Genomic DNA, 124,347 nt, shown 5'->3' on the forward strand with positions numbered 1-124,347 from the left:
TACTTCGATAAAGAAATGGCAAAGAAAATATTAGTCACATTGATAAGGCCCAAAATGGAGTATGCAGCGACACTATGGTCACCCAGTACTAAAATGAATATAAAGAAAATTAAAAGAATCCAGAGAGCAACTGCGAAGATGGCCCCCACCACTATCAAAAATGTCATATGAAGAAAGACTGGCAAAACTAGAACTACCGACTCTGGAACAAAGAAGAGAAAGAGGTGTTTTGTTGACCATGTACAGAATTATGAAAGGTGGGATATGAGAAACACAAGAGGACATGGAAGGAAGCTCAAAAAGGACAGTTATAGAAGAGACATAAAAAGAAGATTTCCCCACAGAGTGGTGGATATATGAAACATATTAGACGAAACAATATTGTGTGCAAAAACAATACAAGAATTTAAGAGCAAATTAGATATGGCGAGATACAGAGACGAGACACCACGAACATAACTCCCCTTCCCGTAAGATACAACTAGGTAAACACACACACACACACACACACACACACACACTTCAACGAATGGACGGCTTAGAAGACGTTCTGAAGAAAAGTGAAGTCTGTGGATCCCAACGCAAAGAGAAGTGCCTAGTGTTTTTGCAGGGTGGGGGGGAAATTGCTCGTGGAGTAGTGGGAACGTAGGGAAAGAGGAAAAGGGGAGGGATTACTGAGGGAAATGGAAGGAAATGAGGAGGGAGTAGACTTTGACCAGCCAGACAAGCGGAAGGTAAACAAAAGACTTAGCGAGGATCAAATGGCAAATAAAAATGTAAAGATTAGAAGTATAGAGAGGAGCAATACAGAAGAAAGTGACGAGAATATGTTCCAGGGATTTAAAGAGGGTGGGGGGGACACAACCCCCCCCCCCGACTGATAAGACTAGAGGAGAGAGTTGATAAGGTGATCGAGGACTTGGAGCGTAAGTTAGGTAACGTAGACTCCATTTTTCCAAAGAATTGAAAGGTTGGAACAACTAGAGAAGGCTAACAGAAACTTAACTGAAGAAATAGAGGACCTAAAAAGACAGTTAGGAAATGTAAAGGAGGAGAATGACAAATTGAAGAAGAATAGTAATGAAAACAGAGAGAAACTAGCTACAGAAGCTAAAAATTGGAGAATAACTCAAGAAGGGAATAAGGTTTCATTCACTGACATAGTCAAACAGCAATTGAAAGAACATAATGAAGACTCAGTTATTAAAGTGATGAGACAGAAGGAGAATATAGTAAGAGAATTAGCTGACAAAAAGAAATGTATAATTATATTAGGAATGGAAGAGAAACATAACCCAGATAGAACTGCAAGAATCAAGGAGGAAAATGAAAGAGTAAGCAGTTTATTAAAATTAGTCCAGGAAGATGAACCAGAAATTATAAAGGAAATTGAGGAAAAATTCAGACTCGGAAAATATAGTACAGATAAGACCAGACCAATTAAGATTAAATTCAGGTCACAAACAACAGCAGAGAAAATTCTATCCAAGACAGGGAAACTAGCAACAAATGATCAATATAAAAAGGTATGGATAAAAAGAGAAATGAATAAGGAGGAAAGAGAGGCAGAAAAGCAGAAAAGAATTGAAGCTAAGGCAAAAAACGAGGAAAGAACGGAGTCAGAGAAAGAGAGATTCTATTGGAGAGTAGTGAACATGAAAATAAAGCAGTTCGACATACTAAAGAAAAACATAAGGGAAACAGAGAATACAATGGAAGTGGCAGAAAACTAAGAGTGTCTTACACAAATATAGATGGATTGATAACAGGATTGAATGAACTGAATGATTATTTGAAAGAAAAAGAACCGGACATAATGGGAATTGTAGAAACAAAATTAAAAGGCCCACTACCACCCAACAGTGTAGGACATGATACATACAATTATTGGATTAGAAACAGAGAGAAAAAACAAGGGGGTGGAGTTATGTTCCTGACTAAGAAGGATATAAACGTGAAAGGTGTCATATATGGAAAGAATACAGTAGAGATGATTATGATAGAAGTGGAAGACCGAGATAAGAAGAGCAGAAAATTTGTGATCAATTATGTGCCTCCGAAAACAGCCTCATGGGAGGAGAGTGAACATAAAAGTATGTTAGAGGACACAAAGATAGCATTAACTAAAATAATGGAAGACGGAGGAAGAATAGTTATGATGGGCGACTTTAATTGCAAAGAAATCTGCTGGGAAGAAATGACAGTAAAGAGTGGTGATGACTCATGGGGAAATGCTCTACTTGAGATGATTACTGACCATTCAATGACACAATGGATACAAGAGAACACTAGGTATAGAAATGAAGAAGAACCATCAAGGCTAGACTTAATAATTACATCTGAACCTAGAATAGTGGACAAGATTGAATATAAAACACCAATAGGTAAAAGTGACCACATATTGATTGAACTGGAACTTAATGAAGAAAAATATATGAAAAGAAATGAACAATATAGAAAAGGAAGAATGATGTATGAAAAAACAAACTTTGATAAAATAAGAGAATTCTTCCAACAAGAAAACTGGGAAGAAATATACAAAGAAGAAACAACAGTGGAAGAGAAATGGAATATTTTGACAAAAATTTACAAAAAAGGAGTGGAAAAGTATGTCCCAAGACAAAAACAAGAAAAAGAATATGTAAAATGCTGGTACAACAAAAGTTGTAGGGAGTTAAAGGACAAAAGAGACAAAGCCTGGAACAGATGGAAAAAAGACAGAAGACCTGAAAAATGGAAAATATATACTGGTTATAGAAATGAATATGTACAAAAGTGCAGAGAGGAAAAAAGAAAATATGAAAAAGATGTTATAGAAAAGTGTAAAGATCAACCAAAACTATTCTACAGATTTGTAAACAATAAACTGAAAAACAAACAAGACTTAGAGAAATTAAGACAAGGAGGAGTTGAATACACTGAGGAAATGGAAATGGCAGAAATTATGAACAAACATTTTAAATCAGTGTTTACAAGGGAAAATATACAACCTGAAGAGATATAGTGGAAGGAAAAAGTCCCCCCTATGGAAGAAATAGAAGTAACAAAGAATGAAATATTGACACACTTGGGTAATTTTGATGTCAGAAAATCGCATGGGCCAGATGAAATAGCAAACTGGATTCTGAAAGAATGCAGGAATGAACTGGCAGACAAAATACATAGCATAATAAGCAGTTCCTTAAAAGAAGGAAAAGTTCCAGAAGATTGGAAAAAAGCAAATATAGTACCTATATATAAAGGAGGAAATAAAGAAGAACCTACCAACTATAGACCAGTCTCTCTAACAAGTACAATAGCAAAAATATGTGAAAGAATTATCAAAAGTAGATGGGTAAAATACTTGGAAAAAAACAACGTACTAAATCCAAGGCAATTTGGATTCAGACAAGGACGATCATGCGTCACCAATTTAATATGTTTCTATTCAAGGCTAATAGATATAATACAAGAAAGAGATGGATGGGCTGATTGTGCATTTCTAGACCTAAAAAAAGCTTTTGACAAAGTACCACATAAGAAGTTGCTTAAGAAATTAGAATATGAAGGAGGAATACAAGGTAAATTGCTAAATTGGATGGAAGACTTTTTGCAAGAAAGAAAAATGAGAGTAGTGATAAGAGATCAGCACTCAAAATGGAATGAAGTAATAAGCGGTGTCCCGCAGGGAACAGTTCTGGCCCCAATAATGTTTGCTATATATATTAATGATATGGATGAAGGAATTGAAAGCTATATGAGCTTCTTTGCAGATGATGCAAAATTACTGAAAAGAGTGAAAACTGAAGAAGATTGTGAATCACTACAGAGAGATCTAAATAAAGTACAAGAATGGAGTAGGAAGTGGGAGATGGAGTTCAATACAAAAAAGTGTAGTATAATGGAATTTGGAAAAAGCAAAAACAGAATAACAGGATCATATAATTTGGGAAAAGAAGGAATAAAAAAAGTAGAAAATGAGAAGGACCTGGGAGTCATTGTTATGAATAATATGTCACCTGAGAAACATATAAATAAGATTTTTGGAGAAACTTATAATTTAATAAGAACAATCAAAGTGGCATTTACATACCTGGATGAAGAAATGGTGAGGAAAATCCTAATCACCCTGATAAGACCAAGATTGGAATATGCAGCAACGATATGGTCACCAAGTACAAAAAAAATGTATAAAAAAACTTGAAAGAATACAAAGAGCAATTACAAAACTGGCACCAACACTCTCAAAACTATCATATGAAGAGAGACTACAAAAACTTAAACTACAGACACTAGAGCAAAGAAGAGAGAGAGGAGATTTGATAGCTATTTACAGAATCATGAAAGGCATAGAAATTACTGATAGAGAGAATCTGATAAAATGGGATGACAGAAATACAAGAGGACACGGAAAGAAAATAAAAAAAGACAGCTATAGAAGAGATTTTAAAAAGAACAGCTTTCCTCACAGAGCAATAGACAGTTGGAACAAGTTAGATGAGAAAGTGGTGTGTGCAAAAACAATACATGAATTTAAAAATAGTTTAGATAAAATGAGATATGAAGACGGGACCCCACGAGCATAGCTCCCCTTCCCGTAAAATACAACTAGGTAAATACAACTAGGTAAATACACACACACACACACACACACACACACACACACACTTCAACGAACGGACGGCTTAGAAGACGTTCTGAAGAAAATTGAAGTTTCGTGGATCCCAACGCAAAGAGAAGTGCCTATTGTATTTACAGGGTGGGGGGAAATTGCTCGTGGGGTAATGGGAAAGTAGGGAAAGAGGAGAAGGGGAGGGATTGCTGAAGGAAATGGAAGGAAATGAGGAAGGAGAGGACTTGGCCCAGGCAGACAGGCGAAAGGTAAACAAACGACCCCCCGACCAGCTGAGCGACGATGAAATGTCTAATAAAAATGTAAAGATTAGAAGTATAGATAAGAGCAATACAGTAGAAAGTGATGAGAATATTTTCCAGGGATTTAAAGAGGGTGGGGGGGGGACACAACCCCCCCCCTCCCCGACTGACAAGAGAAGGTCGATAAGATGATCGAGGACTTGGAGCGTAGGTTCGGTCATGTTAACAACATTATACGGAGGGTTGAAAAATTAGAAGAACTAGAGAAGGCGAACAAAAAACTTAACTAAGGAAATTGAAGAATTAAAACAAACAGTTAAAAGAAGTAAAAGATGAGAATAAAGTCTTAAAGGAGAATAATAAGGAGAACAAGGAGGGTTGGAAAAAAATTCAAGAAAATAGCAAAGTTGCATTCACTGACATAATCAGACAGCAAATGAATGAACAAACTGAAAACTCAGTTATTAAAATGATGAGACAGAAGGAGAATATAGTAAGAGACTTAGCAGACAGAAAGAAATGTATAATTATATTAGGAATGGAAGAGAAACATAACCCAGATAGAACCACAAGAATTAAGGAGGAAAATTAAAAAGTAAGCAGTTTACTAGAATTAGTTCAGGAAGATGAACCAGAAATAATGAAACAAATCGAAGAGAAATTCAGGCTCGGGAAATATAGTACAGACAAGACCAGACCAATTAAGATTAAATTCAGGTCACAAACTACGGCTGAGAATATCTGATCCAAAACAGGGAAACTAGCAACAAGTGAACAATATAAAAAGGTATGGATAAAAAGGGAAATGAATAAAGAGGAAAGAGAGGAAGAAAAACAGAAAAGACTTGAAGCAAAGGAAAAAAACGAGATAAGAACGGAGTCAGAAAAAGAGAGATTCTATTGGAGAGTAGTGAATATGAAACTAAAGAAAGTCGACATACAAGAGAAAAACAAAAGGGAAACAGAGAACACAATGGAAGTGACAGAAAACTAAGAGTGTCTTACACAAATATAGATGGATTAACAACAGGATTGAATGAGCTGAATGATTATTTGAAAGAAAAAGAACCAGACATAATGGGAATTGTAGAAACAAAATTAAAAGGTCCACTACCACCCAACAGTGTAGGACATGATGCATATAATTATTGGATTAGAAACAGAGTGAAAAAGGAAGGGGGTGGAGTTATGTTCCTGACTAAGAAGGATATAAACGTGAAGTGTGTCACATATGGAAAGAATACAGTAGAGATGATAATGAGGGAAGTAGAAGACAGAGATAAGAAGAGCAGAAAGTTTGTGATAAATTATGTGCCCCCGAAAACAGCCTCATGGGAAGAGAGTGAACATAAAAGTATGTTAGAGGACACAAAGATAACATTAAACAAGATAATGGAAGAGGGAGGAAAAATAGTTATGATGGGCGACTTTAATTGCAAAGAAATCTGCTGGGAAGAAATGACAGTAAAGGGTGGAGACGGCTCATGGAGAAACGCTCTACTTGAGATGGTTACTGACCATACAATGACACAATGGATACAGGAGAACACTAGGTATAGAAATGAAGAAGAGCCATCGAGACTAGACCTAGTAATTACATCCGAACCTAGAATAGTGGACAAGATTGAATATAAAACACCAATAAGTAAAAGTGACCACATATTGATTGAACTGGAACTTAATGAAGAAAAACATCTGAAAAGAAATGAACAATATAGAAAAGGAAGAATGATGTATGAAAAAACAAACTTTGATAAAATAAGAGAATTCTTTCAACAAGAAAACTGGGAAGAAATATACAAAGAAGAAACAACAGTAGAAGAGAAATGGAATATTTTGACAAAAATTTACAAAAAAGGAGTGGAAAAGTATGTCCCAAGACAAAAACAAGAAAAAGAATATGTAAAATGCTGGTACAACAAAAGCTGTAGGGAGTTAAAAGACAAAAGAGACAAAGCCTGGACCAGATGGAAAAAAGACAGAAGACCTGAAAATGGGAAATATATACCGGTTATAGAAATGAATATGTACAAATGTGCAGAGAGGAAAAGAGAAAATATGAAAAAGATATCATAGAAAAGTGTAAAGATCAACCAAAAATATTCTACAGATTTGTAAACAATAAACTGAAAAACAAACAAGACTTGGAGAAATTAAGACAGGAGGGAGTTGAATACACTGAGGAAATGGAAATGGCGGAAATTATGAACAAACATTTTAAATCAGTGTTTACAAGGGAGAACATACAACCTGAAGAGAACGAATGGAAAAAGAAAGTCCCCCCTATGGAAGAAATAGAAGTAACAAAGAATGAATTATTAACACACTTGAGTAATCTTGATGTCAGAAAATCGCATGGACCAGATGAAATAGCAAACTGGATACTGAAAAAATGCAGGAATGAACTGGCAGACAAAATACATAGCATACTAAATAGTTCCTTGAAAGAAGGAAAAGTTCCAGAAGATTGGAAAAAAGCAAATATAGTACCTATATATAAAGGAGGAAATAAAGAAGACCCTAACAACTATAGACCAGTCTCTCTAACAAGTACAATAGCAAAAATTTGTGAAAGAATGATCAAAAGTAGATGGGTAAAATATTTAGAAAAAAGCAAAGTGTTAAATCCAAGGCAATTTGGATTCAGACAAGGACGATCATGCGTCACCAATTTAATATGTTTCTATTCAAGGCTAATAGATATAATACAAGAAAGAGATGGATGGGCGGACTGTGCATTTCTAGACCTAAAGAAAGCTTTTGACAAAGTACCACATAAGAAGTTGCTTAAGAAATTAGAAACTGAAGGAGGAATACAGGGCAAACTACTAAATTGGATGGAAGACTTTTTGCAAGAAAGAAAAATGAGAGTAGTGATAAGAAACCAGCACTCAAAATGGGATGAAGTAATAAGCGGTGTTCCGCAGGGAACAGTTCTGGCCCCAATAATGTTTGCTATATATATTAATTATATGGATGAAGGAATAGAAAGCTATATGAGCTTCTTTGCAGATGATGCAAAACTACTGAAAAGAGTGAAAACTGAAGAAGATTGTGAATCACTACAGAGAGATCTAAATAAAGTACAGGAATGGAGTAGGAAGTGGGAGATGGAGTTCAATACAAAAAAGAGTAGTATAATGGAGTTTGGAAAAAGCAAAAACAGAATAACAGGAGCATATAAATTGGGAGAAGAAGGAATAAAAAAAGTAGAAAATGAGAAGGACCTGGGAGTCATTGTTATGAATAATATGTCACCTGAGAAACATATAAATAAGATTTTTGGAGAAACTTATAATTTAATAAGAACAATCAAAGTTGCATTTACATACCTGGATGAAGAAATGGTGAAGAAAATCCTAATCACCCTGATAAGACCAAGATTGGAATATGCAGCAACGATATGGTCACCAAGTACAAAAAAATGTATAAAAAAAATTGAAAGAATACAAAGAGCAATTACAAAACTGGCACCAACACTCTCAAAACTATCATATGAAGTGAGACTAGAAAAACTTGAACTACAGACACTAGAGCAAAGAAGAGAGAGAGAGGAGATTTGATAGCTATTTACAGAATCATGAAAGGCATAGAAATTATTGATAGAGAGAATCTGATAAAATGGGATGACAGAAATACAAGAGGACACGGAAAGAAAATAAAAAAAGACAGCTGTAGAAGAGATTTGAAAAAGAACAGCTTTCCTCACAGAGTAATAGACAGTTGGAACAAGTTAGATGAGAAAGTGGTGTGTGCAAAAACAATACATGAATTTAAAAATAGTTTAGATAAAATGAGATATGAAGACGGGACCTCACGAGCATAGCTCCCCTTCCCGTAAAATACAACTAGGTAAATACAACTAGGTAAATACACACACACCCTTTCACCGAATGGACGGCGAGAACTAGTGTTCCAAAGAAAAAGGAAAAACTACGTGGATCTCAACATCCAGGAAGTGCCTTTTTGTATTTATAGGGAAGGGGAGTGCTCGTGGAATAGTGGGTAAGTGATAGGGAAGGAGAAGGGAAGGGATATTGAGGGAAATGGAAGGAAATGAGGAAGGGGAGGACTTGGTCCAAGAGTCCAGGCGGCTTGTAAACAAACGCCGAACGGATGACTTGGATTTCGATAATGGGACTAACAAAATTGTAAAGATCAGAAACATAGATAAGAGCAGTTCAATGGAAGGTGAGGATAATAATTTCCATGGATTTAATGAGGGGGCGGCGGATACCAACCTCCCCCGACTGGCAAAACTGGAGGAAAAACTTGAACGCATGACTGAGGATTGGGAGATTAGGTTTGGCAAGATGTCAAAAATTGCCGAGAGGTTTGAAAAATTGGAAGAGCTAGAGAAGGCGAACACAAACTTAACTGATGAAATAGAAGACCTAAAAAGACAGTTAAGAGAAGTAAAAGTGGAGAATGAAGAATTAAAAAAGAACAATAGAGACAATAAAGAAACAATAGCAAAAGAGGTAGAGGGGTGGAGGAAGATACAAGAAAATAGTAAAGTTGCATTTTCTGATATAATTAAACAGCAAATGAAAGAACAAACTGAAGACTCAGTTATCAAAGTGATGAGACAGAAGGAGAATATTGTAAGAGACGGCAGACAAAAAGAAATGTATAATTATATTAGGAATGGAAGAGAAACATAACCCAGATAGAACCTCAAGAATCAAAGAGGAAAATGAAAAAGTAAGAAATTTATTAGAATTAGTTCAGGAAGATAAGCGAGAAATAGTGAAACAAATCGAAGAGAAATTCAGACTCGGGAAATATAGTACAGACAAGACCAGACCAATTAACATTAAATTCAGGTCACAAACGACGGCAGAGAATATCTTGTCCAAAACAGGGAAACTAGCAACAAGTGAACAATATAAAAAGGTATGGATAAAAAGAGAAATGAATAAAGAGGAAAGACAGGAGGAAATAAGGAAATGACATGAAGCTAAGAAAAAAAAAAAAAAACGAGACCAGAACGGAGACAGAAAAACAAGAATTCTACTGGAGAGTAGTGAATATGAAATTGAAGAAATGGAAAATAACAGAGAGAAACACAAAAGAAACAGAGAATACAATGGAAATAACAGAAAGTTAAGAGTGTCCTACACAAATATAGATGGATTAATAACAGGACTGAATGAACTGAACAAATATCTGAAAGAAAAAGATCCAGACATAATGGGAATTGCTGAGACAAAATTAAAAGGTCCACTACCACCCAACAGCATAGGACACAATGCATATAATTATTGGATTAGAAACAGAGATAAAACAAGGGGGTGGAGTTATGTTCCTGACTAAGAAGGATATAAACGTGAGGAGTGTCACATATGGAAAGAATAGAGTAGAGATGATTATGATAGAAGTAGAAGATAGAGATAAGAAGAGCAGAAAGTTTGTAATAAACTACGTGCCCCCAAAAACAGCCTCGTGGGAAGAGAATGAACATAAAAGCATGTTAGAAGACACAAGAATAACGCTAAACAAGATAATGGAAGATGGAGGAAGAATAGTTCTGATGGGCGACTATAATTGCAAAGAAATATGCTGGGAAGAGATGACCGTAAAGGATGGAGAAGACTCATGGGGAAGTGCTCTACTTGAGATAATTACTGACCACACAATGACACAATGGATCCAAGAGAACACTAGGTATAGAAATGAAGAAGAACCATCGAGACTAGACCTAATAATCACATCAGAACCTGAAATAGTGGAAAAGATAGAATACCAGGCACCAATAAGTAAAAGTGACCACATATTGATAGAACTAGAACTAAATGAGAAAAAATACATGAAAAGAAATGAACAATATAGAAAAGGAAGATTGATGTATGAAAAAAAAAATTGATAAAATAAGAGAACTCTTCCGAAATGAAAACTGTGAAAGAATACACAAAGAAGATGCAACAGTAGAAGAGAAATGGAATATTTTGACAAAAATCTATAAAAAAAGGAGTAGAAAAGTATGTCCCAAGACAAAAACAAGAAAAAGAATATGTAAAGTGCTAGTACAATAAAAGTTGTAGGGAGATAAAAGACAAAAGAGACAAAGCTTGAGCCAAATGAAAGAAAAACAAAAGACCTGAAAAATGGAAGATATATACCTGTTATAGAAATGAATATGTACAAGCATCCAGAGAGGAAAAGAGAAAATATGAAAAAGATGTCATAGAAAAGTGTAAAGATCAACCAAAAATATTCAACAGATTTGTAAACAAACTGAAAGACAAACAAGATTTGGAGAAATTAAGACAAGAAGGAGTTGAATACACAGAGGAAATTGAAATGGCGGAAATTATGAACAAACATTTTAAATCTGTGTTTACAAGGGAGAACATACAACCTGAAGAGATTGAATGGAAAGAGAAAGTCCCCCCTATGAAAGAAATAGAAATAACAAAGAATGAAATATTGAAACACTTGAGTAATCTTGATGTCAGAAAATCGCATGGACCAGATGATATAGCAAACTGGATTTTGAAAGAATGCAGGAATGAACTGGCAGACATAATACATAGCATAATAAACAGTTCCTTGAAAGAAGGTAAAGATCCAGAAGATTGGAAAAAAGCAAATATAGTACCTATATATAAAGGAGGAAATAAAGAAGACCCTAACAACTATAGGCCAGTCTCTCTAAAAAGTACAATAGCAAAAATTTGTGAAAGAATTGTCAAAAATAGATGGGTAAAATATTTAGAAAAAAAAAAACGCGCTAAATCCAAGACAATTTGGATTCAGACAAGGACGATCATGCGTCACCAATTTAATATGTTTCTATTCAAGGCTAATAGATATAATACAAGAAAGATATGGATGGGCTGATTGTGCATTTCTAGACCTAAAATAAGCTTTTGACAAAGTACCACATAAGAAGTTGCTTAAGAAATTAGAAACTGAAGGAGGAATACAGGGCAAACTGCTAAATTGGATGGAAGACTTTTTGCAAGAAAGAAAAATGAGAGTAGTGATAAGAGATCAACACTCAAAATGGGATGAAGTAATAAGCGGTGTTCTACAAGGAACAGTTCTGGCCCCAATAATGTTTGCTATATATATTAATTATATGGATGAAGGAATTGAAAGCTATATGAGCTTCTTTGCAGATGATGCAAAGCTATTGAAAAAAGTGAAAACTGAAGAAGATTGTGAATCACTACAGAGAGATCTAAATAAAGTACAGGAATGGAGTAGGAAGTGGGAGATGGAGTTCAATACAAAGAAGTGTAGTATAATGGAGTTTGGAAAAAGTAAAAACAGAATAACAGGATCATATAAATTAGGAGAAGAAGGAATAAAAAAGTAGAAAATGAAAAGGACCTGGGAGTCATTGTTATGAATAATGTGTCACCTGAGAAACATATAAATAAGATTTTTGGAGAAACCTATAATTTAATAAGAACAATCAAAGTTGCATTTACATAACTGGATGAAGAAATGGTGAAGAAAATTCTAATCACCCTGATAAGACCAAGATTGGAATATGCAGCAACGATATGGTCACCAAGTACAAAAAAATGTATAAAAAAAACTTGAAAGAATACAAAGAGCAATTACAAAACTGGCACCTACACTCTCAAAACTATCATATGAAGAGAGACTAGCAAAACTTGAACTACAGACACTAGAGCAATGAAGAGAGAGAGGAGATTTGATAGCTATTTACAGAATCATGAAAGGCATAGAAATTATTGATAGAGAGAATCTGATAAAATGGGATGACAGAAATACAAGAGGACATGGGAAGAAAATAAAAAAAAGACAGCTATAGAAGAGACCTGAAAAAGAACAGCTTCCCTCACAGAGTAGTAGACAGTTGGAACAAGTTAGATGAGAAAGTGGTGTGTGCAAAAACAATACATGAATTTAAAAATAGTTTAGATAAAACGAGATATGAAAACGGGAACCCACGAGCATAGCTCCCCTTCACGTAAAATACAACTAGGTAAATACATACACACACACACACACACACACACACACACACACACACTTTCAACGAACGGACGGCTTGAAGAACGTTCTGAAGAAAAGTGCAGATTGTGGATCCCAACGCAAAGAGAAGTGCCTTTTTGTATTTACAGGGTGGGGGGAAATTGCTCGTGGGGTAGTGGGAAAGTAAGGAAAGAGGAGAAGGGGAGGGATTGCTGGGAAAATGGAAAGTAATGAGGAAGTAGAGGACTTGGTCCAAACAGACCGCCGTAAAGTAAACAAACGACCACAAGACGAGCTGGAGGACGACGGAATGTCTAATAAGAATGTAAAGATTAGAAGTATAGATAGGAACAATACAGTAGAAAGTGATGAGAATATTTTCAAGGGATTTAAAGAGAGTGGGGGGACACAAACCCCCCCCCCCGACTGACAAGACTAGAGAAGAAGGTTGATAAGGTGATCGAGGACTTGGAGAGTAGGTTAGGTCATATGAACACCATTTTACAAAGGGTTGAAAGATTGGAAGAACTGGAAAAGGCGAATAAAAACTTAACTGATGAAATAGAAGACCTAAAAAGACAGTTAAGAGAGGTAAAGGTGGAGAATGAGGAATTGAAGAAGAATAGTAAAGAAAACAGAGAAACGATAGCTAAAGAAAGTAAAAATTGGAAGAAAACCCAAGAAGGAAATAAGGTTTCATTCACTGACATAGTCAAACAGCAATTGAAAGAACATACTGAAGACTCATTTATTAAAGTGATGAGACAAAAGGAGAATATAGTAAGGGATTTAGCAGACAAGAAGAAATGTATAATTATATTAGGAATGGAAGAGAAACACAACATAGATAGAACCACAAGAATCAAAGAGGAAAATGAAAAAGTAAGCCAATTACTAGAATCAGTTCAGGAAGATGAACCAGAAATTATGAAACAAATCGAAGAGAAATTTAGACTCGGAAAGTATAGCACAGACAAGACCAGACCAATTAAGATTAAATTCAAGTCACAAACAACGGCAGAGAATATCTTATCCAAAACAGGGAAACTAGCAACAAGTGAACAATACAAAAAGATATGGATAAAAAGAGAAATGAATAAAGAGGAAAGAGAGGAAGAAAAGCAGAAAAGACTGGAAGCTAAGGCAAAAAACGAGAACAGAACGGAGTCAGAGAAAGAGAGATTCTATTGGAGAGTAGTGAACATGAAACTAAGGAAGTTCGACATACAAAAGAAAAACATAAGGGAAACAGAGAACACAATGGAAGTGGCAGAAAACTAAGAGTGTCTTACACAAATATAGATGGATTAATAACAGGATTGAATGAGCTGAATGATTATTTGAAAGAAAAAGAACCGGACATAATGGGAATTGTAGAAACAAAATTAAAAGGCCCACTACCACCCAACAGTGTAGGACATGATGCATACAATTATTGGATTAGAAACAGAGAGAAAAAGGAAGGGGGTGGAGTTATGTTCCTGACTAAGAAGGATATAAACGTGAAAGGTGTCATATATGGAAAGAATACAGTAGAGATGATTATGATAGAAGTGGAAGACAGAGATAAGAAGAGCAGAAAATTTGTGATCAATTATGTGCCTCCGAAAACAGCCTCATGGGAGGAGAGTGAATATAAAAGTATGTTAGAGGACACAAAGATAGCATTAACTAAAATAATGGAAGACGGAGGAAGAATAGTTATGATGGGCGACTTTAATTGCAAAGAAATCTGCTGGGAAGAAATGACAGTAAAGAGTGGTGATGACTCATGGGGAAATGCTCTACTTGAGATGATTACTGACCATTCAATGACACAATGGATACAAGAGAACACTAGGTATAGAAATGAAGAAGAACCATCGAGGCTAGACTTAATAATTACATCTGAACCTAGAATAGTGGACAAGATTGAATATAAAACACCAATAGGTAAAAGTGACCACATATTGATTGAACTGGAACTTAATGAAGAAAAATATATGAAAAGAAATGAACAATATAGAAAAGGAAGAATGATGTATGAAAAAACAAACTTTGATAAAATAAGAGAATTCTTCCAACAAGAAAACTGGGAAGAAATATACAAAGAAGAAACATCAGTGGAAGAGAAATGGAATATTTTGACAAAAATTTACAAAAAAGGAGTGGAAAAGTATGTCCCAAGACAAAAACAAGAAAAAGAATATGTAAAATGCTGGTACAACAAAAGTTGTAGGGAGTTAAAAGACAAAAGAGACAAAGCCTGGACCAGATGGAAAAAAGACAGAAGACCTGAAAAATGGAAAATATATACTGGTTATAGAAATGAATATGTACAAAAGTGCAGAGAGGAAAAAAGAAAATATGAAAAAGATGTTATAGAAAAGTGTAAAGATCAACCAAACTATTCTACAGATTTGTAAACAATAAACTGAAAAACAAACAAGACTTGGAGAAATTAAGACAAGGAGGAGTTGAATACACTGAGGAAATGGAAATGGCAGAAATTATGAACAAACATTTTAAATCAGTGTTTACAAGGGAAAATATACAACCTGAAGAGATTGAGTGGAAAGAGAAAGTCCCCCCTATGGAAGAAATAGAAGTAACAAAGAATGAAATATTGACACACTTGGGTAATTTTGATGTCAGAAAATCGCATGGGCCAGATGAAATAGCAAACTGGATTCTGAAAGAATGCAGGAATGAACTGGCAGACAAAATACATAGCATAATAAGCAGTTCCTTAAAAGAAGGAAAAGTTCCAGAAGATTGGAAAAAAGCAAATATAGTACCTATATATAAAGGAGGAAATAAAGAAGAACCTAACAACTATAGACCAGTCTCTCTAACAAGTACAATAGCAAAAATTTGTGAAAGAATTATCAAAAGTAGATGGGTAAAATACTTGGAAAAAAACAACGTACTAAATCCAAGGCAATTTGGATTCAGACAAGGACGATCATGCGTCACCAATTTAATATGTTTCTATTCAAGGCTAATAGATATAATACAAGAAAGAGATGGATGGGCTGATTGTGCATTTCTAGACCTAAAAAAAGCTTTTGACAAAGTACCACATAAGAAGTTGCTTAAGAAATTAGAATATGAAGGAGGAATACAGGGCAAACTACTAAATTGGATGGAAGACTTTTTGCAAGAAAGAAAAATGAGAGTAGTGATAAGAGATCAGCACTCAAAATGGAATGAAGTAATAAGCGGTGTCCCGCAGGGAACAGTTCTGGCCCCAATAATGTTTGCTATATATATTAATGATATGGATGAAGGAATTGAAAGCTATATGAGCTTCTTTGCAGATGATGCAAAACTACTGAAAAGAGTGAAAACTGAAGAAGATTGTGAATCACTACAGAGAGATCTAAATAAAGTACAGGAATGGAGTAGGAAGTGGGAGATGGAGTTCAATACAAAAAAGTGTAGTATAATGGAATTTGGAAAAAGCAAAAACAGAATAACAGGATCATATAATTTGGGAGAAGAAGGAATTAAAAAAGTAGAAAATGAGAAGGACCTGGGAGTCATTGTTATGAATAATATGTCACCTGAGAAACATATAAATAAGATTTTTGGAGAAACTTATAATTTAATAAGAACAATCAAAGTGGCATTTACATACCTGGATGAAGAAATGGTGAGGAAAATCCTAATCACCCTGATAAGACCAAGATTGGAATATGCAGCAACGATATGGTCACCAAGTACAAAAAAATGTATAAAAATAACTTGAAAGAATACAAAGAGCAATCACAAAACTGGCACCTACACTCTCAAAACTATCATATGAAGAGAGACTACAAAAACTTAAACTACAGACACTAGAGCAAAGAAGAGAGAGAGGAGATTTGATAGCTATTTACAGAATCATGAAAGGCATAGAAATTACTGATAGAGAGAATCTGATAAAATGGGATGACAGAAATACAAGAGGACACGGAAAGAAAATAAAAAAAGACAGCTATAGAAGAGATTTGAAAAAGAACAGCTTTCCTCACAGAGTAATAGACAGTTGGAACAAGTTAGATGAGAAAGTGGTGTGTGCAAAAACAATACATGAATTTAAAAATAGTTTAGATAAAATGAGATATGAAGACGGGACCCCACGAGCATAGCTCCCCTTCCCGTAAAATACAACTAGGTAAATACAACTAGGTAAATACACACACTTCAACGAACGGACGGCTTAGAAGACGTTCTGAAGAAAATTGAAGTTTCGTGGATCCCAACGCAAAGAGAAGTGCCTATTGTATTTACAGGGTGGGGGGAAATTGCTCGTGGGGTAGTAGGAAAGTAGGGAAAGAGGAGAAGGGGAGGGATTGCTGAGGGAAATGGAAGGAAATGAGGAAGGAGAGGACTTGGCCCAGGCAGACAGGCGAAAGGTAAACAAACGACCTCCCGACCAGCTGAGCGACGATGAAATGTCTAATAAAAATGTAAAGATTAGAAGTATAGATAAGAGCAATACAGTAGAAAGTAATGAGAATTTTTTCCAGGGATTTAAAGAGGGTGGGGGGAGACACAACCCCCCCCCCCCCCCGACTGACAAGACTAGAAGAGAAGGTCGATAAGATGATCGAGGAATTGGAGCGTAGGTTCGGTCATGTTAACAACATTCTACAAAGGGTTGAAAAATTGGAAGAACTAGAGAAGGCGAACAAAAACTTAACTGATGAAATAGAAAACCTGAAAAGACAGTTAAAAGAAGTAAAGGTGGAGAATGAGGAATTGAAGAGGAATAGTAAAGAAAACAGAGAGGGATGGAAGTCGATAAAAGAAAACAGTGAAGTTGCATTTACTGATATAATTAAACAGCAAATGAGAGAACAAACTGAAGACTCAGTTATTAAGGTGATGAGACAGAAGGAGAATATAGTAAGAGACTTAGCTGACAAAAAGAAATGTATAATTATATTAGGAATGGAAGAGAAACATAACCCAGATAGAACCTCAAGAACCAATGAGGAAAATGAAAAAGTAAGCAGTTTACTAGAATTAGTTCAGGAAGATGAACCAGAAATTATGAAGGAAATTGAGGAAAAATTCAGGCTCGGAAAGTATAGTACAGATAAGACCAGACCAATTAAGATTAAATTCAGGTCACAAACGACGGCAGAGAATATCTTATCCAAAACAGGGAAACTAGCAACAAGTGAACAATATAAAAAGGTATGGATAAAAAGGAAAATGAATAAAGAGGAAAGAGAGGAAGAAAAGCAGAAAAGACTTGAAGCTAAGAAAAAAACGAGAGCAGAACGGAGTCAGAGAAAGAGAGATTCTATTGGAGAGTAGTGAATATGAAACTAAGGCAGTTCGACATACAAGAGAAAAACAAAAGGGAAACAGAGAACACAATGGAAGTGACAGAAAACTAAGAGTGTCTTACACAAATATAGATGGATTAACAACAGGATTGAATGAGCTGAATGATTATTTGAAAGAAAAAGAACCGGACATAATGGGAATTGTAGAAAAACAAAATTAAAAGGCCCACTACCACCCAACAGTGTAGGACATGATGCATATAATTATTGGATTAGAAACAGAGAGAAAAAGGAAGTGGGTGGAGTTATGTTCCTGACTAAGAAGGATATAAACGTGAAGGGTCATATATGGAAAGAATACAGTAGAGATGATTATGATAGAAGTGGAAGACAGAGATAAGAAGAGCAGAAAGTTTGTGATATATTATGTGCCTCCGAAAACAGCCTCATGGGAGGAGAGTGAACATAAAAGTATGTTAGAGAACACAAAGATAACATTAAATAAAATATTGAAAGATGGAGGAAGAATAGTTATAATGGGCGACTTTAATTGCAAAGAAATCTGCTGGGAAGAAATGACAGTAAAGGGTGGAGACGGCTCATTGGGAAACGCTCTACTTGAGATGATTACTGACCATTCAATGACACAATGGGTACAGGAGAACACCAGGTATAGAAATGAAGAAGAACCATCGAGACTAGACTTAATAATTACATCTGAACCTAGAATAGTGGACAAAATTGAATATAAAACACCAATAAGTAAAAGTGTTGAACTGGAACTTAATGAAGAAAAATATATAAAAAGAAATGAGCAATATAGAAAAGGAAGAATGATGTATGAAAAAACAAACTTTGATAAAATAAGAGAATTCTTTCAAAAGGAAAACTGGGAAGAAATATACAAAGAAGAAACATCAGTGGAAGAGAAATGGAATATTTTGACAAAAATTTACAAAAAAGGAGTGGAAAAGTATGTCCCAAGACAAAAACAAGAAAAAGAATATGTAAAATGCTGGTACAACAAAAGTTGTAGGGAGTTAAAAGACAAAAGAGACAAAGCCTGGACCAGATGGAAAAAATACAGAAGACCTGAAAAATGGAAAATATATACCGGTTATAGAAATGAATATGTACAAACGTGCAGAGAGGAAAAGAGAAAATATGAAAAAGATGTCATAGAAAAGTGTAAAGATCAACCAAAACTATTCTACAGATTTGTAAACAATAAACTGAAAAACAAACAAGACTTGGAGAAATTAAGACAGGAGGGAGTTGAATACACTGAGGAAATAGAAATGGCGGAAATTATGAACAAACATTTTAAATCAATGTTTACAAGGGAGAACATACAACCTGAAGAGATTGAATGGAAAGAGAAAGTCCCCCCTATGGAAGAAATAGAAGTAACAAAGAATGAAATATTGACACACTTGAGTAATCTTGATGTCAGAAAATCGCATGGACCAGATGATATAGCAAACTGGATTCTGAAAGAATGCAGGAATGAACTGGCAGACAAAATACATAGGATACTAAACAGTTCCTTGAAAGAAGGAAAAGTTCCAGAAGATTGGAAAAAAGCAAATATAGTACCTATATATAAAGGAGGAAATAAAGAAGAACCTACAAACTATAGACCAGTCTCTCTAACAAGTACAATAGCAATTTTTTTTGAAAGAATGATCAAAAGTAGATGGGTAAAATATTTAGAAAAAAAGCAAAGTGTTAAATCCAAGGCAATTTGGATTCAGACAAGGACGATCATGCGTCACCAATTTAATATGTTTCTATTCAAGGCTAATAGATATAATACAAGAAAGAGATGGATGGGCGGACTGTGCATTTCTAGACCTAAAGAAAGCTTTTGACAAAGTACCACATAAGAAGTTGCTTAAGAAATTAGAAACTGAAGGAGGAATACAGGGCAAACTAGTAAATTGGATGGAAGACTTTTTGCAAGAAAGAAAAATGAGAGTAGTGATAAGAAACCAGCACTCAAAATGGGATGAAGTAATAAGCGGTGTTCCGCAGGGAACAGTTCTGGCCCCAATAATGTTTGCTATATATATTAATGATATGGATGAAGGAATAGAAAGCTATATGAGCTTCTTTTCAGATGATGCAAAACTACTGAAAAGAATGAAAACTGAAGAAGATTGTGAATCACTACAGAGAGATCTAAATATAGTACAGGAATGGAGTAGGAAGTGGGAGATGGAGTTCAATACAAAAAAGTGTAGTATAATGGAGTTTGGAAAAAGCAAAAACAGAATAACAGGAGCATATAAATTGGGAGAAGAAGGAATAAAAAAAGTAGAAAATGAGAAGGACCTGGGAGTCATTGTTATGAATAATATGTCACCTGAGAAACATATAAATAAGATTTTTGGAGAAACTTATAATTTAATAAGAACAATCAAAGTTGCATTTACATAACTGGATGAAGAAATGGTGAAGAAAATCCTAATCACCCTGATAAGACCAAGATTGGAATATGCAGCAACGATATGGTCACCAAGTACAAAAAAATGTATAAAAAAACTTGAAAGAATACAAAGAGCAATTACAAAACTGGCACCAACACTCTCAAAACTATCATATGAAGAGAGACTAGAAAAACTTGAACTACAGACACTAGAGCAAAGAAGAGAGAGAGGAGATTTGATAGCTATTTACAGAATCATGAAAGGCATAGAAATTACTGACAGAGAGAATCTGATAAAATGGGATGACAGAAATACAAGAGGACACGGAAAGAAAATAAAAAAAGACAGCTATAGAAGAGACTTGAAAAAGAACAGCTTTCCTCACAGAGTAATAAACAGTTGGAACAAGTTAGATGAGAAAGTGGTGTGTGCAAAAACAATACATGAATTTAAAAATAGTTTAGATAAAATGAGATATGAAAACGGGACCCCACGAGCATAGCTCCCCTTCCCGTAAAATACAACTAGGTAAATACACACACACACACACACACCACCCCCTTGCCAAAGGGAACAGTGACGACTTGCAGTGAACATGAAACTTTTAAGCTCTGAGTAGGGCTCGATTTAGAACTTTTCTTGAGATCAATCAAGACACTACCATTACAGCAGCAAGGTGTGTGAACGTACGTGTATATTTGCCTAAATGTATTGTATTGGGTAAATGATACAGTAAATTCTTGTGGTATAATTTTTGTGTCTCCAATTATCAAATTGATTAAAGTCCATTGATATGTCTACAGAGAAAAACTGACACTTAATCACGTTGTCCCGCTCCACATGCCTTGCCAGCGGGTATTTTGTGGCTGTAAATTCATCCCCTCGCCAGAACGTCAAGGTCCGCCTATGGGAATAATGACTAATAGTGACACGTAAATTCTAATATTCCTCTTGCACCTACAGTAAAGGAAGTCCTAATAGGAAAGTATGTGGGTATAATTATAAAAGACTTTCTACTTAGAACGTAAGTGTGACGCCCTCAAGATCTGACGAGGAACTTTACAAGGTGTGCAAATCCAACTCGGAAACGACCGGCCTTCAGCACTTTTCAGGAAAATAGCTATACTCAACGCTCGTACAAAGGTGCACCTTCCCAAGGAACTTCTTCGTTCAATACATCTCTCCAAGATGCCGGATGACCTGCAGTTAAATCTGGACGCCCTAACTGCTGACAAGGACGACGACGCTTACTGCTCCTCCACCGACAGGATGTACCAGTGCCATAGGTCTCTACAGCTTCGATAAACACCACGCTCTCAGAAAGAAACAACACTGCAGTGAACAGCGTGTGCAGTAATATTACAAGTGCTAGTGATTATGGACCTCCGATAAACACCATGCTGTCAGAAAAGAGCAACAGTGCAGTGAACAGTGTGCAGTGATATTACAGGTGCTAGTGATCACGGGCCTCACAGTTACCACCCCTCGACCAGCTTTCCCCCCAGTCAATAGTGTAGTGAGCAGGACCGTTAATTCGTCGAACAGTGCCGAGAACCAAAGTGTGCAGCAGCTACGGGCGGAAATGGCCGAAATAAGAAAATTGCTGGGTCAGTTAACTTACAAAAATCAAATGCCACGAAGTGTTGTGCCACTTGGAGATAGTGGTACTTGTTGGTACCATACCCGCTTTGGTGAGAAAACACTAAAATGTACCAAGCCATGCAGCTAGTCGGGAAAACGCCAGACGCGTGGATCGATAGGCAGCACAACCCCTGCCAACCATGCCTCCACTCTCCTCTCTGTGCGTGATGATCATTCGGGACTCCCCTTCTTAGTGGACACGGGCTCAGCCGTCACTATCATGCCTTTTGCAGCAGCCCCGAGTCAAGGTAAAGACCTTCCGTCATACGATCTGCTCGCAGCCAACGGCACACCCATCGCCACATATGGCAGCCACTACGTTGTCCAGGATCTCCAGAATATCAAGTTCCCCTGGACCTTTGTTATTACAGACGTCCATCAACCCATCCTAGGCTATGACTTTCTACAGCATTACAAACTGTCAGTCAGCACCAGGGATAACTGTCTGTACCATGCAACAAGTCGTATACCAGGAACTATCACTAACAACACTTCTACTAAAGTGTCCTCCCTTCAGCCATCTGACGAATACACACAAATCCTGCAAGACTTCCATCAGCTGACGTCTCCATACAAGGCCACCACTACCCGCCCCCACAATATAGTGCACCATATCCAAACAACCGGGCCGCCGGTCTACAACAAACCTCGACCTCTTTCCCCAGAGAATTTGGCAGCCGCCAATCAAGAGTTCCAAGAATTACTCGACCAAAGTATCATCCGCCCCTCTGAGAGCGATTGGCCATCGCCACTCCATATGGTTCCCAAGACACCACCACCCAACCAATGACGGGCCAACCCAACCGCATCACCAAGGCTGACCACCAACCCATTCCACATTCCCATGATTTCCGCTTCAAGCTCCACGGGAAGCAGATGTTCTCTAAGATCGACCTTGTCAGGGCATTCCACCAGATTCCTGTAGTACCAGAGAATGTTCAGAAAACAGCCATTACCACTCCCTTTGGCCTTTTTGAGTGGAGAATCAACGTTCCAACGGTTTATGGATCAGGCCCTCAGAGAATTCAACTTTGTCACCGTCTACATCGATGACGTACTGGTGGCCTCTGATAATCACGACCAGCACCGCCACCATCTCCGCTTCCTCTTCCGCCGACTGCAGGATCATAGCCTCAGGATACAACCATCAAAGTGCCTTTTATGAGTGCCATCAATCGACTTCCTCGGACAGCGTATATCAATAGAGGGTCTCTCTCCTCTCCCTCAAAAAGTGGACACCATCATCGACTTCCCGCACCCATCATCTGTCAAAATGCTGCACCAATTCCTAGGAATTGCCAACTATTACCATCTATTTATCCCCGATGAGGCTGTCAAACTTGTACCTCTGAACGACCTCACCAAGAACCGTTCCAAGCGGTCGGTCGTTCCCGTTAGGTGGTCTCCTGAATCAACCCAAACATTTTGGAAGATTAAGGTTGCAATAGCAAACTTCACCCGGCTGTCCTACCCGGTGGCTAATGCTCCTACCGTCCTCACCACTGACGCCTCCTCTACAGTCATAGGTACAGTACTCCAACAGAGGGTCAACGGACAGCTCCAGGCGATTGCATTTTTCTCCAAACGGTTGGACGCTTCCCAAATGCGCTACAGTGTCTTTGATAGAGAGCTTCTGGCCATTGTTTCGGCCGTCAAGCACTTCCTCTACCTTCTAGAAGGGCGTCCTTTCACCATCCTTACCGACCACAGGCCTCTCACCAACGCTCTGGACAGGGTATCTGGTGACCACTCACCGAGAGTCTCTCGGCAGCTGTCATTCTTGTCCCAATTTGACACTCACATCAAATACATTATGGGAGAAGATAACCATATTGCTGATGTCTTGTCCAGGATTACCTGTAGCGTCATCCCTGAGCACCGACCCATCGACTATGCACTCATCGCAACCTCCCAGACTAACGATGGAGAACTCCATCACCTCTGCCTGGATAACACATCCTCCCTGCAGCTCCGACAGCTCCCCAATACTCCCGCTCCAGTGTGGTGTGACATCTCTACAGGCAAACCCCGACCATACATCCCGGCTTGTCATCACAGGGATTTGTTCTCGGCATTCCACGACCACAGTCATCCTGGAATTCGGGTAACACGTCTCCTCATGGATCGCGTCGTCTGGCCTGGAATCAACAAAGACGTCAGAGAATGGACCCGTACCTGCCTTACCTGCCAGTCATCAAAGGTGACGCGTCACGTCCATGCTCCACTCCATCACTTTCCCGCACCCACAAAACGCTTCCAATCGGTCCATGTGGACATTATAGGCCCCCTATCTCCCTCTCGTGGCATTCGTCACCTGCTCACTTGCATCGACAGGTTTACCAGGTGGTCAGAAGCGATTCCTCTACTTGATATCTCTGCTGAGACAACCGCCCGTGCCTCCCTCTAAGGTTGGGTATCCAGATTCGGCGCCTCTCACACCATCATCACCGACAGGGGCGCCCATTTTGAGTCTGATATCTGGTCCAGACTCCTCAAGTTTCTTGGCACCAGCTGCAACCGGACCACTGCGTACCATCCACAAGCCAATGGACTTGTGGAAAGGTCCCACCGCCAGCTGAGCCACTCAAAGCACAGCAACCCTCATATGGTTGGGCCGATGCCTTTCATCTGGTGCTCCTCTCCGTTCACAACACTCCCAAGGTCGACAGTGACGTATCTCCAACCTAATTAGTGTATGCAGAAGACCTTCGCCTTCCTGGGGAGATAGCCACCCCTGATGTGAGCGACCTCGACCGACACGCCCTCCTTCAACTACTCAGGGAGATCCTTGCCAACACTCGTCCCCCCCGCCACCACGGACAATACACACAAACTCAGTGCATGTTCCCTTGGTCCTAGATTCAGCGAACTATGTCATTGTCAGGCGGGACTCCAGACAAACCCCTCTCCAACGACTGTATGATGGACCCTACAAAGTTACCAATAGGTCAGCGAAGCACTTCCTCATTGACCGAGGTTCTAAGCCAGACTGCATTTCCATCGACAGGCTCAAAGCAGCTCACCTTCCTCCTTCTCTCCATTCCAACCCTTCTTTCCATTCCAACCTTCTTCCCACTTCATCTCTCACTTACAACACATCCATGCCACTAGTCCACACCAAGCTAGCCCACCTCTTCCTCCCACCACAATTGTTCCCCCAACCCTTAACACATTATCTTCCCCCGGGCTCAATTTCGACTTTACCTTTGCCCCACTCACCTACCCCTCTATCTCCACAGCTCCATGCCCAACCAGGACCCTCTCGTCGAAACCACGACCACGCCTACAGCTGGCCGCCGCCTTCTTCTCCATTATCCAGCCCATTCTCTCCAGAGATCTCGCTCGACGGGACAATCACCCGCTCCGGCCGTCTGTTCAGAAGGCATGTCCGCTACTCCCACTCCCCTCGTGCGACTCCTTACCATCCGCACTGCTCACTTCCAAAGAGTAGTGGGAGTGATGTGGTGACATTGTCTCAACCACCGACGCCGGCTACACCGGAGATGTCTGCTTCCCTGGCCAGTCCAACCCAGACTGATGACGTCACCAACGCGAGCGGAGGCGTATCCATTCATCAAGGCTTACAACTCGCTTACGGGGACAACAGCCAAAGGGAAGGCGGCCAATCAGAAGCCTAGATGTTCCAACGGAACCTGTCCGTGATCCTGCCACGGGGTTTATAAGGACGGCCTCTTGCCAACCGAGATCAGAACAACATAACGAACCACCGTCTCAGCAGAGGTCAGACGTCGCTCTTCGCTCCAGTTCTCTCAACAGCCCCCGTCAATCTTCGCCGGCCGGTCGCGGCGAAGGAGACGTTTCTCCTTTACTGTTGCCGGTCTGGCACAAGCATGATCTCTTCGTTGACGTTGGCAAGCAGGCTTACACCTAAGACAAATACACACGTTTCTCAAGTCATGTAATTCTCTGTTTTCAGAGTTGTGCTTGGAAGAAAAGAGATATACACACTCTCGCTGGCTTAGCAGAAGTCGGTCGTCGCCCTTCGATCGAACTCTCAGCGCCCATAACTCTTCGCCGGCCGGTCATGGGGGAGGATGTGCCCGACCTCTCCTGTCGACCGTCCCGCACACGCCTGGCCTCTTCGTTGACGCTGGCGAGAGGGTTTACACTTCTGACAAATACACACAATTCCCGAGTCACGTAATTCTCTGCTTTCAGAATTGTGCTTGGAAGGAAAGAGATAAACCAACACTCGCCTGCCTGCCCCCCCCCTCGCACTGCCATCGGATCTTTGGCAACACGCCACTACTGCAGTGTCCCCTTAACGCATATAGCTTTGTAGTATAATAAAATTTGTAATCTTGGTCAAACAATTATATATGTCAATTATAATCAAAATCGTATATTGTAAATATTGTGTCACATACAAGGATAGCCCTTATATTGTAAAAAGTTTATATATAACATTATTTTCATAACTTGAACAAAGCATTAAAATATTCATTGTGCATAATTTATGTCATGGCGGACGGGAAAGCCAATTAAAGATCCAAACAGAGAATCGGTATTTAATATTATCCTACTCTCATGAACGATACCCATTTACCAGGATGTGGTAACTAACCACATCAATTGGTGACCCTTAAAGTGGACCACAGTGAAGCAGCCGCCGCCGCCTTCGCCTTTCGGAGTGGACCGCCAGCCCCTGCCACCGCCTGCCCCGCCTCCTGGAGTGGACTGCCAGCCCCAGTCGCCGCCTGCCCCCGCCTTCTGGAGTGGACAACCAGCGCTGCCAGCCCCAGCCGCCGCCTGCCGCCTCCTGGGATGGACTGTGAGCCCCAGCCGCCGCCTGCTCCGGCCTTCTGGAGTGGACTACCTGCGCTGCCAACCCCTGCCTGCCCAGCCTCCGCCTACCGCCTCTGCCAGAGTGGACTCCCAGCGCCGCCAGCTTCCGCCTGCCGCCCCTGATAGAGTGGACCGCCGCCAGCCCCAGCCGCTGCTGCAGTAGACGTGGACCGCCCCAGTCGTCGCCGCAGAACCGACGCCCTAACCATCATGGACCAGCCTGTTCCTACTTCAGCGGACGTGGTTCCTATGCAAGAACCACCCACCGACCCACCCCAGCAACCTGCAACCCAATCTCCCGTCAATGCCTTCTGTGCACCACCTTTCCTCAGTCACGACCCGACTGTGGGGTTCAACATTCTAGAATGTAATTTCAAGTCCTCGCGCATCTCTACTAGCCTCGCCAAATCCAGCAACGCCTGCTCCCTTCTTCCTCCGGACGTCCTTTTTCGTGTATCTGACTCTATTTCTACAGCGTTAATATCCGACACTCCGTACGAAGACTTAAAGGACGCTATCCTCGCTCGGTTCCAGTCATCCGTCGCTACACGCCTTCAAGAGCTTCTCTCTAAGGAAGAACTAGGCAACGAGAGATCATCAGACCTATTACGCCGCATAAAGAATCTCCTGGCAGACAAGTACGACACGTTCGACAAGACCCTTTTTCTCCAGTTGTTCTACCAACGCCTGCCCGCCACTATCCAGCGTAGCCTCTTCACTGTGAAGGACTAGCTTCCCGTGGAGAAACTCGCTGACGAGCTCATCGAGACTGTTACTTCGCCCTCCGTCTCCCACATCAAGACAGACCCCCTCTACGAGCGCCTCGTCGACATGGTGACTCAACTCACACTGCAAGTTAGCGAGCTCAAGGAACAAGTTCAAGCAGCAGACCGCCGTAATTTTTCCCGCAGGCAACGTTCCAGATCCAGACCAAGATCCAAGAGCACGGATCGCACCCCAGCGGTATGTTACTATCATGCCCAGTTCGGTTCCAAGGCACGCAAGTGTAACCAACCCTGCGCCTTCACCCATTCCCCCACTTTAAACTCCAGCGGCGAACATTAGAGGTGCATAATGGTCGCCCCTTCTCCTCACAACTCCTCTACATCAGAGACCCTTTGACGCGCCACCTATTTCTTATTGACACCGGTGCTGCAGTAAACATACTTCCTGCTACAGCCAGTTCAAGGAAGTTACCACCATTCACTTCCCTCTACGCAGCCAACAAGACGAAGATCAACGTCTTCAGGAAATCTACCTTAACCCTCTCCCTCTACCTCCGCCGTGCCTTCGAGTGGACGTTCTACGTCGCTGACGCATCTTAACCAATCCTCGAAGCCGACTTCCTCAACCACTACGGTCTTCTCGTAGACATACAGCGCCGTCGCCTCTACGATGTCTCAACGCGCCTCTCGTCCTACGGCCACACTCGACCTGGCGTTAGCACCAGCATCTCTGTCACCAGTCAAGACACCCCTTTTGCTTCCCTACTGCAACAGTTTCCCACCCTCACTCAGCCACATCCATGCACGCCGCCGATACGTCACCACGTCGAGCATCGCATCGTCACTTCTGGCCGCCCAACCCACGCCAAGCCACGACGTCTCGCACCCGAACGACAACGCATCGTCAAGACCGAGTTCGAGTCCCTTATGCGCCAAGGGATCATTCGGCCCAGCAACAGCAACTGGTCTTCAGCGCTTCACGTCGTACCTAAAAAGAGCGGTGATTTGCGACCGTGCGGTGACTACCGTGCACTGAACTCCCAAACTGTCTTCGATCGATACCCCATCCCCAAACATCCAAGAATTTGGCTCCCAACTTTTCGGCTGTACCATCTTTTCTACGGTGGATCTTGTTCAAGTCTTCCATCAGATCCCTGTCCACCCCGATGACATCCCGAAGACGGCCATTACCACCCCATTTGGCCTCTACGAGTACGTCCGGATGCCCTTCGGCCTGAAGAATGCAGCACAGACATTCCAGCGCTTCATTGACGAAGTTCTACGTGGCTTACCCTTCTGTTTCGCCTACATAGATGACCTCCTCATCGCCAGCCCTGATGAAGCCACCTCGAAGAAGTCCTCACCCGTCTAAGAGACTACGGAATCCAAATCAACGCCGCCAAGTCGAAATTTGGATTGACCGCCGTAGAGTTCCTTGGACACATTGTCTCCTCCACTGGCATTTCACCTCTGCGTACCAAGTGTGATGCCATCCGCCAGTTCCCGAAGCCCTCCACTCAGAGACAACTCAAGCAGTTCTTAGGTATGATAATTTTTTACAATCGCTTCATCCCTAAGTGTTCCTTCATGTTACAACTTTTGTATTCTCTCATTACGCATTACAAGCGTGGTCAGTCCATAAAGCTCGTTTGGTGTCCTGAAACCGACGAAGCTTTCGCTTCTGCGAAGACTGCGCTGGACACCGTCGCCACCCTCAGTTTCCCTGCCCCGGAGACCCTCACATCTATCGCCACTGACGCCTCGAACGACGGAATCGGCGCCGTCTTGCAACAATACGTCGACAGTGCTTGGAAGGCGCTTTCCTTCTTCTCCAAGAAACTGAGCAAGGCTGAGAAGAACTACAGCGCATTCGACAGGGAGTTGCTCGCTGTCTACCGAGCAGTCCAACGATTCAGGTATTTCCTTGAAGGTCGACAGTTCATCATCTTCACAGACCATAAACCCCTCACCACCACTTTCCACGCTAACAAAGCCAGCTATACCCCTACTCAGCTCCGCCACTTACAGTACATTTCTCAGTTCTCCACAGATATTCGCTACGTCCAAGGTACTGACAACGCACCCGCTGACGCCCTCTCCAGAAACATTCACGCAGTCTCTCCTCAGTCTCCTGTCATCGACTACGCCACCATTGCAGCAGCACAGGCCAACTGCGACGACTTGCAGCGACTGTTGGACAACCCTTCCCTCAAGATGGAGAAAATTCAAGTACCTGGCACAGACATCCGTCTGTATGCTGACGTCTCCACCGGCAACCTTCGCCCCTTTATACCTCCGTCATTCCAGCATCAACTCTTTCGCCATCTTCATGACCTTGCATACCCTGGCATCCGTGCATCCCAACGGATGTTAACCTCCAAGTTCATCTGGCCAATCATCAGCAAGGACGTCAGGCACTGGACCCGCACTTGTTTCCACTGCCAGGCTTCCAAGGTAATACGACACACATTTTCCCCACTAACTCCTTTCTCACTTGTCTCTACCAGGTTCAGCCACATACACGTCGATATCGTCGGCCCCCTCCTGTACTCCAATGGCTACAAGTACGTGTTCACTTGTGTCGACCGCTTCACTCGTTGGCCAGAGGCGATTCCCATTCCTGACATCAACACCGACACCGCTGTACGAGCGTTCGTCGACAACTAAGTTGTTCGCTTCGGTGTCCCGACCAGTCTACCCTCGGACAGAGGCAGCCAGTTCGAGTCGACCCTCTGGAACAAGGTAATGACCCTCCTTGGTATCCGCCGTTACCGTACTGCCAGTTACCATCCCCAGGCCAACGGCATGGTAGAGCGTTTTCATCGCCAACTCAAGGCCGCCCTCTACGCCCATGCCCTTAACAACAAGCCCTGGTCAGTGGCGCTGTCCCTTGTGCTCCTTGGCATTAGACCTCCTTTTAGGTTAACACTGGCTACTCTCCCGCTGAACTCGTTTTCTGCACCAGCCTTAGGCTTCCCGGAGAATTCGTCGCTGGCGTGCCTCACTCCAACTCCTGTACTCCACACGACTTCACCTTCTAACGGAAGGAGACCATGGTCAAACTCCACCCCGTCCCACCACGTCACGCCAGGTCGCCTAGACCCTTCGTGAGTCAGGACCTTCTCCAGTGCACTCACGTCTTTGTCAGAAGGGACGCCGTCAGAAAAGCCCTTCAGCCTTCGTACGAAGGCCCCTTCGAAGTTTTGCGCCGCACCAGGAAGACCGTGATAATTTGGCGAAACGGAAAGCGTGACCACATTTCCATTGATCGGGTCAAACCTGCCTACGTTTTTGACCCCACGGACACTACCGTCAATAGCACTCCCATTCCTGCTCATCCCAAGCGCCCCCGGACCTCGAAGACTGTCTCGTTTCACCAGTCACTCGGGTGGGGGGGGGGAGTAATTTGGCAACAAGCCACTACTGTAGTGTCCCCTTAACACATATAGCTTTGTAGTATGATCAAATTTGTAATCTTGGTCAAACAATTATATACGTCAATTATAATCAAAATTGTATATTGTAAACATTGTGTCACATACAAAGATTGCCCTTATATTGTAAAAATTATTTATATATAACATTATTTTCATAACTTGTACAAAACATTAAGATATTCATTGTGCATAATTTATTTATCGCGGACGGGAATGCTAAAGTTGAGTCCAAAAGACTATAAACTAACCGAGCAAGTGGGTCTGCCCCACATCTTTCATTATTCTTCCTTCCATTTCACTCTTTCCTTCCACTAAACCCCCAAACCCCCCTCCCTCCCTCTCCCCCAACGTATCCATCCTGCCCTCTAACTAAAAAGTTGAGTCAAAACAAAAAAAAATGTTTTTATTACGTTACTCTTATGAACGATACTCAATTATTAGGATGTGATAACTAACCACATCGGATCCACTTTCTTGACTACGCTTCGGAGCTCGCCCACTGTCTCACCTAGGGTTAGTTAGAAATGCTTGAGCTTCACCTGAGATTAATCAGGAACGCTCAAGCCTCACCTGAGGTTAATCACGAACGCTCAAGCCTCACCTGAGGCTCATAATGAACGCTCAAGCCTTACTTGGGGTTAATCACGACCGCTCAACCCTCACCTGGGGTTGATCACGAACGCGCTACCTAGCTTGGGGTTAATCAGTAACGGCACACACGGAAAGTGAACTCTACTCATTGTAAGATGCATACACACACGCACAAACATCTACACATAGTTTTTCTTCGACTAAAATTCGCTTCCTTTCTAACTTTCTCTTATACTACATCTTCTCATTTCAGTTTACCTCCCACTAAAGATTTTTCCGTTTTTCAACCTTTCTCTACTACTACGCCTCCTACCATTTTCTCAATTTTTGGTGATTTTAATCGCAGGCGTCGGCGCCGACATCCAAGTTCCCTGCCCGTTTCTCCCAAGCCACCACCATCAACCGCCCTTAGTTAATCGTCCACGCAAAAAAAAAAAAAAAAAAACGCTCTTTGGCAATAGTCCTCTTTTATACACTACTATTTATTCATTTTCTTACAGACCGCGCGAGCGAGTGGTCTGTCCGAGCTAGTCCATAGAACAGCCTCACCGACCGTCGCAGCAGAAACTCACCTTCATACTCCAAGAGTAAATGGCAAGCTCTAGATTTCAGGCTCGCCATATACTCATCTTATTCGGTGATTAAAAGAGATAAGATTTCCTACATTTATATTCAACTTCCTTCTTCCTTGATTGTCCATACCAGACCACTGCAATAGCATCAATGGCTCTGCTAATTTGCACCTCCCACCCACTACCCACAGCTGTGATAATGGCACGTCATTTAATATTCCAAGGTCATAGTCTCAAGTTCTGTGAGCTTAGATTTAACTAAAATGGTAATTATTTAGAAATATAATTTATCATTATTACAGTTGTTGTTGCTGTTTTTCCATGAAATTACATTCAAGTCGGAAATCAAAACTCAACCGCTCACGTCACAACTCACAAATACCTGAGTACTTCAGTACTCTTTTCAAACGTATACGTGTATATGTGTAATTAGGAATTCAGTATAATTAGCAACTGAGTGTGTCCATATTAGAAATATAGTTTGCAGATATTGATTACGGTAACTGCAATAATTATTATAATCGCATTATCACTATTTGAAATGTAAACACGTGAGGCGTTCGAAAATGAGACACTAAGTGGACTGTAACGTACAAAAGGCAGATTGCACATTAACAATGTGGAGAGGAACATTTCAGGTTGCTTGTAATCCGAATAGATGGGGTGTGAAGGGTGCATTAATTTCAAAGGTAAGCGATGATATTAATGATTTAACATTTTAAGGAATGTGTATATCAGGTAGACAAGGCGTTAGACTATTTCGAAAACTAATTGTCGGGCAGGAAATTTTGTGTTCAATTTTTTTTTTTCGAATAAAGTATTGAGTATGGGTCTCCTTCAGGGAAGGGTGCATGGCCCATTATAGTTTTGTATGTAAACAATTGGTATATCCAGATTTGGAAGCACTGTGACTGTATTAGATTTAAGTTATCTGAGGATAATTGATATATTTCTCTATCCATTCACCATTATGTTCCTCACACCACTTTGAAATTAAATAACATCCATTTGTTTGGTAAAGAATGGATGGGTTTTAAAGAAGTAAAGTTAATGAAGATACGACCGAAATATAAAAAAAAAAAAATCACAAGAATACAATAAGATAAGTGCAGTACAAGCAAAGTAGATGCTGTAGATAAATACAATACATGCTTAATGATACTCGCAAGTGACATTGCTTTTGCCATTTATTAATAGTTGCCTCAAATTTCACTTTGTGGAAAACCGGCAGCCTCACAGTGGCTGTCAACAGTCCTGAGACCCTCCCACTGATCTTTCTGGGAAGAAACTAGGTTGTTGTCTACTGTATGTTGTATTAGTGTTAAGTGTAGGAGTTTTAATGTTACTGGTTAAATGTGGTAGGGGGAGTATAACAATTGTTGGTTGTCTGCACTCCATATTTTAAAAAGTGGAAGAATATGGATAAAGATGAGAGAAAGATCTTGAGTCCAATCCTGAGACTGGGTGTCAGCCCCAAAGGGGTGCACCTTGACCTTGTGATGAAAGTGAGGTTTTAACAGGTTTTGAAAAGGGGCAGCTTTGCTGTACACCTCGCAGAACCACCACATGCAGGTTCCCATCATTGGTCCCTGTTTCTGTCATTGAAATGTATGTTTCTATTCTTTATTCATTTCAGACAAAATGGATGACCCTGCATACATTCAGCTATTTTGTGTATCCCCATGTTCAGTATGTTATCAAGACTTTCAAAGGAGGAGACATGGGTTTATGTACTACTCTTTTTGAAAAGGAGTCGTACATACTTGATCTGGTCAACCATGAAAACATCATAAAGTGTATGGAGGTTCGGCATACTCTGAACACTGCTGCACTTGTTTTCCCGAAGCCACATTGGGTATGTTTACATTTTTGTTGTTTTCATGGTCTTTCTCTCTTTTTCTGTCTGTATCTCTTTCTCTGTCTCTGTGACTGCCACCATTTGTTGCCATCTGTCACCACTCTCTTGCTGTCTTTCTTACTTTTACTTTCGTTTAGTACATCTTACACTTTCTACTTTTCTTTCACAACTGTCTTTGTTACGTACGATAGTCACTCACAATTTTAGTCAGTAGGCACTATGCCTCCGATCATCTGACTTTGTCAAGTTCTGGACTGTTGGTTCCACTTAGTATAGGATTGCACATCACTGATGTTCTTTTAGTATTATCTTATGTATAGGAGAATGGGGAATTAAAAAGTGGAGATTTTTCCTTTATTTTCTTCACAAATTCTTCTATAACATGATTCTCGTAGGTACACCAAGAGACTCCCCTTGAGAACACTTAATTTGGGTCCTAGATCAGTTGTGCAGTGATGTCTTGATTTCTTTAGTCCAATGGTCTCTAATTTAAGATTTAAGAACCTCTCTTGAGGGCGGGATCTTATAATTGTGAATCAATTTAATTTTCTCCACCCTTTCTCCAATCAGATCTGCCATTACAACTCCACATGCAATACGGCTTACTCAAACAGTCTCGAAGTCACTGCACACTGACTTAGTTTACATATTGTATACATCAGCAAAATATAAAGTAATAAAATTGAGTCCCCAAGCTCCTGTTTAAAAACATAATGCTAAGAGCGAAGCAATAAGATTCCTCGCCTTCTTTGCCTTTGAACAATTGTTTACAAAACAGCCAATCCAATAAAAATTAAATCACGATCTACCCCTGTATCTGCTGTTATCTAAGAGCCTCTTACAGGACTTGGCAGTTACCACATGGTCATCACTTTTGTATCCTACAAGCCAGAGAGAGGAAAAAAAAAAAAAAAAAAAAACAGTACCAAAGTCCATGCTGGCCCAACCATGACTGTTTATTCCCAGAAAAACAATAGAACTGCCACATGTGTCGTTCTCACAATAACACAAGTAGTTAAAATCTGAAGTACCACAGTGTATATATATACATATTATAACATGAAACCATGTATATATATAAATATATATACACAATATATGTATAGAGAAATACAACATTTTCTCCCTTTTATAACAAAAGAAGCATAGATCATGCCATAGTGTAAGAGATAACTCAAGAATACAATTAAAGGTAGAACAGAAACAGTATACTGATGTGCATTCACTAATAACAGGCCATCTAGGCCAGCTATAAATCAAGCTTTCTTGAAGGTTTCCTTACCCTTCCATACCTACTGATGTTCATACCAGGGTTGGCCACAGGAACAAGCGTACTTTGAATATCTTTCAGTATCAGACCATTTGGATTATCCTTAATTGCTGCCTGATTCATGGAACCTTCACTACTCCCAACTGGGATGCCTTGAACAATATGTCCTACCTTCCTCTGTTTTCATCATCCATTACTCTGTCTTGAAGATGGACACACTGGATCTGGCAGTCTATTATTTTGAACACCTGCATTCAATGTTGCACCATTTGTATAATCAGATGATCTACATGCACAAATCAATGCTCATTGCCAGGGACCCTAACCAACTATAGTACCTGGAATCCACTTCTCTTTTTCCCCTCTTACATTTAGAACCCTTACCCTCTGAAATACATCAAAGTACCTAAACCATGAGGAGGACTCATCCTTAGACTGTTTGATTGCAGTTTGATTCTGCTCAATTCTACTCTTTAACCTCTTCACTCTGGGGCACATCGCACGTCTGGCAGCATTAGCTGCCCGACGTGCGATGTTGCGGCATAATAATCGCATTATAAAAGATGAAGTCAGTGCTCAATCGTTCATTCTCTTTCACCCGACGTCAGCATCATCGCATACCCACTTGCTCCTCATGACGCCTACGTAGGCGTCACCGTATGGAAGTGGTTAAACATGGTTTAATTAAGGAAAGTCTTGTCCTGGGAACTTTTAAAGAAAAATAGTTCAATTGGAGTTTTACTTGTAGTGGTGTATGGGAGGTTTCGATACCTAAAAAGAATTTCAGATATCTTGTATGATGTTGAGGCTCCTCATACTTAAGAAACATTCTTTTAAAGGTCTGTACATGTTTTGATGCTAACACATTACTGGCCAGATGATATGGTGGACATAATGTATGTTTAATAACATTAGCTTCCATGAAAACTGTAAATTCTTCAGAAATAAAATGTGGACTATTATCGGACACAACCTCCTGGGGTAAGCCATATCATGCAAACAGACCCTTGAGTACATCAATAGTTACTACAGATGTCAGTGAACTTTGAGGAAATGCTTTCATCCAAAAAAAATTGACCTCTCACTTCTGCATAATAAACATGTGTTCTCTACCATGGTCCCTCTTTTCCTATAAGTTGTGTTCACATGAATTATATTGTGGTCAGAGAAAATTGTTTTCTCTAACCTTCAATTGCTGAACGACTCATCGTTATTGGTGAAAAAGAGGTTGAGGATGTTGCTCTGTCTAGTCAGCTCCTTTATATGTTGGTTTAGGAACAGTTTGTCAGCAGTCTCTAGAAGGAGTTTGGCTTGGGCTTGGTCTTCTAGAGTGCCCCCACAGGACCTGCCATCAGGCCAACATATAAAAGGGAATTTGAAGTCGCCACACACAATGATATCTGTCATGGCAAGTGAGGTGGTCTCCAGTACTTCATTAAGCCTGTTCCAAGCCTTTGAAAAGCTTTCTAGACTACATTGGGAGGGCGGTAACAGTTAACTACGATTAGTTTTATTTTAGTTATATGAAGGACTATGAGTTCTATCACCCCGTTTGAGTGGGATAATAGTGTCTTGGCATGAGCGGCTAGATCGTTTCTGTCAGCTCTAAATGGAGTGTAGTTTGTTATTCCTATCTCAGAGTCTTTCACATCATTAGCCAAGTGAGTCTCCGTTAGGGCGATGAACATTGGGTTCTCTTCTAGCGTTAGTTCCTTTAGAAAGGAAACTTTACTTCTTTTGCTTTTAGGATAGAGGCCCTGTATGTTACCCATTAGGATGGACTCTAGTTGGTATGAATTACAGGTTCCCAGGGGAACACTGGCTGGGCCTGAAGCGGCTGTCCAAAATTTGTGGCATTCAGCAATTAGAATTGATTCTGGTTCAAAATGTAGTTGGAGGATATGTTTCAGCTCCTCATAAGTCTTACTAGATTTGCTTTATGTGAATTGTCCACAATCTCATTAGTGCTCAAGAAAGCAACAAAGTACTCAGGATTCAATACTGGTGTCAAAAACCTCAGTGTCCATAAATCTCCATCCTTATCGCCAATTTTGTATCTTACAAGCCGGAGGACAAAAACAGTACCAAAGTCCACTCCGGCCCAACTGTGACTGTTTATTTCCAGAAAAACAAGAGAACTGCCAGATACGTCAATCTGACAATAACATGAGAAGTTAAGATATGAAGTACCACAGTGTATACAAATCACATGAAACCATGCATATATATAGATACATATTTAAATGAATACAACAGTCCAGACCAACCATTTTCAACTACCCTCTTACAGGACTTTGGCATATAATTAATACTGAGTTAGCATGGCATACAAAGAACTATTAAAACTGTTTCTGCATAAACCGGCTAAACAAGGTTAAAAGAAATATCCTTCAATAGGTGTTGTCATCAATGTAATAGTAATACATGACAAATAAGTAACCCTTCCAAAATGTACATAATCTATAAGATCAAATATAGTATAAATGATAAAAAAAAAATACATTTTAAAATCTATAAATTGGATGCAATAAATTTATTTGCAAAATTCCCTGCTACCAAGGTCTGAAGATGTCAAAATTTACCAATAACAAAATCAGGAAAAAGTGTCAAGTAGTATTTAATGTCTTCCTCATTCTGATTGTGAAATTTTATTAAGAGCAGCAATAATTGAAATAAGACATTATTAGAAGAGTTGTTTGTGTTAGCTCTCAATGAAGGATGTTTTCTCATTTTCAAAGATGGTGAGTTGTGTATCTGTGAGGTATGTTACAGTAATTACATGCACAGTATAAAGTTGTTAGCAATAAAGGAGTGTGTCCCTGCATAATTTCACATTTGTTTCACAATAGTCTAAAACTAACATATTACATTCAACTGATTTCAACTTTTAGACAGATTTTTGGGTATGTTTAAAAAAAAAATTCTAAGACATATACTACCGTATTTTTCAGACCATAAGGTGCAGGCAAAATCCTTAAAATCAGCCAAAATCGGGTGGTGCGCCTTATGTGTGGCTTCAGTGCAAAAAAATGCCTCGGACAGTGATGTACTGTTTTGACACATTTCATAGCTAGCCTGCCGACGGTGACAGTGCATAGTCCTAGCAAAAGTTACAACCAAGTTATAACCAAGATGCATGTATCTTGACAAGACAATTGCGAAAACTTCGACAGCTTTGAGTCCATGCCACCGCATTCATTCACGCTATCATGGCTATGACATGATAGGATCTACAACACAGACAGCCATTTTGCATTGGTCTAGTCTTGCTCCACTCAGACCGTAGTCATTTGGGTATTTTTTTTAGTTTCGACCATGGGCGCAATATAGCAATAGAAAATTAATTATCAATTTTGTAAATTAAAATGTATCAACATGATATGCAATTTTGTCTGCGGAAATGAAAATAATAAATACCTTGCTACAAGCAAATATGCTAATGAACGAAGTCGGTAGCATAGGATCAGGACGCCATCTTGTCGTCTCGGTACTTCCGACAGTACCTCACCAGGTACATTTTCTTGAAGGAATGTTATGGAGCGAAGATACATGCATTCCTTCAAGCTGCAAGAACTTTGTATACCCTGCAAGCTGAGAGAGTGGTAGAAAAGCCCGCCAATGTCTCTCACGACGACGACAACGAGGATGATGCGGATGACATTTAATTTGCAGTTAGTGATTTATTAAACACAGGTTAGGTTAGACGAATTTATTATCCTTTCATTTCTTCGACGTCGGCATCTATCATAACAAATATGGCGTACCATTTGTCCGACACGACTTCATTACTCACGAAATCTGTTTAAGCACCTTTTTTGTTTTTTATTTCCGCTCACAAAATTGCATATTATGTTGATACATTATAATTTACAAAATTAATAATTTTCTATTGCTATATTGCGCCCATGGTCGAAACTAAAAATTTACCTTCATTTGTAATCTTGTGTTTTTAAGTGAATAGAGAATTCTGGGAATAAAACTGCTAATGTTGATTTTATTCCCCACAATTCCCGTAACATGTTTATATTGTTTTTTTGGGGGAATTGGCAGGGCAGACCTTCCATGGAGGTGGTCTGATTTCACTGACCAAAATAAGAAAATATATAATTTATTTTTGTAATTTTGCTAAATCCCAACCGATTTTTCTCATTCAACAACGAAAATGTTCAGTTCTGAATGCACTCGCATATGCATGATTATCCGATGACGAGACCAGGTGCGCCTTATGTAAGGATGGGGAATAGCAAATTATGGGTGCGCCTTATGGTCTGAAAATTATGGTACTTACACTGCACAAGAATTTTCAATGTTTCACAGAACACAAAAGAAAAATATATTTTAATATTTATTAGTGTTGTTCTTATACATTGGCAAGGTTCCAGGTCTTCATGACTGACCAAGGCTTCAGGTAGCACACCTGCTTGACACACAACATGTCCCATTTTAGGTCTCCCATCTCAGTCATGCACCATACATATCAACAATATTAATATTGTGGTGGGGGAAAAGAATGCTGCCACCAATACTTCCCACTTGGATCGTAAGAGGCAAGAAAAATGGGACGGGGATTGGGACCAGGCTTCCTTCTCCCTGTAGTCCCACAGGGGACATTCCTAAAAAAAGTAAAGGCATAAGAGGGTCTAGGAGTTTTCCAACCAGTACCCTAAGGTATGGGTCTCTTAATGTGTGTGGATATGGTACAGATGAGATTTAAAAGGAAGAGATAGGTAGTATGTTTGTGAGAAGAAAGATGGATGTGTTGGCTTTGAGTGAAACCAAGATGAGAAGGAAGGGCGAGTGTGAGTTTGGGAGTGTAGTTAGGAGGTTCTCAGGAGTGAAGAGAGGGAGAGAAGGGGTGGCTATGCTAGTAAGTGAAGAGATAGGTAAATGTGTAGTGGAGTGGAAGGAAGTTTCTTCAAGTTTAATGTGTATAAAGGTGAAACTGGGAAAGGAGATGTATTTACCTAGTTGTATTATAAGTGAAGGGGAGCTATGTGCGTGGTGACCCGTTTTTGTATCTCGCAAGATCAAGTTTGTTCTCAAATTGTTGTATTGTGTTTGCACACACTATTTCTTCATCCAGTTTGTTCTATACATCTATTACTCAATGTGGGAAGCTGTTCGTTTTCAGATCTCTTCTGTAGTTATCCTTTTTGAGTTTCATTGCATGTCCCCTGTCCCGTTTTAATAGGTCCTCTCTATCAAGGCATTCTTTTCCTTTCATAATTCTGTGGATGGTTATTAGGTCCCCTCATTCTCTTCTTTGTTCCAGGGTTGGTAATTCCAGTTCAGCCGGTCTTTGTTTGTATGTTAGGTTTGCAAATGTTGGGACCAACTTTGTTGTTGCTCTTTGTATTCTTTCTAATTTTCTTGTATTCTTTTTTGTACTGGGTGACCATATCAGTGCTGCATATTCCAGTTTTGGCCTTATCAGTGTTTGTAATATTTTCTTGATCATTTCCTTATCCAGGTATTTAAAGGCCACCTTTATTGATCTCAACAAATTATATGTTTCTCTGACTATTTTATTTATATGTTTATCCGGCGACATGTCTTTGGTGATGATAACTCCTAGGTCCCTTTCAGAATTCACTTTCTTTACTTCTTTTCCATTAATTTTATACTGTCCTGTTTCTCTCTTCTTGACTTTTCCAAATTCAATTATACTGCACTTCTTGATGTTGAATTCTACTTCCCATCTTTTGCTCCACTCTGAGACTTTGTTCAGATCCTACTGCAATCAGTCAGTCTATTTCGGAGTTTATTCTCTTTAATAATTTTGTGTCATCTGCAAAGCAGTTCATGTAACTATCAATACCCTCATCCATGTCATTTACATATATGGCAAATATTATCGGAGCTAGTACTGACCCCTGTGGGACACCACTACTCATTTCTTCCCATTTTGAATATTTGTCTCTGAGCACCACTCATTTTTCTTCCATGTAGGAAGTCCTCCATCCAATTCAATAGTTTTCCATGTGTGCCATATATTGTTTCCAGTTTATATAGTAATTTTCTGTGTAGTACCTTATCAAATGCCTTTTGTAGGTCTAGGAATGCACAGTCTGCCCAGCCATCTCTTTCCTGCAATATATCTATCAATCTTGAATAGAAACAAATTAAATTGGTGGTACATGATCTTCCTTGTCTGAATCCAAATTGCCTCGGGTTCAGAATATTATTCTCCTCCAGATATTTTGTCCATCTATCTTTGATGATTCTCTCACAAATTTTGACTATTGTACTTGTTAGGGACACCGGTCTATAATTTGTTGGGTCTTCCTTATTTCCCCCTTTATATATCGGCACTATATTGGCATTTTTCCAGTCTCCTGGTAGTTTTCCCTCTTTGAGAGAGCATTCTATTATTTTGAATATTTTTCCTGTTAGTTCGTCTATACATTCCCTCAGTATCCAGTTTGCAACTCCATCTGGTTCATGTGACTTGTTAATGTCTACCTTTAGTATTTGATTCCTTATTTCATTCTGAGTAATGTTTATTTTTTTTAGTTGAGGAAATCTTATTTCAAATTTTTATCCCAGTTTTGTAGATTCTTTTCCTCTTTGGTGAATACAGATTTGAAATGTTTGTTCATAATATCTGCCATTTCTATATCTTCTGTGTATTCTCTATTACCTTGACATAATTTGTGTATTTCCTGTTTATTTTTTAGCTTGCCATTTACTTGTGTATAAAATAATTTGGGTTGATCTTTACATTTATCTATTATGTCCTTTTCATAATTTCTTTTTTCCTCTCTACGTAATTTTACATATTAATTTCTAAGGTATATATTTTCCATCTCAGTTTTTTTCCATCTTTTCCAGGCTTTATCTCTTCTATATTTTGCCTCACTGCACTTTTTATTATACCAGGATTTTATATATATACCCTTCTCATGTTTTTGTCTAGGTACATACTTGTTCACACCCTCATTATAAATTTCCTTCCATATTGTCCATTTCTCTTCCACCTTTGTTTCATCAGTATTAAGATTATTCCAATTTGCTTCTTGAAAGAATTTTCTAAGTTTCTCAAAATCTGTTTTGTTGTACATTAGTCTTCCTTTTCTGTGTTTTTTTGTTTATTTCTATATTCGTTTCTTCATTTAATTCTAGTTCCATTAGAATGTGATCACTTCCAATTGGTGTCTTGTATTCAATTTTATCAACAATTTTGGGTTCTGAAGTGAATTTCAAATCCAATCTTGAGGGTTCATTGTTATTTCTATATCTGGTGTTTTCCTTGACCCATTGTGTCAATGTGTAATCAAGGGTCATTTCCAGTAATGTGTTTCCCCAGTGATCTTCTTCCCCTTTCACAGTCATCTCTTCCCAACATATTTCTTTTGAGTTAAAGTCACCCACAATTACCAGATTTCCTTCTTTAGTATTTCGTTTAGTGTATTTCATGTGGATTTTTGTAAGTGCATATGGGCCTGGTAGTGAGAAGAGTGTAGAGGAAAGTGAGGGTTTTTGGACATATTTAAATGAGTGCATAGAGGGATTAGGGAGAAATGTCAATGTAGTAGTATTGGGAGACCTTAATACTAGGGTAGGAAATGAACCAATTGATGGAGTGGTTGGGAAATGTGGAGTTCCAGGAATAGAATCGTAGTGGAGAATTGGTGGTGATGTGTCCTGAGAGTTGATGATAGCAAATACAGTGTTTTGGAAGAAAGTCAACCATAAGTACACATGGGAGAGGGTGGTGGATGGAAGGGTGGTAGATAGAGCATTAATGGACTATGTAGTGGTAGATAGAGCATTAATGGACTATGTAGTGGTAGATAGGAATATAATAGGAAGAGTTAAGGATGTACATGTTCTAAGGGGAGAGAGTGGGGGAATATCGGAATTTTTGGTGGAAAGTAAGTTGAGAGTGGAGGATAGATGTAAAAAGGAAAAGGACAAAAGGTAGGGAGGTGCTAGAGTGAACTCTTTGAATGAGAAGGAGTACAAGAAGAAGCTGAGAGAGGAGTGGGAGGGAGTGAAGAATAGAGTAGAACTAGGAGTGGAGGAGGAATGGGGATGGTTCAAGGAGGGAGTCACAAAGTGTGCAAAGATGGTGTGTGGAATAAGAAGGACGGGAGGAAATAGAAGGAAGGGTAGTGACTGGTGGGATGAGGAAGTGAAGAAGTGAGCTTTCACAGATTGGTTACAAAATAGGACAAGGGATTCATATGAGAGGTGCAAAGAAAAGAGAAGAGAAGTAAAGCATAAGGTAAAGGAGGCAAAGAGGGGAGCAGATGTGAAATGGGGTAAGAATATGACAAAATTTTGAGAGTAATAAAAAGATGTTTTGGAAAGAAATTAAGAGAGGAAGAGGAAGCGAATCAAGTAGAGAAGAAAAGGTAAAAGGTGCAGATGGAGAGATGATAATGGAAGAGAAGGCAGTAAGAGCAAGATGGGCACAATATTTTAGGGAGCTGCTAAATGTGAAGGAGGATAGGGAAGGAAAGATAGTTGCAGTGGGATGTGCTAAGAAAATGACTGCGATGGGTGAGGAAAATGGAGGAGAAATAAGAAAGGATGAAGTGAAGGCAGTTGTTAAGATGATGAGAGCAGGTAAGGCACCTGGTCTGGATGGATGCCATGCAGAATGTCTGAAAAAAGGAGGTACAGTGATGGTGGACTGGCTGGTGAGGTCATTTAATGTTTGTTGGGGAGAGGGTAGAGTGCTGGAGGACTGGAGGAGTGCCTGTATAGTTCCACCTTACAATGGAAAAGGGGATAAGTGTGAGTGTAGTCATTTCAGAGGGATTAGCTTGTTGAGTGTAGTTGTGAAGGCTTATGGAAGGATCTAGATTGAGGGAATTAGGAGAGGAACAGAGAGAGTAATTGGTGAGGAACAGTGTGGATTTAGGACAGGTAGAGGTTGTGTAGATCAGATTTTTGTGGTAAGACAGATATGTGAGAAAGCTATAGGAAAAGGTAAGGATGTATTTTGGGCTTTTATGGATCTGGAAATGGCTTAAGACAGGAAGGCACTGTGGGAGGTAGTGCAGATATACGGAATAGGAGGAAAGCTAGGAGCTGTCAGGAGTTTTTATGAGAGTAGTAGAGCATGTGTCAGGAATAGAAATGGAGAGAGTGAGTGGTTCGAGGTGAAGGTGGGACTTTGGCAGGGATGTGTTATGTCACCCTGGCTGTTCAACTCATACATGGATGGGGTGGTGTGAGAGGTAAATGCAAGGGTAGTGGGTCAGGGATTAGAAATGGTTAAAGAAAATGGAGAAAAGTGGGAGGTGAGCCAGCTGTTGTTTGCAGATGACACTGCACTTGTATCAGGATCAGAGGAGGGATTGAAGAAGTTGTTGACAGAGTTTGGGAGAGTGTGTGAAAGAAGAAAGTTGAAGATAAATGTGGGTAAAAGTAAGGTGATGAGATGTACAAGGGGTGAAAGTGGCAACAAACAGGAAGTGAGCATTAAGGGGGAGCGACTGAAGGAAGTGGATAGTTTTAGATACTTGGGTACGAATGTGGCAGGAAAAAGAGTGGAGGTGGAAGTAAAATGTAGATCGAGAGAAGTGAGTAAATGCCTTAGTGGATTAAAAAGTGTAATGAGAAATATACATTTGGAAATGGATGCTAAGAGGAGATTGTATGAAGGAGTGATTGTGCCAACAGGACTGTATGGAGCAGAAACATGGAACATAAGAGAGGAAGAATGAAGGAGTTTGAATGTGTTTGAGATGAGGTGTCTGAGAAGTATAATGGGGGTTACTAGGCTGGATAGTGTGAGAAATGAAGAGGTGAGGAAGAGAATGGGGATGGTAAGGGAGTTGGGAGATAAGGTGGATGAAAGAGTATTGGGATGGGTTGGACACATGGAAAGAATGAGTGAAGAAAGACTAGTAAAAGAGGTATGGAAGGCATATGTGGAGGGAGTGAACATGAGGGGGCAACCTAGGATGAAATGGGGTAAAAGGGGCTTTGGGGAAGAGAGGAATATCTGTTGAGGAAGGACGGGAGAGGACAGAAGACGGGTGAATGGAAAATGATTGTACAGTATATGGATGATGATGTGATGCATAAGGTGGAATGGGTGGGGTGATGGGGGGTGATGAAGTATGTGTGAGAAAAAATTGACACAGCCCGAAGGGATTCCTCCTCCCTTCCCCTTTTCTGCATGAGGGGATGGAGAGGGGGGGGGGTTGCTGTTTTAATGAAGTGGCCTTGCTGTGGATGTGCTGTATTGCGACACTGCTTCTGACCCAGGACAGTGGGCCAGATGCAGGGATTACCCATCATCCAGGAGGTGCTAAAATAAGAGGGAGGGTGGAGGGGAGTGGAGTGTATTGGGGATGGAATGGGTGGGAATGTTTTTTTATGCCTTTTATTTTTTGGCTACCTCCCTTGCAAGGGGGAAAAGCCTTGGTACATGTATGTATCTATCTGTAGAAATTCTCAACTCATAAATGGTACTACAGTCAAACCTCGGTTATCGAACGCTTCTGTTCTCGACCAAATCGGTTTTCGACCAAAAAGTTCGAGAATTTTACGTCTCAGAACTCTACCAAATTTTGGCTCTCGAACAAACCGAAAGAAGCCGAGCGTACCCGTCCTTAGCGAACTCGAACGCTAAGGACGCTTCCTCCGTAGCGCATTTGCGATCAAAGTTCATTCCGAGCAGACGTGTTCGTTCTTATTTACGTAAATCTGACTTTTTTTCATCTTTGCATCGTGTATTAGCCCCTAATCATGGGTCCAAAGAAAGCAAGTTCAAGTGGTGAAGAAAAGAGGAAAGTAGTGCGCAAAACTATTGAATTTAAAAAAGAATTAATAGCGAAATATGAATCTGGCGTTCGTGTGTCTGCGTTGGCTAAGGAGTTTGGGATGGCGAAATCGACGATAAGCACCATCCTAAAAAATAAAGACCAGGTTAAAGCAAGTGATGTGGCTAAAAGATCAAGTGTTTTTAGCAAACAAAGGCCACAGGTATTGGAGGAAGTGGAAAAACTTTTGCTGATTTTCGTAAATGAGAAACAGTTAGCAGGTGATACTCTTAGTGAAGATGCAATTTGTGCCAAAGCAAGACAATTGTATGAAGATTTGATAAAAAAAGATCCTAGCATTATTCCGGAAGGGTTTGATAAGCAAGCAGAGGGTGGTTTGAAAAGTTTAAGAAAAGAAGTGGGATACACTTATTTATGGTAAACAGTATACAGTGCAGTTTATGGTGTAAAATAGTAAAAAAAAATTTAGAAAAAGTTGTTTTTTAGACTTGGAACGGATTAAAATTATTTACATTGATTATAATGAGAAAAATTGTTTCGGTTTTCGAACAAATCGCTTTTCGAACAGCCTTCTAGAACGGATTATGTTCGAAAACCGAGGTTTGACTGTATAAACGTACTGATATTTCTCTGGATTTAAGAGGATCGTCCATCAGAAAATCACGAAAAAAATAATAAAAAAAATGTGAAACTGAAAATATATCCTCTAAAAGTGTTGCTCATAAGCTATCTCGTGGCTGAGTATGGAAGCTGTATCTTGATTTTTACTATCTAAAAAAATATATAATACAGTACCCCCCACCCTACTGTGGCTGGGTCGTGTGCGCTGCGTACTGCATATTACGTTTTCTGTTACATATATTTGCTAACAAAAGAAGCTGTGTATTTTGCACAATATTTATGCTTTTGTATGATAAATAATAGCACACGAACTAATATGTTGACATGCTGTGACAGTTGACACAGTATTATGAGAAGGCAATACGTGATTGTGTGAATACTGACGTTCAGACAACGCGTAAAGCTATCATGGCCTCCTACCTGCATTCTGTCAGCACAGATGAGAAGCCATTGCATTCTTACTGTCCTAAGGGAGAAGACTCGTGGTGTTTTTTTTTTCCAGAGAGCATTAGCCAGGCAAGAGGAACCCGAGTCGCACAGAGTCAAGAAGCCGTTCTTGGCGAAGATTCCCACTGAGAAGTGGAAATCCATCCTGGCAATATATCAAGACCTCACCTCTACAGAGCTTTTAGAGAAATGCCTCAAGGGAAGGACAAAACCAAAATGAAAGCTTCCATGCAAAGATCTGGGCTTCGAGTTCAAAGAGGCATCAGCAGCTAGAGTTCAATTCTGTGCTCAAGTTGCAGTTTTGAACCACATCTTTGGTTATGAACTTGCATATATGCCATCAGCAAGAGGGACAACAACCAGTGATGCCATAAAACAGCTTAGGATGGCAGATAAAGATCGTCTGTCGCCAAAGATGCATCGTGCCAAGAAAAGGAAAAGTGCAATATAACCCTGGTGGATACTAACTGGATTCATCACATAAACCTGTAATTAATCAAAAGCTGGCAACAAAGAGTAGGGTTGTGCATATGATACCCTTTCAACACCATAACATCCTAAATGATGAAAGGGGATCAGTAACCATGAACAAAAAAACTATGACGCTCATTCCTGAAAAACTTGATTTTTGCACATTTAACTTGATTCATATCCAAAATGCCTTCACTGATTTTTAACTGCAAATCCTTTTTGGATTCAACATAATTGGGAGAACATTTGGAGGCAGATTTATGTCCTTCTGTCAAGGATTAGTAGGATTTTTTCATATATACTTTTTTTTTTTTTTTTTTCCATCAAATTTGGATTTTTTTTCTCATAACAGACTGATCAGAACATCATAATTCTGCCTCCATTTCTTCATCTATCTTAGCCCATTGTAAAGACAAAAAATAATCAATATCCAGTCAAAGGTCTATCCTCTGAATCAATTTCAATTTTTTTTAAAAATTTCCCTATTTTTCGGACCATAAGGCACGGGCAAAATCCTTAAAATCGGCCCAAATTGGGCGGTGCGCCTTATCGTGAGGTGCACCTTATGTGTGGCTTCATTGCAAAAAAATGCCTCGGACAGTGATGTACTATTTTGACACGTTTCGTAGCTAGCCTGCCGACGGCGACAGTGCATAGGCCTAGTAAAAGTTACAAAGTTATAACCAAGATGCATGTATCTTGACAAGAAAATTGCGAAAACTTCGACAGTTTTCGAGTCCATGCCACCGCATTCATTCACGCTATCATGGGTATGACATGATAGCGTCCACAACACAGACAGCCATTTTGCATTGGTCTAGTCTCGCTCCACTCAGACTGTAGTCATTTGGGTATTGTTTTTTTTTTAGTTTCGACCATGGGCACAATATAGGAATAGAAAATGAATTATTAATTTTGTAAATTAAAATGTATCAACGTAATATGCAATTTTGTCTGCGGAAATGAAAATAAAAAAATACCTTGCTACAAGCAAATATGCTAATGAACGAAGGAACTTTGTATACCCTGCAAGCTGAGAGAGTGGTTGAAAAGCCCACCAACATCTCTCACGATGGCGACAGTGCATAGGCCTAGCAAAAGTTACAACCAAGTTATAACCAAGATGCATGTATCTTGACAAGAAAATTGCGAAAACTTCGACAGTTTTCAAGTCCATGCCACCGCATTCATTCACGCTATCATGGGTATGACATGATAGCGTCCACAACACAGACAGCCATTTTGCATTGGTCTAGTCTTGCTCCACTCAGACTGTAGTCATTTGGGTATTTTTTTTAGTTTAAACAGACAGCCATTTTGCATTGGTCTAGTCTTGCTCCACTCAGACTGTAGTCATTTGGGTATTTTTTTTAGTTTCGACCATGGGCGCAATATAGCAATAGAAAATTAATTATTGATTTTGTAAATTAAAATGTATCAACGTAATATGCAATTTTGTCTGCGGAAATGAAAATAAAAAAAATACCTTGCTACAAGTAAATATGCTAATGAACGAAGGAACTTTGTATACCCTGCAAGCTGAGAGAGTGGTTGAAAAGCCCGCCAACGTCTCTCACGACGACGACAATGAGGACGAGCCGGATGACATTTAATTTGCAGGTAACGATTTATTAAACACAGGTTAGGTTAGGTTAGATGAATTTATCACCCTTTCATTTCTTCGACGTCGGCGTCTATCATAACAAACATAGCGTACTATTCATCAGACAAGACTTTGTTACTTATAAAATCTGTTTTAGCACCTTGTTTGTTTCTTATTTCCACTCACAAAATTGCATATTACATTGATACATTATAATTTACAAAATTAATAATTAATTTTCTATTGCTATATTACGCCCATGGTCAAAACTAAAAATTTACCCTCATTTGTAATCTTGTTTTTAAGTGAATAGAGAATTCTGGGAATAAAACTGCTAATGTTGGTTTTATTCCCCACAATTCCCGTAATGTGTTTATGTTGTTTTTAGGGGTATTGACAGGGCAGACCTTCCATGGATGTGGTCTGATTTCACTGACCAAAATAAAAAAAATATATAATTTATTTTTGTAATTTTGCTAAATCCCAACCGATTTTTCTCATTCAACAACGAAAATGTTCAGTTCTGAATGCACTCACATATGCATGATTATCTGATGACGAGACCAGGTGTGCCTTATGGTCAGGTGCACCTTGTGTAAGGATGGGGAATAGCAAATTACGGGTGCGCCTTATGGTACGAAACGCCTTATGGTCCGAAAAATACGGTACCCCTCAAAAAAAAAAAAAAAAATCACAATAAAAAAAGTATAAGCACAAATGACTTTAAAACTCGGTGGTATCTTCTCTGAGACAAGACAGTTACTAGGAAAAAATCTCAGCCACTTTCACCCCAGACTAAAAAAGTTCGATTTTCTAATGGACGCCTTAAGGGTTCTACAGCAAAACTAATACACTAAGTTTTCTCTCAGTATCACATTTATCATTATAATCAAATTCTATCCTAGTCCATTTTAAATCATATACATGTCTGATTGACTCCTCCCTAGTTTCTAAGTGTAAAATCTTGAATTTATTTTCACATGTAAAATAGATTATTCTATATCAGGGGTTCCCAAACTTTTCAGCTCATCGACCCCCTAGTAAAGTTTAAGATTTTCTATAGACCCCCAAACTATTAATTCACAAATTGTCAGTTTATTATTATTATTATTATTATTGCTGTTGTTATTGTTATTAATGCTAGTACTATTATTATTGTTATTATAGTTGTTATTATCATTATTATTATTATTTTTTATATTATAATTTTAGTTATCAGTAGTGTTATCATCATCATTATGATTGTTATCATTTTTGATGTTGATATTATTGTTTTAATTCTTTACTGTAGTTCTTGTTTGGTCTCATGAATCACTTATGGTAATTCTAAAGTACCATAGTCACAGTTTTCGTGTTTGTGGATTTTACTTATTCTATTCGTTTATTTTTATCTATTTATCTATCTATTCATTTTATTTTGATCCGTTATAAAAGGGCCAAATGGCAACATTCATTAAGGCAACAGTGTTCCAATAATAATACTGATACTTTCACATATACGTAAACATGTTTTAAAATAAATATTTATAATTTACCAATAGCTTTAAGAGTGATGTTATATATTCTTTATTATATTACTATAAGTAATAGCTCGTCATCTCGATGTTCATTCACGATGTGGTTGTGTGTATGTGAGATTCTCCCTACATGCACAGAATGGGGAGGATTTTTGACTCAGAGTGAACTGAAATGAGTTTTTGGTATCTTTTTATAATTTCATGGAGGATAGGTGATTGTGGTGTTTCTTATTGTTTTGGTAAATATTTTATTGCCCAGTGTGGTAATTGTTGTTACGGGAATGGCATTGTTTACCTTGAGCTACGGCAATTTCCCGAAAGCTTGTTTAATTTCGAATATGGAACCTTTCCTGTAACTTCGTACCACACTATCGTAATTTTAATTAATATATTAAACTCCCCTCCCTTATTATTTTTTAAGCCTATGTTGTAATTTTGATTAACAAATCGGGAACTTTGAGAACTTAAAGTATTAGTTGTCCTGTGGCTTCGAAGCCGTTTTACGAGCTCGTAAGAATTCCAGCCGAACGAGACTACGTTGAGTTAACTGAATGTCAGACAAGCTTCAGCTCTGGGATCAGAAGCAACAAATAAACCTCGGGAAGGGATTTCTACAATTACATTGAAGCCTCAAGAATACTTTCAGTTCCGATGATTAGTTAGAGAACTCAACCAGGTAAGTTCTCTAACATTCGCAGTTTGAAGTCAATTAATTACAACATACTAAAAGTCTTCTCTAACTAATCAGAATTCTCGGATTTAGTTTTTTAACTCGGAATTTGAAGAATTTACGTAAATATTCAAATTTAACTTTAGTAGTCGATTTCGACTTTAACTTATTACCCCTTTGTGTTGTAAGCCGCTATGTAAGCGTTTTTTATTAAAGTTACGATAGTGTGTGGGTCCGAAGTCCGGTTTCCTGTTCTTTATACCGAGTTTGTTCGGTTTGATTAATTTCCTCGTTTGAGGACCTTGTTAACTTTCGGGAAATTTGCCGGCTTTGGTACCTTGCTTTTCTTGTGAACATTTGGAAATTTCCGAATAGTTCTTTATTCTTGGTGGCCTCTATTGTTATTTTGTCGTGGTTTCTTTTGATTTGTTGCCTTTATCCAATTTAAGCTAGTATTTAAATCAAAATTATTTTTACTTAATTTCTATCTTCGTTGTGCTTAGTCCATAAGACGGTTTTCAGCACGACTATTTCGCTCGCGTATTTGTGACGAATTGTTTGGGTTGGCATCGTTATGGCTAGCCACGATAAGACATTGTCCGATTCGGAAGTTTTGCAAAAACTCCGAAGACAGAGAGCTCATAAAAAGGGGCTTATCTCTAAGGACTTTAAAGCTCTTAATGCTAAATCTGATTCTTTATCTATTTCCGTCCTTGACGATATGTTAATTCAGATTGAGAATTTCCTCTCAAAAATACAAGATTTGGACGAGGAAATTAATGAATTGCTCCCCGAAGAAGAAAAGACGACGGAGACAAGAGTTAAGGGGAGTTTTTGAATCTCAAATAGGTGAAAATTTAAACAAGTTCACTGATAATTCTGTAAAACTTCCTCTTCCTCCAATTGTTCTTCAACATTTCGAGAACAATTCCAGCAATCCTTTTGCTTATTTAAACTTTAAAAAGGGTTTTCTGAATGCCTTAGCTGGTATCCCCAATCTGACTAATAGTCAGAAGTTAATTTATTTGAAGGGATACCTCAGAGGGGAGGCTTTCCATTTAGTAGAGAATTTACCAGTGGATGATTCAAGTTTTGACTCTGCTTTCCTTCTTCTTGATGAGTTGTATTTCAACAAGGAAGAAATTCTTGATAAGGTGTTGATTTCCATTATTAATGCACCGGAGGTCTCACTCTTGAGAGACCTTGTAAGTTACATTAGGTCTGTAGATTCCAAGCCTTAAGGGAATTGGGGTAGATTTCACTAGGCCAGGAAGCGAGGGCCTCCTCTTGATAAGTAAATTAATCTTAATTAAATTGCCTAAATTTTTTCTAATTGAATTGTCTTGGGTGATTAATTCTAATTACCCCAATTTTAATCAACTCAAGGAAGTTTACCAGTCAGTTTTGGTTAGACTTAAATGGGATCAGATGATGATGGTGTCAAACCTAAACGAAGCCTTACTAACAGCTCCCTTGCTTTCAAGGAAATTTCCTTGAAAAAACCAGTTGATTCCAGTAAGGGAGTTGATGGCTCCTTTAAGGCCAATTCTAATCCCATTAAGAAGTCTATTAGTAGATGTAAATTTTGCCCTGCTTCCGACCATGCTAGTTCGAAGTGTACTTCATATAAATCCCTTGAGCACAGGAAAGCTAGAGCAGTTCAGTTAGGACTGTGCAATAGATGCCTAAATCATGGACATGGTTCTTTGGAATGCCCTGGATTAAAGGCTGCTCTGCCTTACAAATGTTTTGTTTGAAACAAACCCGAGCACCATGGAGCCATGTGTCCTATGGCTTATAAGACACCACTTTCTGGAGGGAAAGTGTTTAATTTTCATAATTCAACAGATTCCATTGTTCCTTTGGTCTCCCTTCCTATTAGCAGAGGAAAGAGAACTGCCCAATGTCTCTTTTTGTTGGACACTGGAGCCCAGTTTTCTATCATTAATAAGGAATTTGTAGAGGACAAAGTTGGACCTTGTTTAAGTCCTCCTATGGACAAGTTAGTTTCTTCCTTTGGTTTACCTCTAATGAATAAAAGAGGTTTTAACTACACTGCTAACTTAAAACTCCCTTCAGGGATGAATTTGTTTAGTTTGTTCTTTGCCATTGAAGGATTCAACTTGTCCTTACAAATTCCTTCCTTATCTTCTGCACTACTTAGTATGAATAATCACTTTTGTCTTGCCAAGTTTTCCAAAAGTAAAAGGAGACCAACTGAACGTTTTAGGGATCATTGGTAATGATATTCTTCAAAAACTTCTCAAACTTTTCAATTGAAAGTGCCCCCTTGTATGGTAGCCCATCATGCAAGGTTATCAAACTTGCTGATGGTTACATTCCATACGGGACTGGGGCTCAATGTATCCCTCCTAGTGAGAAGCCTTTCTCCTTAAAGAGAATGATAAGGGGGATTCCTGAAATGCCCTCTAATGAAATCCAAGACGTTGATAGTTTCAAATGCAAGGAGAGGCCTTTGAGGATAAAACCAGACTCTGACCTTGGAGTGGATTCTTATAATTGCTTAGAGGAATATCATGGAGATTCACTTGTTTTCTATAATTCTTCTTTCAAGACCAATGGAGTTTCTCTAAAGAAAACTGAGAAAGGCACTTCCCTTACTCAGTCTTATAAGACTGTTAAATATTTTCCTCCCAAAAGGTTTGGCAGAGAAAAGTTTCTTGTCAACTTCTGTTAAGAACCTGTAAGTTCTCAATTTGATCCTTTGCAGGAAGTTTTTATTAATTCTAATGTTGAGTATGGTCTTGACAATTTCTATTCTTTAGAGTCCATTGGTATTAAAGAGGAACAGACCCCTTGTAGTGCCGTTATGGCGTGCAGCGTCTCGAACAACTTTTATCAAAGTCTTATAACTGAGGGATGGAAGGGCGAGGTGGTTGAGACGCCTCGTCTGACTAGGGTTCAACTAAGAGCTCCTCGAATGGGAGTGATCAACAATACCCATATAAGGACGAATTGGGAATTAAAAAAATCTACCCACTCCCCCTCTTGTGTTATATAGTGAAACTTCATTACACTTCTCAATGCATCCCATAGTGGCTGAAATCTATCCCTCAAGTGGGATCCTGAACTGGAAGTTGGGAATTTTTCCTAATCCTCTTAATGTTAACTGCTCTAATCTATGCCTCCGTCCGAACGCGTCTTAGTGCGTCACGGGTGGGCGGAGCTACAGTATGCTCGTATGCAGTGCACTAAAAATAAAATGCAATTACAAAAATAATATTCCTTAAAAAGATCCCTGGCCTTACGTGGCACTATGCCCCCCTGTAAGAAAAATTCCGCAACTTCACGTGAAGGATTCTATTTGGTGTGGTTCAAATCCCCCCTGAAAAGAAAAACTTCATCTTGTCATCAGAGAGTGATTACCCTTTGTGATAGCTTGACGAGGCACTCTCCCCTCAGCACACTCGTAGGTGTATGAATCTCAGGTGACCCAGGGGTACACCAATTCACTGTGGATGTCTCCTTGGACTTTCTCCATCAGTCTTCGTATTGGCTGGGTTCCCCAATTGACCTCTTACATAATACTTGACTGGACATGCATAGCCGGTACGACCGAGCTAAGCCACGTCTCTCTCTTGTGGATTCGCCCCGTGGGTGGCACACTACTCCCCCTACTGTGGGCTCACTTCTGGGCAATCGGCGATTGTCCACCAGGTCCTGAAGTCCTACACCCCTGTCAAACGGGCAATTGTGAATTGAGTTGGATTCATGACCCCAACTCGAACTAAAGAATTTCCCTATTTACCCATACTACTTCAAATGAGAGTCCTCATTAACCATCATGTGCAGTCTCTCTCCTAGACTGATCTGGACCTCTTTGTCCGCCCTTAAGTGTCGACATTAAGCTCCTTCACCTGGCTGTTGCTAAAAATTTCCTTTTGCAACTACACATGCAATACATGTATCCCTAAATTCTAAGATATCCTAACCTTACACATGTATAAGAATATAGGTGTGCTACAATTAAGCCTTAACTCTAATATGGTCCTATACATAGGAACACTGAGAGCACCTTCGGATTAATTTGCACGAGCATTCGTTTTTCTTTGGATATTACTGGCACGGTATGATCACTGCATTTCCTATTGCAGTTACTTAATGTCATCTTAGCACCTTAAATCACTAGGTATGGCACCAACTGGGCGGGTTGTTCCAGTTGATTTTCTTCAGTATTCTTCGATGAGTCGTCTTGGTGCACGACGCATCCTCAGTGGCAGTATTTCCACTTCCGGGTCTGGGTGACACTCTCTTTCAACAGGCTCCACCAACCATTCTTCGGAACCAAAGTAAGGTTTCACTTGAGCGGCAGCTCTCCTTGTCTCCTTTCCTGTGAAGGGATTCTTAGTCCATATACACTATGTCCCGCTAACACCTCCACCACTTTATAGGGTCCTTCCCACCTGGGATTCAGCTTGCGGCAGGTACCCGGCGTTGTAGTTTCCTTCCGGATCCATACTAAAGCTCCCACTTCCACTTTTTGCTCGCCTCTCCTGTGGTTCGCCACACTGCGGTACTCCGTTGTCATCTTGCGGTGGGTCTCTTGGATGATTCGATGAGCTATCTCTGCTTCATCTTCCGTTCCTTCTACACCTGGGAGTCTGTGTCTGGCAATCTGGGTGGGTGTCTTCCGAAGAAAGCGAAGTAGGGAGTATGTCCAGTGGAGGTGTGTGTGGCTCCATTCATCTTCCTCTGACAGGCCTGTAGTAGACCCGGCCATTGGTTCGGGTGGCCCTGGCATAGGGTTGCCAGGATGCTCTTCAACGTTCGATGCATCCGCTCTACCACACCATTTGCGTGGGGATGGTATGGGGTGGTGTAGAGTAGGGTGATTTGCTGTTCTCCACACAACTTCTTGAAAGCTGTGTTGGTGAACTCTGCTCCATTGTCTGTTATGATGCTCTCTGGGGTGGTCTGCGAAGAACTGGGTTAGGGAGTGTAGTATGTGTTGGTGGTGTTTTGTTCTCAATGGGAAGAACCTAACGAACCTGCTGTAGTGATCGACTATGGTCATAATATACCTATATCCCTGCGTCCTGGACACCATATCCGTTAGGTCTATGCCTATTCTCTCCATTGCCTTTGTAGCAGGAGGGACCTCTTTGCATTGCTGTGATAACCCTTGTGTACCTGTATGTCTATTACGTTCCTCAACGTACCTATTATATCTAATAGTTCTCCGCTAACCCTTTATTCATTTGTAGCACCTGTTCCTTGGTCTCCACCTGGGTGAAATTCCCAATCAGGTCTGTTTTCCGTCCTTACCCTTGCTCCTTCTCCTCCTGGGTTAGACTCCCCTTCGGGTCTATCTTCCATCCTTGCTCTCGCCTCTTCTTCCTCTCCTGAATTAGATTCCTATTCAGTTTTGTTTTCCATTTTCACTTGATTGCCTTCAAAGCTGTACACCTTAACACATCACTTCCCCACACAATTTCATTAGTTTTTATTTTTTATACTCCTACTTAGTGACTGTCGAGGACCTATCCTGTCCCTGATGACACCACTGTCAATCCAAAAGGTACACAAGCTTTTTCGACAAACAGATAAGTGGGCTTCAGGTTGGTTGATAGCGTAAATCCCACCACTGCCACCAAAAATGTAGTGCCGTTATGGCGTGCAGCGTCTCAAACGACTTTTATCAAGGTCTTATAACTGAGGGATGGAAGGGCGAGGTGGTTGAGATGCCTCGTCTGACTAGGGTTCAACTAAGAGCTCCCCGAATGGGAGTGATCAACAATACCCATATAAGGACGAATTGGGAATTAGAAAAAGAGAATTAAGCCTGACGACTGAGAGGTATATGCTGCCACCACCCAATCGCTTATAAGGATATGTGTGATCAATGAAGGAACTATTAGTTAATCCTGCCTATCAAACGTCTCCTCCCTCTCAGGTTGTTTGGGGTTGGTTCTTGGTAGCGAGTAGCCTCCCGTGACACTATAATAACGATGTCCAAATGGGGTAATGAAAGAATGTAGGTGTAGGTTTTTCTGTGCATTAATTATTAAACTGTAGATAAGTAAAAATATAAAAAAAAAAATATTGTGGGTATTTTCCACTAGATCATGTACAATTAACTTAGTCTTAATGACCCAAACATGCGAGGTAGGCTGGTGACGTAGTTATGGAACTACGAGTCGGTGGGTATGGGTATCTTAAGTAGGTCACGGATGCGTATGAGGGCGTGGTTCTTACGCTCCAACCTTCTGGCCACTGTCTGTCTATCTACTCTTTTGAAATGTCTTAAGATAAGTATCCTTACGAGAGAACGATCTCAGTCAGAATTACACTTAAAAAAATATAAAAATAGCTTCGATTGAGTATATGCGTGGCACCTTCGACTAACCCCTCCTACGTGTAGTTGTGTATACACTCCCTTAACACCCTTCTCTCCCTGTTAATGGGAGTACGGAGGGCGTCAGACTCGTCTAAACTCCTTAATACTAATGTCTATCTACTATATATCAATATTTCATATAAATCTCAGATATCGCCACTTGATTTCATTACTCTTACAGAGCGCACTGACATACCTGTTAATGGGAGTACGGAGGGCGTCAGACTTATCTTATCTACGCACAAGGAAATAAAGGGACGGACTATGTTCACATCCTTGCGTAAATCTACCCACTCCCCCTCTTGCGTTATATAGTGAAACTTCATTACACTTCTCAATGCATCCCATAGCGGCTGAAATCTATCCCTAAACTATCCCTCAAGTGGGATCCTGAACTGGAAGTTGGGAATTTTTCCTAATCCTCTTAATGTTAATTGCTCTAATCTACGCCTCCGTCCGAACGCGTCTTAGTGATGTCACGGGTGGGCGGAGCTACAGTGCGCTCGCTTGCAGTACATTAAAATACAACGCAATTACGAAAATAATATTCCTTAAAAAAATCCCTGGCCTTACACCCGGATATTAATAATTTACACATTGATGAATTTAAACAGTCCATTTCCTTCAAGAATGGACATTACTATGTGAAGATCCTGTGGAAAAAGGATTTGGTGGATCTTGTTCCCTCTAACCTTAAGATATCTCTAGCTGTAGCTCAAAGGGTTTATGACAAACTTGAGCAAAAGGGGCTTAGAGAGGATTATGAAGCTGTGTTTGACCAGCAAGAGGCCTTGGGTATTATTGAGCCAGTAACTAAAAGAGTCCCTGGGCAAATTTTTATACCCCATAGACATGTGTTGAAGGATGATGATCTTTCCACTTCTAGAATAAGGCCAGTTTTCAATTGTTCTCTCAAAGTAGGAAAAGATTCTTCCTTAAATGAAGCTGCATTCCCGGAAGTTGACTTGATCCTCTCTCTCTTGTTGTATTTCAGGACCAATAATCATATCATTTTGGCTGATGTTATGAAAGCCTTCTTGCAAATCCGTTTGAAGGATGAGGCTGATCGTAACAGGTTCTGTTTCTTCAGGAGGATAAATTTTATGTAAACAGTTTGGTCTACACTACCAATGAGCTTTGTTCTCTCCCTGCAATGGTCAAGAAGATTAATGAGATCATGCTCAATGGAGTGGACATGCAATTCGACTTCTGTTCTTTCTGTTCTTTCTGTTCTTGATCAAGAAGTAGTTTGCAATAAAGAGGAGGTTAAAGTCTTGGGTTATATCTATAATAAGGATCATGATACTTTGACAAGAATGCCTCGACCAAAAGACAAGTTTTGTCTAACTTGTTTTCTGTATTTGATCCTTTAGGGTTTTTCTCTCCTGTGCTTTTGCATGGAAAAATCCTTATTAGAGAGATGTGCCAAAAGATGGTGGATTGGGATTGGAAATTAGATAGTTACTTGTTAGATGGAACAAGTTATGTGAAAATTTTAGGGAGGTTAATAACCTATCCTTTAAAAGGAAAACCTTTTGTACAGAATTTCCTATTAAATTGTTTATTTGCTGATGCTTCCAAGGAAGCCTATGGATGTGCCATATATGTAGGGCAAGAAGGAAGAGAATTAAAGGAGTCTAATACCTCTCTTCTATTTGCCAAGGTCAAGGTGGCTCCTATTAAACAGAGAACTTTACTTTGGAGCTTATGGCAACTTTTCTATCTTTGAAATGCCTCAACACTATTTTTGAGGAAGGACTGGTGTCTGCCCCACTGGTTGAATCAGTGGTTGTTTTTGTTGATAGTCAAGTTGCCCTTTCTTGGATCCTGACCAACAAGGCTCCTAAGAAAAATATATTTGTCAATAATAGATTGAAGGAAATTTCCAATCTTTTGGAAATTTTCAAGGCCAAGTTCACACCCATTTCCTTTACTTATGTTCCTTCTGAACATAATATGGCTGATTTCCTAACTAAACCTTGTAGTGCTAAGGTGTTCAAGGAAAAATTTAATTGGTGGGTTTATGGACCTGAATGGTTGTTGTTGCCTCCTCATACTTGGCCAAAGGGTCACTTGGGATGTATTCCCTCCTGTTTCAAGGGAGACATTGTCAATGCGGCTGTTGTACAAGTTGACACTCCTCCCCTAATAGATATCTCTAAGTTTTCTTCCCATAGCAAACTTCTTCATCACACTTCTTTGATTTTTAAGGCTGTCTTTCTGTTCAAGAAGTCTAATGCTGACCCTGTTAAGGCAGCATCTAATTATTTGATGAGTATTATGCAAAGGGATTCCTTTCCTGCTGAATTGGCGTATTTGCAGAATTCCAACACTAATGACGTACCTCCTTTGGTAAGTCAAATGAACTTGTTCTTGGACAAGAATGGTTTGATTAGGTCCAAGGGCAGAATTGACAAGAACATTAACCTCAAATATGAGGTTGTCAATCCCTTTCTCTTGTCCAAATCTCATCATTTAACTAAGATCCTAATTTTCTTTGCTCATTGTCAAGTTATGCACATGGGACTACAAGCCACACTTAATTTCCTTCGTATGCACGGATTCTGGATACTTAAGGCCAGACAAGCTGTTTTAAGCATTTTGAAGGATTGTATAGTTTGTAGGAAATACAATTCCCGTGCAGTTAATTATCCTTCTCCTTCCTCTTTACCTGGCTCTAGGGTGAATCTAAGTGTGCCCTTTGCCCATACTAGTGTAGACTACACAGGGCATTTATGGGTTAGAGACAGGAATGGAGAGAAGGTTAACATACATTCTTATTTTCACATGTTTCAATACTAGAGCAGTTCATTTAGAAGTTGTGGATACTATGTCCACTCCTGAGTTCATTTTGGCTTTCGTTAGGTTTGCTAACAGGTATGGAATTCCTTCTGCTGTTTATTCTGACAACGCTAAATCTTTTGTACAAGCGGGAAATGTTATTGAACAACTTTTGTCTTCTTCTGAATTTGAAGAGAAATTTAAAACTTCCCCTGTTCAGCATAGAACCATTCCTGTTTATGCTGCTTGGTATGGTGCCACTTGGGAAAGGTTAATACAGACAGTGAAACAATGTTTGTATAAGGTATTGGGTAGGTCTGTTCCTTCCCTGGCAGAGATTACCACTCTTTTGTCCGATGTTCAAAAAATTTTGAACAATAGACCACTAACTTATCGTTCTTGTGAAAATGAGGTAGATGTTATTACCCCAAATCATTTCCTTATTGGAAGGACCATTCCTTCCTTGATGTTTGGAGACTTGGAACAAGTCCCTGAATGGGAATCAGGAGAAGACTACCCTTCTCTTCTCAACTTGGTTATGGACTTTAGGGATTATTTCTATGAAGAGTTCAAGAAACGATGGTTGACAGAGTACTTGGTCAGCTTAAGGGAAAGGGATAGAGCTGCATATCAGAGTTCTAGAAGCTGGGAAAAGGGAGATATTGCCTTTTTGAAACTCCCCTTAAAGACCAGACCCTTCTGGCCCTTAGTTCGTATTGTGGAAACTTTTCCTGACCAAGACAAGGTGATACGTACAGTCTCTGTCGTTAAGCCTGATGGAAACTCTATTAAAGTGAACATTAAACTTTTAATCCCTCTAGAACTCCATGCTGAGTTGAGTTCTAGTCTTGAGGATGAATCCCCTGGGGATCCTAATGTTCAGGCTAGAGAGTGTGAACCCTTTGAAGAGGTCTCAGACTCAGAGGAGGTTAACTCTTTACAAGACGATTGTGTCTCACAGGAACCTACCTCTGTGAGGCCAACTCGTAAGACTGCTCTAGCCTCTAGAGACCTAGTAAGGTCTCTAGCAAACAAAAAGTTGTTATAAATTTTGTTCGAAAGTGTTATATTTCTTAAACACTTTCTTTTTTGTTGTCGGGGAGGCTGTGGTAATTGTTGTTATGGGAATGGCATTGTTTACCTTGAGCTACGGCAATTTCCCGAAAGCTTGTTTAATTTCGAATTGGGAACCTTTCCTGTAACTTCGTACCACACTATCGTGATTTTAATGAATATATTATTAAACTCCCCTCCCTTTTTATTATTTTTTAAGCCTATGTTGTAATTTTGATTAACAAATCGGGAACTTTGAGAACTTAAAGTATTAGTTGTCCTGTGGCTTCGAAGCCGTTTTACGAGCTCGTAAGAATTCCAGCCGAACGAGACTACGTTGAGTTAACTGAATGTCAGACAAGCTTCATCTCTGGGATCAGAAGCAACAAATGAACCTCGGCAAGGGATTTCTACAATTACATCGAAGCCTCAAGAATACTTTCAGTTCCGACGATTAGAGAACTCAACCAGGTAAGTTCTCTAACGTTCGCAGTTTGAAGTCAGTTAATTAGAACATTCTAAAACCAGCCACAATTTGTGTTATGCATTTATTACAAAAATTGGCAGTGCGAAATAGCACCTGCTTAACTGTTGAAGTACAGCTTCACCTCCTCATACTTTGGTTTGTACACCAGAATCACCTAAATTATATCCTAAAGGTCAAATTTATACCCCAAGTTACTCCCGAAAAATTGCTGCCAGGGTTGCCAGTTTTGTCAATAAATTAAAAATTTTGGGTGCCTGTTATAGGCAATGGCTAGGGCTACTTGGTCATTACCACAGATTTGACTCTGGATGTAATGCCTATTTTTGTTAAATTTTTTAATTTGCGGTATACGACGTATGCCACTGACGCTCAATCCATAAAATAATTGGGGCATATGACGTATGTCGCTGACACTTGTAAGCTTCATATTGATTGATATCTTCCATTTGCTGGAAATTTATTATAAGCCTAGCTCTACCCTTCTCAGGATGTACATTTTCTTCTAAAATTTCTATTTTCCTTATTTTTTTTTTTTTTATCTGTGATGTTTTTTTGATTATCAATGTATCAAACTGAGAAACCTATTAACTCCCACTTTATTTCCCTCTTCCTGAAAACTTTGGAATGTTTGCGAGATAACTTCATGTTGTAAAACTGCTGTAGTCATACCTTCAATTGTTAAAGTCAATTTGAATTGACTGCTTCGTATGTAGTCATCCTCACACATACATCGCTTACCTCACACATATATCCCTTGGTTATTAGCTCATCTTTATCTTAGCAGTAGTCCCCTTGTTCATTAGCTCATCCTTTTAGTAGTCCCTTGTTCTCTAGCTCATCCTCTTAGTAGTTCTCTTATTCACTAGCTTGTCCCTCATCAGCATACACTGCATAGTTGCATGCACTATGTAGTTGTGTGCACTATGTGGTTGCATGCACTGTGTGGTTGCATGCACTGCTTAATTCTATAGATCGATGTACCCATACACTCATGGCCATATTTTGCACTAAGTCCTTTAAATGTAGTATTTTGCAGTAACTTTAATCACCAGTCTCTCCATTAGTAGCATTGCATTTCATCCTACCACTGACACCACTTTCACCTCCTCTTCTAAATTTCACTGTCACTGTGATATATAAAAATAATGGTCTCTCACAATTTTTCCTTCAGTTATAGTTGTCAGTCAAGGTGAATGAATTTTTTTCCTTTTCTTTTTTCTTCTGTAACTTTCTTCGATACCTTTTTCTACAGCATGCTCTCAAGGAATCGTGTCAATAACACTCAATTTGGGTCTTAGATCAGTTCTGTAGTGATGTCATAATTTCTTTAGTCAATTATCTTTAATGTTATATTTAAGAACCAATTGAATTTTCTCGTCCACCCTTTCTCCAATCAGATCTGCCATTACAACTCGGCAAGCAATATTGCTTACTCAAGCAATCTCGAATTATCTAACAAAATAAGTCATACAGCAAAAAGTACAACGTACACATCATCCTGGCTCCTGACCATTTTTATGACTTTAGGTGGAGAGCGAGCTTGTGCAACCTTCACCTATGAACTATTGTTTACCAAACATCCAAATCATAATTAAATTAAATTAAATTGAATTAAATTAAATTAAATCCTCACCTTCTACCCCTCCATCTACCTCACTTGTCAACGTATATCTATGAGCCTCTTACATTCTGTGTGTCTCTTTTTATTTCCATAAGCAAACAGGAGGGGAATAGATTTGCCAGATGTCAACTCACTTATGTGAGAAAGTGGTAGAAAAAAAATAGTAGTATCTTAGATCAAGTGCAAAGACTGAGGGCCATTCCTGACCTATAGATGGAGGTGAGGGTTTTATTGGGTATTAGGAAAAGTGATCCTTTCAGATGTCTGTTGCATAGGACCACCATGTACCTATTGTTCATTCCAGTGTTGATCTGAAATGAAGGATTGTTAGGTTTATGCTTCCACAAATTTATACACATACTGTACATACAAAGCATGACAAGATATAAATTATATTATGCACTAGAGACATTCCATATTTCTTGAAACATGCTGTTAATGCAGTGCAATGTTAAACATTATTGTTTATACAGCAGATTTGTAAATTGTATCAATAACAGGTAAATTTCTATATTTATAGACCTTGGAAATGTACATCAAGAAGAAGAGAAGTTCTGGCATATCTGAACAACAACTGGTTTGTTGGGGCCATGCTATGTTGAAAGGGCTCGATTATCTCCATACTCAAGTGGAAGTAATACACCGTAATATTCATCCGTCCAATGTCTTTCTCATGAGCAAAGACCATGTTTGTTTAGCTGGCTTTGAGTATGCTCAGCGCAATGTAGACAATCATTGTTTGGTTTGGGTAGGCACCATTGGATATCGTGCTCCGGAGATGATCTTGCAGCGTGTGAAGCATACCAATGCAGTTGATATCTTTTCAACAGGGGCAACCTTGTAAGTACATCACCATATTGTTTTCCCTTTGAAAGAAAGTGTTTTGCACAAGTAATTCTGAATACCACTGTATGACCATAAATTTATTAAATTTTAGAGCTGTGTATACTACCTGAAGGCTGCAGGTCTTTTGCATGAGACCAGGGGCAACAGATTGTTTGAATAATAATGCTCACAACTTTGATGATGAGAAATTTATCCTTCATTGCCCGGAACTATAGTCTAGTTTGTTTTTCTGAATTTAGAATACACATATACATATACCAACTGCTTTTTCCCCCTTACAAGGGAGGTAGCCAAAATAAAAAATATATAAATCCGCTTCCACCTATTTCATCCCCACATACTCCATTCTCATTCACCATCCCTCCTTCCTCATCTTGGCTCATCCTGGATGACAGGTCATCCCTCCATCTTGCCCATTGCCCTGAGTCAGAAGCAATGAAGCAAGGCACAGCACATCCACACAAGGCTGCTTCATTTAATTGGCAACCCCTCCTCTCTGCCCTCTCATGCAGAAAAAGAGAAGACAGGGAGAAATCCCCTTGGGCTGCATCAAAATATCATTCACACATGCTCCCTCACTTTTTAGAATAGTGTACTGTATGGATTTGTAATTTTTTTTTATTTTAGTTTTTTCATGGTCCATGGGTTTTCACCATTTGACTCGATCAAGACTGTACATGACATGGCAAAAATAAATGTTCACATGATGCTTGATGAAAAGTTAAGCAGGAATTGCAGACATCTTCTTATAGATATGATGGCATACCCAAGTGTGCAAAGACCCTCAACCACAATGTGTCTCAGCCACGACATTTTCAAAGTAAGTATACTCATATTGTTTCATTGATTAATAAATTTATTCATTTGAATTGTACAGTAGCATACAGCCAATGCTTTAGGGGACTGTTTTGAAGTGCTGCTAATACCCAGTCAAGGGTATTGATTCCATATTATTGTGGGGTTAAAAGCGGCTCAGTAGCATGGAACTGATACTTTAGGGCAGTGGTTCCCAACCTTTTCTGGCTTGAGGCACCCTTGCCAAGCCTTTCAAAAGTCCCCGGCACCCTTATTAGAAAATCTAAATTCTAGTTTGTCAGTATTTTGTTGATTCAACATCGGTGTAACAAAATTTGGTCCCTGGATAATATGAAAATACTCATCTTTACACTGATGCTGCTTTAATGAACAAAAATAGATGACAGAGAGAGTCGGTAATATGAAAATTATTTTTGCCCTGAATTTTGGCGGCACCCTCAGTTGATCTCACGGCACTCTGGTGCTGTGGCATACTGGTTGGGAACCACTGCTTTAGGGTCTATATGGGGCACCCTTATGGACCACAGCCAAACATAATTTTTTCTACGATAGAGGAAATCTCTATTCAGAAAAAAATTATGCTACTTTATTATATAAAGGATTACAAAGGTGGAGCATGCCAACAGGAGACCTTTTGGTCCATAACTAGGTTGGATGCAAAAAAATGAAAATTAGATAAACAAATTAAAATATAATATAAATAATGATGAATAAAATAAACAAATGCATAGGTATAGTTGAATAGTAAACCGGTAAATAGTAAATAATAATAAATTGACATATAACTAATAATAATTGTGAATCGAGCAAATAATAATGACCAGACAAATGATAACAAATAAATAATACAAAATAAATAACAGTGATCACAGCATCTTGCATAGGTGTTTAAATGATTCTTAAAGATTCGAACTGAACTACATTGCATTGCCTCTGCAGGAAGTTTATTCCATTCATTAACTACATGGTTGTCAAATTTGTTTCTACCCACTTCCATATTAAATCTATTTCCTGACAGTTTGAGACCATTGTTTCTTGTCTGATTCTCATTGTGAAAATTTTGTCACTTTTGATGTCAATTCCCTTTAGAATCTTAAAAACCTGCATCAAGTCACCTCTGAGTCTACACTTTTTAAGGAAAAACAAATTCATATGTTTTAGTTGATTTTCATGATTTATTTTTGATATTTGGAATCAGTTTTGTGGCTTGCTGTTGTACTTTTTCCAATCTGTCAATGTCTTTAATGAGATTCAGTGATCATATGGAAACAGCCTATTCCAAATGTGGATGAACTAACTATATAGCTTGTTAACAAGAGATGGAGTTTTGAAGATCATGCAATCAGTCCTAGAATTTTATTTGCTTTCAGAGGCTGAAATACACTGCTTAGATGATTTGAGATCATTACCGATAATTACACCAAAATCCTTTTCCCTATCCACTTTTGTTAACGAAATTCCAAATAACTTGTAATCGTACCTACTGTTATTTTTACCTATGTGCATTACCTTGCATTTACTTGTGTTAATTTCATTAGCCACTTTTCATACCATTGCTGTAATGTATCTAAATCTTCTTGAATATCTAATTGATTTAAGTGATCATTTGCCATTCCACACAGTTTTGTATCATCAGCAAATTTGGGAACAATAGATTTTAGTCCATGGTCTATATCATTTATATATACTATGAATAGAAGTGGCCCAAAAATGGAATCCTGAGGAACTCCGCTCATAACATTTTTCTATCTAGAAGTTTTTCCATTTAAAACAAGTCTGTTTTCGATCATTCAACCAATTATTAGGCCAACTTAATAGGCTACCACTTATTCCATGTGAAGCTAATTTGATAAGTAGTCTTTCATGGGGGATGGTATCAAAAGCTTTTGCAAAGTCTAGATATATTAAATCTATATTGTTTCTTTTGTCATAGTTCGAGATGGTGTTGTAGAATTCGAGTTTTAGTCATGCAAGAATGTTTCCGTCTGAATCCATGCTGGCTATCTTTTATCAATTACTTTCTAAATGATGTTTGATAGCATCTCTAATGATAGTTTCCATAATTTTTCCTACAATTGAAGTCAAGGTTATAGGCCTGTAGTTATTTGGTTTCTTTTTGTCACCTTTTTTCAATATGGGAGTAGTGTTAGCAAGCTTCCATTCTCTTGGGACATCTCCGGATATGATGGATTTCTTGAAAATAATTTCTAATGGAACAACAATCTCATTTTTCATCTCCTTTAAGAATCTTGGATGCCAATCATCAGGCCCTGGTGTTTTATTAACTTATAGTTTTTCTATATACCTTTCATTTTATTTTATTTGTTTATTTATGTATTTATTTTATTTTTTATTTATTTTATTATTATTATTATTATTATTATTTTTTTTTTTTTTTTTTTTTTTTCTCTCTACCATAGTAAGTTTACCCAAAACTTTTCACAGGTTTCTGTTTAGAGTTCACTTTGAGGTATGTTTCATTTACAAATAATGAGCTAAAATAGTTGTTTAAAATATCACACATTACTTCATTTGAATATTCTAGTTGACTGTCAGCAGATAATAGTGGGCCATTGTGATTCCTAATAACCTTTTTATCTCTAATGTAACTAAGAATTCTTTGGGATTCTTTTTGGATTTATCAGCAATATTAATTAATTTATTTATTATTTTTTTTAACTCTCTTTATTAATACATAACTTTGATAGTCATTAGGTACACCCGAGCACTTGTATTTCTTATAAGCCTCTCTCTTTTTAACAATACTTTTTTCAGTTTCATTGTCAAGTCATTTTGGGCGAGCCCGATTTGGGGGCGTCTGTCCTTAAATGGGATGCAAGTATGAATCGTCTTAGTGTATTTTGAAATATTTCCCACATCTGATCTACAGGTCTTTCACTTAATTTTGCCTCCCAATCTGTAAGCTGAAGCTCCTGACGTAGTCCTATGAACTGAGCTTTACTGAAATCAGGTATTTTAGAAACACAAGTATCCCTTCTAAAATTTTTTAGCAGTTTGGATCCAAGTTGTGATCTCTATTTGCAATACCCCCCCCCCCCCAAGGCCCAGTACTTTGATGTAGTGGGAGGGTTTCCGTGTAGCAAGGACCGGCTGAGCTGTGCCAGCCAGGTGCAACCATACTGGAGAGGTCAGCCCTAAGCTACCAGACAAAAACTGAGCCAATTTTTTTTTTTTTTTTTTTTTTTTTTTTTGGGGGGGGGGGGGTAGTGAATAGATAGGGGGTCCCTCACCCTTTTCCTTTGTGAATTCCCCTATCCCTACCTTTCATATTTGCTACCCTACTCTCCTTTTTTGCCATCTTTCTCTAATATAGGTACGCGCGAAAAACAAGAGTGACGTCACTATCGCGCTGTTATTATTTACAACGCCATCTTTTGCGACCCATTTGATTTTGTATCGCTTAGTTTGAATGCTTTGAACGTTCATCGCATGCGCAGGGTATTCAAATTATCTTGTTATTACACAAGTGTATGCCCAAATCTTTCAAAGAAAACAAATATTCACCGATTCCAACGCAAATTTCGTTATCAATCTTGTCAAATTAGTTTTTCGAGTGAAAATATTAAGGTAAGACATCAATAACATACTATTGTAATGTAAGAATGTTGTTTTTTAACCTATTTTCTTTCATATTTGAGCAGCTCAAGATCGTTGGTGATTTTTTTACCCAAAAATCTTCACATGCCAAGTTGCATGTCAATTCGGCCTGTGGTTCGGATGTTATCATTATTTCCAATTTGACAACAGTTGCCATGGTAACATGATAGGTGTTAGTAAGAATGGTATAAGAAGGCCCTGCAATGTTAATGACATGCTCAGGAGAGTAAATTGACAACAGAATGGTATAAGAAGGCCCTGCAATGTTAATGACATGCTCAGGAGAGTCTAAATTGACAACAGTTGCCATGACAACGTGATAGGTGTTAGTAAGAATGGTATCAGAAGAAGGTCCTGCAATGTTATTGACATGCTCAGGTGTTTTATTGACCCATAAAACCTAGAAATGCCAAGTTGCATGTGAGTTGGGCCAAGGGTTTGGTTTTTATTGATGATAATCTGAAAATTGACAACTTCATGGTTGCCATGAAAAGGCAAATATGGTATGATGGAGATGTCTTACATTGTTTTTGACATGCTCATGTGATTTGTTGATCCTTAAAACCCATATATTCCGAATTTTAATAAAATTGGACCAGTGGTTTAGAGTTAATGTGTATTTCTTTACCGAAATCTTTACAAATGACCACCCTTAATTCTAACACTTTGCTATGGTGAAGTCCAGCCAAAAATGCAGGCTAAAAAATAACTAAAAAAAATTGTATCTCCCTTATTTTTTTAGCTATTTCAAAAAACTAAAAAGCATTTTGTTTCTAATAAAATTGCCTTTCATATGCAACAATAATTTAAAGGTTAAAAGAAAAATGAAAATTTTGTGCCTGTACCTATCTAATACTTGTTAAGGAAGGTTCTGGTATCTTGGTGCCTCCCAAGCTACATGTCTCGACCCAGTCAAGTGGGGATGTATACCGTGAGGTAGGTACTAGGCTGCCGACTTCCTTTCTCCCTATCCAGTACACATGCAGAGTGACTACACCGGACCCATCCTAAATGGGACAAAACAAAAGAGGACAAACCCCAGGTTGACAAAGTCTCTAACTCACCTCCGAGGCCCTGCATGTGGAAATAGTCGTTTCTGGAACTTCCCGACTCTGCAGAGACTTTTCTTTTATTGCTTGTGGCATCAGGCAACTGCAGTATCTTCTATGCATTTATCTTTTTCCTAATATATGGTGTGGCCTCATAAATATACACGATCATGGCGGCTGTTCAAACTGAATATTCTAAACCTCCACCATTACCTGATTCTCCTCCTAAACCCCCCAATCCCTCTCCTAATATTGCCAATCCTAATGTTGATGCTATTGACTCAGCAAAAGTAGAACCCCCAGTTGATGACTCCGGCTTGAAAAAGGACTTTGGTAAAAATACTAAGACTTCATTGACAGATAATTCTGTAGCCCAGAAACTTACGATTAGAATGGATTCTGAAGTGATGAAAACATCTTTAGATACTCGGAAACCAATAAATAGCTCAATTTCATACATATACCAAGGCTTTTTCCCCCTTTCAAGGGAGGTAGCCAAAAAGGGAAAGGCATAAAAACACTCCCACCCATTTCATCCCTAAATACACTCCACACCCCTCCCACCCTCCCTCTCATCTGAGCACCTCCTGGATGACGGGTCATCCCTGCACCTTGCCCACCGCCCTGGGTCAGAAGCAGTGTCGCAAGACACAGCACATCCACAGCAAGGCCGCTTCATTTAATCGGCGACCTCCCCCTCACCGTCCCCCCTTGCATATAAGGAGAGGACGGGGAGAAATCCCTTCGGGCTGCATCAAAATTTGCTCTCACATACTACCTCACCCCCCACCACCTGCCCATTCCTCCTCATGCAATCACAACATCATCCATATACAACCATTCTCCACTCACCTCTGTCTTCCGTCCTCTCCCTTCCTTCCTCAACAGACATTCCCCTCCTCCCCAAAGCCCCCTTCACCCCATCCATCCACCTAATCCTAGGACGTCCCCTCATGTTCACTCCCTCCACATCTGCCTTCCATACCTCTTTTACTAGTCTTTCTTCACTCATTCTTTCCATGTGTCCAAACCATCCTAATATTCTTTCATCAACCCTATCTCCCAGCTCCTTTTTCACCCCTGTTCTCCTCCTCACCTCCTCATTTCTCACTCTATCTTGCCTAGTAACCCCCACCATACTTCTCAGACACCTCATCTCAAACACATTCAAACTCCTTCTCTCTTCTTCTCTTATGTTCCACGTTTCTGCCCCATACAGTGCTGTTGGCACAATCACTCCTTCATACAGTCTCCTCTTCGAATCCATTCCTAAATGTCTATTCCTCATTACACTCTTTAACCCCTTCCATACGGTGCCGCACACGTAGGCGTCATGGGGAGCGAGTGTATTCGCGAGGCTGCCATATCGGCGTCTTGATTATATTTATTGTAGTCGCCCCTCCATGATGACATTCTTTCTAATTCTTTTGTAATCGCATTTTCTATGGTTATCAAAATTCACGGGTGAAGAGAGAACGATCGATATAAGCGGTGACTATATTTTATGATGCGAGTATTATTACGGCTGGCATCGGCTGCTGCCACCGAGATCTAAGTCCATGACGCCTACGTGTGCGGCACCGTATGGAAGGGGTTAATCCACCAAGGCATTTACTCGCTTCTCTCAATCTACATTCTACCTCCACTTTCACTCCACCTTTTCCTGCTACACTTGCACCCAAGTATCTAAAACTATCCACTTCCTCCAGTCGCTCTCCCTTAATGTTCACTTCCAGTCTACTGCCACTTTCACCCCTTGTACATCTCATCACCTTACTTTTACCCACATTTATCTTTAGCTTTCTTCTATCACATACTCTCCCAAACTCTGCCACCAGCTTCCTCAATCCCTCCTCCGATCCTGCCACAAGTGCAGTGTCGTCCACAAACAACAGCTGGCTCACCTCCCACTTTTCTCCATTTTCTTTAACCATCTCCAATCCCTGACCCACTACCCTTACATTCAACTCTCGCACCACCCCATCCATGTATAAGTTGAACAGCCAGGGCGACATAACGCATCCTTGACGAAGTCCCACCTTTACCTCAAACCACTCACTCTCTCCATTTCCAATCCTGACACAAGCTCTACTACTCTCATAAAAACTCTTGACAGCTCCCAAAAGCTTTCCTCCTATCCCATAAATCTGCATAACCTCCCACAGTGCCTTTCTGTCTACCCTATCATAAGCCTTTTCCAGATCCATAAAAGCCCAATAAACATCCTTCCCCTCTCCTATAGCTTTCTCACATATCTGTCTTACCACAAAGATCTGATCTACACAACCTCTACCTGTCCTAAATCCACACTGTTCCTCACCAATTACTCCTTCTGTTCCTCTCCTAATCCTCTCAATCAAGATCCTCCCATAAGCCTTCCCAACTACACTTAACAAGCTAATCCCTCTGAAACTACTACATTCACACTTGTCCCCTTTTCCCTTGTAAAGAGGAACTATACAGGCACTCCTCCAGTCCTCCGGTACTCTACCCTCTCTCCAGCAAACATTGAATAACCTCACCAACCAGTCCACCATCACTGAACCTCTCTTTTTCAGACATTCTGCATGGCATCCATCCAGACCAGGTGCCTTACCTGCTTTCATCATCTTAACAACTGCCTTCACCTCATCCTTCCTTATTTCTCCTCCATTCTCCTCACTCATCACTCTCATTTTCTTCGCATTTCCCACTGCAGCTATCTTTCCCTCCCTATCCTCCTTCACATTTAGCAACTCCCTAAAATATTCTGCCCATCTTCCCCTTACTGCCTTCTCTTCCATTATCATCTCTCCATCTGCACCTTTTACCTTTTCTTCCCTACTTGATTCGCCTCCTCTTCCTCTCTTAATTTCTTTCCAAAACATCTTTTTATTACTTTCAAAATTTTCTGTCATACTCTTACCCCATTTCACATCTGCTCTCCTCTTTGCAACCTTTACCTTTTGCTTTACTTCTCTTTTCTTTTCTTTGTAGCTCAAATACTGCCCCTAATAGTTATAGAATCTTACATCTAAAATATGTCTCTTGATAAGAGTTATACAGACTTATATGAAAAGTTCCGTAAATTTGGACAAATTAAAGAGATCAGGGTTAAACTAACTGACAACTGTAAAGCTTGGCTAGTCTGGATCTCGTTTCTTTCTAATCAGGATGCAGCTGCTGCCTGCTTGGATTATAATGATTGCAATGAAAATGAATCTTCGGCCCAACTTGTTGCTAGAGTGCCATCTAACCTGGATATCTTTTATCCAGAAAACCCGGTAGAGGAAAGGAAGGAAAGTGTGCAGAGGCCTCCCAATCCAGCTAAGTGGCTTATTATCACTCTTGCAAAGGAACGTGCTAACTTGTTCGAGTTTAGAAGATTCTTGAAGAGTCACCTTGGCTCTGGTAATTTGACTAACTCGCAGGTATCACGATTTGGAAGAAATTCCTTCTTAATTCATGTAAAATTTTATGAACAAGCTGCCATGGTGCTTAACTTGAAACAGAAATCGGACATTAAGGAAATTAAACCCCACTATACCTTTAGTTATGCCAAAGGGGTAATTTTTGATAGAGATCTGTATGACTTTGAGGAAGAAGAAATTTTAGAAATGTGCCCAACTAATGTTTGGAAGGTTGCTAAAATCCCTTGTCTTCTATGATTATCCTAAGTTTTTGTGGTGAAGATCTACCTCATTATGTAGAGATAGAAAAAGAGGTTGTTTATGTGAAGCATTTAAGCCCCGTCCCCTTCAGCGCTTTAACTGCTATGGTTTTGGCCATCCTTCCCGCAGATGTGCAAGGGACAAACTATGTTTGATATGTGCTCAGCCTGAACATGGGGATTGTTCCCACCCAACAGTTTGTATAAATTGTAAAGAAGAGCATGATGCCAGAAATAAGAACTGTGTAATTTATAAGAAGGAACAGGAAATACTACTAAAAGCTCATGCAGAACATATAAGTGTAGGACATACTAAAAGACTATTAAGTAATTCCAAAAGATACAGTGATGTTGTTAAAACAAATAGTAAAGTGGATCAGCCAACTGTAGAACCCAATAGAAATAATAATGCCAATATGAATTCTTCTGTTAACACTGAACCCACCTCTGCGGAGGTTTCCTCACCCCTTGTTGAAGGGGTGTCCCCTGTCCCATCTGGAGGGGCACCTAAGGTTTCTATTGTAGAAACCTCACAGGCTTCTCCTAATGAAGCCTCCTCTGGCAATCTCTCTTCCAGACATGGGGGACTCCCCAGTAGAGGGATTGCTGACTAGTGTGCCTCACTCGGTAGAGGTGCAATGAGGATCAACCAAATGCTGAACCCAAGCCTCAACGTGAAAGAGTCACTACTAGATGTAATCGTTCTGCTCCACAATTTGGAAATTGTAGTACTCCTCAACCCTCCTCTGCGGAGGTTCTCCCATCCCCAGTTGAGGGAATGTCTCCTGCCCCATCTAGAGGGGCACCTAAAGGTCCCATTGCTGAAACCCCACAGGGTTCCTCTAATAAAGCCTCCTCTCAATCAGTCAACCTTCCAGACTTGGGGGGGCTCCCCAATAAAGGGATCACGGACTGATGTGCCTCACTCAGTTGAGGTGCACAGAAGCAAAGCTATGGAGTCTGAAGCTGTGTGCAGTAAAAGACTCCACAGTCCACCCTCATCTCTATCTTCTTCCCCAAATCGTGATAAGCAATCTAAGAAAGGAACTAATAACCCAGACTACATCGTCGGTCGGACCATTGTCAGATAGGAGGATGCCACCCGCGAAAGCAAAGAAATTAGAAAAGGACCCATCTTGTAGACCCTCTCTCTCCCAGACTTCTCTTTCCAGACCAGTAGACCCAAAAAAGAAAAAGAAAACAGTATAATGCCCATAATTCTATGGAATATTCAAGGTTTTAATTCTCATCGAGAGCAGGTTCGGATTCTCTTTAAAGAACATGATGTGTCTGCTATTTGTCTCCAAGAAACTATGCTTGGCGATTTATCCCCTAATGTTGGACTTAATTATATATTTTACAGATCTCCTATGATTGGGGGCCATGCCCATGAAGGTACTGGTATCATTGTTAAGAAATCTGTAAACCACAGAAGTGTCCAGCTACATTCGGTGTTGCAGGCTTGTGCAGTACAAATCTTTACCACTAAATGGATCACTATGTTATTTGTATTTGGAACCTGAACTGGAAGATCGACTCCTAGACATACATAACCACCCCCGTCAGTTTGAGTTAAATGACCCACAATCTTTGGTTTGGTCAACCAAAGATTGTAGGTCATTTAACTCAAACTGGAACTCCCTGAGCCTTTTATTTTAATGGGTGACTTTAATGCCAAGCATCCTCTATGGGGTGAATCAAGGTGTGACCCCTGGGCAATATAATTGAAGAATTTATTGATAATAACGATGTCATTTTGATGAATGACTGTTCCAAAACTAGGTTTGATGTCTTTCACAACTCAAGTTCTGCTATAGACCTAACTATTTGTTCATCATCCTTAAGATTAGACTACAGTTGGTCAATAGATGAAGATCTACATGGTAACGACCACTGGCCTATCCATATCAAATATTTAAAGAACACTCCCTCCTCTTGCTTACCTAAATGGAAGACAGGAGAGGCTAATTGGGAATTATTTAGGAGATCCACAGAGATTAATCATAAGACTAGTGATTTATGTAGTAACTCTGATGCATATGATTATCTGGTAGACATCATACTTTCTGGTGCTTTCTCTTCCATTCCTAGGACAGCTGGTAAACCTCAACACCCAGTAGTCCCCTGGTGGAACGATGAATGTGCTTTAAGCAGAAAGATTACAAGAACTTGCTATGAGAGATATCGGAGATACCCTTGTTTAGTCAATAAGATAACGTACAGAAGAGCTCGAGCAAAGCAGAAGAAAATCTTCAAGAAAGCAAGGAGGAAATCCTTCATTAAATATATTAGCGAATTGAAATATGACTCTTCCCCTACCTTAGTATGGAATAGGATTCGAAAATTACAAGGAAAGTTTACTCCATCTCCTTTACCCATTCTGAAGATAAATGACTCTTTTATATCAGATACAAGAGAAGTAGCAGAGGCTTTTGGAAGACATTATGCTGATATTTCAAGTCCACTACATTATTCAGATGATTTCAGAAGAATTAGAGCCAAGACCACGATTATTCCTCCTACCAATACGAACTTGGAGGCATATAATCTTCTTTTCACCTTGGATGGAATGGATCATGCTTTATCTTTATCCTCCCTAACCTCTCTTGGAGAGGATGACATTCTTTATTCCATGGTTGGTCACTTATCCATATCGTCGAAGAAATTCCTTTTAAATGTGCTGAACAAATTTTGGTCTTCTGGATCTTCTCCTAAATCTTGGAAGACTTCAATTATCATAGGAATCTTAAAGGCAGGAAAAGACTCTCATGACCCACAAAGTTACAGACCTATTGCTCTCACTAGCTGCATTTGTAAGATCTATGAAAGAATGGTTAATATGCATTTAGTTTGGTTTTTGGAATCTAAAAATCTCCTATCTAACCGACAGTTTGGATTTAGAAGAAATAAGTGCACTCTGGACCCCTTACTTTTTATCACTCGTGAGATTCAGAATGCCTTTGCAATTCAGAACTAAAGCATCGCTGTGTTTTTTTATTTGAAAAATGCCTACGATACTACCTGGCAGGGAGGCATTCTGAAGCAAGTTGCAGAGTGGGGTATCAGGGGTAATATGTTCAATTGTTTTAAGGATTTCTTGTCTGACCATTATCTAAAAGTCAGAGTGGGCTCCTCTTTCTCTTTTGCATATCTTCAAGAGGAAGGGATTCCCCAAGGAAGTGTTCTGAGTCCCACACTCTTCAGCATAGCCATTGATAGTTTGTTAGAACAAGTTCCTACAGGAGTTCATGGATTGGCTTATGCTGATGACTTCGCTATTGTGTGCAGCAAATCGACAACATTAGAAACAGGCCAAAAGATTCAAGATTCAAGATTGAACTTAGCAACAGCATAGGCTTCAGATTCTCTGCTGAAAAAACCAAAACCATAAGGTTTTCCAGACTAAGACGAAAAGAAGAGATACCATCACTATTCTTAGAGGGTGTCATATTACCATATGAAGATCAAGTAAAATACTTGGGTCTGGTTTTAGACAAAAGGTTGACATTCACTCATCACATAAACGAGGTTGTATACACTGTTAAACAGCGACTTAATATACTAAAGGTAGTGTCTCGTTTCAACTGGGGAGCAGATCGTATAACTTTAATAAGGCTTTACCAAACATTGTACCTTAGCAAAATGGATTATGGATGTCAAATTTATGGATCGGCATGTAAAACTTCATTAAAGAAGCTTGATATAGTCCACAATATGGCTTTGCGGATCTGTTCGGGAGCCTATAGAACATCTCCAGTGCTTGTATGTGGACGCAGGAGTTCCTCCCCTCTATATTCGCAGGGAGGAATTAAGCCTTAGATACAGACGCTCCTCTACTTACATTAATTCGTTTTATGTTTTTTCGATTTTACGTTTGAACTGACTGTAAAAAAAATGGTAAAAAAAAAATTTGAGTGAATTTTTTAGTTTAGCGCGCTCTCCGTAGTTCAAACGATACTTACGCATGACGCTGCATCCATTGTTTACATGGCACAAACGACAGACTCAACGTGCCTTGCCTCCTCCTCCACCTCCACCATCTCAATTTATGTTGCTTGAATTTAATTGATTTGAAATTAATGTTACAGTAAACTCGCGCTTATCTGAACGCGTTTTAACCGAATAATCGCATTAACCGAACATTTTCTCAATACAGGAGCCATCGCTTCACCGAACGTATTTGGATCTCAACTGAATATTCAAACACCCCGCCGCCTCTTCCGCCACCCCCGCGCCACCCGCGAGCTTCACTAAGTGCTCACACGGTGGCAGTACACTCCATGTTTACACCCGATTGTCTGTTTATACTTTATAGAATATGTTTATGAACTATTATAAGCATTTCCATGTGTATGTTAAGTTTACAGGTACGAATATTGCAGCCGACATTACCGCATAAAACTCCACGGGAATGAAACATACAAAGTAGGATTAACCGAACATTTCGGTTAATCGGACATTTCTAATCCCCCTTGGAGTTCGGATAAGTGGAAGTTTACCGTATTTTACAATGTTATGTGTAGAATTAATGATTTAGGGGTATTTTATAAGATATGGTAATAGAATTTACGGATGTATAGTACAGTATGAACGGTCATACATTACGTTCGGCCGTTCGGAACGTAACTAAAACATAAGTTGAGGAGCGTCTGTATATATCTTGTGTCTTGACATCAAAACAGAATCCAAACTTCAAATATGTAAAGCAGCCAGTAGACAGAGCTCCAAGGAAAAGTACTCTGCCGAAACCTTTAGAAGTGAGATTGGGAAGTTGGGACAGAGAAGGTAGGACTTGTTCCTAATACAATTGCTGAGATCACGCCTCCCAAATTCCCTCCTTGGAACCGATGCCCCATTGTAATATGTCCTCTTAAAAACAAGAAAAATAGAACTGCTGTAGAGCTAAAAAGCGAATTTTTAGAACATTTATCAGTACATGCTGATTCAATTTTTATTTATACAGATGGATCAAAACCCCAAGATGGTGTTGGTTGTGCTGTTGTATCTGATAGCACAGTTTTAAAGAGAAAGTTGCCTGATTTTAGCTCTGTTTTTACTGCTGAACTGCTGGCAGTCAGCAACGCCCTCAAATTTGTTTTTAATTCTATTCCATGTAATAAGAACGTTATTTTCACAGACTCCATGAGCATTGTATCCTCTCTAAATACATTATTACCTCATCACTTTTTAATCCAAGAAATACAGGACTGGTTGATTCTCATTAACAACAGAAAGAAAATAAAAGTAAACTTTTGCTGGGTGCCGTCCCATGTGGGTATCACTGGAAATGAACAGGCCGATGCTGCAGCCAAAGCCGCCACTAGGCTCAGCCATATAACAGACCAAAAGATCCCACATACAGACTTCAAACAAGTAATTCATCGTTATACAATGGAAAAGTGGCAAGAACAATGGACAAGGCTGGACAGTAGTTACAAGTTAAAAGAGATTCACCCCTTGGTGAACCCTTGGAAGTGTCCTTCTTTGGACAGAAGGTCAAATATTGTTCTAACAAGATTGAGAATTGGCCATTCCTACATTAACCATAAATTTTTTATGGCAAGTGGAGCAGAAAGGCTGGCCCCCCAATGTCCCACTTGCCAAGTAGTTTTTACAATAAAACACATTTTAATTCAGTGCCCTGCATTCTCTAATAAGCGCAGGGCAAATTTTTTAACAAATTTATCTTTTAAACAAATTTTAGGGGAGGAAGCTCATGTGAAGAATGTTGTAAAGTTTTTGGAAGACATCGGTTTATTTTATGAAATTTAAGATTGTGTATATGAGTGTTTGTGAGTGTATGTTGTTGTGATGTGTTTTTGTGAATGTTTATTGTTTTTACTGTTTTACTTGAATTTTTATCTATGAGATAAGTATGCGCTGAATGGCCTACCGGGTCTGGCGCTTGGCCTTCGAGCCAAAAATTTCATAAATCAATCTATTTGCAATAGTTTCACTCTACATTGGTTATCATGCTTTTGTGGCTAGTGATCAATAGATCGAGTAAATTTCTATGTCCTGTATTTACCTAGTTGTATTTTACAGGAAGGGGAGCTACACTCGTGGTGTCCTACCTTTGTATATTTCAGTGTCTAATTTGCTCTTAAATTCACGAATGGTTTTTGCACACACTATTTTTTCATCCAGTTTGTTCCAAGTGTCCACCACTCTATGTGGAAAACTGTTCTTCTTCAGATCTCCTCTATAACTATGTTTTTTGAGTTTCTTTCCATGTCCTCATGTGTTTCTCTTGTCCCAGTTTAACAAGTCCTCTATATTGAGTATTTCCGTGCCCTTCATGATTGTATAGATGGTCAGTAGGTCACCTCTCTTCTTTGCTCCAGAGTCGGTAACTCCAGTTTAGCCAGTCTCTCCTCATATGACAAGTTTGAAAGTGCAGGAGCCATTTTTGTGGCTGCTCTCTGGATTCTTTCTACATACATATACCAAAGGCTTTTTCCCGCCTTACAAGGGAGGTAGCCAAAAAGAAAAAGGCATAAAGACCATTCCCACCCATTCCATCCCTAAATACACTCCACTCCCCTCCAACCTCTACACTCCCTCTTATCTTGACGGGTCATCCCTGCATCTTGTCCACAGCCCTGGGTCAGAGGCAGTGTTGCAAGACACAGCACATCCACAGCAAGGCCGCTTCATTAAATTGGCAACACCCCCTCTCTGTCCCGTCATGCAGAAAAGGAGATGGGATAAATCCCTTCGGGCTGTGTCAAATTGTTCTCACACATACTACCTCACCCCTCATCCCCCCACCCATTCCACCTCATGATCACAAGATCATCCATATACAACCATTCTCCATTCACCCCTGTCTTCTGTGTGTGTGTGTATATATATATATATATATATATATATATATATATATACACACATACATACATACATACATATACCAAGGCTTTTTCCCCCATGCAAAGGAGGTAGCCAAGAAGGAAAAGGCATAAAATCATTCCCACCCATTCCATCCCTGAATACACTCCACACCCCTCCACCCTCCCTCTCATCTTAGCACCTCCTGGATGATGGGTCATCCCTGCACCTTGTCCACTGCCCTATATATATATATATATATATATATATATACACACAGAGTTAAACACGACAGCATTTTGGCACTGGTTAATCTTCTTACTGAGATTTTCAATTTTCCTCACAGTAGGTCTCATTTCAGGAGGGTGGGCAAATACAAGCCTTCCAAATTCTTCCATATTTAATTTAACGTTTCGACTTCAGGGAGTCATCTTCAGAATGGTTACAAGAGAAAAGTCACAATTTTCAAAGCTACATGATTCACAATTGACAATGGTGTACAGACAACATGGGTTTAAATATGGGCCGCTTGGGAACGGTGCATGGTTCGTGATGCGTTACGTAGCCGGACACTACGTCTTGGAAGGGAAGGGGGAGGAGGAGGGGGAGGAGGAGGGAGAGGGGGGGAGTCAGGTAAGGTAGGTCTTCTCGCTGGGTCACCACGCTGGTCATGTGGGGGTTGGTGAGGTGTAGGAGGGGGAGGGGGAGAGGAAGGAGGTGGGTGTTGCTGTTGTTGGGCTCCAAATCTCGTGGAAGAATTAAATAGCGGGATGGGAGAAATCATATTACATTGAATATTTTATAATTGGAGCTCTCTCCCTAATGTGGATGGCTTCAAGCATTTTTAGTTCCTTAATTTTGGCACAGTGTGCAACTATCCTAGTGTTATCCACGATTGTCTTCCTATCGATTAAAGCCTGGTGGTATTGGAGGTGGTGTTGTTTAATTGCTCCTTGTTGTAAATGTAGGGACAACCGTCTACTCAGTTGGCATGTCGTGAACCCAATGTATGAAGAATTACAAGGTGCGCAGCCCCCAGTTATACAGCGATATTCATAAATGACATTGGTTCTCGATAATATGCCGCCATTGCCAGACAGATTGTTTTTCACAAATGAAAATCTCAGTTTTTCACAAATGAAAATCTCAGTAAGAAGATTAACCAGTGCCAAAATGCTGTCGTGTTTAACTCTGTGTGTATTAGTGAGAATCTGCGCCCTAAATATACAATATATATATATATATATATATATACAGTCGAACCTCGAAAGCCCGGACTAATTGGGGGGAAGGGTGGTCCGGTCATGCCAAACTTCCAGTCATCGAAAATATCGCCCTAACACCTGTAGATTTTCATAGCGGTATACATATAGGTAATGTATGATATGGCATAGAAACACATAAGAATAATGCTCTAACACTGTAATAATAACAACACAGTAATAATAATGCTATAATACTAATAATTCTGTAATAATAACTGTAATACAGGCATGTAAATGTACTGTATATGCAGTGTACTGTACTGTATTTTTTATTACGTACACTGTAAATATCGGAAGGTATGCACGCGGGACAGTGGTGGCGGCCAGGGTTGCCGCATTTTCTACACTGCCGTGTAGAATGGGAGTGTTGCCATACCAGGGCATACATTTTTCTCGGGCGTGTGCAGACTTTCATAGCAAGATATACTTGTCAAACTTTGACAAAATGGTGGTTCTAGTTTTTTTATTTTGAATGTATATAAGGCCCCCATGCCCTAACATATTCAGTAAGATATAATTTTTTTTTTTTTTTTATCATTATCGCTAAAAGAAAGCTGAAACTTTAGCGTAGAATTTTTTTCTACGCCGTAAAAACGTATCTTTTGGGGTATAATATTTTATAAGTAACACAATTACATATAAAAGTCATAGTTTGATGTACCATTTATTATTTGATAAAATTCATGATTGTTCATACTTTGGAGTACAGAGGATAATGAAGGAATTTGTATGGATAAGTTGGATCCTTCTATTGCAAAAAACAAAGATTCACTCTTTCAAAAATTAATAATTAGGGAACAATTTTGCAATTCAAATACTCTGCTTTGCTCATTCGAATTTGAAATTGGTGCCGAATTTGGTTTTGTCATGAGGTGGCGTGCGTGGTCACATGGGTGTGTTTTGTTTCCCTTGCATCTGTTTTCCCGTTCTCAGCTCAATTCACTTGTGTGACTTCCATCCTTCTGAGAGGATCTGTGGCCTTTTCCCAGTGATTTGTACTTTTTTCCAGTGAAAAACATCCAAGCGTGGTTCATCCCCTTCCATTTCTACTGAAAAACAAAACAAAAAAAAAACAAAAACAGAAAAGGCAGCACAAATGGAACACTGACCATGAAATTGGAAGTCATGAAGTGACACACGAGGCAGGTGCTGGGCCTACCAAGATTGGGCATGAGCTTGGGATGCCTGTATCAATTGTCACTATGATCATCAAAGAAAAGGAAAAGTATAAATGTTGCCAATCCACAGTCAATGATGGTGACAAGAACAAGGGATGCCAGGATGGAATGCATGGAATGCCTAATTGCCACGTGGATAGAGGATAAAGTTCATAAACACCAACCTCTGAGCCAAGCTATCATTCAAGGAAAAGCACACTATTTGGCATTCCCTTTTGGATATACCTGGATTACCGATGGAGGAATTCAAGGCAAGCAGGGGATGGTTTGATTGGTTTAGGAAAAGGATGTCACTGCACAGTGGAAAGCTTCAGGGCGAATCTGCTTCAGCTGGTACCGAGACAGCCTCAGCTTACCCTGAATTGCTGAAGAAAATCATCAATGAATGTGGCTACACTCGAAGATAAGTTTTCAACATTGACAAGACCAGGTTATTTTGGAAGAAAATGTCTAACAGGTTATTGTTTTCATGGAGGAGGAGGTAGATAGTTAATGGAAGTCAGGAGATAGCTTGGAACATATTGTCTCCTTTTATTATGAGAAAAATTACTTCAATATCTGAAGGTTCGCTATTTGAATAGTCTTTCAGGTACACCCCTTTGGTAATCGGGGTATTCCTGTAGTCTGAATATGACATTAGTGGCACTCAATATGATTACAGTTCATAAAGAATGAACACAACCTATGTTTTTGTGAAGTAGATGGTGCCTTGGGTAGATTTTATGGGAATGGCTGAAGCAGACAATGGTTTGGGCAGAGGATCAGTAATTTCAAAGTACATACATATACCAAAGGCTTTTTCCCCCCTTATAAGAGAGGTAGCCAAAAAAAAATGGCACAAAAACCACTCCCACCCACTCCACTCCCCTCCACCCTCTTATCTTGGCACCTCCTGGGTGACGGGTCATCCCTGCATCTTGCCCACTGCCCTGGGTCAGAAGCAGTGTCACAAGATGCAGTACATCCACAGCAAGGCTGCTTCATTAAAACGGCGACCCCCCCCCCTCTCTATTCCCTCATGCAGAAAAGAAGACTGAGAGAAATGCCTTCAGGCTGCATCAAATTATTTCTCACACATACTCCTCACCCCCCATCCTCCACCCACTCCATCTCATGCATCACAGCATCCATATACAACCATTCTCCATTCACCCCTATCTTCAGTCCTCTCCTGTCTTTCCTCAACAGACATTTCCCTCTTTCCCAAAGCCCCTTTTATCCCATCCAATCTCATCCTAGGTCGACCCCTCATATTCACTCCTTCCACCTCTGCCTTCCACACCTCTTTTACTAGTCTTTCTTCACTCATTCTTTCCATGTGTCCAAACCATCCCAATATTCTTTCATCAACCCTCTCTCCCAACTCCCTTTCCACCCCCGTTCTCCTCCTCACCTCCTCATTTCTCACTCTATACAGCCTAGTAACCCCTAGTATACTTCTCAGACACCTCATCTCAAACACATTTGAAAAAGAACAGCTTTCCTCACAGAGTAATAGACAGTTGGAACAAGTTAGATGAGAAAGTGGTGTGTGCAAAAACAATACATGAATTTAAAAATAGTTTAGATAAAATGAGATATGAAGACGGGACCCCACGAGCATAGCTCCCCTTCCCGTAAAATACAACTAGGTAAATACAACTAGGTAAATACATTCAAACTCCTCTCTCTCTCTCTCTCTCTCTTATGTTCCATGTTTCTACCCTGTACAGTGCTGTCAGCACAATCACATACTCCGACCATGGAACTGTTAACACCTTTGTTGCTGGGTCCCAAAGAAGAGGATAAACAACGAAAAAGGAAACCTGGTTTGTATTGTATGGGAGGGGAGAAATCGTGGGTGTCTGAAATTATATCTCTGCAGATAGATGCAATTAGCTAAAAGTGAAGGAAAATAACGAAAAGTCTGACTCGAACGACAACGGCGAATCAGAGCCATCTAGTGACGTCATGCCGAACCCCGATGTAAACAAACTTTACAAGACACCAGTGGCCACGCAGAAATATCACAATAATGCTTTTCCTGGATTCGGTAAGTACGAAAGAAGGAGTTTAGGTCGAATCTTAGAGATAGAGGGAAATGACCAAAAATAGATGCACCCGAGCCCTTATATTTCTTATAAGTCTGTCTCTTTTTAGCAATACTTTTTTCAGTTTCTTTGTCGAGCCACTTTGGGCGAGCCTGATTTGGGGGACGTCTGTCCTTAAAAGGAATGTAAGTATGAATCATCTTAGTGAGCGTATTTTGAAATATTTCCCACATCTGATCTACAGGTCGTTCATTTAATTTTGCCTCCCAGTCTGTAAGCTGAAGCTCCTGACGTAGTCCTATGAACTGAACTTTACTGAAATTGGGTATTTTAGAAACACAAGTATGTATTCTAAACATTTTTAGGAGTTTCAATCTAACTAAGTTGTGATCGCTATTTGCAACAGTTTCACCGACTTGTACATCAGTTACGATGCTCGCTGCTAGTGATCAATAGATCGAGTAAGTTTCCATATCTTGTGGGCTCTTTTACATGCTGAATTAAGTAATTGTCACCAAGAAAATCAATCAAGCGACTACCTATACAGCCATGTGCAAGGGTCATCCAATCAATGTCAGTAAAATTGAAATCACCCATTATCAGTAAATACCGGTTGCAGAAACTAGACAGTTCTTGAAATAACAGTTTGTCGTCTGCTAATGACAATGTCTTTGGCCTATATATTACACCTACATTCATTTTTTGTCCATTTGTTTGGGTTAACCCACAAACTATCATATGCATCCTGTTTCACTTTCTCTAAAACACAAGCATGAACATTGTTTTTAATGTACAACAGAACACCCCCACCTTTCATGTGGTTTCTATCCTGATGAAATTGTTTAAATCCCGCAATATTAAATTCAGCTTCGATCTCTGTACCATTTAACCATGTCTCAGTTATTCCTATCATATCGAGATTTTTGCTTTTGACATACGCCTGTATTTCTTGAAATTTGTTCCTAATACTATGAGCATTAAAGTACATGGTTTTAAGAAACTCATGATTATTTCTTTTTGACACATTTTAAATTTCAATATCATGTCTTACATTATCATTTTGTTTTTTATTTATACCTTGCTCTATATTATTATTTGGTCTGTCATTGACATTCAATGCCTCATTAACATTTCTCCCATCAAAATTAACATTTCCCCCATCACGGACATCTGGTCGATCACGGTCATCCAATCTCTTTTGTACACTTTGTCCCCCTACATCACCGTGATTCATGCCGGCCTCCCGTCGTTCATTGACATTATGTCCGGCATCCCTTTCTAAAATTATATTTTTTCCTCCTATAATTACTAGTAAAAGAGGTATGGAAGGCAGATGTGGAGGGAGTGAACATGAGGGGACGTCCTAGGATGAGGTGGATGGATGGGGTGAAGGGGGCTTTGGGGAAGAGGGGAATGTCTGTTGAGGAAGGAAGGGAGAGGACGGAAGACAGAGGTGAGTGGAGAATGGTTGTATATGGATGATGATGTGACTGCATGAGGAGGAATAGGCGGGGGGGGGGGGTGGGGGGTGAGGGAGTATGTGTGAGTAAATTTTGACGCAGCCCGAAGGGATTTCTCCCCGTCCTCTCCTTATATGCAAAGGGGGACGGAGAGGGGGGGGTCGCCGATTAAATGAAGCGGCCTTGCTGTGGATGTACTGTGTCTTGCAACACTGCTTCTGACCCAGGGCGGTGGGCAGGGTTCAGGGATGACCCGTCATCCAGGAGGTGCTCAGATGAGAGGAAGGGTGGGAGGGGTGTGGAGTGTATTTAGGGATGAAATGGGTGGGAGTGTTTTTATGCCTTTCCTTTTGTGGCTACCTCCCTTGGAAGGGGGAAAAAGCCTTGGTAAAAAAAAAAAAAAAAAAAAAAAAAAATAATTACATCCCATTGTGATCTTTTGTCTTCCACTGTCATTACATCCCATCATGATATTTTGGCCTTCATTGACATTCTGTCCGATATCCCTTCCTAAAATTATATTTTGTGGTCCACTGACATTAAATCCTACCATGATATTTTCTCCTCCATTATCATTACATCCTATCGTGATATTTTGTCCTCCACTATTATTAGCCCCCTGGGGCTAGGGGGTGTAGTATAGAATATAGCCCCGCCACGTCAGCTGTGTGTCGTAAGAGGTGACTAATGCCAATCCCCGGGCGGGACTCTTGTTTCCCTGCACAGGGCTTCCTCTTAAACTTCCTTTTCCATGCCTCTCTTCTCTTCCGCTTACTGTTCCCTCCCTCCGACCTAATTTTCAGCCGCCCCTCTCAGTAGCGGCAAAAGAAAGCCCTATGGCGATGGCTAGTGACGATGGGGGCAGGAGAAGGTGATCTCTGGAAGCCTCTAGTCACGAACTACACATAGGCGGTGTGGGCAAGATAAATCGCTCTCATATTGGGACTGAGGCAACAGCACGCTTCGGTAGCTACCCACATGACTAAGCAGCCCTACTCAGGATCCACTCTGCTCACCCCACATGGGAAGGGGGCTAGAAAAGGTGCTCCAAACATAGTTTGCCTCATAACCACCTGACTGGGGAACCGCCCCCAGTAAGGTCACCCTCACTGCGATCAAGACAAACCCTTAAGGGACTGTAGGGCGCGAAAACACGAAAAATTCTGGAAAATCAACGAATTTTAGGTAAACATTTCAAAAGATTCTCTATGATGGTGGTAACACTTTAGCCAAATATTACAGCTCAATTCCATTTCTTTTCTTATATATAAAATAAAATAGATAAATTTTTGGCAACCTCTGGCAACCCCATTGCATGAAAAAACATTCTGTATATTGAAATAAAGTCAAAATTTTGATACCCAGTTCTGTTTTGTTTACTATAATTAATATATATGGAGATATCTGGCAACTTGCCCAACACTAATCGTCAATCACCACAAGGATCTCAGTATCTCTTCAAAGCTAAAGGAGAAAGGATGTCGCCCTGTCGCATATCTGTTAGCCTACCAGTCATGCATGTGATCGTATTATCTTTTTTTCTACCAACAGGTATTCAAAAGATTCTCTATGATGGCTGTAACACTTCGACCAAATATTACAGCTCAATTCCGTTTCTGTTCTTATATATTAAATGAAATAGATAAATTATTGGCGACATCTGGCAACCCCATTGCATGAAAAAACATTCTGTATATTGAAATTAAGTCAAATTTTCGATAGCCAGTTCAGTTTTGTTTAAAGTTTTAAACGGAAACGTAAAAAAATAGACTGTCACGAGTGAGTACGCGGCCGGAGGATTTTAAATGCCGGTGCGCTCCTTTAAACTTTAAATGCCTCTCCTGAAAAGTTTATGTTTTTTATATTTAAATAGCCATATTTCTGTTTCTTTTTGTCCGATTTCATTCATTCTTTCGAATTTGTAAAGAGAGTAATTCTTTAATTTGATCAGAAAAAAACAAAGGAAACTGTAACTTAATTTTTTTGTTTAATTTATCATAGCAGATTTTCACTGAAGTTTCTACTATTCAAAATAAAAAAAATAAAAAAAAAAATAAAAGAGAGTAGGAAAAAATCTAACTTGATGAAGTTGTTTCCAAGACTCTAATCTTTCATTTCCTACATAGTAGGCTGATTACCTATGCCTGTGGATACTTCAATGATTACAGATACTATCATAAAAAAAAGAAAGAAAAAAATTAACTACACGTAATATATACATGTTACTAAAACAATTTAGTATGCAATAATACTCTTTCCGATAGAGTAAGTATACATAAGTTCACCAAAGAAATTGAACAACTTTTATGACACGTTCACCTATAAGCACTTCCCACAGTCCCTTAAGAGAAAACTCTCCTAACGCTGACGACCTATGCATGACCAAGGATATGAGCAAGGCCTCTACTGGTTCTAGAGATGAAAGTCCACAGTCTTTCATCACACTGGAACCCTATTCCGCTAAACCACAGCGGAAAAATAAAATTAAAGAAAAGTCTTTCCCCCCTCTAACTAATCCACGAGGACAATTGGAAGTTTTGCCTGGGATTTTTGAGTCCCATTATAATAGATATTTAACTTTATCCATGCCCAATGACAACCCCATTGACTCTTTAGACATTTTTTATGTCCATAGAGAAATTATCCAATGTATTGGCAGGGAACCCAAAATCATCCCCCAAAGTAGTGGATCACTTCTGATAGAGGTTAACTCTCCAGAAGAGAGCTCAAAATTGCAGAACATTGGAAAAGTTGCTGGGCATGAGGCAGATTGTACCCCCCACAAGACACTCAACCAGTGTAGAGGAGTTGTCTACTCCAAGGAACTGCTGAGGTTTTCTGAAGAAAAGCTCTTAACAGAGTTGAAAAATCCCAGCACGTTTCAAGTGTTCGCCGGATGAAACGAAAAGAAAATGGCACTCTTGTAGACCAACCTCTAATAATCTTAACATTTGACCTGCTTAATCTTCCATCATCAATATCTGCTGCTTGGTATAAACTGAAGGTTAGACCATATATACTTTCACCAAGAAGATGTTACCACTGCCAAATGTTCGGTCATATATTCACCACATGTCGCAAGAAATTAGCAGGAACACCACCGATTTGTGTCAATTGCAGTGAAACCAAACATGGAGAATGTACGAAAACATCAAAATGTTTTAATTGTCATGAAGAGCACCCAACTTCCTCTAGATCTTGTGAAAAATATATACTAGAAAAACAAATCCGAAATATAAAGGTCAGAGAACATATTAGCTACTCTGAAGCAAGAAGAAAAGTGATTGATCCATTAAAACTTAACACTAAGACATACTCGGAAGCCCTTGGCAACAAATTACAGCCTACAGGCCACCTCACCACTAAAACACAACCTAATACGGATAAAATGGAGACCGATCAGTCACACCAGATAAAGTGCAAACAATCAACCAACCGATCAGTTGACCAACTAACTCGCAATAAGCGAACACGGAGTTCAGACTCTGGATTGCCCAAGTGGCAAAATTCAGAATAGAGATTCTACAACAGCTGTATCCAAAATGCCATCTAACAAATCTTCCCATATTGGGGCCATGGGAGGCCCTACACCATCACCCGAGGGCCCAGATAGTGGCCCTCTTCGTGGGACCCTGAGAGGGGAGTGGGAAACCTTTCCCTCAACCGAGAAGGATCAACAGGAGATCCTTCTGTACCTATAGAGAAAGTAGTCCCTCCCCCTGTACCTGTAGGGCCACAGGGAAGTTCTACCACCTCTGGTAGACCTAAAAACGGTCATACTAAAATTAAACCTGGAATTCAATCATCTAAACCACCAAAACTTCCAATTAAAGCAGAGGTCCATTCAGTCCCACAATCTAAGACCAAGAAGTCGGGTAACAACACCACCCGACATTCCCTGAACCATAGATAAATTCACTCTGCTCCAATGGAATTGTCAGGGACTAAGAGCCAAGTATGAGGAATTGAAACTGCTAATCCATGACCAGCAACCTAATATTATTTCCTTACAAGAAATAATGTTAGACTCATTCACCCCATGCCCTAAAGACTTCAAAGCATACCATACTACATATGATCCAGATATTGGTATCCATGGGGGAAACATGTTGTATATCCGTAAAGATATACCTCATGTTCCCATCCCTCTTCAGTCTCGATTGCAAGCTGTCGTGATACAAGCCAGCTTGAATCGCAGATATACAGTCTGCTCCCTATATCTACCACCAAGTACTAATATAACCAAAGATAGTCTGTTGAATCTTATTCAACAGTTACCTCAGCCATTTGTCATTATGGGTGACTTTAATGCTCATCACCCATTATGGGCTGATGTTACCACAAATCAGAAAGGAAATATAATTTCATCTATTTTGGAGCAGGAGGACATTACTGTTTTAAATACTGGTGAACCTACTCATTATCACATTCAGACTGGCTCTACATCATGTATAGATTTATCAATCTGCAGCTCAAATTGTGCTTTGGACCTTGAATGGAAAGTCCTTGATGACTTACAAAGCAGTGATCACTATCCCACTGTATTGTATACACAGGAAGGTGCTCCTACAGATGGTATTCCTCGCTGGTGCACTGAAAAAGCTGACTGGACCAAGTTTGAAGAATTGAGTACTGTCCAGAACAGTATTGACAGTTTTTCTTCAGTAGAAGCTGCACTGGAGTACTTAGATGACACACTCTACACTGCTGGTATTAATTCCATCCCAAAGTCATCTGGAAAGTTTAGGAGACGCCCTGTACCATGGTGGTCTGACACCATACGAAATCTACATAGAGCAACACGAAGAGCTTTGACTAGATTACATCGCCATAGAAATGATGAGAATTTAGTTGCTTATCATAAAAGCAGGGCATTACTTCGACGTACCATCAAAGGAGCAAAGCATCAGTCTTGGGCTAAATTTGTATCATCATTCAACTATAGAACACCGGCATCGATCGTTTGGAAAAACTTGAGAAGAATATCGGGGAAATACACCATTTTCCCTCCACCTGTTTTAAGATTAGATGGCTCTTTGGTCTTTGATCCTAAAGATGTCAGTAATGCCTTAGCAAATCATTTTGCTAATATATCTAAACCAGACAACAGCTCTCCTGGATATCAATACCGAATGAGAGAACAACAACGTAATCTTGACTTCACTGCCCCTCATGAAGAATCCTATAACCTCCCTTTCACTGAAAAGGAATATGATTCAGCTTTGAACTCCTGCAGTGATACTTCTCCAGGTCCTGACGACATTACATATGCCATGTTGAAACATATATCTCCAGTAACTAAAGGTTTTATTCTTGCACTTCTTAATAGGATGTGGTTTGAACCTTTGTTTCCCAGTGTTTGGGAAATAGGTATAATTTGACCTTTTCTTAAGCCTAATAAAGATGGTTCAATTCCATCAAATTACCATCCTATTGCCCTCACATGCTGCACGTGCAAAATTTTAGAAAAAATGGTCAATGCACGACTAGTCTGGTATCTTGAACGAAACCACATCATATCTGATATTCAATGTGGTTTCCTTCACATGCACTCCACTGCTGATGCCTTACTTCGACTAAAATCTTTGATTTGTAAAGCCTTTGTCTCTAAGCAACATCATATCAGTGTTTTCTTTTACTTAGAGAAAGCATATGATACCACATGGAAGCATGGTATTCTTAAGGTTGTACATGCTATTGGCATTCGAGGAGAAATGGCCTTTTTCATCAAGAACTTTTTAGCAAATCGTGTTTTTAGAGTAAGAGTTGGGAACATCATATCTGAAATAAGACAACAGAAAGAAGGTGTACCTCAGGGGTGTGTTCTCAGTGTCACTCTCTTTAGTTTAGCTATAAATGGGGTGACATCTGTGATTCCTCCTGATATACTTGCCACCCTTTTTGTAGATGACCTCTCCATTTCTTTTAGAGCTAGTAACATGGCAATAGCTGAAAGAAAACTACAACTCTGCATCAATAAAATAGTTTCATGGGCCGATAATAATGGTTTTAAATTTTCACCCAGCAAAACTGTCGTCGTACATTTCTGCCGACTCATGGGGCGCTGACCGCAGAACAATTTTACGGTTACATCATTCCCTTATTTTATCGAAATTGTCGTATGGATGCGAGTTTTACTCATCGACCACTTCATCCAGACTAAAAAGTTTAGATACGATACACCACAGTGGAGTTCGTTTGGCCACAGGTGCTTTCAAGTCTTCCCCAATACCAAGTTTATTAGTTGATGCAGGGGAAATGTTGTTAGATCTTATTCGCCAGACCTCATCTATTAGATACTGGCATAGATTGCAGAGGCTTCCCAACTCTCGCTTTTAGAACAGCTCAAGCAGATTTTAACAGCACTTGTTTCAACAATCACCCCAGACTTCCAAAGCCTTTTGGATACCGGATGAAAAGGATCTTAGAGGACATGAATCTTCCCAAGATTCCCATCCTCCCTTTTAAATATTCGGTTGTTCCCCCATGGAGACTGCCCACAGTATCTTTCTGTAAATATTTTAACGGTTGTAAGCGTGATTTCAAGGATTATGAACTACGCAATGCTTTTTTAGAACATTCTTTTAGTCACCAACCCTCTATGTTTGTTTTTACTGATGGCTCCAAAACTAGCGCTGGCGTTGGTTTTGGAATATTCTCAAAGGATTTTAATTGTAAGGGTACCTTGCCTGATACAACATCTAATTTCACTGCCGAACTGACGGGAATACTGTCCGCCATGGAGATTATATCCTCCATGAAAAAGAGAGCCAAATGTTTTACAATTTTTAGTGACTCAAAGAGTGTCTTGCAGTCTCTAGAACAATTCGACCCAAGGCACCCAATAGTTTTAAAGATCTTAGAATGGCTTTTTTTAATCGAGAGTCGAGGTAATGAGATAAACTTCTGCTGGGTTCCAGCACATGTTGGAGTACCAGGAAATGAACAGGCCGATAAATTGGCCAAGGAAGCCGCTCTCTCACCCTTACCTCGCTTACAGCCTATACCTTATGAAGATTATATCCCTCTAATCAAAGCTGAGATCTCATCTCTTTGGCATTTCCAATGGGATCTTGAGGCTGGTAACAAGATGAGAGAGATTACTGATACTATTCATCCTTGGTCTTATACATTGCAGAATAGAAAACAGGAAGTAACCCTTTGCCGGTTGAGGATTGGTCACTCTAGATTATCCCATGGCTTTCTTATGGAGGGCAGTCCTCCTCCATTTTGTAATGATTGCCTTGTTCCTATGACCATTAGACACATTATGGTGGAATGCCCCAGTTATGATGAAGAAAGACAACAATATTTGTCAAAACACAGAGATGAAGATCTGTCCCTTCGAAATGTTCTGGGATGTAACTGCAATATAAATTCTATTTTTGATTTTCTTAGTGCTATTGATCTTCTCAATGATCTTTAGATTTCAATCTTTTTTTATTTTATTTATTTCTTAAGCTTTTTACCACTTCCTTTTCTTAATCATAAATACTACGGCGTGAATGACCACTGATGTTGCGACACTAGATAAATCCCAATTATTCAATTCAATTCAATTCCACTATCATTACTTCCCATCGTGATTTTTTGTCCTCCACTGTCATTACATCCCATCGTGACATTTTGTCCTTTGATATTACATCCTAATGTAACATTTCATCATCTACCGACATTATATCCTAAAATTATATTTTGTCCTATACTGGCACATTGTTCTACATTAATACTATACTCTACACTTTTCCCAAGTACATTCTATTTCCCCTTCCCTTTGGGCTTCTACCCCAAAAAAGGAGCTAGTTCATTACAAACTCCCACAATGAGGTTTGTAAGAACATCTTTGCCTCTGCGGGTGAGGTGGATCCCATCAGAAGCGTAAAGGTCATGGCACCTAGAAAAGAGATACCAAGGATCAAGAAAGTGGTATCCCAATTGTGTGCACAACTGCGATACCCTATCATTAATCCATATGGCTCTACTGTTCCAACACGAGCCTGCATCTGATGAGAATGGTTACCTCATCTTGGTAGATGATGGTTATCGTCCCAGTTGTAGGAAGGAGTAACTCAAACTTTAATACTGTTTGGGATTTGTATTTGATTTGGCCATCCGCCATGACATAATACATGGTGAAAACGTAAATGTTCTGTACGAAGTATGCAATTAATGTTATATACAAATAGATTCTACTATATGATGGTAATCCTTGGATGTGGTAAAATATTTACAATATACTGTATTGATTATAATGGATGTATACAGGTAGTCGTCGACTTACGACCGAGTTCGGTTCCGACAGACAGGTCATAAGTTGATCTGGACGCAAGTCGGACTTTATATACAGTATATATTACCCTTTAAATATTATTTTTGTTACTGTATACATGTATATTCTATATTATATTTAGCATACTGAAATAATCTTAGCATCTTTGAACTATGTTGTATAGTATTTTTTAAACCTTTTTTATAATTTCATCTGATTTTCTTTGAGAAACGTAGTATACTGAATAAAATCCTATCATCTTTGACCTATGATATTTAATACTGTATTTTTTAAATTTTTTATTATTCTATCATCAGACTTTCTTTAGGAAACGTATGCATACTGAATAAAATCTTATCATCTTTGAGCTACGTTGTTTAATATTCATTATTTTTATAATTGTCGTTAGGAAACGTAGCCTAGGCCTACGCATACTGAATAAAGTCCTGTCATCTTTGACCTACAAATACTTTTTTGTTAGTTAAATTAAAATCATTGTACTGTATAGTTTACATCTTATTAATTGCAACATTAAAAATACTAAATGCAAGGCAAAATTAGGAAAACATTTATTTCAAAACATTCTTTTCGTTTACGTACTGTACCGAAAATATTGTTATTGACAACAGACTAGGCTATCTGCGTAGAGCTGAGTCTGTTGTCAATAACAATATTTTCGGTACAGTACGTAAACGAAAAGAATGTACCACAGGGCTCAGTTCTATCCCCCACATTATTTAATCTATACATGCATGACTTACCCACGCCAGACACCTCAGAAATACAAATCTCTTCCTACGCAGACGACATAACAATCACATGCACACATCGTAACACAGACAAAGCTGCAGAAATAATCCAGCCTTACCTTGACACACTCAACACATGGTTCATCACAAACAGACTCAAAATAGCTCCAACCAAATCTACAGCAACACTTCTCACCAACTGGACAAAAGAACACAAATACATACCTCATCTCTACATCAACAACACTCTAATACCACACACAAACACACCGAAAATTCTTGGTGTAACATACGATACATCCATGTCTTTCAAACAACACCTCACAAACATAAAAAACAAATGCACACCTAGACTTAATGCACTTAAGTCAATCACTGGAACAACATTTGGACAAAACAAAGAAACTAACATAACAATATACAAACAATGCATACGCTCAGTGATGAATTATGCGAGTCCTGCATGGGCTCCTAATCTCAGTGAGACACACCACAACACCCTTCAAATCATACAAAACAAAGCCCTAAAAACAATTACAGGCTGCACAAATACATCACCTACAGACCATTTACACCATGAAACAAAAGTCCTCAAAGTCAAGGACCACCTCGACATGAGAGGCACACAAACACTTGCTGCAGCCACCACAAACACATCACACCCGCTACACTACATAGCAGAACACCCACACACACCAAGAAACATTAAAACTACACCCAAAGACCTTTATTACGCACAGATACTCTCTTCTCTTCCTCCACAACCACCAAATACCAGCCTCCGGAAACATATTCATAATCATATCACTCACCGCTCCATTAACACACTGAAAGACAACACACTGCTGCATGCCAGACCCCCTGATATCCACCCTTCTGAATCCTCTCTCCCACGAAAGGACAGAGTCCACTTGGCCAGACTGCGATGCGGTCACCACCCAGCACTTCTAAGCTACCAGAAGAGGCTGGACGACCGTGTTGTGAACAGCTGCCCAGGATGTAACACTTCACCCCATACCATACAACACATAATGGAAGACTGCATTATACACAATCATGCACGCAAACAACACAACATACACTCTATAAAGGATTTGTGGGAAAACCCAGTTTCGGCTGTGGCCTTCCTTGGGGAGACGGGACTGCTCGGACAGACAGTCTAGGGAACGACAACAACAACAACAACAGACTAGGCTTAAACAAAGTTTACTGTTACATTTTATTAATTGCAAAACATAAAAATACATAATGCAAGGCAAAATTAGGAAAAATATTTCAAAACATTCTTTTCGTTTACGTACTGTACCGAAAATATTCCAAAACATAAAAATACAAAATGCTGTACCGAACATATTGTTATCGACAACAGACTAGGCATAAAAAAGTTTTACTGTTACATTTTATTAATTACAAAACATATTGAAATATAAAATCCAAGGCAAAATTGAGATCCTCTCTTTGTCTTTTAAAATTATCGACACTGTAGAATGTGATAACTGAAGTTCACGTGCTATCACATTAACTTTCTTCCCTCCTTCATAATGTTTTATCACTTTCATTTTCGTGTCAAGATCAATAACCTTTCTTTGTTTCTTGGCAGGCTTGGAAATATCGAAAGATTATTTTCTTTTAGACATCCTCATGGGGGTTTGAAACACAAAAAATTTAAAGATATAATCCTTGTCATGAATGAAGTCAGAAATACCACATGCTCCTGAATGAGAGGGAAGCTGACGCTGCCGGTAACCTGCCAAAACTATCGTACTCGCGTCTCCCTGAGTGCAAAGGAATTGTACTGCACTGCCAGGCATAACATTGCAATTCTATTACTCTATTAACCCCTTCCATACGGTGCCACACACGTAGGCATCATGAGGAGCAAGTGGATTCGCGACGTTGCCATATCGGCGTCTTGATTATATTTATTGTAGTCGCCCCTGTGTTTTTACATTCTCCCAAATGCGCCCTGAATCCCATTCTCTGTGGTTTTCAAAATTCGCGGGTGAAAGAGAGAACGATCGATATAAGCGGCGACTATATTTTATGATGCGAATATTATTACGTTACGTCATACGGCTGGCATTGGCTGCTGCCCGCGAGATTTAAGTCCCGTACTGAAGTGGCTAAATGTTAAATATTATTGTACTATCTCGTGGTTGTAAAGTCGATCAGTCGTAAGTCGCATAGGTCGTAAGTCGACGACTACCTGTACAATGATTTGATGAAGATTAAGGGGATCGTCCATTAAAAATTCGAACTTTTTTAGTTTGGGGTGAAAGTGGCTGAGATTTTTTCCTAGTAACTGACTTGTCTCAGAGAAGATACCACCGAATTTTCAAGTCATTTATGCTTATACTTTTTTTTTTTTTTCCTTTTTTTTTTTTTTTTTCCCGAGGGGTAATTTTTGAAAAAAAATTAAATTGATTCAGAGGATAGATCTTTGACTGGGATATTGATTATTTTTTGTCTTTATAATGGGCTAAGATAGATGAAGAAATGGAGGCAGAATTATGATGTTCTGATCAGTCTGTTATGAGAAAAAAAAAATCCAAAGTAAGTTGATAAAAAAAAAAAAAGGTATATATGAAAAAATCCTACTAGTCCTTGACAGGACATAAATCTGCCTCCAAATGTTCTCCCAATTATGCTGAATCCGAAAAGGATTTGCAGTTAAAAATCAGTGAAGGCATTTTGGATATGAATCAAGTTAAATGTGCAAAAATCAAGTTTTTCAGGAATGAGCGTCATAGTTTTTTTGTTCATGGTTACTGGTCCCCTTTCATCATTTAGGGTGTTATGGTGTTGAAAGGGTATCATAGGCACAACCCTACTCTTTGTTGCCAGCTTTTGATTAATTACAGGTTTATGTGATGAATCCAGTTAGCACCAGGGTTATATTGCACTTTTCCTTTTCTTGGCACAATGCATCTTTGGCGACAGACAATCTTTATCTGCCATCCTAAGCTGTTTTATGGCATCACTGGTTGTTGTCCCTCTTGCTGATGGCATATATGCAAGTTCATAACCAAAGATGTGGTTCAGAACTGCAACTTGAGCACAGAATTGAACTCTAGCTGCTGATGCAAACTTCCTCTGAACTCAAAGCCCAGATCTTTGCATGGAAGCTTTCATTTTGGTTTTGTGTCCTTCCCTTGAGGCATTTCTCTAAAAGCTCTGTAGAGGTGAGGTCTTGATATATTGCCAGGATAGATTTCCGCTTCTCAGTGGGAATCTTTGCCAGGAATGGCTTCTTGACTCTGTGAGACTCGGGTTCCTCTTGCCTGGCTAGTGCTCTCTGGAAAAAAAACACCTCGAGTCTTCTCCCGTAGGACAGTAAGAATGCAATGGCTTCTCATCTGTGCTGACAGAATGCAGGTAGGAGGCCATGATAGCTTTACGCATTGTCTGAACGTCAGTATTCACACAATCACGTATTGCCTTCTCATAATACTGTGTCAACTGTCACAGCATCTGTCAACATATTAGCTCGTGTGCTATTAATTATCATACAAAAGCATAAATATTGTGCAAAATACACAGCTTCTTTTGTTAGCAAATATATGTAACAACAGAAAACGTAATATGCAGTACTCAGCGCACACAACCCAGCCACAGTAGGGTGGGGGCTACTGAATTATATATTTTTTTAGATAGTAAAAATTAAGATACAGCTTCCATACTCAGCCACGAGATAGCTTATGAGCAACACTTTTAGAGGAAATATTTTCAGAATTTCGTATTTTTTAATTTTTATTTTTTCGTGATTTTCTGATGGACGATCCCCTTAACCCTAGATTGGTGGAGCGGGGCCAATTGGATACACACTTTTCGCGCTTAAATTTTCGCGGGCTTTTTTGTCCACAATAATGCCTATGTGGTAACTTTTATTGTTTGAGTTATCAGTAATTATTATATTTTTTCTTTTAAGGGTGTTTTTACCCCATCTGGATACATAATATAGCCCCTATAAGGTAGTGTGTATCCGATTGGTCCAGTTCCTACCGGATATGCTACGCTTGTGGACGTCAGATGGGAAAAGTCAAATCATTATATATCTTCACATGGTAGCTTAGAAACAAAAATTTTGTATTGTATAGGTAGAAAAAAATACTATAATTGTATACACAACTCTATAATAGAGAAGGAATTGTCATTATATAGTTTTTTCAATTTCATTTTAGGTTGTCGAAACCAAAAATGAAACGTACTATATACTACACTGAAGATGAGTTAGCACAGCATGTAAACTCTCATGAGTTTCAACATGGTTGTGATAATACGTCGGTGACAATAAATGAAAGTAATAATATAACCATCGTGACTAAATGAGGGTTCTAGGACAGAGGGCCAAGGTGGCACAGTGCTCGCAATATCACCTATTTATATTTTTTGCGTCGCCAGAGACATTTATTGAATGCTTAGAAGGTCCTCATAGGGATTTGAGTGCTGTCATTACATCCTGTCTTCCCCTCCCCCTCTAAATTCCACATCCGGTTACCTCCTCTCCCTCAGTGCATAGGCCTACGCACCAATCCCCCCCCTCCCCCTCTCACACTCCACTTCCGTCTCTATGTAAGTGCAATTTCATACAAAGAATATATGTTTCACATAGAAACACAATTTCATAAAAGAAAAATAAGTACATGCATTATTTTTACACATTACACATAAAAATTCATTTCCAAAATCACCCATATTCATTTAGTCATGACGAAGTTTTTTTTGTACAATTGAGGTTTTAAAGGTTTTGTATGAGATGAATGGACATATGTAGGTCATTGTTATAATGTTTTTTTTACCAAGTTCCTCTTATATTAGGCTCAGGAACACGTAATCTCAATCCTTTGATTTTCTGTCAAAGTTTTTTTCAATTGTTCATAGTTGTCATTTTTTATTTTGGAATTACGTTAATTTTGTATTAGCAGGACTCTACGAACCCTATATTTATATTATAGTAACTTTAAATGGACAAAAAACACACGCATATATTTTATTTTAATTTTTTATTCTGTGTATCTTTTTGGATACAGTGGTCACGGGAATCGCCAGCGCGCGCCACCTCCACCAATCTAGGGTTAACAATATTATGTACAGTTGATGCTATGTACACTTAGGGGACACTGCAGCAGATGTGGCGTGTTGCCACAGATCCCACAGACTATGTGATGGCTCCCACGTTCCTTCATCTCCTGAAGGAGGTCCTTGTAATTCTGAACAACTTCCTCTGATCTCACCCTACCTACATTGTTGCTTCCTGTATGAACAATCATAACCGTGTTCTTCCGTCCTTGCTCCCTGATGGACTGGGTACAATCAGCGATCCCACAGCCTGGTTGACATACAAGCTTGCAACGTCGCTTAGTCTTCCGCTGCAGGATGTCGTCATAGCCTTGCACCATGGAGTCCCCCACCACCAAGAACTCCTGGTTTTCAGCCACTTCATCCTCCAGTAGAGCAAAACGATTGGCTAGAGCCAGTGGTTGCTCCACAGGGCACACGTCTACCGAATGCGGGCTCGACAAACGGGACCCCATGGAGGGCCACTCGCTCACGACAGTGACAGAAGGGGAAGAAGTTGGAATGCTCATTGGGTTGTGGGGAGGGTTCACTCTTCTCACTGAGCGCACTCCTGAGAAGACGAATTTCCTCCTCACACATCCTGAGACGGACCTCCAGGTTCACACAACCTTCACAAGGCATTTTGCTCCTCCTTTAGCAATATAAACGGCAAAGAGAAAATACAAAACAACAAAAAACAAAGCGGTCTCTAATAAAATAATTCACGAAGCTTACTCTGCTCACTTTATACTATTTCTCCTACCTCTGGAGTACAGTAACGGAATACCGTTTTGAATTTAAATAGAATACTACACTTTATCTTATATCTGTAACTGTATAGTGCTATAGGTATACAATTACAAAAACACAACACAATCACTTAACACTATTCGGAGATATTAATTTCACAGGTATTCGCTAGCTGGTGTCTGTCAATTGAATATAAGAAATGACTGAAAAAATCAAAGAACTTTGAGTAAAGTATCCAAAAGATTAAGAAATGGAAGGAAAAAATTGAAAATAAAGAAATTGTTTTCAAACAAATAGTCCAACAACAACTGCAGGAAAATGCAAAAGACACAATTATCCGTAATTAATGAAAAAGCAAATTGGGTCAGAGACACAGTGATAGGAAAAAATGTATTGTGGTATATGGACTAGAAGAAAAACATGGGCTGGCAAGGTACATAAAAGAAAAAGAAGAAAAAGAGCAATAGCAATCCTAAAAGAAATTCAGGATGGAGCCCAAGATGCAAGGAAAGGCATAGACAATGCATATAGAATTGGTCACTATTCTAAGGATAGAAATCGACCCCTAAAGATAAAACTAAGATCTCAAATGGTAATAGAAGACATATTTGAAAAAGTAGGCAACTTGGCAAGGAGTGAAAAGTACAATAAGATATGGATAAAAAGAGAAATGAGTATTTGAGTATTAAGGAATTAGAAAAAGAAAAGACACTGAGAGATGAAGCAAAGGAAAAAAGCGTGATGAGAACGGAAACCAAAAGCAAGGAATTCTATTAGAGAGTAATTGACATGAGACTGAGGAAATGGTATATCAGAATGGATGAACCAAAGACAGAAAAAAAAAAAAAATGGAGAAAAAAGAAAATTGAAAGTGGCCTATACCAACATCGACGGATTAATTTCAGGACTGAATGAACTTAATGATTACCTGCTAGAAGAAAAACCAGACATAATGGGAATTGTGGAGACTAAACTAAGGGGTGAAAACCATCCATCAATATTGGACATGGACAATACAATTACTGGATTAAAAACAGAGACAAGAAACGGGGGAGGAATCATGTTCTTGGCCAAGAAAAACTTGGATGTGACAAAAATTGCGGAGGGCAAAGGTAATGTAGAACTGATAATAATAAAAGTCGAAGACAAGAACATGAAAAGTAGAAAGTTTGTGGTGACTTATGTGCCCCCAAAAACAAACACTTAGAAAGAGAACGAGCACACAAAAATGCTAGAAGATACAAGGCAATCATTAAATGAGATACTAATGGGCAGAGGTAATCTGGTGATTATGGGGGACTTCAATTGCAAAGAAATTTTTTGGGAGAACATGAAAGTGAGAGAAGACTTGTGGGGTAATGTACTACTAAACATGACCATGGAATATACAATGACTCAGTAGGTCAGTGAAAACACCAGATACAGAAATAACTAGGAGCCATCGAAACTAGATTTAATATTTACAACTGAATCTGAAATTGTGAATAAAATCTAATACAAGACACCAATCGGAAAGAGACTCATTGAGACTGAACTAAAGGGAGAAATATACATGGAGAGAAATGAAAAGCATAGGAAAGGAAGATTGATGTACAACAAAATGGACTTTGGAAAACTAAAGAAATTCTTCCAGAATGCAAACTGGGAAAATTTTTACATGGAAGAGACAAAAGTGGAAGAGAAATGGGATATCTTGATGGATGATTACAATGAAGGGGTGAATAGGCATGTACCAAGACAGAAGCTAGAGAGAGTGTACATTAAATGCAGGTTCAACAAAAGATGCAGTGAGGCAAAAGATAGAAGGAACAGAGCTTGGAAAAGATGGAGAAAAGATGAAAAACCTGGAAAATGGCAAGTTTAAACTATAGAAATGAGTATGTTAAAGTGAGAAGAGAGGAAAAAAGGAACCATGAAAAGGATAATATAGATAAATGCAAAGAGTAACCCAAGCTATTGATACATGAATGGTAAACTTAAAAACAAACAGGAAATGGTGAAACAAGGCCAAGGGAATATAGAATGCACAAAAGAATTAGAAATGGCCAAAGTCATAAATAATCGCTTCAAATCTGTTTTCACGAGAGATAAAGCACAATATTGGGACGAAGGTAATGAAAGGTGATCTCCCCCCATGGGCGAGGTAACAATAACACAAAAAGAAATATTGGAACATCTATCAAACCTTGACATAAGGAAATCACATGGCCTGGATGGAATTGCAAATTGTATTCTAAAAGAATGCAAAGAAGAACTAACAGACAAAATACATAAGTTGCTCACTTAAATAAGGAAAAATACCAAAAGACTGGATAAATGCTAACATTGTACCAATATATAAAGGAGGGAGGAAACAAAGAAGAACCAACTAACTATGGGCCAGTCTCACTAACAAGCACTATAGCCAAAATTTGTGAGAAAATCATCAAGAATCGATAGGTAAAACACCTGGAAGATAATAATATAATAAACCCAAGACAATTTGGGTTCAGACAAGGAAGATCATGTACCACAAGATTAGTAGACATAGTGCAAAAAAGGAATGGATTAGCTGATTGTACCTTCCTGGACTTACAAAAAGCTTTTGACACAGTACCACAAAAAAAAACAAAAAAAAAAAAAACTGGAATATATAGGAGGGATACAAGGGAACCTAATACTGGATGGAGGACTTCCTGATTGGTAGAAAGATGAGAGTAGTGCTCAGAGAAAAATATTCAGATTGGAAAGAGGTGATCAGTGGAGTACCGCAAGGATCTGTACCAGCTCCAATAATGTTTGCTATTTATGTGAATGACATGGATGATGATGTGAAATACATGAGCTTCTTTGCAGACAATGCCAAAGTGTTGAGGAAAGGATTGCGAATCACTGCAGGAAGACCTGAATAAGGTATGGAACTGGAGTCAGAAATGGGAAGTGGACTTTGGTAAAAGCAAAAATAGAATATCAGGACAATATAAAATTGGAACCAAGGAGGTAAAGGAGAGATCCGAAAAAGATTTGGGTGTAATTACCTCAAACAACTTGTCCTATGATAAACAGATAAACAAAATTGTTGGAGAATCCTACAACTTGCTACATACATACATACATATACCAAGGCTTTTTCCCCCTTCCAAGGGAGGTAGCCAAAAAGGGAAAGGCATAAAAACACTCCCACCCATTTCATCCCTAAATACCCTCCACACCCCTCCCACCCTTCCTCTCATCTGAGCACCTCCTGGATGACGGGTCATCCCTGCACCCTGCCCACCGCCCTGGGTCAGAAGCAGTGTCGCAAGACACAGTACATCCACAGCAAGGCCGCTTCATTTAATCGGCGACCCCCCCTCTCCGTCCCCCCCTCTCCGTCCCCCTTTGCATATAAGGAGAGGACAGGGAGAAATCCCTTCGGGCTGCGTCAAAATTTACTCACACATACTACATACCCCCACCACCCCACCCATTCCTCCTCATGCAGTCACATCATCCATATACAACCATTCTCCACTCACCTCTGTCTTCCGTCCTCTCCCTTCCTTCCTCAACAGACATTCCCCTCTTCCCCAAAGCCCCCTTCACCCCATCCATCCACCTCATCCTAGGACGTCCCCTCATGTTCACTCCCTCCACATCTGCCTTCCAAACCTCTTTTACTAGTCTTTCTTCACTCATTCTTTCCATGTGTCCAAACCATCCTAATATTCTTTCATCAACCCTATCTCCCAAATCCTTTTTTACCCCTGTTCTCCTCCTCACCTCATTTCTCACTCTATCCAGCCTAGTAACCCCCACCATACTTCTCAGACACCTCATCTCAAACACATTCAAACTCCTTCTCTCTTCTTCTCTTATGTTCCACGTTTCTGCCCCATACAGTGCTGTTGGCACAATCACTCCTTCATACAGTCTCCTCTTCGCATCCATTCCCAAATGTCTATTCCTCATTACACTCTTTAAACCACCAAGGCATTTACTCGCTTCTCTCAATCTACATTCTACCTCCACCTTCACTCCACCTTTTCCTGCTACACTTGCACCCAAGTATCTAAAACTATCCACTTCCTCCAGTCGCTCTCCCTTAATGTTCACTTCCAGTCTACTGCCACTTTCACCCCTTGTACATCTCATCACCTTACTTTTACCCACATTTATCTTTAGCTTTCTTCTATCACATACTCTCCCAAACTCTGCCACCAGCTTCCTCAATCCCTCCTCTGACCCTGCCACAAGCGCAGTGTCGTCCGCAAACAACAGCTGGCTCACCTCCCACTTTTCTCCATTTTCTTTAACCATCTCCAATCCCTGACTCACTACCCTAGCATTCACCTCTCGCACCACTCCATCCATGTATAAGTTGAACAGCCAGGGCGACAACGCATCCTTGACGAAGTCCCACCTTTACTTCAAACCACTCACTCTCTCCATTTCTAATCCTAACACATGCTCTACTACTATTATAAAAACTCTTGACAGCTCCCAAAAGCTTTCCTCCTATTCCATAAATCTGCATAACCTCCCACAGTGCCTTTCTGTCTACCCTATCATAAGCTTTTTCCAGATCCATAAAAGCCCAAAAAACATCCTTCCCCTTTCCTATAGCTTTCTCACATATCTGTCTTACCACAAAGATCAATAAAAGTGGCATTTACATATTTGGATGAAGAAATTATTGAAAAAAATATTGGTCACACTGATAAGGCCTAGACTAGAATATGTGGTGACATTGTGGCCAGTACCAAAAAGAATATAAAGAAAATAGAAAATCCAGAGAGCAGCAACAAAAATGGCACCACTTGCAAACTTGTCATATGAGTAGAGATTGGCTAAACTGGAGTTACTGACTCTGGAGCAAAGAAGAGACAGAGGTGACCTACTGACCATCTACAGAATCATGAAAGGCACAGAAATACTCGATAGAGAGGACTTGTTGAACTGGGACAAGAGAAGCAAAAGAGGACATGGAAAGAAAATAAAAAACATAACTACAGAAGAGATCTGAAGAAAAACTGTTTTCCACAGAGTGGTGGACACTTGGAACAAACTGGACATTGAAATAGTGTGCGCAAAAACCATTCATGAGTTTAAGAGAAAACTAGACACTGCAAGATACAATGCAGGACACCACGAGCATAGCTCCCCTTCCTGCAAAATACAACTAGGTAAATATAATCTCCTATTAACATCCATTCCCAAATGTCTATTTCTCATTACACTTTTTAATCCACCAAGGCATTTACTTGTTGTCGGGTGAATGATACGCGTGTGAAGCTCGTACACTTGTTTATTGTTATGTAAGATCAGTCAACATAGGCGTGAGCGTCGACATGCGCAATAGCAATGGTAATGATAGTACAAAGCAATAGCAATAATACAACATCCCCCTTCAAGTTTACAAAATCTCAAAATAAACTTATCAGTAAGTAACAGTTAGTAATTCCCCAAAGGGCTGCAAAAGAAAGCATAGTGATGACATATCAACTAGAGTAAACCTTTAGAATTAAGTACAAAATTAGATACTATTATTTGTGATACATAACATACACTTAGTAGTAAACCATTTCTGGTTGTACATTGGGTTTAGGCACTCTGCCGGACCTTCTAACTTCAATTTGTGATGGGCTAGGTACACTAGGTTTAGTGCTAGGACAAACAACAGAAGTAGATGCACCTTTAGGAATATCACTGACATGGATGGAATTATCAGAAGAACCGAGCAGGGTGGGAGTCCCTTCTTTGGGTTCAGTGTTAGGCAATTTACTGTGTTCACCTGTGTGTATGAGAGAGTGTCTGTTTCTTCTTATTGTGGAACCTGCATCAGTCAGGACTTTGTATGATCTCGGTTGAGTCAGTCTCTGTGTTACTTCTCCATAACCTTCTTGGTCTCGTATGTATACCTTATCGCCTGCTTGAAGAGCTGGCAATGTCTGGATACGATGGTGGTTGTTGTAGTTCTTAGAGTATTTCTCTCTATAGAGTTCCTCTTTTTCTAGTAGGTCATCTTGGTCATATCCCTTTGGTCTCAACGTATCAGGGAGTACTGGCAATTTTGTTCTTAGTTTTCTACTCATCAGTATTTCACTTGGGGTCAAACCATTTCTAAGTGGAGCTGAACGATAGGCAAGTAGTCCTAAATAAGGGTTAGCGTTCTTTTTAAGGATGTTTTTAGCTGTCTGGACTGCCCGTTCTGCCTCCCCATTTGCTTGTGGGTGTAGGGGTGATGAGGTAACATGGGTAAACCCCCAACACTTAGCAAATTCTTTGAACTCTTGGCTGGAGTACTGAGGTCCATTATCAGATACAACAGTTTCAGGAATTCCATGTATGGAGAAAATATCTGCAAGAGCTGTTGTGACTGCAATAGTTGTGGTATTCTTCAGTTCTCTGAACTCAAACCATCTACTGGAATAATCAACTGCAATGATGTATGACTTACCCTCTAATTCAAAAAGATCTGTACCGATTCGGCTCCAAGGTTTGTCTGGAAAGGACATCGGTAAGAGAGATTCCTTTGGTTCAGGTCGTAGCTTAGCGCAAATATGGCACTTGTTAACCATAGATTCTATCTGCTTTGTGATGAGAGGCCACCAAACTGAGTAACTTGCTCTTCCTTGGCACTTAGTAATTCCTAAATGACCTTCATGTAAAGCATTGAGAATATCCAGCTGTAGGGAGGTTGGAACAACAATGCGGTTGTTAAACATTAGTAGTCCTTGGTTGACTGTCAAATGCTGTTTCTTCTCCCAGTATGGTTTCAAGAGTGGCTGAGAAGGCATTATTGAAGGCCACCCATCTAGACAATAAGCTTGTACTTGTTTGCAGATGGCATCTGCTTGTTGAGCTGCTTTGATCTCTCCCAGGCGTCGTTCTGTAGCTGGGATAATTTTAAAATTACCTTCTTGACTTTCTTCCACTTCTTCTATAAGCTCTAGATCAGCTTTTGTAGGAAGACTTGTAGGAGCTCGCGATAGAGCATCAGCTGTTTTCTGATGAACGCCTTGTACATATGTCACTTCTGGTGAATATCTTGCTAGTCGGAGACGGAAGCGAAGAATTCTAGATGGAAGTTTTGACAAATCAGTACTTGAGAGCAAAGGCACTAAAGGGCGGTGATCTGTTTCAAGCTTGAAGACTGTTCCTAAAACGTAGTCCCTAAACTTTTCACAAGCCCAAGTAGCTGCTAAAGCTTCTTTTTCAATAACTGCATACCTCTTCTCAGTGTCACTGAGTGATCTTGAAGCATAAGCAATAGGACGACGGTGCCCTGTGTCATCCATTTGTATAAGAACAGCGCCAAGACCATCTTGACAAGCATCTGCAGCAATAATGCATTTCTTGTTTGGGTCGTAATGGGCTAGGATCTCTGTGGACACAAGTTTCTGTTTGATAGTTTGAAATGCAGTTTCTTGTGGTTGGTCCCAGAACCATTGTTGACTCTTCCTTAGAAGCTGGCGAAGTGGTTCATTTACATCGGCTAGGTCAGGAATGAACTTGGCGAGCTGATTTACCATACCGTTGAACCTTTGCAGTTCAGTTACGTTTTTGGGTCTTGGGAAATCTTGGACAGCTTTGGTTTTTCCTGGATCTGCTTCAATGCCTTTCTCTGAAATGATGTGGCCCAGGAATTTCATGTGTCCTTTTGAAAACTCACATTTGTCGTTTAGGGTGATTCCTGCTCCCTGTAGTCGACATAACACTTCTCGAACTCGATTGTCATGAATCTCCTGTATTTTACCTAGTTGTATTTACCTAGTTGTATTTTGCGGGAAGGGGAGCTATGCTCGTGATGTCCCGCCTTTGTATCTTGCAGTGTCTAGTTTGTTTTTAAACTCATGAATGGTTTTTGCGCATACTATTCCATTGTCCAGTTTGTTCCAAGTGTCCAAAACTCTATGAGGAAAACTGTTTTTCTTCAGTTCTCTTCTATAGCTATGTTTTTTTATTTTCTTTCCATGTCCTCTTGTGTTTCTTTTGTCCCAGTTAAGTAAGTTCTCACTATCGAGTACCTCTGTGCCTTTCATGATTCTGTAGATGGTCAATAGGTCACCTCTCTCTCTTCTTTGCTCCAGTGTCGGTAACTCCAGTTTAGCCAATCTCTCTTCGTATGATAGGTTTGCAAGTGCAGGTGCCATTTTTGTAGCTGCTCTTTGGATTCTTTCTATTTTCTTTATATTCTTTTTGGTACTGGGGGACCACAATGTCGCTGCATACTCTAATCTAGGCCTTATCAATGTAACCAATATTTTTTTCATCATGTCTTCGTCCAAGTATGTAAACGCCACTTTTATTGATCTTAGCAAGTTGTAAGTCTCCCCGACAATTTTGTTAATCTGTATATCATAGGACAAGTCGTTCGTGATAATTACTCCCAAATCTTTTTCGGATCCTACTTTCTTTACTTCTTTGGTTCCAATTGTATATTTTCCTGATATTCTGTTTTTGCTTTTTCCAAACTCCATTATGCTACACTTCTTCGTATTAAAGTCCACTTCCCATTTCTGACTCCAGTTCCATACCCTATTTAGGTCTGCTTGCAGTGCTTCACAGTCCTCATCAGTTTCTATTTTCCTTAGCAGTTTGGCGTCATCGGCAAAGAAGCTCATGTAGCAGTTCACGTCCTCATCCATGTCATTCATATAGATAGCAAACATTATTGGTGCCAGCACAGATCCTTGCGGTACTCCACTGATCACCTCTTTCCAGTCTGAATATTTTTCTCTGAGCACTACTCTCATCTTTCTACCAGTCAGAAAGTCCTCTATCCATTTTAGTAGGTTTCCCTGTATTCCTCCTCTGTGTTCCAGTTTTTTTAGTAGTTTTCTGTGTGGTACTTTGTCAAAGGCTTTTTGCAAGTCTAGGAATGCACAATCAGCCCATCCATTTCTTTCTTGCACTATGTCTATTAGTCTTGAGTAAAAGCATATTAAGTTTGTGGAGCATGATCTTCCTTGTCTGAATCCGAATTGTCTTGGGTTTAATATGTCATTGTCTTCCAGATGTTTTACCCATCTATTCTTGATTATTTTCTCACAAATTTTGGCTATGGTGCTTGTTAGTGATACTGGCCTATAGTTGGTGGGTTCTTCTTTGTTTCCTCCTTTGTGTATTGGTACAATGTTAGCGTTTTTCCAGTCCTCGGGTATCTTTCCTTCTTTGAGTGAGCTGTTTATCAAGATGTGTATTTTGTCTGTTAGTTCTTCTTTGCACTCCTTTAGAATCCAATTTGCAATACCGTCCGGGCCATGTGATTTTCTGACATCCAGCCTTGATAAATGTTCTGATATTTCCTTTAGTGATGCTGTAAACTCATTCATGAGGGGAGATTTCTTGTTTTTGTCTATGTCACAATTTGGTATTTTCTCTCTGGTGAAAACAGATTTAAAGTGATTGTTCATGACTTCGGCCATCTCTAAATCTTCCGTGTATTCTATGTTTCCTTGGCATAGTTTCACCAATTCCTGTTTGTTTTTAAGTTTACCATTCACATACCGATAGAATAGTTTGGGTTGCTCTTTGCATTTGTCTATAATATCCTTCTCATGGTTCCTTTTCTCCTCTCTTCTCACATTAACATACTCATTTCTATAGTTAACATAAATTTGCCATTTGCTTTGTTTTTTGTCTTTTCTCCACTTTTTCCAAGCTTTGTCCCTTCTGTCTTTTGCCTCACTGCATCTTTTGTTGAACCAACATTTAATGTACTCTCTCTCTCGCTTTTGTCTTGGTACATGCCTGTTTACCCCTTCATTGTAGTTTTCCATCAATATATTCCATTTCTCTTCCACTGCTGTTTCTTCCCTGTAAAATATTTCCCAGTTTGCATTCCGGAAGAATGTCTTTAGTTTTGTAAAGTCTGTTTTGTTGTACCTCAGTCTTCCTTTCCTATGCTTTTCGTTCCTCTCTATGTCTATTTCTTCCTTTAGTATAGTTTCAATGAGTACATGGTCACTCTTTCCAATTGGTGTCTCATACTGGACTTTATGCACTATTTCAGGCTCTGTTGTAAATATTAGATCTAGTTTCGATGGCTCTTCATTATTTCTGTACCTTGTGTTTTCACGGACCCATTGGGTCATTGTGTACTCCATGGTCATATCTAGCAGTACATTGCCCCACGTGTCATCTCCTCCTTGCACTGTCATGCTGTCCCAACAAATTTCTTTGCAATTGAAGTCCCCCATAACTACCAGATTACCCTTACCCATTAGTATCTCATTGAGTGATTTTCTTGTGTCATCTAGCATTTTTGTATGTTCGATTTCTTTCCAAGCGCTTGTTTTTGGAGGCACATAAGTCACCACAAACTTTCTACTTTTCATATTCTTGCCTTCGACTTTTATCATGATCAATTCAGCATTACCTTTGCCCTCTGCAATTTTTGTCACCTTTAGGTCTTTCTTGGCCAAGAACATGATTCCCCCTCCCTGTTTCTTGTCCCTGTTTTTTATCCAGTAGTTGTATAAACCTTGTCCGATAACAGTGGATGGTATTTCACCTCTTAGTTTAGTCTCTACAATTCCCATTATGTCTGGTTTTGCTTCTAACAGATAATCATTGAGTTCGTTCAGTCCCGAAATTAGTCCGTCAATGTTGGTATAGGCCACTTTTAATTTTCTTCCTTCTCCCTGGTTTCTTCTTCCCTTGTTTTGTTCGTTTTGAAGCGCCATTGTCTTAATCTCAAGTCTATTACTCTCCACTGGAATTCTTTGCATTCTGTCTCCGATCTTTTCAAGTTTTTTTCCTTTGCTTCTTCTCTTAGTGCCCTTTCTTTTTCTAATTCCTCAGTACTCATTTCTCTTTTTATCCATATCTTATTGTATTTTTCACTCTTTGCCAAGTTACCTACTTTTTCAAATATGTCTTCTACTACCAATTGTGACCTTAGTTTTATCTTTAGAGGTCGATTCCTATCCTTAGTATAGCGACCAATTCTGTAAGTCTCTTCTAAGTCTGTGCCTGAATCACTGTCTCCCCCCTGAATTTCATTAAGGATTTCTACTGCTGTCTCTTTTTCTTCTTTTTCTCTCATGTACCTCGCCAGTCCTTGTTTTTCTTTAAGCCCATAAACCACAATACATTTCTTCCTATCTACTGTGTCCCTGACCCAATTTGCTTTTTTGTTAATCACTTGAATGATTGTGTCTTTTGCATTATCTTGCATTTGCTGCTTGACTATTTCTTTGAAAGCAATTTCTTTATTTTCAATATTTTCTTTCCACTTCTTAATTTCCTGGATACTGTCCCCACCTAAGTTTTCTTCGATCTTTTGTGTCAATTCTTGTAATTTGTTGTTCACTTCCTGCTTTAGATTTTCGCTATTGTTATTATCATTAGTTTTCTTCTTTTCATTATCATTCTTCAGTTCATTTATGTCTCTTTTCATTTCTTTAATTTCGTTTGTAAGATCCAAGTTAGCTTTTCTCAGGTCAGAAATTTCATGGTTAGTCTTAGATAAACAATCAATTAAACCAATGACCTCTTTTCTTAAGTCCATGATTTCATTTTCCCACCGAGTCCTATTTTTGCTCATCTCTCTCTCTATCTCTAATAATCTACTTAAGTTCTTTCTTTCGTACTTACCAAACCCTAAGAAATCATTGTCATAACACGTGCTTTGTTGATTGTTTACATCGCGGTTCAGTGGATTGCCGCCAGATGGCTCTGATTCGCAACTGGCTTTCGAGTCGTTTTCATTCATTTTTGCTAATTTCGAGTTAACACAATTAACTAGCACTGCATAGATACCATTTCGGGCACTCACGTTCACTCCCCACCCCTACAGTACAAACCAGGTTTTCCTTTTTCGTCGTAAATCCTCTTCTTCTTGGTCGCGCGACGACGAGCGGTGTTGCTTCGATGAGCGTGTGGGCCCATGGATGAGGATATCATCCATGTGGCAAACAACTCCTTCTAAACCTTCCAGTATGGTAGACATGGTCCTTTGGAAGATTTCTGGGGCGGAGCTAATGCCGAAAGGCAAACGATTGAAGCAATAGCGCCCAAATGGAGTCACAAAGGTTGTCAGCAACCTTGATTCTTCATCAAGTGGTATCTGCCAGAATCCAGAGTTGGCATCAAGTTTTGTAAAAACTTTACTACCTCTTAACTTGGCAAGATTCTCGTCTACACTGGCCATAGGGTGTACTTCCCTCTTCACGGCTTTATTCAGAGGTGTCAGATCCACACAAATTCTCATATCACCATTGGGTTTAACAACGTTAACCATCCCTGAGCACCACTCTGTAGGTACAGTTACAGGGGAAATGACTTTTTGGTGGACCATGGACTGTAGTTTCTTTACTTTTGGTAGCAGAGGATGGGGTACCCGTCTTGGGGTATACAGGCAATGAGGAATAGCATCTTTGTGCAAAGAAATTCTGTATGTAGATTTGAGTAACCCTAGTCCGCCGAAAAGCTTGGGAAATTCTTCCTTGAAGTTCACTGCCTTGTCTATGTTATACACCTCTTTAGCAGGTTTCAGCAGTTTGAGAGCTTCTATAGCTGATTTCGACAAAAGATTATTACTCTGACCTGTCATAACATACACATTTTCTATATGTCTCCTACCACCTAATTCAAGTACAGCATCTACAATTTTCCCTTTAATAAGGTGATTGAGATTGACTTCCCCTGGTCCTCGGAAGTCACTATCTGCTTTTGCGAGGTTACACTTCTTAAGCCAAGGTGTTTTGTCACTAACAATTGTCACATCAACTGACCAAAAATTCTCACTAGCAGATTTGACTTCCCCTAACATAAAAGAATTATCTACTTCATCACAATCATCTTCTTCAATCTCTTGGATTGATGTTGACCTTATGCAAGCCGAAGCATAATGGCCAACACGTGCGCATATGTGACATTTGGAATTTCTGGCTGGGCAGTTTTTTCTGAAATGTCTATCTGTGTTCCCACACCATCTACACCTGGGCGGGCTAAGCCCAGATGCTTTGAAAGGAGATTCACCTCTCTTCTTTCCTGTCTGTTTCGGTTTCGGTGGTTTCCATACATCTTCTTTGAGGTGTCTTTGGTGCACAAGTTTCCTCGTTGAAGATGTATTGGCACCTTTCCGCTTGTTTGTGTACTCAACTGCGGCTTGCACCTTACCTGTAATTACTTGTTTATGTGTTCTGGAGATTTCTGCTGCTTTGAGGCTTTCGATCACTCTGTTGAGGTCTGGGACAGGCCGTTCACGGAGTAGTCTTTCTCTCCCTGCTTCATCCGTGGTCCCTACGACGAGTCTGTCACGGATGAGTGAGTCTTTCACTGCGCCGAGTTCACATGACTCACTCAACTGACGAAGACGGAGCACATACTCATCCACTGATTCGTTGCTCCTCTGCGTGGCGGAGTGGAAGAGAAACCGTTCATACAGAACGTGTCTCTGGGGCACGAACTGCTTCTGCAACTCTTCAATGATTCTAGCAGGATTCTTCTTGTCTTGTTCAGTCAGCGAAGGAAGAGAATTCATAACTTTTTTGCACTCAGGTCCCATGACAGTACAAAGCGTTGCAGCGACTTTCTCCATTCCCTTAGTGTTATCTGTTCCATCATCGTTTTTCAATTTCAACTGCAGATCGGTGGCAATAGTATAGTAATGCCACGAGTTCTCAAAATCCTTCCAGTTCTCCACCACGTCCCCTTTCAGAGACATGGGTGGGGGTGCTGGAATCTGGTATGCAGACATCGTAGACTAGTCTTCCTCGAGAACGTTATCCGCGACGCTGTCACCTACACGGAACACGTCAAGAGGAAGACGGTCACTGCTATGGATGTCGTCTACGCCGTCAAACGCCAGGGCGGAACTCTCTACGGTTTCGGAAGTTAAATTAAGAAAATATGGCATTCACTGTGTCCGAACTTTCGTCGTCAGTAGTAGGAAATATGCCTACACTGTTCACGATTAGTCTGGAGTAGCGTAACACTGTCAGTAGTACCGATACGAACGATTTGCGATCGTCCGTCGTGGGCGTTTACGTAAGCAAGAGGGGAAACTTATGTAACACTGAGGGAAGGGCACGCTCCTTCACCGAACTCGGTAGTCTGGTACAAGTTACACACGCACTTCTAGTCCACTATGGTAGTTTTTCTTCGTGATTTTCCCAATTGAGGATGTTCACTGAAGTTTAGAGCATATCTCTCGAGACGTGGTTTCTCGGTATTCGACTATTAATCGCGTAAATAGTCGAAAAACCACTTGCTCGCACTTGCTCCGAACTTGATAGTAGGGCACGATTTTCACACGATTTTCTGTCCACAACGGCTATTTTCCTTCGTGATTTTCCCAATTGAGGATGTTCACTGAAGTTTATAGCGTGTCTTACGAGACGTGGTTTCTCGGTATTCGACTATTAATTGCGTAAATAGTCGAAAAACCACCCGCTGCCACCATGTCGGGTGAATGATACGCGTGTGAAGCTCGTAACACTTGTTTATTGTTATGTAAGATCAGTCAACATAGGCGTGAGCGTCGACATGCGCAATAGCAATGGTAATGATAGTACAAAGCAATAGCAATAATACAACACTTGCTTCTCTTAGTCTACATTTTACCTCCTCCACTCCTCCCTTTCCTGCCACATTCACACCCAAGTATCTGAAATTATCCACTTCCTCCAGTCTCTCTCCCTTAATACTCACCTCCAGTCTGCTGCCACTTTCTCTTGTACATCTCATCACCTTACTTTTATCCAAATTTATCTTCAACTTCCATCTTTTGCACACCTTCCCCAAACTCTGTCACTAACTTCCTCAATCCCTTCTCTGATCCTGCTACAAGCGCAGTGTTGTCTGCAAACAACAGCTGGCTTATCTCCCACTTTTCTCCGTTTTCTTTAGCCATCTCGAGTCCCTGGCCCAATATCTTTGCATTTACCTCTCGCACCACCCCATCCATGGATAAATTGAACAGTCAGGGCAACATAACACATCCCTGACAAAGTCTCACCTTTACCTCAAACCGCTCACTCTCTCCATTTCTAATCCTGACACACTCTACTACTCTTGTAAAGACTCTTGACAGCTAAAAGCTTTCCTCCTATCCCATATATCTGCACTACCTCCCACATTGCCTGCCTGTCTATTGTCATAAGCCTTTTCCAAATCCATAAAAGGCCCAAAAAACATCCTTACCTTTTCCTATAGCTTTCTCACATGCCTGTCTTACCACAAAAATCTGATCTACACAACCCCTACCTGTCCTAAACCCACATTGTTCCTCACCAATTACTCCCTCTGTTCCTCTCCTAATCCTCTCAATCAAGACCCTCCCATAAGCCTTCCCAACTACACTTAACAAGCTGATCCCTCTGAAACTACTACAATCACACTTGTCCCCTTTTCCCCTTGTAAAGTGGAAATATCTTGCAAAGATAATGTTCTTTTTGCCAAGAAGAAATTTCTGAATATCAAATTATAGTACAAGATTTGTAATTATTTTATCACTTGGTTCATTTAGTCAGTTCATTTACTTGCTAATTCTTATTTTGAACATGGTGAACAATACAATTGGATGCATTTAATTATTATACATGTAACAATACAGTCCAATTTTACATTATAATTATTGTAGGGATAATGATTAATCTTCACACATTAAACAAGTTGGATTGTAATTCTGCATTACCAGTGAATGACCTCAATAGGAAGTCCAACCATGGCAGGCATCAGTTACCTCATTTAGTACAGCCACCTTTCCAGGCAAGGTGACACCACTTTTGTTGGCTCTAAGTCTACATGAGAACAGTAGTAAAGGATGAGATGTCAGGATGGAGGGCAGTGACCAATAAAGTCCCACAAGGGTTGGTGGTTGTGCCTGTAGTATTTCTTGCTTTGTTAATGACAACAGCTTCAGATGGAGGTGAGGGTTTTTGTGTGTGGTTGGGTAGTTGAATAGTAGGAAAATTATTCTCTTAAACATCTGTCTTGCATGACCACCACTACCCACTGTTGGTCTCTTTCACATATTGTTAATCAGAGGTGTTCTTGAACTTTATTATATCTTTAACTAATTGAAGATGGCAACCTATTATATACTTATCCTCTTGAATACAATGACACCTATGTATGTATCATGAGGAGCCATGAGTGGGTTTTACAAGTATATTGGCATCAGGCTTGATCATGTTTTCTCTGACATTATATTTATTCAGGGTAAAAGAGAATGAGTATAACAGCAGTAAATTATTATATATATATATATATATATATATATATATATATTTATGCATCAATTGTGATGCATCATTGTACATCAGGCAGCCTGATGTGCATGTGAATATTTCACTTGTGTTGAAGAGGTTAAATGCAGAAGATACTCTTTGAGTAACAAATGTCAGTCATGTAGAAATATGATTAGGTGAACATGGGTAAATACTCTGATATATTTATCTGTGCTCTTGTTTATTTATTCATACAGAAAACAGCTTGTGATGTAGGAGATTTGAGTCACCAGTGGCATAAAGATTTTGATAATGAAAAGGATAGCAGAATTATTGGCCAAGCATCAGGAAGTGGCACCTTGGTAATTCAAGATGGAAAGGAAAGCATTGCTGTAAAGAACAAACCTACAGAAAATCTGAGAAAGTGCATTTATCCTGTACAGGACATTACAGACTTTCAGCTGAAAAATTCAGTTAATGAAGGTAAGGTATATCCTCATCATGTAAAGAACATAAGGCCATTAGAAAGCAATGATAAGCATGATTTTAATAATAGTCATCAAATAACAGTAGAGGTTCATCACAGGTCAAATTTTTCTAAAACAGGAATTACTCATAGTCATCAGGAAATGAAGGAAGAGCATAAAGTAGAAAAGAAAACTTCAAAGGAAGGGAAACATGTCCAAGACAGGGTTGGAATGGAAGACATGCCAGAAAAGTTTGAGTATAGTACAGAAATGAAAAAGGAAAAAAAGGTGAAAAGGAAAGAAATGGAAATGAAGTGCCAACTGAAAATGAGTGATGATTTAGAACATGGAAATATTTATGAAGAAATACCAATTCATTGTTACAAGACAGTAAAAACAGAAGTGAAAGTAGAAGATAGTTATGCTAAAACTGAACTAGTTGGTGATATAAAAGGAAAGGAGTCATCTTCTAAAGAAGATGAAAATAAGTCAAAAAAGGATGACTGCAAGATAGTTTACTGTGAAAAAGATGATGATTGATAAATTTGGCCCAACACAGCTTTCAATCCAGTAGAATCATGATATAACAGGAATTGATTTAGCAGAACCTTGATGTAGTGAAAAGGCTTTCTCCCATTACAAACTGCAAATCAAGTAAGTTCTTCTGTTAAACAAATGTACAAGTACCCATGTATAGGCATACACATATGGTGTCCTCCTTCATTCTTTCCCACAGATATGTAGTACCTGTGTGTAGCTTAGCAATGCAGTGCATTCTATGTGTAAGGTTCATGTCTTGAAAAAACTGGCACAATACCTTTTCATATATATATATATATATATATGTGTGTGTGTGTGTGTATTTACCTAGTTGTATTTTGCGGGAAGGGGAGCTACGCTCGTGGTGTCCCGCCTTTGTATCTCACAGTGTCTAGTTTGCTTTTAAACTCATGAATGGTTTTTGTGCACACTATTTCCTTGTCCAGTTTGTTCCAACTGTTTACCACTCTGTGGAAAACTGTTTTTCTTCAGATCTCTTCTGTAGCTATGTATTTTGATTTTCTCTCCATCTCCTCTTGTGCTTCTCCTGCCCCAGTTTAACAAGTCCTCTCTATCAAGTATCTCTGTGCCTTTCATGATTCTGTAGATGGTCAGTAGTCACCTCTCTCTCTTCTTTGCTCCAGAGTCAGTAAATCTAGTTTATTCAATCTCTCCTCATATGACAAGTTTGCGAGTGCAGGTGCCATTTTTGTTGCTGCTCTCTGGATTCTTTCTATTCTCTTTATATTCTTTTTGGTACTGGATGACCACAATGTCACCGCATATACTTGTCTAGGCCTTATCAGTGTGACCAATATTTTTTTAATCATTTCTTCATCCAAATATGTAAAAGCCACTTTTATTGATCTTAACAAGTTGTAGGATTCTCCAGCAATTTTGTTTATCTGTTTGTCATATGACAAGTCGTTTGAGATGATTACACCCAGATCTTTTTCGGATCCCTCCTTCTTTACCTCCTTGGTTCCAATTTTATATTGTCCTGATATTCTGTTTTTGCTTTTACCAAACTCCATTATGCTACACTTCTTAATATTGAAGTCCACTTCCCATTTCTGACTCCAGTTCCATACTTTATTCAGGTCTTCCTGCAGTGATTCACAATCCTCTTCAGTTTTTACTTTCATTAACAGTTTGGCATCATCAGCAGCAAAGAAACTCGTGTAACATTTCACATCCTCATCCATGTCATTCACATAAATAGCAAACATTATTGGCACTGGTACAGATCCTTCCAATCTGAATATTTTTCTCTGAGCACTACTCTCATCTTTCTACCAATCAGGAAGTCCTCCATCCATTTTAGTAGGTTCCCTTGTATCCCTCGTATATGTTTGAGTTTCTTTGATATTTTTTTGTGTGGTACTTTGTCAAAAGCATTTTGTAAGTCCAGGAAGGCACAGTCAGCCCTTCCATTCCTTTCTTGCACTATGTCTATTAATCTTGAGTAGAAGCATATTAAGTTTGTGGTGCATGATCTTCCTTGTCTGAACCCAAATTTTCTTGTGTTTATTATATTGTTGTCTTCCAGGTGTTTTTTCCCATCTATTCTTGATGATTTTCTCACAAATTTTGGCTATAGTGCTTGTTAGTGAGACTGGCCTATAGTTAGTTGGTCCTTCCTTGTTTCCTCCTTTATATATTGGTACAATGTTAGCGTTTTTCCAGTCTTTTTGGTATTTTTCCTTCTTTGAGTGAGAAATTTATGTATTTTGTCCGTTAGTTCTTCTTTGCATTCTTTTAGAATCCAATTTGCAATTCCATCCAGGCCATGTGATTTCCTTATGTCAAGGTTTGATAGGTGTTCTAATATTTCTTTTTGTGCTATTGTTATGTTGCTCATGGAGGGAGATCGCCTTTCATTACCTTTGTTCCAATATTGTATTTTCTCTCTAATGAAGACAGAATTAAAGTAATTTTTCATGACTTCGGCCATTTCTAAATCTTCTGTGTATTCTATATTTCCTTGGCATAGTTTCATCATTTCTTGCTTGTTTTTAATAGAATAGTTTGGGTTGCTCTTTGCATTTATCTATAATATCCTTTTAATTGTTCCTTTTTTCCTCTCTTCTCACTTTAGCATACTCATTTCTATAGTTTAGACTTGCCATTTCCAGGTTTTTTATCTTTTCTCCACCTTTTCCAAGCTCTGTCCCTTCTATCTTTTGCCTCACTGCATCTTTTGTTGAACCAGCATTTAATGTACACTATCTCTAGCTTCTGTCTTGGCACGTGCCTATTCACCCCTTCATTGTAATTATCCATCAAGATATCCCATTTCTCTTCCACTTTTGTCTCTTCCATGTAAAATTTTTCCCAGTTTGCATTCTGGAAGAATGTGTGTATTTACCTAGTTGTGTTTTACGAGAAGGGGAGCTATGCTCCTGGTGTCCCGTCTTCATATTTCATTTTGTCTAAACTGTTTAAATTCATGTATTGTTTTTGCACACACCACTTTTTCATCTAACTTGTTCCAAATGTCTATTACTCTGTGGGGAAAGTTGTTCCTTTTCAGATCTCTTCTATAACTGTCTTGGTTTTCTTTCCGTGTCCTCTTGTATTTCTACCATCCCATTTTATTAGATCCTCTTATCAATAGTTTTTATGCCTTTCATGATTCTATAAATAGTTATCAAATCTCCTCTCTCTCTTCGTTGCTCTAATGTCTCTAGTTCAAGTTTTGCTAGTCTCTCTTCATATGATAGTTTTGAGAGTGTTGGTGCCAATTTTGTAATTGCTCTTTGTATTCTTTCAAGTTTTGTTATACATTTTTTTTGTACTTGGTGACCACATCGTTGCTGCATATTCCAATCTTGGTCTTATCAAAGTGATTAGTATTTTCTTCACTATTTCTTCATCCAGGTATGTAAATGCCACTTTGATTGTTCTTATTAAATTATAAGTTTCTCCAAAAATCTTGTTTATATGTTTCTCAGGTGACATATTATTTATAATAATGACTCCCAGGTCTTTCTCATTTTCTACTTTTTTTATTCCTTCTCCCAATTTATATCCTCCTGTTATTCTGTTTTTGCTTTTTCCAAATTCCATTGTACTACACTTCTTAATATTGAACTCCATCTCCCACTTCCTACTCCATTCCCATACTTTATTGAGATCACTCTATAGTGATTCACAATCTTCTTCAGTGTTCACTTTTTTCAACAGTTTTGCATCATCCGCAAAGAAGCTCATATAACTTTCAATTCCTTCATCCATATCATTAATATATATAGCAAACATTATTGGGGCCAGCACTGTTCCTTGTGGAACACCACTTATCACTTCATCCCAGTTAGAGTGTTTGTCTCTTATCACCACTCTCATTTTTCTTTCTTGCAAAAAGTCTTCCATCCATTTCAGCAGTTTACCCTGTATTACTCCTGTTTACCCTGTATTACTACAGTTTACTCCTGTAGTTTCTAATTTCTTAAGCAACTTCTTATGTGGCACCTTGTCAAAAGCTTTTTTTAGGTCTAGAAATGCACAATCAGCCCATCCATCTCTTTCTTGTATTATATCTATTAGCCTTGAATAGAAACATATTAAGTTTGTGACGCATGATCGTCCTTGTCTGAATCCAAATTGTCTTGGATTTAGTACATTTTTTTCTAAATGCCTTACCCATCTACTTTTGATAATTCTTTCACAAATTTTTGCTATCATGCTTGTTAGAGAGACTGGTCTATAGTTTGTAGGGTCTTCTTTGTTTCCCCCTTTATATATAGGTACTATATTTGCTCTTCTCCAATCTTTTGGAACTTTTCCTTCTTTCAATGAACTGTTTATTAGGCTATGTATTTTGTCTGCCAGTTCATTCCTGCATTCTCTCAAAATCCAGTTTGCTATTTCATCTGGTCCATGCGATTTTCTGACATCAAGATTACTCAAGTGTTTCATTATTTCATTCCTTGTTACTTCTATTTCTTTCATAGGGGGGACTTTCTCCTTCCATTCGATATCACTAGGTTTTTATGTTCTCTCTTGTAAACACTGATTTAAAATGCTTGTTCATAATTTCTGCCATTTCTATTTCCTCTGTGTATTCAACTCCTTGTTGTAGTTTCTCTAAATCTTGTTTGTTTCTTACTTTGTTATTTACAAATCTGTAAAATAGTTTTGGTTATCTTTACATTTTTGTATGACATCTTTTTCGTATTTTCTTTTTTCTTTTTTCTTCTCTGCACACTTGTACATATTAATTTCTTTAGCTAGTATATATTTTCCATTTTTCAGGCCTTTTGTCCTTTTTAAATTTTGTCCAAGCTTTATCTCTTTTGTCTTTTAACTCCCTACAACTTTTGTTGTACCAGCACTTTACATATTCTTTTTCTTGTTTTTGTCTTGGGACATACTTTTCCACTCCTTTATAAATTCTTGTCAAAATATTCCATTTCTCTTCCACTGTTGTTTCCTCTTTGTATATTCTTTCCCAGTCTTCTTTTTGAAAGAATTCTCTTAAAAATAAAAAAGATAATCATACATCAATCTTCCCTTTCTATATTTTTCATTTCTTTTTATGTATTTATCCTCATTTAGTTCCATTTCAACCAATATGTGGTCACTTTTACTTATTGGTGTCTTATATTCAATCTTTTTCATTATTTCAGGTTCTGATGTGATTATTAGGTCCAGTCTTGATGGTTCTTCTCTTGAATCCATTGTGTCATCATATGGTCAATAATCATATCTAGTAGTACATTTCCCCATGAGTCGTCTCCACCCTTTACTGTCATCTCTTCCCAGAAAACTTCTTTACAATTAAAGTCACCCATCATAACTATTTTTCCTCCATCTTCCATTATCTTATTTAATATTATCCTTTTGTCTTCTAACATACTTTTATGTTCTCTCTCTTCCCATGAGGCTGTTTTAGGAGGCACATAATTTATTACAACCTTTCTGCTCTTTCTATCTTTGTCTTCCACTTCCATTATAATCATCTCTATTTTTTTCATATGTGACATTCCTCACATTTATATCCTTAGTCAGGAACATAACTCTACCCCCTTGTTTTACCCCCCTGTTTCTAATCCAACAATTATATGCATCATGTCCTACACTGTTGGGTGGTAGTGGACCTTTCAATTTTGTCTCCACAATTCCCATTATATCTGTTCTTTTTCTTTCAGGTAATCATTCAGTTCGTTCAAGCCTGTTATTAAGTCATCTATATTTGTGTAAGACATTTTCAATTTTCTGCTACTTCCATCGTGTTTTCTGTTCCCCTTCCGTTTTTCTCTGCTATTTACCATTTTCTCACTTTCATAGTCACTATCCAATAGAATTTCTCTTTTTCTGTCTCTGTTTTTTTCTCGTTTTTTTCCTTAGCTTCTTGTCTTTTTGCTTTCTCATCCTCTCTTTCCTATTTATTCATTTCTCTTTTTATGCATATTGTTTAAATTGTTCACTCTTTGCTAGTTTCCCTGTTTTTTATAAGATATTCTCTGCTGTAGTTTGTAACCTGAATTTGATCTTAATTAGTCTGGTCTTATCTGTATTGTATTTCCCTAGTCTATATATTTCTTCTATTTCTTTCCCTGTTTCTGTTCCATCTTCTTGAACTACTTCCAATATCTTATTTACTTTCTCCTCCTTTATTTTTGTCCAATTTGTATTATACTTCTCTTCCATCCTCAATATAATTATACATTTCTTTTTATCCGGTAAGTCTCTCACTATATTCTCTTCCTCATCACTTTAATAATTGTGTCTTTAGTTTGATCTTTCATCTGTTGTGCCACTATATCCTTAAATACAATTTTGTTATTCTCTTGGACTTTTTTCCAACCCTGTACTTCTTTTGCTATGGACTCTTTATTCTCTTTATTATTCCTCTTTAATTCT

The 124,347-nt window shown here is 39.3% G+C and overlaps 2 protein-coding genes across 2 annotated transcripts; both read left to right on the forward strand.

Annotated features, from left to right (window-relative positions):
- The first annotated feature begins 22,358 nt into the window (after positions 1 to 22,358).
- LOC143032190 (uncharacterized) lies at positions 22,359 to 22,928 on the forward strand. Its single transcript, XM_076196661.1, has one exon. It carries the CDS (start codon positions 22,359 to 22,361, stop codon positions 22,926 to 22,928), a length of 570 nt encoding a protein of 189 aa, XP_076052776.1.
- A 9,793-nt stretch (positions 22,929 to 32,721) lies between these two features.
- Positions 32,722 to 118,483, forward strand: LOC143032333 (uncharacterized). Its single transcript, XM_076196888.1, has 6 exons — positions 32,722 to 32,958; positions 33,906 to 34,124; positions 64,289 to 64,608; positions 65,242 to 65,434; positions 117,733 to 117,958; positions 118,082 to 118,483. Exons 1-6 carry the CDS (start codon positions 32,887 to 32,889, stop codon positions 118,480 to 118,482), a joined length of 1,431 nt encoding a protein of 476 aa, XP_076053003.1. The 5' UTR covers positions 32,722 to 32,886; the 3' UTR covers position 118,483.
- Positions 118,484 to 124,347: the final 5,864 nt, after the last annotated feature.

This window comes from Oratosquilla oratoria, chromosome 13 (assembly GCF_046742065.1).
Source record: "Oratosquilla oratoria isolate Oo_2021 chromosome 13, ASM4674206v1, whole genome shotgun sequence".
Lineage (NCBI taxonomy): Eukaryota > Metazoa > Arthropoda > Malacostraca > Stomatopoda > Squillidae > Oratosquilla > Oratosquilla oratoria.

Coding starts and splice junctions, on each gene's coding strand:
- LOC143032190 (XM_076196661.1), top strand. CDS start 22,359: ATGCCTTTTGCAGCAGCCCCGAGTCAAGGTAAAGACCTTCCGTCATAC.
- LOC143032333 (XM_076196888.1), top strand. CDS start 32,887: ATGTGGAGAGGAACATTTCAGGTTGCTTGTAATCCGAATAGATGGGGT. Junction 64,609..65,241: donor TTTTCAACAGGGGCAACCTT/GTAAGTACATCA, acceptor TTTTTATTTTAG/TTTTTTCATGGTCCATGGGT. Junction 65,435..117,732: donor TCAGCCACGACATTTTCAAA/GTAAGTATACTC, acceptor TTATTCATACAG/AAAACAGCTTGTGATGTAGG.